Source organism: Rana temporaria, chromosome 1 (genome assembly GCF_905171775.1).
Source record: "Rana temporaria chromosome 1, aRanTem1.1, whole genome shotgun sequence".
NCBI lineage: Eukaryota > Metazoa > Chordata > Amphibia > Anura > Ranidae > Rana > Rana temporaria.
In genome coordinates, this window is record NC_053489.1 from 675,146,101 (window position 1) to 675,290,279 (window position 144,179).

The following is a 144,179-nucleotide window of genomic DNA, read 5'->3' on the forward strand; positions in this document are numbered from 1 at the left end:
GCATGCGGGGGATTGATTCGGACGGATTGATCCGGTGAGTCTGTACAGACCAGCGGATCAATCCGTTGGGATGGATTCAAGCGGATAGATTTGAAAGCATGTCTTCAAATTTTTATCCGCTGGAAATCCATCCCAGGGGATAAAAATCCGCGGAAACAGATCCGCCGGATTGTACACACCAGGGGATCTATCCGCTGGAGCCGGTCCGCGGATCAATTCCAGCGGATGGATCCTCTCGTGTGTATGGGGCCTTATTCTTTGCAGTTTTATTTTTTCTTGAGCAATTTTTGTATTTATAACAATTTTTTTTGGAACCACCTTCTCGTTACGTCTCGTTACGTGTCAGGATCCTTCTTGGACAGCCACACACCAAAAAACCTTAAAAAAGTAGCTTTTTAATGGTAAAGGAAAGAAGGCACTGCAAAAAACAGCAAGCAGTGGGGTATGTAGTTGACGCGTTTCGCACTGGGGTTCAGTGCTTAGTCATAGCTTTTGGGGTGCGGCTGTCCATATCTTCCTTTCAAAGTTTTTGCTTCGTGCATTGCCGGCATTCATCTGGTCCTGAGAGGACACTGATTGCTTAGTACACTCACATGGAGCAGCAGTTCTCCCCTTTCTGTCAGGATCCTTCTTCTTCTGGTCCAGAGTTGGCAGTGGGGGGGTTTCTGAATGAGGCACAGAACATCACAAAAGCACCTTTCCTTGAATCATTCTTCTTTAACATGAAAAAGAAGGAAGGAGGGGGGGGGGGTAACAAACCCCGGGATTTTAATGGTGTTCAAAAATGGATACAGTAGAGACGCAGTAACAGCATCGTAAAATTTAAAGATTTAAGTTTTTTATAGATTCTGCCACATGCATAAATAGCTGCAAAAGATACCGCTCAACATGTTTCGCTCTTAACATGCAATGTACCAGAAACTCCTGAAGATGCTCCAAGAGCGAAACACGTTGAGCGGTATCTTTTGCAGTTATTTATGCATGCGGCAGAATCTATAAAACTTGATACGGATGATTTTTCTCTTTTAATGTTGTTTTTTACCTTCATAATAAAATATTGAAATTTTATGATGCCGTTACTGTGAATCTACTGTATCCATTTTTGAACAACGTTAAAATCCCGGGGTTTATTACCCCCCAACTCTCCTTCCCCTTCTTTTTAATGACCTAGAATAATTGGGATGTGGTGTTCTGTTTGATGTCTTCTGCCCTAAATCTTTATTCATTCTTCTTTAAGTCCAGGATGTGTGATGACCCACCTAGGGGCGGACTGACAACTCACGGGGGCCCCTGGGCAATAGAAGATTATGGGGCCCCCGGGCTTACAGATGCAGAGACGGGGCAGCTAAAATCTCAGGATTTTCACATCAAAAGCATGTCGGTATCGGACATATCAGGGACAGATGTAAAAAAAACACAGATTTTTACATACTGTCCCTGGTTTTACTGAGCCTGGCAACCCTAATGGGGCCCCCTAGTAGCATGGGGCCCCCGGGCAGTTCCCGAGTGCACGAATGGTCAGTCCGCCCCTGGACCCACCCCTAGTAGGTGGGTCCATGACAATCTGGGAAAACAGGAAGTGGGCTGAAGGATGGTGGGCGACATTCATCTGGAAGACATGTGGCGTCCAGGACTGGAGGAGGCCTTCTTTGGCAACTTTTCTTCCTAAAGTTGGCAGGGTGGGGGGTTTCATAAAAAGAGATTAAACTATGTAATGTGCTTTAACACAAGGGGGCTTATCATCCCTGAATATGATCAGGAATAGACCGCTAGGCTAGGGCCACATGGGTGACATTGGCTCTTTTTTAAAGCAGGAGTCTCCAAACTTTCTAGACCGTTTTACTGTCCTTCGGAATTAGGGAAGCCAGACTGTGGCAAGTGGGAGTTTTGGTGGCCAGTGGAAGTATTAAAATGATATGGTGCCTGTGGTCAGCTGAAGGAGGAATCATGTTCTATAATTGGTATGAGTGGAAGTTATAAAGCCCCATTGGTGTTGGTGGGAGGAATAGTGCCCCGTTGTTGGTATCAATGGGAGGATCAGTGCCCTATCATTGGTGTCAGTGGGAGGAGCAGTGCCCCATCAGTCTTGGTGGGAGGAATAGTGCCCCATTGGTGTCTGTGGAAGGAGCAGTGCCCCATCAGTCTTGGTGGGAGGAATAGTGCCCCATTGGTGTCTGTGGAAGGAGCAGTGCCCCATCAGTCTTGGTGGGAGGAATAATGCTCCATTGGTGTCTGTGGAAGGAGCAGTGCCCCATCAGTCTTGGTGGGAGGAATAGTGCCCCATTGGTGTCTGTGGAAGGAGCAGTGCCCCATCAGTCTTGGTGGGAGGAATAGTGCCCCATTGGTGTCTGTGGAAGGAGCAGTGCCCCATCAGTCTTGGTGGGAGGAATAGTGCCCCATTGGTGTCTGTGGAAGGAGCAGTGCCCCATCAGTCTTGGTGGGAGGAATAGTGCCTCATTGGTGTCTTTGGAAGGAGCATTGCCCCATCTGTGGTGTCATTGGTAGGAAGAATGCCTCATATCAGTGGGTAGTACAGTGCCCCAAGGGGCAGATAAGATGACGCTCAAAGGGCCACATTTGGCTCAAGGACCACAGTTTGGAGACCACTGGTCTAAAGGAATATATGTACTGGTGTGTCCAATTCCTAGTTTCCACTGAGCAGATCGGTTCGGTATGGTACGCTATTTTGGGTGTTTCCATTATGAAAGTGTGCCATAAAACCGAACCGTACCGCACCATTCTGGGTCCTGCTTCAGATGTGGGGCCATAGAAAATGGAACGGTTCCATTAGGGCGGAGATGCAATACATTCCACTGACTGGTGGACGCGCTAGGCATTTTTTCTAAATCCTGTATGGTCCCTGACGGTCCGATTTGCAGTGGAAACGCTCACGAGAATTGACCGGTCCATTCTAAACCGTTCCAAATTTACTGACCCGAACCGATCCGCTCAGTGGAAACGAGGCATAGGTGTCTTTTACCATACTGAAGGGTGAGGTCTAACCCAGCCTTGTTTTCACCGTAACTGGGATGAAAATTGTCATGTGGAAAGGGCTTCTGAACAAGAAAGCAGCAATCCATGTGAGAGGCTATGGAACACCGGGGATGGTGATAACGGATGATAATCTGCTGTTTGAGAGAGCGGGTGGGAAAGCAGGTCAGAGATTGCTGGAGGGCTCGGAGTTGCTTGCAATTTTGGCTCCGAAAGTTTCTTCATCCTAAGTAGGGTTGTCCAGATACCGATACCAGTATCGGTATCGGGACCGATACCGAGTATTTGCGGGAGTACTCGTACTCGCGCAAATACCCCCGATACCTAAATAGAATACTTTCCCCCCCCTTCCCCCCCCCCGCCGCTGCCGCCGCATCGCGCCGCCGCATCAAGGGACATGGCTAGAGGGACATTGCTGCATATGTGAGGGACATGGCTAGAGGGACATTGCTGCATATGTGAGGGACATGGCTGCATATGTGAGGGACATGGCTAGAGGGACATGGCTGCATATGTGAGGGACATGGCTAGAGGGACATTGCTGCATATGTGAGGGACATGGCTAGAGGGACATTGCTGCATATGTGAGGGACATGGCTAGAGGGACATGGCTGCATATGTGAGGGACATGGCTAGAGGGACATGGCTGCATATGTGAGGGGCATGGCTAGAGGGACATGGCTGCATATGTGAGGGACATGGCTGCATATGTGAGGGACATGGCTAGAGGGACATGGCTGCATATGTGGGGGACATGGCTGCATATGGGGGGGACATGGCTGCATTTGGGGACACATTTAAAAAAAGTATCGGTATTCGGTATCGGCGACTACTTGAAAAAAAGTATCGGTACTTGAACTCGGTCCTAAAAAAGTGGTATCGGGACAACCCTAATCCTAAGTATCCCAACTCGTGTTGTGGAGAGCAATACGTAAGGCTGATGCAACAACATTGTGGGCGAACATGCAACGGAACGATGTTGTTTCCTAATCTGCTTGCTAAAAATCCCTCTTCACCAGTATTCTTGAGGGGGAAAAAAAGCAACTCTCCACAGATTTCTGTAAATTGTAAGGATTTTAGCAATCTTTGCTGATTCTTACCTGCCTCTGTTCCTTTGGAATCAATACAGTCCATTTAGCACTGAGGGGGAGGGTTCTGTGTTGACTTTAAGCTTGACGTTTAGCTGAATAAATACCCCATGCAGATTCGGTAATTAAGTATGTCTCACATTTTGCAGACTGCTGGATCCTTGAGAAATCCTCAATGCAGGGATGCCCCGTCCTCTTCCTGTCTCTGAACGTTTGGCACTGTATTGGTTAACATCTTTGGGTCTTCAGGCAGAACAGCAGTACAGATCGTCTGATGGGGACAAGCCGCCTTCTTCCTCCTCCCTTGAAAAAAAACTCTATCAGCGATTACCTTGCCTATAGCACAATCTATGCATGGCAGAGAGATTGGAAAGATAACCGCTCCGTTGTAATCAAAGAGCCTCCTCACTGAATCCAAACCATGGGTGCCGGCAATGCAATGGTAATGCAAAAATACGAAAGGGAACTTGGACAGCCGCACTCCAAAAACGTTCCTTTTTAATAAAATAGGTCACAAAATATACATGCCACAGCAAAAATTGGAACAAAAGCTAACGCGTTTCGCACTGTAGCTTCAGTGCTTAGTCATAGCTAGTACAGAGAGATTCCTGTAACTGACTGGACGCTCCCCATTATCAGATCGTGTTGCAAGCAGTGTAATCAATCAAAGAACTCAATTGAGGAAGAGAAGGGTGTCCCATCGGACAACCTGTATTGCTGTTTCTGTGTTGACTTTAAATTTGAAGTTAAGCTAAAAAAAAAAAACTGCAGATTCAGTCACATCGCTTACCCATAAAAAATTATGTACGACGTTGTGCAGACAGCTGGATCCTTGAGAAATCTTCACTGCAGGGATGCCCCGGTCTCTGAACTTCTGTCACTGTGATGGTTAACAGCTTTGGGTCTTCAGGGAGAACAGCAGTACAGATGGTCTGATGGGGACAAGTCCCCTTTTTCCTCTATTGAGAAAATAATTTTCAACAATTTACCCTGCCTATAACACAATCTCTGCATGGCGGAGAAATTCCTGTGACTGACTGGACTCTCCCCATTCACAGATCTTGTTGCAGGCAGTGTAATCAATCAAAGAACTCAATTGAGGAAGAGAAGGGTGTCCCATCGAACAACCTGTACTGCTGTTCTGTGTTGACTTTAAATTTGAAATTTTTTAGTTTGACTTTTAAAGTTAAGCTAAAAATAAAATGCAGATTCGCAGCTTTGGGTCTTCAGGGAGAACAGCAGTACAGATGGTCTGATGGGGACAAGCCCCCTTCTTCCTCTATTGAGAAAATCATTTTCAACAATTACCCTAACTATAACACAATCTCTGCATGGCGGAGAAATTCCTGTGACTGCCTGGACTCTCCCCATTCACAGATCTTGTTGCAGGCAGTGTAATCCGTGAAAGGGCTCAGTGGAGAAGGAGGACGAGGGTGTCCCATCGAACCATCTGTACTGCTGTTCTAGGTTGACTTTGAATCTGCAGGTTTTTTTTTCCAACAAAACTTTAAGTTTAAAGCCAACATAGAACAGCAGTACAGATGGTCCGATGGGGACATCCTCGTCGTCCTTCTCCACTGAGAAGTCCTTTCATGGATTACACTGAAGGAACTTTTCTCAATGGAGGAGGAAGGTAGGGATTTGACCCCATCATACCACCTGTAGTGCTGTTCTGCCCTAAGACCCAAAGCTGTAAACCATTACAGCGCCGGAAGTTCAGAGACAGGGGGATCCTTGCAGTGAAGATTTCTCAATGATCCAGCTGTCTGCACAACGTGGGAAATACTTCATTACGAGTAAATTATGTGACTTGGGTCTTAAGGCAGAACAGCACTACAGATGGTCTGATGGGGTCAAACCCCTACGTCCTCCTCCATTGAGAAAAGTTCCTTCGAGGATTGCCCTGCCTATAATACAATCTCTGCATGGCATTGAGATTCCTGTGACTGACTGGACTCTTCCTTATTCACAGATAGTGTTGCAGGCAGTGAAAGGACTTCTCAGTGGAGGAGGAGGACTACAAGGGTGTCCCTATTGGACCATCTGTACTGTGCTGTTCTATGTTGACTTTATGGTATGTCCCACATTGTGTAGACAACTGGATCCTTGAGAAATGTTCACTGCAAGGATACCCCGGCCTCTTACTATCTCTGAACTTCCGGCGCTGTAATAGTTTACAGCTTTGGGTCTTAAGGCAGAACAGCACTACAGATGGTCTGATAGGGTCAAACCCCTACTTCCTCCCCCATTGAGAAAAGTCCCTTCAAGTATTGCCCTGCTTATAACACAATCTATGCATGGGAGAGAGATTCTGCAGTTTTTTTTTCAACAAAACATCAAGGTTAAAGTCAACATAGAACAGCAGTAGAGATGGTCTGATGGGGACACCCTCCTGCTCCTTCACTGAGAAGTCCTTTTATAGATTACAGCAACATAATCTGTGAATGGGGAGAGTCTAGTCAGTCACAGGAATCTCTGTGCCATGCAGAGATTGTATTATAAGCAGGGCAATCCTTCAAGGAACTTTCTCAATGGTGGAGGAAGTAGGGGTTTGACCCCATCAGACCATCTGTAGTGCTGTTCTGCCTTAAGACATAACTCACGTGTAATAAAGTATATTTCCCACATTGTGCAGACAGCTGAGGTAAACACATCAGAGTCCTAATATAGAATTATTGCCTAAAACTGAAAAAGGGACTCGCATGTCCCAATGAGCCAGTCACATCAGTCTCGGCACCAGAGGAGCTTACACTGTAATGTCCCCCCCACAGTCACACACTATTATTATACATTTATAAAGCTCTTTCTTATACCACAGCGCTGTACACAGAGCACCGAACCATTTCCTGGTTTAATGATATTTCAGGAAGGCCAAACAAAGTGTCAGTTGCGGTCCCCTACGAATGACCCCCCCAAACTCGGCCCGCCTGTGTCTGGAATATTAACACGGGTGTAAAATTAGGGTGTGCGGCTAGCCTGAACACATACGCATTTCGTATCATTTTCCAGCTTCTGCCTCCGCTCGCTCCGTTTTTTGCTTCCCCCCCCCCCAAAGATGATAAATGCGTTTCCTATTGCTGTTTTCCATCCACTTGGTGTAGAATATTGCCTTAACCCCTGTAGAGTCAGAGTGGCCTCAGAGCATGCTGGGAAAATACTGGACAGCGCTCGCTGGGCCTGGAGGAGCAAAACCCAAGCGACTCCACGCCCTCCCGTTCCTGAGGTGCTACAAGTGTCCTCAGAAGGACGTCCGGTGACTATTAACCTCTCGTCGTGCAGGGAGGGCGGCAGGAAGCCTCGACCGCGGGTTTACCCCTTCATGCCTGGCCGAGCGGCACATTGTTCGACCTCACGCGGCCCTGTGGCACAAGAGAGGTTACATGTAACTTTAATTTCTAATTATTTTTTAATGTATTATTTATTTGAAGACAGAATGTGTGTTTTATTTTCTTTTGAACTCTGTAAAACATGTATAATATTTTTTTAACATTTCCATTGCAGTATTTATCAATGTTACTGGTGTGTGTAGTGTAATATGACAATATTAAAAGCATATCTATGAAAACCTGTCCGTGTCTTTTGTTCTCGGCAAAAATCGAACGACTGTAACGGTATAGATGTTTGAGAGATTAATACTACAATCCAGTGATGTATTATGGCCTAGGCCAGGGATATGCAATTAGCGGACCTCCAGCTGTTGCAGAACTACAAGTCCCATGAGGCATAGCAAGACTCTGACAGCCACAAGCATGACACCCAGAGGCAGAGGCATGATGGGAATTGTAGTTTTGCAACATCTGGAGGTCAGCTAATTGCATATCCCTGGCCTAGGCCGACAAGGCCCAGGCCTAGGGCGGCAAAATCCCATCCTGTTCCCCTGTGCTCATCCCATCCTGTGCCCCTGTGTTCATCCCATCCTGTCCCCCTGTGTTCATCCCATCCTGTCCCCCTGTGTTCATCCCATCCTGTCCCCCTGTGTTCATCCCATCCTGTCCCCCTGTCCTCATCCCATCCTGTCCTCATCCCATCCTGTCCTCCTGTCCCCATCCTATCCTGTCCCTCTGTCCTCATCCCATCCTGTCCCTCTGTGCTCATCCCACCCTGTCCCTCTGTCCTCATCCCACTCTGTCCTTATCCCATCCTGTCCCCCTGTGCTTATCCCATCCTGTCCCCCCTGTGCTCATCCCATCCTGTCCTCATCCCATCCTGTCCCCCCTGTCCTCATCCCATCCTGTCCCCCCTGTCCTCATCCCATCCTGTCCCCCCTGTCCTCATCCCATCCTCATCCCATCCTGTCCCCCCTGTCCTCATCCCAGCCTGTCCCCCTTGTCCTCATCCCATCCTGTCCCCCTGTTCTCATCCCATCCTGTCCCTCTGTCCTCCCATGAAAATGACAGAGCGGATCTTAAAAAGGAAGGGGTGCATCATATATAAAGTAGGGGGTGCGCGAGTTTTACCAGGCCTAGGGCGGCACAAAACCTAAATGCACCCCTGCTACAATCATAGGCTGATATACACTCACCGGCCACTTTATTAGGCCCCCCTTGCTAGTACCGGGTTGGACCCCCTTTTGCCTTCATTCTTGGTGACGTAGATTCAACAAGGTGTTGGAAACGTTTCTCAAATATTTTGCTCCATAGTGACATGATAACATCACGCAGTTGCTGCAGATTTGTCGGCTGCACATCCATGATCTGAATCTTCCGTTCCACCATGTAAAGAAATGTCCCACACTCCGCTTGAGTGCTTTTGTCATATACCGCTTCCTCCCACTCTGAACATAGATATCAGATATTCCAACCACTAACAAACACAAAACAAGACGATACTCGTTTGGTTGCTGAACATGGACTGTTTATTAGAACAAGCATACAAGTCTTAAACACATAACTAAAAAGAGGGGGAATTTAGGGAAGTTTGGGATTTTATATGAAGCCATGACTGGGTAAAGTCGCGTCCCTCCATCCCTGTCATTTGGACCACGAGGGCAACGTTGCAGCCATTGGCAGCAAGAATGCAAAACAAAAAAGAGAGGTGGGACTTTAAATGAAGCTCATGGTGACAAAATGAATTAAATGGTGGCAGTTAAATTATTTAATGATACATAACATTGTTAAATACCGTATATACTCGAGTATAAGCCAAGTTTTTCAGCACATTTTTTTTGTGCTGAAAATGCCCCCCTCGGCTTATACTCAAGTCACCTTTTTGCACCTGATCTCCCGGATTTTGAGGACCCGGTACCGGCCGGCCTTAGGTCCCCTGGACCCCAAACTTGCCACACATGTAGCTCCACTCTTCCTCTACAAGTGTGCAAAGATTGTTGTCCAAGGGACCTACGGCCGGGGAGCATCGATTTTTCAAAGCCGGACACCCCTTCCATAGAATCCCATGTTAAACGGTCATTTCTCTAGTGAATTTGGGGACACGGTACCGGCTGGTCGTAGGTCCTCTGGACTCGGATCTTGGCACACATGTAGCGCCATTTCTCCTCTACAAGTGTGCAAAGTTTGTTATCTGGGAGACCTACGGCTGGGGAGCACTGATTTTTCAAAGCCGGGCACCCCTTCCATAGACTCCCATGTTAAACGTCAGTCTAGGCATGGGCACAGTGAGGCATGCAGATGGGCACCCTAGGCTTATAATCGAGTCAATAACCTTTCCCATTTTTTGTGGTACAATTAGGTGCCTCGACTTATATTTGGGTCGGCTTATACTCGAGTATATACAGTACATTGAATCGCGGATACAAAAGAAATGCACTCGTAGGTGGTGCCAATTTCTGAACTGATAATCACTTTTAATAACATGTTTGCAAACATTGATTGCATGATAAGATCAAGGGGTCCACCACATTTCATAGTTGATTATAAACATTACAAGGGTAGCATATGCACAGTCAATAGTCTGTACACAATGTCTGGTAGCTCTACGCATTTCGCGGCTTAAAACCGCTCGTCGGGAGCAGACATGTGGGGTATCTGCAATGGAAGGATAAATTGGTTTGTGTAAGTTTACTATGTCAGAGTAGGGGAGAATGGGTAAATATCTCCCAAAATTAAACCAAGACTAGATCATTTACGGATATGTGGGCACTGGGAGGCATGATGTAAGGACAGAGAGCCACTCGAGAAAGCTGGCGATGGGAGCTGAGGGGGCAGGTCCAAGGGCAGCGTCCGACACGGGTAGGGGCCCAGGCGGGTCCGGGCTCCCCCCGAGAACATCTGAATGTAAAAGGAAAAATGTATAAAATTGTATCTGTGATTCAATGTATTTAACCATGTTTTTTATGTATCATTAAATAATTTAACTGCCACCATTTAATTCATTTTGTCACCATAAGTCCCACCTCTCTTTTTTGTTTTGCATTCTTGCTGCCAATGGCTGCAACGTTGCCCTTGTGGTCCAAGTCTTAAATACAGTTAAAGTGGAGGTTCCTACCTCCTGCTCACATTACTCTAACAATACACCTGTAACCAGATTTTTTTTACATGAGCTAATTAACTAATCCCTTAAAGCAGCCGATGTGACTCCCTAACTACAATACACATTATCATACATATCAACACAGAACTACTTCATACAATTGCAGGGTTAATTAGCACAACCAACAATGGGTGAAAGACTCTTATAGGTAGATTCAGGTACGTTCGCGTAACTTTGCGGCGGCGTAGCTTAAGGAATTTAAGCTACGCCGCCGTAAGTTAGCGAGGCAAGTCCATGATTCACAATGTACTTGCCTGCTAATTTACGTCGGCGTAGCCTGAATCGGCGGGCGTAAGGGCGCCTAATTCAAATGTGTTTGACGGGGGCGTGTTTTATGTTAATGGCGCTTGACCTCACGTTTTTTACGTTTTTTTTTAACTGCGCATGCGCCAGGCGCCTACATTTCCCAGTGTGCATTGCGGCTAAGTACGCCGTACGGGCCTTTTGATTTCGACGTGGACGTAAACAACGTAACTCCCAATTCACGGACGACTTGCGCAAACGACGTAAAAAATTCGAATTTTGACGCGGGAACGGCGGCCATACTTGACATTACTATTCCAACTAGAGCTAAGCTCTAACTTTATGCGGCCTATCTCTTATGTAAAGGGCGTAAAAGTACTGCGTCGGCCGGGCGTACATTCGTGAATCGGCGTATCTCCTCATTTACATATTCTACGCCGACTGCAATGGAAGCGCCACCTAGCGGCCATCCGAAATATTGCAATCTAAGATAGGACGGCGCAAGCTGTCGTATCTTAGATATGTTTAAGTGTATCTCTGTTTGAGCATACACTTAAACATAAGTCGGCGTAGATTCTGAGTTAGGTCGGCTTATCTACTGATAAGCCGGCCTAACTCTTTCTGAATCTACCTATTAGGCCGGATTCACACTAGTGCAGTGCGAATTTCAGCTCTCTTATCTCTGCAGAGAGATAAGAGAAGTGTTCAGCAGATCCACTGCGTTTTAGCTGCAGATTAGCTGTGAATTTGGAGACCTGGGAGGGGGGAAGTGTATTGAGCTTAATGAGAGAAATCCTGAAGAGAAATGAACACATCTGCGAATCAGCTGCGTGCCCATAGTGGGCCTGAATTCGCACCTGAGCCGCACCGCAAGGCCTAAAATACGCACACGTTTTTTCGGCAATGCGCAGTGCGAATGCATCGCACATATGTGAACCAGCCTCATTGAAAACAATGTATTTAGAAATGTTCTGCATATTGGATGCGGTTTAGGCCGCACTCAATTCGCATCGGCGTGAACCCTGCCTTAGAAGTTATACTAGACTCATTTACATTATAACAGACAGGTGGCTGGAGTTGACATCAGCATCTTCTAACAGTATGTGTCCCAACATTATGAATCGGTCACTATTTCTAATATGGCATATACAGGGTTCGCAGAGTCTGTGTGTCTTGGGGGGACATGGACCTGAATCCAAAGTAACACCACCTCAAGGGTCCCCAGGCATACAGCTCACAAAGAGCACCGTTCCCCCAAATGCCAGGGCCCATAATCGGTAGGCAAGAGGCTAGCATTCAGTCCCCTCCAAAAGCCTCTGTCCCGGCTAGCTCCGTCACACACCACATCCCAAAGGTTCTCTATTGGATGGAGATGCGAGTGTGGAGGCCATTGGAGTACAGTGACCTCATTGTCCAGTGGTGACATGATTGGCGGGGCAGGCAGCACAAGAGGCTAGAGTCATCCTGAGAGGGAAGAGGGTAAGGCGGCACCCAGGACCCATTACACTTTGTGACATGGTGCATTATCCTGCTGGGAGGAGCCATCAGAAGATGGGTAGACTGTAGTCATAAAGGGATGGACATGGTCAGCAACAATACTCAGGTAGGCCGTGGTGTTTGAGCCCCTTAGTACCAATTAAGCATCATTTAAAGTGTGCCAAGAAGATACGCCCCACACCATTACACCCCCACCACCAGCCTGACCCGGTGATACAAGGCAGGATGGATCCATGCTTCCATGTTGTGTATGCTAAATTCTAAACCCGACCATCTGACTGTTGCAGCTGAAATCGAGACTCCTCAGACCAGGCAACGTTTTTCCAATCTATTGTCCAATGTTGGTGAGTCTGTGCGAATTGTAGACCCTAGGCCAGATTCTCGTAGATCCAGCGTATCTCTGCGGCGGCGTAACGTATGTAATTTACGTTACGCCGGCCCAAGTTTTACAGGCAAGTGCTTTATTCACAAAGCACTTGCCTGTAAAGTTGCGGCGGCGTAGCGTAAATCACCCGGGGCGTATCGCATTTAAATTAAGCGCGTTCCCGCTCCGAACGTACTGCACATGGGCCGTCCGAAAAATATCCCAGGGTGCATTGCTCCAAATGACGTCGCAAGGACGTCATTGGTTTCAACGTGAACGTAAATGGCGTCTAGCCCCATTCACGGACGACTTACGCAAACTACGTACATTTTTAAAATTCGACGCGGGAACAACGGCCATACTTAACATTGATTGCGCCTTATATACCCAGGGGCAACTTTACGCCGGGACAAGCCTAAAGTAAACGTCGTAACTTTACTGCGTCAGCCGCGCGTACGTTCGGGAATTCGCGTATCTAGCTAATTTGCATACTCGACGGGGAAAACGACGGTGGCGACACGTAGTGAACAAAAAAAAATTGCATTTTAGATCCGACGGCGTAAGAGCCTTACGCCTGTCGGATCTAATGGTTATCTATGCGTAACTGATTCTAAGAATCAGTCGCATAGATACGACGGCCCAGATTAGGACTTACGACGGCGTACATGGCGCTGCGCCGTCATAAGTCCTCTGAGAATCCGGTCCTCAGTTTCCTGTTTTTAGGTGACAGGAGTGGTGCCCGGTGTGATCTTCTACTGCTATAGTCCATCTGGTTGGATGTGCTGTGCGTTCAGAGATGGTATTCTGCATACCTTGGATGTAATGAGTGGTTATTTGAGTTACTGTTGTCTTTCTATCACCTCAAACCAGTCTGCCCATTCTCCTCTGACCTCAACAAGGCATTTTCTTCCATGCAACCACCGCTCACTGGATATTTTCTCTTTTTCAGACCATTCCTAGAGATGGTTGTGTGTGAAAATCCCAGAAGATCAGCAGTTTTTGAAATACACAGACCAGCACATCTGAACGTGGCATGGTTGTTGTTGGTGCCAGAGTCACTTAACCACTTAAGGACCGCCTCCTGCAGATATACGTCGGCAGAATGGCACGGCTGGGCACAAGCACGTACCTGTACGTCCTCTTTAAGTGCCCAGCCGTGGGTCGCGGGCCCGGTCCGAAGCTCTGTGACCGCGGGACCAGTGGACCCGATCGCCGCCGGAGTCCCGCAATCAGTCCCCGGAACTGAAGAACGGGGAGAGCTGTGTGTAAACACACCTTCCCCGTTCTTCACTGTGGCGCTGTCATTGATCGGGTGTTCCCTAATATAGGGAAACACGATCAATGACGTCACACGTCCAGCCACACCCCCCTCCAGTTAGAAACACAGATGAGGTCACACTTAACCCCTTCAGCGCCCCCTTGTGGTTAACTCCCAAACTGCAATTGTCATTTTCACAGTAAACAGTGCATTTTTAATGCATTTTTTGCTGTGAAAATGACAATGGTCGCAAAAATGTGTCAAAATTGTCCGAAGTGTCCGCCATAATGTCGCAGTCACGAAAAAAATCGGTGATCGCCGCCATTAGTAGTAAAAAAATAAATAATAAAAATGCAATAAAACTATCCCCTATTTTGTAAACGCTATAAATTTTGCGCAAACCAATCGATAAACGCTTATTGCGTTTTTTTTTAACAAAAATAAGTCGAAAAATACGTATCGGCCTAAACTGAGGGAAAAAATTGTTTTTTATATCTTTTTGGGGGATATTTATTATAGCAAAAAAGTAAAAAATATTCATCTTTTTTCAAAATTGTCGCTCTATTTTTGTTTATAGCGCAAAAAAATAAAAACCGCAGAGGTGATCAAATACCACCAAAAGAAAGCTCTGTTTGTGGGGGAAAAAAGGACGCCAATTTTGTTTGGGAGCCACGTCGCACGACCGCGCAATTGTCAGTTAAAGCGACGCAGTGCCGAATCGCAAAAACTGGCCGGGTCCTTTAGCTGCCTAAAGGTCCGGGTCTTAAGTGGTTAATCTGGCATTCTGCAATGTAGCACAAGGTCGCTTTATATATTTATTTTTTTTAAAAGGCGCAATCTGGGCAGATTACGGTGTCGGGATTCTACCGCTCTCGCCAGCACTGCCGGGGTTATAACATCATGCCCATAGGGCAAATATTAGCCCATGTAAAAGAGGGACGTTATGTTAAATATTTATACATATATATATATATATATATAGGAGATTAAATGTGCAAACAATACATACAGTATGTGGAATACTTATGAAGGATCACATTAGGATTTACTTAGAAATCACTGAAATTGGTAAACCAGGGCTGCCGAATGTACCCCCAGTTGTATGATGAACACAGCAATCAAATGCGACTCAAATGCCAAAAAATGAATGCAGTGCTAATGATACAGATTGTCCCAACAGTGCAAAAAACGAAATAAAAACAAATAGATCATTACCAAATTTATAGGTATTGTCCTATGGAGGTGTGCTCCCCCTGGTGGTCTGAGATGTTATAACATGTCCTTGTGTGGGTAAGAGTTCCCTCTGGTGGACAGTCATGTAATCGCAGCTATGACAACGTATTGCAGATTCACAATGGTGAGATGGACCCCAAGTTAAAGAATAAATTAACCAGACTAGAGCAAGAGCTCCAGCATAAAACGTCTGGATTCAAGGGACACATGTGACATTTAAACGGACAGGTCCTAGGCTCAGGCCTTATAAAGAACATTGACTTTTCTTCTAAAGGTCCTAGGCTCGGGCCTTATAAAGAACATTGACTTTTCTTCTGAGGTCCTAGGCTCAGGCCTTATACAGAACATTGACTTTTCCTCTGAGGTCCTAGGCTCAGGCCTTATACAGAACATTGACTTTTCTTCTAAAGGTCCTAGGCTCGGGCCTTATACAGAACATTGACTTTTCTTCTGAGGTCCTAGGCTCAGGCCTTATACAGAACATTGACTTTTCCTCTGAGGTCCTAGGCTCAGGCCTTATACAGAACATTGATGTTTCTTCTGAGGTCCTAGGCTCAGGCCTTATACAGAACATTGACTTTTCTTCTGAGGTCCTAGGCTCAGGCCTTATACAGAACATTGACTTTTCTTCTGAGGTCCTAGGCTCAGGCCTTATACAGAACATTGATGTTTCTTCTAAAGGTCCTAGGCTCAGACCTTATAAAGAACATTGACTTTTCTTCTAAAGGGCCTAGGCTCAGACCTTATACAGAACATTGACTTTTCTTCTAAAGGGCCTAGGCTCGGGCCTTATACAGAACATTGACTTTTCTTCTGAGGTCCTAGGCTCAGGCCTTATACAGAACATTGACTTTTCTTCTAAAGGGTCTAGGCTCAAGCCTTATACAGAACATTGACTTTTCTTCTAAAGGTCCTAGGCTCAGGCCTTATACAGAACATTGACGTTTCTTCTAAAGGTTCTAGGCTCAAGCCTTATACAGAACATTGACTTTTCTTCTGAGGTCCTAGGCTCAGGCCTTATACAGAACATTGACTTTTCTTCTAAGGTCCTAGGCTCAGGCCTTATACAGAACATTGACTTTTCTTCTGAGGTCCTAGGCTCAGGCCTTATACAGAACATTGACTTTTCTTCTAAGGTCCTAGGCTCAGGCCTTAAACAGAACATTGACTTTTCTTCTGAGGTCCTAGGCTCAGGCCTTATACAGAACATTGACTTTTCTTCTGAGGTCCTAGGCTCGGGCCTTATACAGAACATTGACATTTCTTCTAAAGGTCCTAGGCTCAGACCTTATACAGAACATTGACTTTTCTTCTGAGGTCCTAGGCTCAGACCTTATAAAGAATATTGATGTTTCTTCTGAGGTCCTAGGCTCAGACCTTATACAGAACATTGATGTTTCTTCTGAGGTCCTAGGCTCAGGCCTTATACAGAACATTGATTTTTCTTCTGAGGTCCTAGACTCAGGCCTTATACAGAACATTGATGTTTCTTCTAAGGTTCTAGGCTCAGGCCTTATACAGAACATTGATGTTTCTTCTGAGGTCCTAGGCTCAGGCCTTATACAGAACATTGACTTTTCCTCTGAGGTCCTAGGCTCAGGCCTTATACAGAACATTGACTTTTCTTCTGAGGTCCTAGGCTCAGGCCTTATACAGAACATTGACTTTTCTTCTGAGATCCTAGGCTCAGGCCTTATACAGAACATTGACTTTTCTTCTAAAGGGCCTAGGCTCAGACCTTATACAGAACATTGACTTTTCTTCTAAAGGGCCTAGGCTCGGGCCTTATACAGAACATTGACTTTTCTTCTGAGGTCCTAGGCTCAGGCCTTATACAGAACATTGACTTTTCTTCTAAAGGGTCTAGGCTCAAGCCTTATACAGAACATTGACTTTTCTTCTAAAGGTCCTAGGCTCAGGCCTTATACAGAACATTGACGTTTCTTCTAAAGGTTCTAGGCTCAAGCCTTATACAGAACATTGACTTTTCTTCTGAGGTCCTAGGCTCAGGCCTTATACAGAACATTGACTTTTCTTCTAAGGTCCTAGGCTCAGGCCTTATACAGAACATTGACTTTTCTTCTGAGGTCCTAGGCTCAGGCCTTATACAGAACATTGACTTTTCTTCTAAGGTCCTAGGCTCAGGCCTTATACAGAACATTGACTTTTCTTCTGAGGTCCTAGGCTCAGGCCTTATACAGAACATTGACTTTTCTTCTAAGGTCCTAGGCTCAGGCCTTAAACAGAACATTGACTTTTCTTCTGAGGTCCTAGGCTCAGGCCTTATACAGAACATTGACTTTTCTTCTAAGGTCCTAGGCTCAGGCCTTAAACAGAACATTGACTTTTCTTCTGAGGTCCTAGGCTCAGGCCTTATACAGAACATTGACTTTTCTTCTGAGGTCCTAGGCTCGGGCCTTATACAGAACATTGACATTTCTTCTAAAGGTCCTAGGCTCAGACCTTATACAGAACATTGACTTTTCTTCTGAGGTCCTAGGCTCAGACCTTATAAAGAATATTGATGTTTCTTCTGAGGTCCTAGGCTCAGACCTTATACAGAACATTGATGTTTCTTCTGAGGTCCTAGGCTCAGGCCTTATACAGAACATTGATTTTTCTTCTGAGGTCCTAGACTCAGGCCTTATACAGAACATTGATGTTTCTTCTAAGGTTCTAGGCTCAGGCCTTATACAGAACATTGATGTTTCTTCTGAGGTCCTAGGCTCAGGCCTTATACAGAACATTGACTTTTCCTCTGAGGTCCTAGGCTCAGGCCTTATACAGAACATTGACTTTTCTTCTGAGGTCCTAGGCTCAGGCCTTATACAGAACATTGACTTTTCTTCTGAGATCCTAGGCTCAGGCCTTATACAGAACATTGACTTTTCTTCTGAGGTCCTAGGCTCAGGCCTTATACAGAACATTGACTTTTCTTCTAAAGGGCCTAGGCTCGTGCCTTATACAGAACATTTACTTTTGTTCTGAGGTCCTAGGCTCGGGCCTTATACAGAACATTGACTTTTCTTCTGAGGGCCTAGGCTCAGACCTTATACAGAACATTGACTTTTCTTCTAAAGGGCCTAGGCTCAGGCCTTATACAGAACATTGTTTTTTCTTCTAAGGTCCTAGGCTCAGGCCTTATACAGAACATTGACTTTTCTTCTAAAGGGCCTGGGCTCCAGCCTTATACAGAACATTGACTTTTCTTCTGAGGTCCTAGGCTCAGGCCTTATACAGAACATTGACTTTTCTTCTGAGGTCCTAGGCTCGGGCCTTATACAGAACATTGACTTTTCTTCTAAAGGGCCTAGGCTCGTGCCTTATACAGAACATTGATGTTTCTTCTAAAGGTCCTAAGCTCAGGCCTTATACAGAACATTGACCTTTCTTCTGAGGTCCTAGGCTCAGGCCTTATACAGAACATTGACTTTTCTTCTAAAGGTCCTAGGCTCAGGCCTTATACAGAACATTGACTTTTCTTCTGAGGTCCTAGGCTCAGGCCTTATACAGAACATTGACTTTTCTTCTGAGGTCCTAGGCTCAGGCCTTATACAGAACATTGACTTTTCTTCTAAAGGGCCTAGGCTCGTGCCTTATACAGAACATTTACTTTTGTTCTGAGGTCCTAGGCTCGGGCCTTATACAGAACATTGACTTTTCTTCTGAGGGCCTAGGCTCAGACCTTATACAGAACATTGACTTTTCTTCTAAAGGGCCTAGGCTCAGGCCTTATACAGAACATTGTTTTTTCTTCTAAGGTCCTAGGCTCAGGCCTTATACAGAACATTGACTTTTCTTCTGAGGTCCTAGGCTCCGGCCTTATACAGAACATTGACTTTTCTTCTGAGGTCCTAGGCTCAGGCCTTATACAGAACATTGACTTTTCTTCTGAGGTCCTAGGCTCAGGCCTTATACAGAACATTGACTTTTCTTCTGAGATCCTAGGCTCCGGCCTTATACAGAACATTGACTTTTCTGCTGAGGTCCTAGGCTCCGGCCTTATACAGAACATTGACTTTTCTTCTAAAGGGCCTAGGCTCAGGCCTTATACAGAACATTGACTTTTCTTCTGAGGTCCTAGGCTCGGGCCTTATACAGAACATTGACCTTTCTTCTGAGGTCCTAGGCTCGGGCCTTATACAGAACATTGACCTTTCTTCTGAGGTCCTAGGCTCGGGCCTTATACAGAACATTGATGTTTCTTCTGAGGTCCTAGGCTCAGACCTTATACAGAACATTGGCCCAGATTCAGAGAGCAATTGCGCCTGCGTAACCATAGTTACGCAGCGCAATTGCTGACTTGCGCCGGCGTTACGAATGCTCGTGATTCAGGAACATCGTAACGCCGACTGCAGGCTAAAATCTGCGTGGCATAAGGCTCTTATGCCACGCAGATTTTAGGCTGCATTCTTGCGATGGCTGCTAGGGGGCGATCCCATTGTGATCAGCGTATAGTATGCAAATTGCATACTAACACCGATTCACAATGTTGCGCGAGCCCTGCGTACGCAAGTTACGGAGTTTCCGTACGGCGTCTTTAGCGTAAGGCTGCCCCTTCTAATAGCAGGGGCAGCCAATGCTAAAGTATACCCGTCGTTCCCGCGTTGTGACGTTCACATTTTACGTCGTTTGCGTAAGTGCTTCGTGAATGGCGCTGGACGCCATTCATGTTCACTTGGAAGCAAATGACGTCATTGCGACGTCATTTGCCGCAATGCACGTCGGGAAAGTTTCCCGACGGAGCATGCGCTCTACGCTCGGCGCGGGAGCGCGCCTAATTTAAATGATTCCCGCCCCCTACGGGATCATTTACATTAGGCGCCCTTACGCAGGGCAATTTTAAAGAGCGCACACGCAATTTACGGAGCTACTGCTCCGTGAATCGCGCGCAGCGCAGATAATTTGCGGGGGCGCAGGGCAAAAACGCTGCCCTGTGCCTCCGTAAAAAAGGGGCAATTCTACCTGAATCTGGGCCATTGACTTTTCTTCTAAAGGGCCTAGGCTCAGGCCTGATACAGAACAATAGGGTGTCAATAGGAGGTTTAGAACCCCATTGTTGGTGTCAGTGAGAGGAATAGTTCCTCATCATTGGTGTCAGTGGGAAGCAAGGAGCCCCATCATTGGTGTCAGTAAAAGGAATTGTGCCCCATCATCGGTATCAGTGGGAGGAATAGTGCCCCATTGTTGGTGTCAGTGGAAGGAATAGTACCCCAAGGGCCGGACAAAAGGCAAGCAATGGGCCGCAGTTTGGAGACCACTGCTTTAGTACATTGGGGTGCCATAAAAAATAAGCAGCACCATAATGCGCCAATTCACACACAGTATCTCACAAAAGTAAGTACACCCCTCACATTTTGTAAATATTTTCTTGTATCTTTTCATGTGACAACACTGAAGAAATGACACTTTGTATCTACAATGTTGTGTAGTGAGTGTACAGCTTGTATAATAGTGTAAATTTGCCGTCCCCTCAAAATAACTCAACACACAGCCATTAATGTCTAAACTGCTGGCAACAAAAGTGAGTACACCCCTAAGTGAAAATGTCCAAATTGGGCTTAATTAGCCATTTTCCCTCCCTCGGTGTCATGTGACTCGTTAGTGTTACAAGGTCTCAGGTGTGAATGGGGAGCAGGTGTGTTAAATTCGGTGTTATCGCTCTCACTCTCTCACACCGGTCACTGGAAGTTCAACATGGCACCTCATGGCAAAGAACTCTCTGAGGAGCTGAAAAAAAGAATTGTTGCTCCACATAAAGATGGCCGAGGATATAAGAAGATCGCCAAGACCCTGAAACTGATCTGCAGCACGGTGGCCAAGACCATACAGCGGTATAACAGGACGGGTTCCCCTCCCCCGCCTCGCCATGGTCCACCAAAGAAGTTGAGGTCACGTGCTCAGCGTCATATCCAGAGGTCGTCTTTCGGAAATTGCGGAAATCCTGGCAGCACTCATACGTCTGAGGTTGAAGGGGTGGGGGAGGGGTCAGCCTGTCAGTGCTCAGACCATACACTGCACACTGCATCAAATTGGTCTGCATGGCTGTCATCCCAGAAGGAAGCCTCTTCTAAAGATGATGCACAAGAAAGACCACAAACAGTTTTCTGAAGACAAGCAGACTAAGGACATGGAATACTGGAACCGTGTCCTGTGGTCTGATGAGACCAAGATAAAGGTATTTGGTGTCAGATGGTGTCAGGCGTGTGTGGGGGAGGGGCCAGGTGAGGAGAACAAAGACAAGTGTGTCTTCTCTACAGTCAGGCATGGTGGTGGGAGTGTCATGGTCTGGGGCTGCCGGCACTGGGGAGCTACAGATCATTGAGGGAACCATGAATGCCAACATGTACTGTGACATACTGAAGAAGAGCATGATCCCCTCCCTTCAGAGACTGGGCCGCAGGGTAGTATTCCAACATGATAATGACCCCAAACACACCTCCAAGACCACCACTGCCTTGCTAAAGAAGCTGAGGGTAAAGGTGATGGACTGGCCAAGCATGTCTCCAGACCTAAACCCTATTGATCATCTGTGGGGGATCCTCAAATGGAAGGTGGAGGAGCGCAAGGTCTCTAACATCCACCAGCTCTGTGATGTCATCATGGGGGAGGGGAAGAGGACTCCACTGGCAACCTGTGAACTTCTGGTGACCTCCATGCCCAAGACAAGAGGGTTAAGGCAGTGCTGGGAAATAATGGTGGCCACACAAAATATTGACACTTTGGGCCCAATTTGGACATTTTCACTTAGGGGTTAGAAATGATATCTGTGTTGAGTTATTTTTAGAGATACTGGACCGGATTCAAAGAGCAATTGCGCCTGCGTAACCATAGTTACGCAGCACAATTGCTTACTTGCGCCGGCGTAGCGAATGCTCCTGATTCAGGAACCTCGTTACGCCGACTGCAGCCTAAGATCTGCGCGGCATAAGGCTCTTATGCCCTCATATCTTAGGCTGCATTCTTGCGATGGCCGCTAGGTGGCGTTCCCGTTGTGCTCAGCGTATAGTATGCAAATTGCATACTAACGCCGATTCACAACGTTACGCGAGCCTTGCGTACGCAGTTTACGTCGTTTGCGTACGGCGGTTTTCGCGTAAGGCTGCCCCTGCTATTAGCAGGGGCAGCCAATGTTACGTATACCCGTCGTTCCCGCGTCGCGAAATTTAAAATTTACGTAGTTTGCGTAAGTGAATCGTGAATGGCGCTGGACGCCATTCACGTTCCCTTTAAAGCAAATGACGTCCTTGTGACGTCATTTGCCGCAATGCACGTCGGGAAAGTTTCCCGACGGAGCATGCGCACTACGCTCGGCGCGGGAACGCGCCTAATTTAAATGATTCCCGCCCCCTACGGGATCATTTAAATTGCGAGCGCTTACGCCGGGCATTTTGCCGGAGCGCCCACGCAATTTACGGAGCTACTGCTCCGTGAATCGCGGGTAGCGCAGAAAATTTGCGGGGGCGCAGGGCAAAAACGTTGCCCTGCGCCTTCCGTAAAAAAAGCGCAAATGTACCTGAATCTAGCCCACTGTGCATTGCCTTTCTGTAACACGCGTGCTCACATGTGCCTTACCGCAACGCACAGCAGCAGAGAAATGCGTTTCGGGCCCCTCAGGGATTACATTACCCTAAAACATCCCCCTTCACCCCTGCTAACCTTGTTGGTGCTGAATAAGCCAGATTTACCCTCCCCCCCCTCCCCCGCCGCCGTGACCTATCAGTGCCCAGGTATTGGCGCCGAAAACGATTAATTCAGGAAAACGAGCGCAGAAATTTCCAGAGAAGCTTTATTACCAAGTAAAACGTCTGTTATCAGCACTTCAAATAAAAAAAAAGGGCAAAGTATCTTATTTCAGCCTTTTATAAAACGCCGTCATTGATGCGCAGGATCGGCTGAGATCTCCCTGGAGAGGCGCTCCGGCCCCTGAGGGAAATGAGCTGGCGGCAGCCCTGCCTGGTAATTGCTCCGAGTCTGCCGGCAAAGACTGAACAGAAATCTCTCAGCATCCGCCGCAGATTAATATCCGCCACAGCGCTCATTCCTCATTTTTATGTCGGCGCTTCTCTCTCCGTGCCCACAGACGCTCCCCAACTCCCCACTTATTGTTGACTAACTCAACTGCTGGAAGTCTGTTCCAAGCAGTGGCGGCCCGTCCGTAGGGGGCGCCCAGGCGCCGCCCCCCCCTTTCTGTAGTCATAAAAAAACCAAAAAAAAAACGTCCCTTTAAGGCTTTTAAAATTTCGTTCTGCAGCGCCGCGCAAATAACATACACTCATGCATTGCATTGTGGCCAGCCTATTCAGATAACCGGACATTGGGCGCCGGCTATCTGAATAAGGGCAGCTGGTTGGCTGTGCGGAAGTGCGCTCTGATAGGCTTTCCCAGTACAGCCCTTCAGCTCCCGGATGTCTTATCCTCGAAACGTAGTGGGCTACGTCCATTGGATAAGACTGACAGGTCGTCTCAGCCAATCAGGTTCACTGATTCTGGTTATCAGTAACCTGATTGGCTGAAGCGTCATCGAGGGCGGCAGAAGACATCGAGGGACCGTGGAAGGAGGATGGCGAACCCCAGAAAGGTAAGTGCCGGGCTGGGGGGGGGGGGGGGGGGCAATCTGACTGGCAGCATTTTACAGGGCACAGTGGGGACAATTGATGTGGGCACAGTGGCTACAATTGATGTGGGCACAGTGGGGGACAATTGATGTGGGCACAGTGGGGACAATTGATGTGGGCACAGTGGGGAAAATTGATGTGGGCACAGTGGGGACAATTGATGTGGGCACAGTGGGGACAATTGATGTGGGCACAGTGGGGACAATTGATGTGGGCACAGTGGCTACAATTGATGTGGGCACAGTGGGGAAAATTGATGTGGGCACAGTGGCTACAATTGATGTGGGCACAGTGGGGACAATTGATGTGGGCACAGTGGGGACAATTGATGTGGCTATAATTAATGTGGGCACAGTGGGGAAAAGTGATGTGGGCACAGTGGCTACAATTGATGTGGACACAGTGGGGACAATTGATGTGGGCACAGTGGGGACAATTGATGTGGGCACAGTGGGGACAATTGATGTGGGCACAGTGGGGACAATTGATGTGGGCACAGTGGCGACAATTGATGTGGGCACAGTGGTGACAACTGATGTGGGCACAGTGGTAACAATTGATAGCATGGCACAGTGGCTGCGTTTGATGGCACAGTGGCTGCGTTTGGCATGGCACAGTGGTGACAATTGATGGGCACAGTGGTGACAATTGATGGCACAGTGGCGACAATTGATGGCACAGTGGCTGCGTTTGGCATGGCACAGTGGTGACAATTGATGGGCACAGTGGTGACAATTGATGGCACAGTGGCGACAATTGATGGCACAGTGGCTGCGTTTGATGGCACAGTGGCTGCGTTTGGCATGGCACAGTGGTGACAATTGATGGGCACAGTGGCGACAATTGATGGCACAGTGGCGACAATTGATGGCATGGCACAGTGGCGACAATTGATGGCACAGTGGCTGCCTTTGATGGGCACAGTGAGGCTGCAATTGTCTTTTTTATTTTTTCATTTGTTTGCGTCCCCCCAAAAATTTTGAGAACCAGCCGCCACTGGTTCCAAGCATCAACTACTCTTTCGGTAACATAATACTTTCCAAGGTTAGTTTTGAACTTTCCTTCTGCTATTTAGGGGTCATGTCCCCGTGTTATTGGCTTCATACTGAAGATACTCCCCTCCTCTATTCACACCCTTCATGTACGATATTTAAATGAAGTCGTGTCCCTCCTTTATTCTTCCAGACCATACATATTACGTTCCCACAGTTTATTCCTTACTATTAAGATAGAACAAGTCCAGAATCAGGCAATCTAATCAGTAAGTGAGGTCTCCAGAACTGGACTGTATTATAAATGAGATCTATATAGAGCAGGGCTCGACAAAATCCGGGCGCCAGGTCGCAATTGCGACTAAAATTAGTGACCTGGCGCCTGGGGAGCATAGGCCTGCAGAAGGCCGCAAAGCCGCAGCCTCAATTACCACCCGGCGTGGCCCGACAATATCACGCTCCGGGGTAGGTGCGCCAAAACCTCCCCCGCCGCGCCGGTCGGTAATTGAGACCGCGCCTTTGCGGCCTTTTGCAGGCCTATGCTTCCTTCTGTGATCTGGCGCCATCTTGTCGTGGCCGTTGGCATTACAAGACTAATGGAGCTTCCCCTGTGTTTTCATTGCCATCTCCTTCCTTCTAATTAGAACCCCCAAACATTATATATATTTTTTATTCTAACACCCTAGAGAATAAAATGGCGGTCGTTGCAATACTTTCTGTCACACAGTATTTGCGCAGCGATCTTACAAGCTCAAGTATGCGTTCGCTTCTGCGCTCGAGCTCAGCGGGACGGGGCGCGTTTCTGGCTCCTAACTTTTTTAGCTGGCTCCTAGATTCCAAGCAAATTTGTCAAACCCTGATATAGAGAAATCAGGACCTCCTTCCTCCTGCTGGTGACCCCTCTAGTGATATAAAGATCTATATAGAGGAATCAGGACCTCCTTCCTCCTGCTGGTGACCCCTCTAGTGATATAAAGATCTATATAGAGGAATCAGGACCTCCTTCCTCCTGCTGGTGACCCCTCTAGTGATATAAAGATCTATATAGAGGAATCAGGACCTCCTTCCTCCTGCTGGTGACCCCTCTAGTGATATAAAGATCTATATAGAGGAATCAGGACCTCCTTCCTCCTGCTGGTGACCCCTCTAGTGATATAAAGATCTATATAGAGGAATCAGGACCTCCTTCCTCCTGCTGGTGACCCCTCTAGTGATATAAAGATCTATATAGAGGAATCAGGACCTCCTTCCTCCTGCTGGTGACCCCTCTAGTGATATAAAGATCTATATAGAGGAATCAGGATCTCCTTCCTCCTGCTGGTAATCCCTCTAGTGATATAAAGATCTATATAGAGGAATCAGGACCTCCTTCCTCCTGCTGGTGACCCCTCTAGTGATATAAAGATCTATATAGAGGGATCAGGACTCCTTCCTCCTGCTGGTGACCCCTCTAGTGATATGAAGATCTATATAGAGGAATCAGGACCTCCTTCCTCCTGCTGGTGATCCCTCTAGTGATATAAAGATCTATATAGAGGAATCAGGACCTCCTTCCTCCTGCTGGTGACCCCTCTAGTGATATGAAGATCTATATAGAGGAATCAGGACCTCCTTCCTCCTGCTGGTGACCCCTCTAGTGATATAAATATATATATAGAGGAATCAGGACCTCCTTCCTCCTGCTGGTGATCTCTCTAGTAATATAAAGATCTATAGAAGAATCAGGACCTCCTTCCTCCTGCTGGTGATCCCTCTAGTGATATAAAGATCTATATAGAGGAATCAGGACCTCCTTCCTCCTGCTGGTGACCCCTCTAGTGATATAAAGATCTATATAGAGGAATCAGGACCTCCTTCCTCCTGCTGGTGACCCCTCTAGTGATATAAAGATCTATATAGAGGAATCAGGACCTCCTTCCTCCTGCTGGTGACCCCTCTAGTGATATAAAGATCTATATAGAGGAATCAGGACCTCCTTCTTCCTGCTGGTAATCCCTCTAGTGATATAAAGATCTATATAGAGGAATCAGGATCTTCTTCCTCCTGCTGCTGACCCCTCTAGTGATATAAGATCTATATAGAGGAATCAGGATCTTCTTCCTCCTGCTGCTGACCCCTCTAGTGATATAAAGATCTATATAGAGGAATCAGGACCTCCCTCCTCCTGCTGGTGACCCCTCTAGTGATATAAGATCTATATAGAGGAATCAGGACCTTCTTCCTCCTGCTGCTGACCCCTCTAGTGATATAAGATCTATATAGAGGAATTGCTTAGTCCTCGGAATAACAGACCACTTGACTTGCCCAGTCTTTTTATTGATATGTTGACTAGAGAGTCCCTAAATTCCAGTTCAGAACTGGGAAATGAACTGTCCGGTAACTGGGAGAGCCCAGACACAGATGAGCAGATAATTAGGCCTGTGACGGGATTACAGAGGGATTAGACAGATGGTGTCACTGGGACAATGAGCAAGTAGCGAGGTGACACGCTGTCTATGTGCTCTCTAGACCCGTCATGGGGGACTCCAGCACCCAGCCCGGCCCCGGGGCCCCCAGGATAATGGAGGCGATACTCCTGTTGGCTCTCTTCCTTTGCGGGATCCCGGCAATGGAATTTCCAGTGTATCGGATGCAGCAATACAGCCTGGAGGGACACACACATGGTAAGTGAGGAGGAGGAAGAAGATGTGACCCACTGACCGGAATATATGCCCCCTCCCCCACCTGCACTGACCCTGTGTGACAGGTCCTCGCCGTGTAATCATAACAACCTCTGACCCCAACGAAATGCTTTGTTTAGAAAAGTTACAACGTCAAAGTAAAGGTTACGCTAAAGTTTAGCATGGCCGTGGAAGTCCAGCGGAGTTGATTTTGCCAAAACCATCATCTTCATGGAAACACAAACATCTTCAGGGCAGTTTCCATGTAAGACTTTAATAATTTTTCAAGAAGCACAAGAGATGTTAGCCACTTCAGCCCCGGACCATTTGGCTGGCCAAAGACCGGGCCACTTTTTGCGATTCGGCACTGCGTCGCTTAAACTGACAATTGCGCGGTCGTGCGACGTGGCTCAACGTCCTTTTTTCCCCCACAAATAGAGCTTTCTTTTGGTGGTATTTGATCACCTCTGCGGTTTTTAACAAAAATAGAGCGACAATTTTGAAAAAAAAAAGCAATATTTTTTACCTTTTTGCTATAATAAATATCTCCATAAAAAAAAACTACCGTATTTATCGGGGTATTGCGCGCTCCGGCGTATAGCGCGCACCCCTAATGTGGACCCGCATTCCTGTAAAAAAAAACATTTTAGTACTTACAGTTCTGGTGTCTTGTGCGGCGTCCATCGGTGGCCTCATCAGATCCGGCATCCGGCTGCGGCTTCGGTAGTGTCCTCCTCGTCGGGTCCGGCGTCCGTCTGCGGCTTTGGTGGTGTCCTCCTTGTCGGGTCCGGCGTCCGTCTGTGGCTTCGGTGGTGTCCTCCCGGCTTCTCCCGCGCTGTTACCCGTCGAATCGCCGCTTCCCGCGCTCAGTTTGAATGCCTGCACCGACATATACCGTCGTGCAGTACACTCGGCTACATTCGGCCAGGCTCGGCTTCGCACGTGCTCACGCTCTGTGACGTTTATGCGTGAGCACGAGCGAAGCCGAGCCTGGCCGAATGTAGCCGAGTGTACTGCACTCGGTATATGTCGGCGCAGGCATTCAAACTGAGCGCGGGAAGCGGGTATCGCCGTATATCGCGCTCCCACAATTTTCCCCTTATTTTAAGGGGAAAAAAGTGCGCGGTATACGCCGATAAATACAGTATTTTTTCCTCAGTTTAGGATACGTATTCTTCTACATATTTTTGGTAAAAAAAATCACAATAAGCGTATATTGATTGGTTTGCGTCTACAAAATAGGGGATAGTTTTATGACATGTTTATTATTTTTATTTTTTTTACTAGTAATGGCGGCGATCTGCGTTTTTTTTTTCGTGACTGCAACATTATGGCGGACACATCGGACACTTTTGACGCTATTTTGGGACCATTCACATTTATACAGCGATCAGTGCTATAAAAATGCACTGATTACTGTGTCAATGACACTGGCAGGGAAGGGGTTAACCACTAGGGGGCGGGGATAATCCGTTGCCCCTGTCCCTGGTTGGGTCTGTCACCATCAAAAGTGAACTAACAAGGTCCAAAACCTCCACCTGGTCTGGAACTGCATTAGTTGGGCAAAGGGAACCCACATGATCTCCATTCTGGGCCGCAGGGAATAGTTCTCATCAATTAGTGTAGGACAGAGGTCGTGGAATCCCTCTCCGGCTGCCAGTGTTTCAGCTGGATGATCTTTACCATTCTAGGGCTCAGACTGCTGCTGTGGAGAGGGGCTTCGACTGCCCCAACCTCCCTGAAGCCATGGAGACACTGTAGGTGCTAGACAGAGGCCAGCAGAACTCTGCCTTCTTTTCAGCGCTTCAGCTGGGGACCCAGCATCATCCACTTCAGATAACTGTTGGGAGGGAGGCCGGATTCCTCCACCCTCCATATCAGACTGTGGATCTGATGCTGGGGAAGGAGAACGGCTTCCTCCTCTCCAGAGTCCTTGCCCTGCCGCTCCTGGCTCCTGGCTTCCTCCCCTCCCTGCATCTCTGACTTCCACTGGGGAAGAAGAACCACTACCATCTAGGGTGACCACGTGTCCCGGATTGCCCGGGACAGTCCCGCATTTTGCAGGTCTGTCCCGGGCACCTTCATTCCAGGACAATACAGTGTCCCGGAATGAAACTGACACAGCCACCCCCCCCCCCCCTGGGCCAATCTAATGCCCCCAAAAAAGCCTGCCACACATAGGTGTGCGCAGCCTATTGCATTAGGGTGTGCACCCCAAAGGACAAACATTTGCATGAGTGTGCAAGTGTATATACAGTATACTGATGGTGTCAGCAGAGTGGTGGAGTGTGTCAGTAGGGCAGAGATTGGTGTCAGTAGGGCAGTGGACAGTGTCAGTAGTTTTTATTTTTTTAATATTTTTTTTTTTTTAGGAGCCCCATTAGGGAGCTTTGGTGAAATATCAGGGGTCTACTTCATGTGCGTTACTGCACGTTTAACGCAGTATATTTCTGTGCATTACTGCATGTTTAATGCAGTATATTTCTGTGCATTAGTACACATTTAACGTTGTATATTTCAGTGTGTTATGTGCCGTTTAATGCTGTATTTTTCTGTGCGTTAGTGCACATTTAACGCAGTATGTTTTGGTGCAATCTGCACCACACAGGGTGATTAGGGTGTGCCCAGGCACACCTGGCACACCCTGTGCGCACGCCTATGCTGCCACATCACTGCTTTACTCAATGACAGTACTTGTCCTGGCCAAGAATGCCTGGAGGAGCACAGTCCCCGCCCCCTGTTTGTGATTGGAGAAATCATAAATCCCGCCTCTTGTGTCCAATCACTGCGCTGTGATTCATTACAGCACAAGCTGATTTTTGGGAAGGGGGGTGTCCCTAATTTGTAGTTTGGAAATGTGGTCACCATAACACCATCTCACCCTGGGCCCCTGGAACTGCTGCCGGTGTGGGGCAGAGGTCTGTAGCACTCTAATGCCGTGTACACACGATCGGAAATTCCGACAAGAAAAGTTTGATGTGAGCCTTTGGTCGGAAATTACGACCGTGTGTAGGCTCAATCTGACTTTTTCTGTCAGGATTTCCGACAGCAAAAATTTGAGAGCTGGTTCTTGTCGGAAATTCCGATCGTCTGTATGCAATTCCGGCGCACACAAAAAAAACAAGCATGCTCGGAATCAAGCAGAAGAGCCGCACTGCCTATTGAACTTTCTTTTTTCTCGGCTCGTCATACGTGTTGTACGTCACCGCGTTCTTGACGTTCGGAATTTCAGACAACATTTGTGCAACCATAGATGTCAATAGAAATTAAGATAATTTGTTCCCCATTGACTTCTATTGCATGCAATACCGCATGTGGCCAGAGGTGGGGAGGGCGCCGGAGTGCCTCGGAAATACTTGGGGACAGCTCGGCGGATCTTGGAAACCCTCGGAAAGGCTTGGAAACACTTGGGAACTGAGTATTTCCGAGTGATTCCGAGTGATTTCTGAGCGGCTCGGAACGGCTCAGAACCGTTCAGAGTGTCACCGGCGCCCCCGCACCTCTGGCTAAATGCGGTACTGCACACCCCATTAGCTTGAATTCTGCTTGTTTTGCAAGATAACACTCACAAACCCAGTCATAATAAAAAAAAAAAGTTGCTCGTTATTCAAAACGCTCGTTAACCGCGTTACTCGTAAACCAAGGTTCCACTGTATTGGGATGTTCCAAAATACCAGAAAATTAACATCTCTTGTGATTCTTGAAAAATGTTATGTGAGTGGCTGGTGCGAATTATTAAAGTTTTACATGGAAACTGCCCTAAAAAGTTTGTGTTTCCATGAAGATGATAGTTTTGGCAAAATCAACTCTGCTGGACTTCCACGCCCATGCTAAATTTTACCCGCTTGTCGACTGCCTCACGTGATATACTTTGGCAGAATGGCACGGGTAGGCAAAGCAACATATACATACGTATGGCCATCTTTGGAAAAAAATCCACGGTTTTCTTGTCGGAATTTCCGATCTTGTGTACGTGGCATTATTAACAAACATATAACATCCCACAAAAGTTTGCTAACAAGATGGAGTGGACAAAATACCAGCAGACAGACAGAAACAATAGGTGACCCAATTAACAATGAGAGAAACACAAACTTTGTCTTCTGATTGTCTTGTGTATTATGTCCACTAGACAAGTAAACAGCGTCCCAGCAGTCTGATACAGTGGAAATAATTTATCTTCATAGATTTCTTGAGGATTATTGGTTGATAAATATTTCTGTCCCAAGTGAAGGAGCCCCTCCAACCCAGTCTGCAGGAGGACCACCATATTCCCTCCGACCATTAATCTGTACATGATTAATATTACATCTTTCCATCCACTCCAGAAGGAAAGCTTTATGGTCCTTATTCAGAGAAGTAATCCAAGCCTCGCTCCCAATTCTCTAATGGTGGACAACCACGTAATAGAACCTTCCTGCTCTCTCCATGGGCCATATTCAGTGGGTAGGAGGTTTGCCCCTTGTCCTCTCCAAAAGCCCCTGTCCTGGTTGGGTCTGTCACAAGCACACATTACTGCAACATATGAAAAGATGTACTGTATTTGCCAGCGTATAAGACGACCCCCTAATTTCCCAGCTAAAATATTGGTTATGGGATGTACTCGCCGTATAAGATGACCCCCTTCCTACTAGTCATTAGGGTTGAGCGAACCCGAACTGTAAAGTTCGGGTTCGGTACGGACTTTGGGTTTTTCCCGAACCCGGACCCGAACCCGAATAATTGAAAAAAGTTTGGGTCCGGGATCGGAGTTCGGGAAAAAAAATGCGCGGAGGTCCCCGCAAATTCAATAACCAGACCCTTTAGGGCCACCCGTCACGTGACCCCGCCCCCTCTGACGTACCCTCTGCTACATCACTGGGTAAGCCCAGGGTCTTTCCTCTTCCAGGAAAGACCCGTCGCAGGATCAGGACAACGCAGGCAGCCGGGAACGAGTGGATTTCTCACCGCTGGAGTTTTTTTTTTTTTTTAATAAAGGACTTTATTCTACGGTGTGTGTGGTTTTTTTTGCAATACTTTACACTTCCTTCGTGAAATGGTAGAGGTACAGTGTACCCCATTACCATTTCACACAGGGGGGGTCAGGATCTGGGGGTCCCCTTTGTTAAAGGGGTCTTCCAGATTCTGATAAACCTCCCGCCCGCATACCCCCACAACCACCGGGCAAGGGTTGTGGGGATGAGACCCTTGTCCCCATCAACATGGGGACATCCTCCCCATGTTGAGGGCATGTGGCCTGGTGCGGTTCAGGAGAGGGGGGGGGCCGCACTCTGTCCCCTCCTCTTTTCTGCGGCCGGCCAGGTCAACGTGCTCGGATAACGGGTCTGGTTATGGATATTTAGGGGGAACCGCACGTCATTTTTGTTTTAAATTGACGGCGGGGTTCCCCTGAATATCCATACCAGACCTGAAGGTTTTTTTCTAAAAGTCTGTGTCCCATTGACTACAATGGGGTTCGGAGTTCGGGTTTGGGTTCCTGAACCCGGACTTTTTTTTTAAAGTTCGGGTTCGGACCCGAACCCGAACATCCAGGTGTCCGCTCAACTCTACTAGTCATGCCTCGCCTCACTGTTCCATTACATGCCAGACTGTGCCACCATTGCATGCCAGACTGTGCCACTACATGCCTCACTGTGCCATTACATGCCAGACTCACTGTGCCCCATTACATGCCTCACTGTGCCACTACATGCCTCACTGTGCCATTACATGCCAGACTCACTGTGCTCCATTACATGCCTCACTGTGCCACTACATGCCTCACTGTGCCATTACATGCCAGACTCACTGTGCCCCATTACATGCCTCACTGTGCCACTACATGCCTCACTGTGCCATTACATTCCAGACTCACTGTGCCCCATTACATGCCTCACTGTGCCACTACATGCCTCACTGTGCCATTACATGCCTCACTGTGCCACTACATGCCTCACTGTGCCATTGCATGCCAGACTCACTGTGCCCCATTACATGCCTCACTGTGCCACTACATGCCAGACTCACCGTGCCCCATTACATGCCTCACTGTGCCATTACATGCCAGACTCACTGTGCCCCATTACATGCCTCACTGTGCCACTACATGCCTCACTGTGCCATTACATTCCAGACTCACTGTGCCCCATTACATGCCTCACTGTGCCACTACATGCCTCACTGTGCCATTACATTCCAGACTCACTGTGCCCCATTACATGCCTCACTGTGCCACTACATGCCTCACTGTGCCCCATTACATGCCTCACTGTGCCACTACATGCCAGACTCACTGTGCCCCATTACATGCCTCACTGTGCCACTACATGCCAGACTCACTGTACCCCATTACATGCCTCACTGCATGTCTTAACGATCCCTTACCTTATCCTAAGACATGCAGTATCTGTCAGACCGCGCCCGTCCATTTTTTTCAAAACATATATATATATATTCGCCAGCACACCAGGAATCATAACGTCCAAAGATTTAATGCATATCTATTATGTCAAAAAGAGCAACGTTTCGAGGCCACGCAGGACCTCTTCGTTTTTGCCTGACGAAGAGGTCCTGCGTGGCCTCGAAACGTTGCTCTTTTTGACATAATAGATATGCATTAAATCTTTGGACGTTATGATTCCTGGTGTGCTGGCGAATATATATATATATATGATTTGCTTTCCGGTTCCCAGCCGGTGATCGTTTCAGCACCCTTTTACTACTTGGCCATTTTGCCGGAAGGTGTGCAATCGGAATATTTTTGAGATTTTTGACATTTTTTTCAAAAGCCGCGCCTCCTCCTTCTGCTGTTCCGTGATAGGCGGAACACTCAGCTTCCCAGGAGATACTGGGCTAGATTCAGATAGATTAGCGGATCTTTAGACCCGCGTAATCTATCTGAATTACGATCCGCCGGTGCAAATTTGAGAGGCTAGTGCAGTATTCAGAAAGCACTTACCTCGAAACTTGCGCCGGCGGTTTGTAAATCCCCCGGCGGAATTCAAATTCCGCGGCTAGGGGGAGTGTAGTATTTAAATCAGGTGCGTCCCCCCGCCGATTTAAATGCGCATGCGCCGTCCGCGAATTTTCCCGGCGTGCATTGCTCCCAATGACGTCGCTAGGACGTCATTGGTTTCGGCGTGAGCGTAACTTGCGTCCAGCGCTTTTGTGAATCGACGTACGCAAACGACGTAAAAAAAAAAAATTTGACGCGGGAACGACGGCCATACTTAACATTGGCTGCGCCTCATAGAAGCAGGGGTAACTATACGCCGGAAAAAGCCGAACGCAAACGACGCAACAAAAAAGCGCCGGGCGGTCCTTCGTTTCGGAATCGACGTATCTCCTCATTTGCATAATCGTCGCGTAAATCAAGCGAAACGCCACCTAGCGGCCGGCCTGGAATTGCAGCCTAAGATCCGACGGTGTAACACAGTGTCGGATCTTAGGCATATCTATGCGTAACTGATTCTATGAATTAGTCGCATAGATATGACCGGCACAACTCAGAGATACGACGGTGTATCAGGAGATACACCGTCATATCTCTATGTGAATCTGGCCCACTGTGTTCAGTGTTCACCTATCACGGAGGCCCTCTCATCCTCGGAGAGGGCCTCCGTGATAGGCGGAACACTGAACACAGTGTCTCCTGGGAAGCTGAGTGTTCCGCCTATCACGGAACAGCAGAAGAAGGAGGCGCGGCTTTTGAAAAAATGGACGGCCGCAGTCTGCATGTTCATAGTTGCCAACATTTGAAAAAAATTTCCAGGGACACTTTGCAGCACAGCTATTAAGCTCCCGAACCAAGTCGCGAACATGCCGCCGCGCTCGCGACCAATGGCTCCGCATCTTAAAGGGGACATACCTGGACGCCCATGACTGGTGCAGGAGAGAGGGGGCGGCGCTTCTGCACCCACTATCGATGCACTACCACTGATGCCTGGCTTCAAGGTCAGAACCCAGTGACTGATTGTAGCACAAGCAATATCTTGGCATGGTCCAATCAGTGTGTACAAACCTGCATACTGTGTTCTATCCAGATTGCTGCCTGCCAAGTGGAACAGATTTCCTTGTTTTAGGGACTCCTTGGATGTACCTTTCTAAAGTGTTGGGTGACACCTTCCCAGTTATGACTATTCCATTTATCTTTCATCTGGTGCTAGACCATCTTCAAAAAAACTTTTGACACTGTTTTAGTCAGATGCCAATGAACCTGTGCCTGCTGCACAGCCAGTCTCAGCTCAGCCTGTGCCCAATGCCTCAGTTCAGCCTACCTATATCAGCAGCTCCAGTCCAATCTGACCCTGTATTAGCAGTTCGAACCCAGCCTTGCTCAGTGCGGCAATCATGCCATTTTCTGTGCCAGCTGCTCCAGCTCCTGCCTGTCTCTGCACCTCAGTTTGGTCAATCACAGTTTCAGTTTTGGTCTGTCTGCTCCTGACTCGAGTCGCAGCTTGAGATGATGGGATTCAAAGCCGGCGGGGTGGGTGGAGGACGATCATATCGTATGTTCAGTGGAGAGTGGGGAGGGGCTGCCAAAAGAGAGAAGCAATTGGCTGCCCCTCTCCTCTGCACTGACCACAAGAGTAAAAGAGGACACAACACTTGTGGCGGCGGTGGCCACTTTGGTGTAGCCGCTGCCGTTTTTGCCTAAAGCATTCCAGAATTTCCCGGGACAAACACAATCCGGGACGAGGGTCCCAAATACGGGATTGTCCCAGGAAATTAGTGACTGTTGGCAACTATGCATTCCTGTGAACCCTACAGGTTGAAAGGAAATCCTTCCAAAATGACTAAATCCCCTTCTTAGCTGTCATCAGAGCAAGTGCTACCATTCAAAAAAATACTTCTATTTCTGTTCTAGTGATAACTTATGCTTTTGGATTTCCCTCATTTTCAGTTACAATGACAATGGTCACCAGGACAAGTAGTAAAAGGTAATTTTTCCAGGAGGTTCAAATCGTCGCCAACTCTATCTAAAACAAAAAAAGTTATCTTTAGAAGCACTTTAACAGCAAATGATTTACTTACAATTCTGAGCATCACTGAGCTTCTACTTTTAAAAAAAATCACTTGCTATTTGCTTATTTGGGCAGAACACGAGCAATCAGACTGACTTCCTCACCCACAGTGCCACTGCACTAGACTACAATTCAGTTTAGGCGCTGGCTCACCTCCTGGCAGTGCACACCAGTGCCTGTGCTGCTGAGGCCGCCGTACTTGGGCTGACTGGACCGCAGGGGAGATGTCGGCAGGCGGCTGACAGCGTCTAGTCGTCTCTCGGCTGAGCTCGTCACAACGTCACGTGACCCGGCTGAGGAGGGGGGAGACTCCAGGCGCGTGCATGCGTCAGCGCCACCCGCGGCCGCCATCCGAATTAGCCAATCGGACGACAGACAGGCCAGCTCTGCCACTGACTGTTTTACAACTCTGGAAGCCGCACCTGCTTTCCCCACTAGCCGGGACAAGTCCCGGCAGGCTAAATTAGCTGGGACTAGGTCCCAAATGACGGGACTGTCCCTTTAAAAACGGGACAGTTGGCAACTATGCATGTTAGGTTACCGGCGTATAAGACGACCCCCGACTTTTAAGAAAAATTTCAGGGGTTAAGAAGTCGTCTTATACACCGGAAAATACGGTATATCTATATTTCTTCTAACAATTATTCACATTCAGATATCTGACTTTTCTGATCCGTGTGTTTGTTCTGGGGCCACAATGTACTGATCGGGGGCCCAGAGCCCATTACCTTTTACCCCTGGTGAGGCCTTCCTATGAACGGAATTGGGCAGCTCTGATGGAATTTTGGAAACTCTTTGCAGGTTGTAAGTCGGTCCAGGTGAACGCGGAGAGCCGGACGCTGGAGGCGGAGATACTGAGCAGGCGCTGTGTGCTCATGAGAATCACAGAGTTCTCGGTGGAGAGGTGGAGCCGGGTCCTGGCCCAGTCCGTGGCTGCAGTGCTGATACTGGTCCCTCCTGAGAGCCCAGCAGAGCTGCAAGGACCGGTACAGGTATGTCACCAAGAGGGACGTTAGAGTGTAAGCTCCTCTGGTACAGAGACTGGCTCAGTGTTCTCTGTACAGCACTGCGGTATATGTCAGAGCTATATAAATGTATAATAATAATAGTGTGTGACTGTAGGGGAGGGGGGCATTAGAGTGTAAGCTCTTCTGTTGTAGAGACTGACATGAATGCCTCGGTGTTCTCTGTACAGCGCTGCGGTATATGTCAGAGCTATATACATTTTTAATAAAAATAGTGTATGACTGTGGAGGGGGCATAGTGTGTGACTGAACCAGAGGAGCTTACACTATAATGTCCCCTCCACAGTCATACACTGTTTTTATTAAAAATGTATATAGCTCTGACATATACCGCAGCGCTGTACAGAGAACACTGAGGCATTCATGTCAGTCTCTACAACAGAAGAGCTTACACTCTAATGCCCCCCTCCCCCACAGTCACACACTATTATTATTATACATTTATATAGCTCTGACCTATACGGCAGTGCTGTACAGAGAACACTGAGCCAGTTACTTCACGCTGCGGTATAGGTCAGAGCTATATAAATGTATTATAATAATAATAATAATAGTGTGTGACTGGGGGGGGGGGCATTAGAGTGTAAGCTCCTCTGTTGTAGAGACTGACATGAATGCCTCAGTGTTCTCTGTACAGCGCTGTGGTATATGTCAGAGATATATAAACCTATAATAATAATAGTGTGTGACTGTGGGGGGACATTAGAGTGTAAGCTCCTCTAGTTCTGTCAAAAACTATTTATATAGCTCTGACATATACTGCAGCGCTGTACAGAGATCACTGAGCCAGTTACTTCAGTCTCCGAACCACAGGAGCTTACACTCTAATTTCCCACCACAGAGACTGATGTGACTGGCTCAGGGATCTCTGTACAGCACTGCGGTATATGTCAGAGCTACGGTATATAAATGTATAATAACAGTATGTGACTGTGGGGGGGACATTAGAGTGTAAGCTCCTCTGGTCAGAGACTTATGTGATTGGCTCAGTGTTCTCTGTACAGCGCTGTGGTATATGTCAGAGCTATATACATGTATAATAATAATAGTGTGTGACTGTGGGGGGGGGGGGGGACATTAGAGTGTAAGCTCTTCCGGCTAGAGCTATATAAATGTATAATAACAGTATGTGACTGTGGGCGGGACATTAGAGTGTAAGCTCCTCTGGTCAGAGACTGATGTGATTGGCTCAGTGTTCTCTGTACAGCGCTGCGGTATATGTCAGAGCTATATAGATGTATAATAATAATAGTGTGTGACTGTGGGGTGGGGGGGGGGGGGGGCGGACATTAGAGTGTAAGCTCCTCTGGTACAGAGACTGACGTGACTGTCTCAGTGATCTCTGTACAGCGCTGCAGTATGTGTCAGAGCTATATAAAGAAATACATTCTCCCAGACCACAGCTCTAAGATGCAGTGACGATCTATGTGTGTTCTGCACAGGAATTTGTGGAGCGGGAGATGGAAATCCTCCGGAACGAGACGCTGTTTCCCGTCTATTTTGCGATAGAGAACGCGGCTCTGCTGGACATGTATGGGGAGACAAGGTCCGTGTCTCATTCTCTGACCTCTGCCTCGGCCTGGGAAGGTGAGTGGTAAAGCGCTTGTAAACCGCGGCTGTGTGGCTTGTGGAAAAAAAAAAAAAAAAACACCTGAAAGGCAACGGCATAATGTGCTAGTATGCATCGCAAACTAGCACATTATTAAATAATTACCTTGGAACGAAGCCCCTCAGTGCTTCACAAACGTACGCGCGCACGGCGTTCGAGTTTTACGTCGTTTGCCTTCGTCGCTTTCTGCTTAAGGCTGCTCCTGCTATTAGGAGGCGCAGCCAATGGTAAGTATACACGTCGTTCCCGCGTCGCGATTTTCAAAATTTACGTTGTTTGCGTAAGTGAATCGTGAATGGCGCTGGTCGCCATTTACGTTCACGTCGAAGCAAATGACGTCCTTGCGACGTCATTTACCGCAATGCACGTCGGGAAATTTTCCCGAAGGAGCATGCGCAGTACGTTCGGCGCGGGAACGCGCCTAATTTAAATGATCCACGCCCCCTACGGGATCATTTAAATTACGCGCGCTTACGCCGGCCACTTTTACGAAACGCCCCCACAAATTACGGAGCAAATGCTTCGTGAATGAAGCGTAGCTCAAGTAATTTACGGAGGCGTAGCGTAAAAACGGTACGCTACGCCTCCGTAACAGTGCGCGCCCCTACCTGAATCTACCCCACTGAGTTTAATAAAGCTTAACCAATTCAATACGGGGCTTTAAAAGCCTCCTCCATACCTCCATTTTGGCACTTCTCTCCTACATGTACAAATCATCATTCTTTTGCTAGAAAATTACTCAGAACCCCCAAACATTATATATGTTTTTTTAGCAGACACCCTGGGAAATAAAATGGCGGTCATTTTTATCTTCCACGGTATTTGCGGAATAATTTTTCAAACGCCTATTTTTTGTAAAAAAAATGGTTTCATGAATTAAAGAATAACAAAGCAGTAAAGTTAGCCCAATTTTTTGGTAAAGTATGAAAGATGATGTTACGCCGAGTTAATAGATACCTAACATGTCACGCTTTTGAATTGCGCACACTCATGGAATGGCGCCAAACTTCGTTACTTAAAAATCTCCATAGGCAACGCTTTACATTTTTTACAGGTTACCAGTTTAGAGTTACAGAGGAGGTCTAGTGCTAGAATTGTTGCACACGCTCTAACGCGCGTGGCGATACCTCACATGTGTGGTTTGAACTACGTTTACATACGTGGGCGGGACTTACGTGTGCGTTCGTTTCTGAGCGCAAGCTACCGGGGCGTTTTAATTTTTTTTATTTTACTTATTTATTTATTTATTTTTTCCACTTTTTTTTCCGATCGCTTTTATTCCTATAACAAGGAATGTAAACATCCCTTGTAATAGGAATGTGTGCGACAGGTCCTCTTTATGGAGAGAGTCGGGGGGTCAATAAGACCCCACATCTCTCCTCCAGGCTGGAAAGAATGAGATCGTGAAAAAAAATTCACAGATCTCATTCTTACTAGCCACAATTGCGGTTTGTTTACTTACGGGTACCCGGGCGTGACGTCATCACATCGCACCCGGGCCTCCGACGGTCATAGAGATGACTGGTGACCATCTGGTCACCAGTCATCTCTATGCTGCACATCCGGCGGATGGCGATCATCTCTTCGGGCCCCCGATGGGACGGGAGAGCCCGGAGAAGCACCAGGTGGCGGCGGGAGGGGGGATGTCCCCTCCCGCCGCCTATAAGAACGATCAAGCGGCGGAACCGCCGCTATGATCATTCTTACGGTGCGCAGGATTGCTGCCGGAAGAAAATGATATCTGAATGATGCCTCTGGGTGCAGGCATCATTCAGATATCCCCGCACAAAGTACAGGACGTCATATGACGTCCACCCGGGATAACAGATCCCCTTTTTGGACGTCATATGACGGGGTGCGGTTTTAAAGTGGCTAAAGTGAAACAATAAAAATATTCCTTTAAATATCATGCCTGGGGGGGTCCCTTTAGTCTGCCTGTAAAGTGGCGTATCTTTGTGATGTATAGAACATGCCGCAGCAATAATGACATTTCTAAAGGAAAAAATGTCATTTAAACTTGCTTGCGGCTGTAATGTATTGCTGGCTCTCGGAAATATAGAAGAAGATTTTTTTTTTTAAAACAGCGTTGGGGGTCTCCTCTATACCAGGCCCTTATCCGAGCATGCAGCCTGGCAGGTCAGGAAAAGGAGAGGGGGGTGGAGTGAGCACCCCCCCTCCTGAACCATACCAGGCCACATGCCCTCAACAAGGGGAGGAGAATTGGGTCAGGGGGGAGCACAGTGCCCCCCACCCCAAAGCACCTCATCTCCATGTTGATGGGGACAAGGGTCTCTTCCTGACAACCCTGGCCGGTGGCTGTTGGGGTCTGTGGGCAGGGGGGCTTATCGGAATCAGGAAGCCCCCTTTAACAAGGGGGCCCCCAGATCCCGCCCCCCTCCTATGGGAATGGGTATCGGGTACATTGTACCCTGACCCATTCACCAAAAAAAGTGTAAAAAAGTAAAAACCACAAGAGACAGTTTTTGACAAGTCCTTTATTAAAAAAAAAAAAGTGTCCCGCAATGTAAATCCACCGTCAATAATGCCGCCCGACGGACCCCAAAAAATGTAGTTTATATCACAAACAATAAAAAAACACCACCAAAAAAAGCTTTATTTGGGTGAATTTATTTTTAGAAACTTTGTTTAGGTACAGTGTACATACAGAGCCCTCTTACCCAAGAAGCCCCACACTGGCAGGGACAGGGCTGGCACATCGTCATATTTCTATGGTACCCTACTCACTACTTTGGGGACCTCTAATGGCTACCTATGTTCTTATTAGACATGTGCAATTAGTTTTGTTCCGAATTCTTTTTTTTTTTTAACTAATTTTGACAAAATTCATTAATTCGGAAATATCGAATTAACGAAAACCCATTTAACAAATTTTTCAGAATATTCGTAAAATTCTAAATCCAAAAAATCTGAAATAATAACTAACTGATAATAACCATTAAATTATAGGTATTGGAATTTCCTTTAAAATTTGGCTGTTAGTGGACGTAACGGATACATATTTTCCGAAGTTACGAATTATACAAAATAACGAATGCCGTCATCTAAACAAATGGAACGTAACAAATTAATAATAATAATAACAATAATAATAATAATAATAAAAACGTTTATTATTATTATTATTTATGATTAATTTGTTACGTTCCATTTGATATTTCGGATAATTCTTAACTTCTGATAAATTCGTATTCGTTACGTTTACTAACAGCCAAATTAGAAAGGAAATTCCAATACCAATAATTTATTAGTTAGTTATTATTAGTTAGTTACAAATTAATAATAAATAATAATAAAAGTTATTATTTATTATTGTTATTTACTATTATCAATTTGTTATGTTCCATTCGTTTAGATACGGCATTCGTAAATTAGAAAATTCGTAAATTCGAAAATCTGAAATAACGTATATACTCGAGTATAAGCCGAGTTTTTAAGCACATTTTATACTCGAGTCACCTTTTTGCGCCTAATCTCCCAGACTTTGGGGACCCGGTACCGGCCGGCATTAGATCCCCTTGGCACACATGTAGCCCCACTCTTCCTCTACAAGTGTGCAAAGTTTTCTGTCCGGGGGACCTATGGCCGGGGAGCACCGATTTTTCAAAGCCAGGCATCCCTTCCATAGACTCCCATGTTAAACAGTAATTTCTCCTGTGAGTTTGGGGACCTGGTATCGGCCAGTCGTAGGTCATCTAGTTTCGGAATTTGGCATACATGTAGCTCAATTTCTCCTCTACAAGTGTGCAAAGTTTGTTGTCTGGGGGACCTACGGCCGGGGAGCACCGATTTTTCAAAGCCGGGCACCCCTTCCATAGACTCCCATGTTAAACAGTAATTTCTCCTGTGAGTTTGGGGACCTGGTATTGGCCAGTCGTAGGTCATCTAAACCCGGAATTTGGCACACATGTAGCCCTATTTCTTCTCTACAAGTGTGAAAAGTTTGTTGTCTGGAGGACCTATGGCCAGGGAGCACCGATTTTTCAAAGCCAGGCACCCCTTCCATAGACTCCCATGTTAAACAGTAATTTCTCCTGTGAGTTTGGGGACCTGGTATCTGCTGGTCGTAGGTTATCTAGACCCGGAATTTGGCACACATGTAGCCCCATTTCTCCTCTACAAGTGTGCAAAGTTTGTTGTCTGGGGGACCTATGGCCAGGGAGCAACGATTTTTCAAAGCTGGGCACCCCTTTCATAGACTCCTATGTTAAACGTCAGTCTAGTCATGGGCACAGGGAGGCATGCACATGGACACAGTGAGGCAAAGTGAGGCACAGTGAGGCATGCAGATGGACACCCTAGGCTTATACTCGAATCAATACATTTTCCCATTTTTTTTGTGGTAAAATTAGGTGCCTCGGCTTATATTCGGGTCGGCTTATACTCGAGTATCTATAGTAACTAGAACTAACAATAACTTAACTATTACTAACTATGAAATTTTAGATATTGGAATTTCCTTTCAAATTTGGCTGTTAGTGAACATAACGAATACGAATTTATCCGAAGTTACTGATTATCCAAAGTAACGAATGCCGTATCTAAACGAATGGAACGTAACAAATTAATAATAATAATAATAAATAATAATAATAATAATAAAAACTTATTATTTATTATGAATTTATAATTAACTATTAATAACCAAGTATTAAATTATAGGTACTGAAAAATTCCTTTTTAAATTTGGCTGTTGGTAACTTCGGATAAATTCGTATTCGTTACATTCACTAACAGCCAAATTTAGGAAATTCCAATACCTATAAGTTAATAGTTAATTATTGTTAGTTAGTTAGTTAGTTATTCTTTCAAATTTTAAGATTTTCTTTCTTATTTTCGAATTTACGAATTGCGATCATAATGAATGACCTGAAAAACTAAAAAAAAAATGTCGCATATGTCTGGTTCTTACATCCTGCCTAGTTTTGTTCTTCACAAACCTATCTATGCTAGTTGCCAATTTCTGGAACTAAACCAGACTCTCTGGTGACCCTACCCTAAACCACTACTCTTAAATGTTGCACTGAAATCTCCATCAGCTTTGATTTCTTGGGTGGATAAACAGTTGCCAAAATTTTATCGAGAAAAACAAAACTGCAGATTTGTTAATCCACATCAAACCGATGGCCCCGCCAATACTGGCTCTACTCTGTCTCGCCAAGCTGTCCAAAAGATAAGTCATCTCTGTGAATCTTTTATGCTTCAGGATTTATAATTCTTTCTTTTGTAGTCTTGTTTGGGATGGTGATGGGAAGCGGCTTTCAGATGACGACCAGCGAGGTACAAAGTAAACCCATCGTTCACCCCGTCATCATCACCCTGGAGGTACGTGCCCCCCCCCCCCCCCCCCCGCTGTCAACTCCCATGTGTAATGATAAATGTTATTCTGGCTCTGCAGGAGCCGCCATCTTGTCCATGTACACTCAGAGCCACATTAATATCAGTTATTATGAATTTTCACAGGGACAACTGATGGGACGCGGCGGTGACGCTGCTGAGCTGCCTTCCGTTGTGATTGTCGCCCATTATGATTCATTTGGAGCCGCTCCGGTAAGTGACCGACGAGGAAATCATATACTGTACATCACCCCAATGGAAACTGTGGATAAAATGAAAAATGACATATATGACGCAGTCAAGTACCACTGTATAGTAGGGTTGCACCGATACCACTTTAAGACCGAGTACAAGTACCGTTTCTTTTTTCAAGTGCTCGCCAATACCAATTATTGATACTTTTTTCTTTTTTTAATGCCATGTGACAGTGGCACTAATATGCAGCAGTGATAGGTGGCACTGATGGGCACTGACGAGGCGTGGACTGTGTCAGTAGTTTATTTTTACAATTCTATTTTTTCCATTATTCATTTCTTTTACAATATATATATTTTTACAATGCTTTATTTTTTGGGGGGGACTGTGTCAGTGTTTTATTTAATTTTATTATTATAATTTTTTTTACAATAAATATATATTTTTTACAATGCTTTATTTTTTGGGGGGACTGCGTCAGTGTTTTATTTTATTTTATTATTATTATTATTATTATTATTATTATTATTATTATTATTTTTCAATGTAATTTTTCTATATTTATTACAATTCTTTCTTTTTTTTATTAATATACATTTTTTTATCAGCCGTGTTGGGGGAGGGGGCTTTGGTGAGATATCAGGGGTCACACTTTACGATGCTCAGTTATGAATGTACAGTCAGTGATCATTCAGAAAAGGAAGGAGGTGATAAATGACAGATTTACCGGCTCCTTCCTCCGCTGACAGATGTAGGACAGGGGGGGGTACCGGAGGAGAACACGGAAGATCTGGGAAACACAGAGGGAGACCCAGAGGAGGATATGGCTGGGGACCGGAGGAGGACACAGAGGACCCCGGGGAGCTGGAGGAGGACACAGGGGACACTCGGCGGTGAACTGTGCAGGAAGTTACAATCACCGATCACCTTTTCCACAAAGCAGCTGAAAGCCGCAGGAGAAGCGGCTATCAGCTGCTATATTGAAAGACACGCACAGAGATCGGTGATTGTAACTCCCCCCACCGCCGCACCGATCACCTGTGAGGCTGACAAGGTATCAGATTAAGCATCGGGGCATACAAGTACTCGTGCAAATGCTCGGTATCGGTGCAACCCTACTATATAGTATTCCCCTTTACTCCTTCCCCAGCAGCTACATGCATAGGTATTTAAAGGGGTGAGGATCTGGATCAGCACAGACATTGGACAATCCCAAAAGAAGACAGGGCTATGACATGCAAGGAGGAGAAGGGGGAATTAAATGTTCCTGGAACACTCAGACTTTCTAGCAAGAATAGAGGCACATTGCATTTGAATATAAGAAAAAATATTGAAAGTAATCATTAAATTTTTGTCTGCTTTTACCTGTAATTTTCTATGCTAGTGACAGGGTCTCTTTAAAGCTCTTTCCTAAATCGTAAATGGTTCCACTGGACTTTACCTGGTAAAAGTTTATTCCCGGCAGTAAAGTAATAATAAAAACGATCCTCCCCTAAAGCTGAAGAAGGATCTAAAATAAAAAAATAAAAATAAAAAAACGACGTGGGGTCCCCCCCAAAATCTATACCAGACCCTTATCCGAGCACACAGCCTGGCAGGATGAGCGAGTGCCCCCCTCCAGAACTATACCAGGCCACATGCCCTCAACATAGGGGGGTGCTTACCTCACCCCAAAGCACCTTGTCCCCACCCATGTTGATGGGGACAAGGGCCTCTTCCCGACAACTTTGGGCTGTGGTTTTGGGGGTCTGCGGGCCCGGGGGTTATCGTAATCTGGAAGGGGGCTCCCAGATCCTGTCCCCCCTGTGTGAGTGAGCAAGTACCCCTACCCATTCACCAAAAAAAAGGGTCAAAAATAATTAAAAACAGTAGACGGTATCTTGGCAATTCCTTTATTACACAAAAATAACAACGTCCCCCAATGTAGATCCGCTGCCCACCACCACCACAGGACCCTAAAAAAAAACTGCTCTGCTGTCATTGAAGGCTGACCACCTACTGCAGGTTCTGCCCTTTGACATTTTTTATATACCTGTAGGTAATGGTAGGATCCACCTGGCGACATCACCTGGTGGCACTGCCCCCTCGTAACATCAGTGACCCAGCATGCATCGTTTGCTGATGTCTCAAGGGGATAGGGCCACCAGGTGATGTCACCAAGTGGCTCCACCCCTTACCTATTTAGGAACTGTCAGACAGCGGAGCCTGCAGTAAATGGTCAGTCTTCATTGACACCAGAGCATTTTTTTCTTTTTTCGGGTCAGGCTAGCATCGTGATTGATGATGGATCTACATCGGTGGACATTGTTTTTTAAAATAAAAGAATTGTCAAAAACCCTTGTAGTGCTTTTATTTATTTTTTGCAGTTTCTTTGGTGAAAGAGTAGGGTTACATGTACCCCTACTCATTCACATGGGGGAGGGGGGGTTGGGATCTGGGCGCCCACTTGTTAAAGGGGGCTTCCAGATTCCAATAAGCCCCCTACCCACAGACCCCCACACCCACCACCCAGGGTTGTTGGGAAGAGGCCCCCTCTGCCCCAAAGCACCCACCCCCCATGTTGAGGGCATGTGCCCTGGTATGGTTTAGGAGGGGGGGCACACGCTTCCCCCCCTTTCCAGGCCTGTCAGGCTGCATGCTTGGATAAGGGTTTAGCATGGGTTTTGGGGGGGCCCAAAGGGCCTGGTATGGACTGGGGGGGACCCCACACTGTTTTTTCTTTATTTTCTTTTTAAATAGCCGGGTGCCGATAATTGCAACCACAAGTCAATTTAAATGTGATTTGACTTTTTTGCTGCAGCAGGTTCTATACATGCTACAGATACTCCACTTTAATATATTTTATGCGTCACCGGCGCAAAAAAACTATATAAAAACCCTCTTTCTAAATACTGTGGATCTGTATATACTAAAAGTGTTCAAAAAAATATAATTAAAAATATGGTACTGCGCCAATCCTTACAATCTTGTTGCTATAAAAATAATAATGAACCAAATATATGTAAAATGATATATACACAAAGGAACCCCAACCTGTGAAAATCATTTAAACTGTGCTTATAACAAAATCTAATACCATAGATATTGACTTTAATAAAAATGTGCTCACAACAAATTTCCTGTAAACCTCTACCAGGGTGTCTATTACAGTCCACTTATATATTGCTTTGTGTTGAAAACAAATGTGTAGCTGCTATTCCACCAATTGGTGCCACCACCAACTTCTGAAGTGGGCACTCACCAGAACTAGATGTATTTCTTTTAATTTATCTTAGGGTTGACCACTCCTCTCCCCGGGACCAATTTGCCGTCTGTTCCAACAATGTGTCAATCAGAGGCGTAACTAGAAACTTCAGGGCCCCCGGTGCAAGAAATCACGAAGGCCCCTCCCCCCCAAAAAAATCATGATTTTGATATATATTTTTTAGGGAGGCAGGAACGGCGGTAGTTGAGGAGGGCGGGTGGCAGTGGTGATGTTGAGGGGGTGGCAGTGGTGATAATTGAGGGGGGGGGTGGTAGCGGTGGTACTTGAGGGGGTGGCAACAGTGATGTTGAGGGGGTGGCAGCGGTGGTACTTGGGGGTGACATTTGTGGTACTTGGGGGGTGGCAGCGGTGGTACTTGGGGGGTGGCAGCACTGGTACGTGGGGGGGTGACAGCGGTGGTACATGGGGGGTGACATCGGTGGTACATGAGGGGGTGACAGCGGTGGTACGTGGGGGGGTGACAGTGGTGGTATGTGGGGGGTGGAAGCGGTGGTACTTAGGGGGGGCAGCGGTGGTACTTGGGGGGGTGGCAGTGGTGGTACTTGGGGGGTGGCAGCGGTGGTACTTGGGGGTGTGGCAGCAGTGGTACTTGGGGGGTGGCAGCGGTGGTACGTGGGGGGGTGACAACGGTGGTGCCATCCTCTCCCACCACAACTGTTACCTCTTACTGATTCCACCCCCCCCCCCACTGATCTCATCCCTACCCCCCCCCACTGATCTCATCCCTATCCCCCCCATCACCTCTGTTGTAGAAGTGATGGGGGTAGAGATGAGATCAGTAAGAAGCAGAGGTGGTGGAGGTTTGGTTGGATTGACTGCAATCCATTACTTACTTCCGCCACCGTGCCTTTCCTCATGGGGAAAGCACCTCCCCTCCACTCGATTGGTGTCAGCTGACTTCATTTTTCAGTGTCCACCCCGCCTCTCTACAGTCTTTCTCTCTGGATAGGTGGGCTTGACGGTGCAGAGTCTTTTTCAGCCAGTGTTCTCTCTGCTCAGCGGGCGAAAGCCCCCCTCCCCGCGGCAGAACGAACGGGCAGGCGACGTGGCTGCGGCGGGCCTTCCAGTAGTCAGCAAAGCCATATTGACGGTCCCTCGCACTGGCACACGGGTGGGCCCCCCTGAAGTGGCAGATTTGCAGGGCCCAGTCGCAAGTGCGACTGTGGCGACCCCGATACAAGTAATTCCGCCACTGGTGCCAATAATCCTCTCATGGAGTTCCTGATTAGTATTATGTCATGCTCTCAAAAAAGGAAGGGACCGATCATTGCGTAGTATGTTCAACTTTTATTGTAAAAATATAAATGTAAAAATCACACTCACACTCCAGATTGGCACCGAGTCTTTCCAGCAGTGCTAAGCCAAAGCCGATCTACAGCATGTGGATCACCGCGGCTGGCGTGCGCTCCACGCCTCAGTTCCGTGCGGGTCAGTGGCAGGAAGTGACGTATGACGTCCGACGTTTACCCACAAGCCTCTACGCATTTCGCAATCTACCGTGCGTCATCAGGAAGCTTTGGCCCTTTGTTTAAAAAGTTTGGAGACCCCTGTTACAGAGTCTTATAGAGGTTATGCTGTACAGCCACATATTACCCTGCCTAGATCATCAGGCCTGCACTGTAACCAGAGAAGATGACCAGACAGCTGAAATACTGTGTAATGTTGCATCTGCTGGGAAATATCCAGCATTAGATTCTTCCTTAACAGGTGTAGGAAGAGACCTTTTTTTATTAATACTTTACTGTCTTGCATTAGGCACTCTTATTCTAAGCCATGGGTCTTCAAACTACGGCCCTCCAGTTGTTGAGGAACTACAATTCCCATCATGCCTAGTCATGTCTGTGAATGTCAGAGTTTTACAATGCCTCATGGGATGTGTAGTTCCGCAACAGCTGGAGGGCCGTAGTTTGAGGATCTCTGTAAGCCATGGAATAGGCAGAAATTCCTAACAAAAAATCAATCAACCTTGGGTAGACCATCATAGTTGCCAACATTTGTCCAGGGACACTTTGCAGCACAGCTATTAATTAATTACCACACTCACTTCCCCGAAGCTACACCCACTACGCATAATCTTCGCCAGGCGAAGATTATGCGGAGTGGGTGGAGCTTTGGCGAAGTGAGTGTGGTAATTAATTAATAGCTGTGCTGCAAAGTGTCCCTGGAAATTTTTTAAAAATGTTGGCAACTATGGACCATGTGACCCATGCCTATCACATGACTTGTTGCAGGATAAGGCATTCCCATGGACAAATCTTGATGATAACTACAAGGGATGTCCCGATACCGATACTAGTATCAGTATCGGTACCGATATCAAGCATTTCCCAGAGTACTTGTACTCGGGGGAAATGCTCCAATGCCTCAGCCGATACCTGGGCAGTCAGGGTGATCGGTGCGGCAGGGGAGTTGGAAGTCTTCTCCGTGCTGTCTCCCCCCCCCCCTGTGCTCCGTGTGCTGCCTACTCCTTCTCCCTCCCCCCGTGCTCCGTGTGCTGCCTTCTCCTTCTCCCCCCCCTGTGCTGCCTTCTCCTTCACCCCCCCTCGTGCTCCGTGTGCTGCCTTCTCCTTCTATCTCCCCCCCCCCCCCTGCTCCGTGTGCTGCCCCCTCTGTGCCGTCTTCTCCCCCCTCCGTGCCGGAGGTAGGAGCCGCTAAATCCAGCTCCTACCTTTTCCGAATGGACAGAGTCAGTGATAACCTGTGTTTACGATGCTTCAGTTTATGAATGGAGGCAGCTTCTCTCCATTCATTTTAGCTGAGGCTGCAGAGAAAGGGACTGGGGAAACGGTGTCCTTAGTCCCTTTCTCTGTCTCAAAGAGGAGATATCAGAGGTTTGTTAAGACCCCTGATATCTCTCCAAAGACCCTCAACAGGGCTGATTAAAAAAAAAAACAATTGCAATAAATAATAATAAAAAAAATATATATAAAATAAAATGTAAATAATAATAATAATAATAATAAAAAAAAAAAACACACTGAATCCACCACCACCCCCCCCCTAAAAAAAAGTAAAAAAAAAAATTGTACAAAAAAAAGTAAAAAAGAAAATTGTATAAAAAAATAAATAAAAATACCGCCACTGTCACATGACATTAAAAAAAGTATCGGTATTCGGTATCGGCGAGTACTTGAAAAAAAGTATCGGTACTTGTACTCGGTCTCAAAAAAGTGGTATCGGGACAACCCTAATAACTACATCTCTTTGGTATCCCTGGCAGTACTTGGCTTATGGCGCGGACTCCAACGGCAGCGGGGTGTCAATGTTTCTAGAGATGATTCGCCTATTTCATCAACTGTACAGCGACTGGCGGACTCAGCCCAGGTCTGCATTGTCTTGTTTTTAAAGCAATAGTTCTCTATAGAATGATAGATAATTACAGACAAAATAACAAATATTCATGTACATTAGAGGTGCTGAAATTAATCGCGGCATCGCCATTCGGGTGTCATCGATACACGCGACCGGGAAAATCGATTTCCGGGTGAGTTGCCCCGCCCTTCCCCGGAGAGCGCTCCAAGCATATAGCCGTTAACCCCCTTGGCGCTGAGCGTATGAGGCCTCAGCTTTAGGGGGTTATACCGGGATGATGCCCACAGCTGCAGGCATCATCCCAGTATATTTTTGGAGCGGGCGGTCGTCTTTCCAGGGATAACTACCGATGCAGCTAAAAACCACTCGGTTGTTATCCTGGAGGAGCGGGAGGGAACACCCGTCCCACCGGGAGACGCGATCCGCGAGCCGCCACTTCCGGCAGCTAGAGACAGATTGGCACGAAGCCGGAGACGGCTTCGTTCCAGTCTGTATGTAAACACGGAAGCGACTTCACAATGTCACTTCCGGTTTACTCGGCAGCCAGCGGCGCCGGGTGTAAAAAAAAAAAAAATACAGGGCCAGATTCTCGTAGATCGGTGTATCCGATTTACGTTACGCCTCCGCAACTAAGACAGGCAAGTGCTGTATTCTCAAAGCACTTGCTCCGTAAGTTGCGGCAGCATAGCGTAAATAGGCCGGCGTAAGCCCGCCTAATTCAAATTTGGAACAGGGGGGCGTGTTTTATGTAAATAACTTGTGACCCGACGTGATTGACGTTTTTCACGAACGGCGAATATGCCAGTGTGCATTGCTCCAAAGTACGTCGCAAGGACGTATTGGTTTCGACGTGAACGTAAATGACGTCCAGCCCCATTCACGGACGACTTACGCAAACAACGTAAAATATTCAAAATTTGACGCGGGAACGACGTCCATACTTAACATTGGTACGCCGCATGTACGCCACCATATAGCAGGGGTAACTTTACGTCGGGAAAAGCCTAACGTAAACGGCGTATCTGTACTGCGTCGGCCGGGCGTACATTCGTGAATTTGCGTATCTAGCTAATTTACATATTTCTTGGCGTAAATTAGCGTACACGCCCCTAGCGGCCAGCGTAAATATGCAGTTAAGATCCGACGGCGTAACAGACTTACGCCGGTCGGATCTAATAGAAATCTATGCGTAACTGATTCTAAGAATCAGGCGCATAGATACGACGGCTCAGACTCAGACGCCGTCGTATCTCTTTTGAGAATCTGGCCCACAGTATTCAGGATCGCCGTTTTCAGCGATCTGAATACTTTAAAGTGTAAAGGAGGGACTGGAGGTCTTTTAGACCCCCGATCCCTCCATAAAGAGTACCTGTCACCACCTATTACTGTCACAAGGAATGTTTACTTTCCTTGTGACAGCAATAAAAGTGATCAAAATTTTCCTTTTTAAAAAAACAACAACAATGTAAAAAAAAGTAATCTATAAATAAATAAGAAAAAAAATTCAAAAATGTAAAGCGCCCCCACCCCCGCGAGCTCACGCAGCAAAGAAAACGCATACGCATGTAACGCCCCGCATATGTAAACGTATTTAAATCACACACGTGAGGTATCTGCGCGATCGTCATAGCGAGAGAAATAATTCTAGCACCAGACCTCCTCTGTAACTCTAATGCAAAGTACACACGATTGGTTCATCCGATGAAAACGGACCGATGGATTTTTTCATCAGATATCCGATGAAGCCGACTTTCATCAGTCTTGCCTACACACCATCAGTTAAAAAAACGATCGTGTCAGAACGTGGTGATGTAAAACACGACGACGTGCTGAGAAAAATTAAGTTCAATGCTTCCGAGCATGCGTCGACTTGATTCTGGGCATGCGTGGATTTTTTAACTGATGGACGTGCCCACAGACGATCGTTTTTTTCTATCGTTTTTTTAACCATCAGATAATTTTAAAACAAGTTCCTAGTTTTTTAACCCGATGGATAAAAAACCGATGGGGCCCACACACGATCGGTTCGTCTGATGAAAACGGTCCATCAGACCATTTTCATCAGACAAACCGATCGTGTGTACGCGGCATTACCTGGTAATTTTTTTTAAAGCGTCACCTATGGAGATTTTTAGGTACCGTAGTTTGTCGCCATTCCACGAGTGTGCACAAAAATACACTCACCTGTCCCACAATCCAGCGACATGGCCACCCGAACCCTCCATTCTCTCCCCCGCCTGTCCACTGGGCTGGCAATACTACTGTGGGTGCGCATGTCTCACTGCGCTGTCCTGCATAGCCGGGCAATCTTCTGAAACTAGCTATGACTAAGCACTAGTTTCAGTGCGAAACGCGTCGGGTTTTATTTGTAGTGCTGTCCTTCTTTTAATAAAGGCTACAATTTGTTCAGAGTGTGGCTGTCCAGAGACAATTTTTGTTTCTGCCTTGCCTGTGATGTGTCCCAGAAGATTGCAGGGAGGAAGTCCCGCCTAGGCGGCCCAAGCGGGCTCATCAGTAATCGTGATGCACAGTGATGCATCGCGGAATCAAATTGAATCGTTGACCAGGTAATCAAATCGAATCGTAAGACCAGTGACGACGCGCACCTCTAATGTACATAGGTGGGCAGATGTGGATAGACAGCCCATTGAGATACACATGTAGATTTGTTGTGTTTTCTTTAAGGTATAACATGGTCTTCGCTCTAACCGGAGGTGGGAAGTTCAATTATCATGGAAGCAAACGATGGCTAGAGGAACATCTGGACCATTCTGGTATGTGCATTCCATTGACATTGCTTTTGTATCCACAGAACAAATCCAATTATTAAAAGCAAAGTAACAATCTTGATCTGTTTAAAATAAAAATCCCTACTGAATGAATCAATAAGCTCACCTATACATTTATTGCGTGTCTCCATACACCTCGCTCACACCGCAGACAGGACTGAAATAGAAGAGATAAAATCTGCTGGCTCGGGCTTCAACCAATCAGGGGTCCTGAACCGTAGTCAGACAGGGGCCTGGGATATTTTTCAAAAACTTTCCATGTCCCAACAATCACCCACATCTGTTACATAGGGCAGGTCTCGTTAAGCCTAGTGAGACTGGGGCACATACAATTCTTCCAAAACCTTCCATGCCTTAACAGTCAACCATATCTGTTACCTAGGACAGGTGTCTCAACCCTAGTGACACTGGGGCACATGAAATGATTCCAAAACCTTCCATGCTTTAACGGTCAACTATATCTATTACCTCGAGCAGGGGTCTTCAACCCTAGTGGGACTGGGGCCCATGAAGCTCTTCTAAAACCTTACATGCCCCAACAGTCACCATATCTGTTGTATAGAGCAGGTGTCCTCAACCGTAGTGACACTGGGGCACATGAAATTATTCCAAAACCTTCCATGCCTTAACAGTCAACCATATCTGTTGCCTAGAATGGGTGTCCTCAACCCTAGTGGGACTGGAGCCCACAAAGTTCTTCCAAAACATTCCATGCCCCAACCGTCAACCATATCTGTTGCATAGAACAGGTGTCCTCAACCCTAATGGGACTGGGGCCCATGAAACTCTTCCAAAACCCTTCATGCCCCAACAGTCACCATATCTGTTGTCTAGGTGTCCTCAATCCCAGTGGGACTGGGGCCCATGAAATTCCTCCAAAACCTACCATGCCCCAACTATCAACCATATCTGTTGCCTAGAACAGGTGTCCTCAACCCTAGTAGGACTGGGGCCCATGAAACTCTTCCAAAACCTCCCATGCCCCAACAGTCCACAAATGTGTTGTCTAGAGCAGGTGTCCTCAACCCTAGTGAGACTGGGGCCCATGAAATTCCTCCAAAACCTATAATGCCCCAACAGTCAACCATATCTGTTGCCTAGAACAGGTGTCCTCAACCCTAGTGGGACTGGGGCCCACAAAGTTCTTCCCAAACCTTCCATGCCCCAACAGTCAACCATATCTGTTATCTAGAACAGGGGTCCTCAACCTTGGTGGGACCAAGGCCCAGTAAATCCTTCCAAAAACCTCAATGTCCCAATAGTAAGTTTATACTCATACATTAAAAGCATGGGAATGTAAAATAGTTACCCATTTGTTACAGACAGCTCCCAATCTCTGTTTATCGGGAGCCAGCAGTACGGGCTCCCATCGAGTCATTTACAGTGATCAGAAAATCTGTCCCACCTACTGGTGTTAGGACCCATTTAAAGGGGCCACCAGGGGGCGGGAAGAGGTCAAAAGGGGAGCCTTCGCTCGAAAATATAAGTTACTGTAATTTTAATAGAAACAATGAAAGAATAACCCCGTTAAATCATTGGTTTTCATTGGGATAGAAGCTCCTAGAGGAGAACAGCTCCCAAATCATTGGCGTTAATGAGATTGTGGCCCCCAGAGAATAGCCCCCAAATCATTGGCATCAGTGAAATAGTGCCTTCTCCATGTGAGAATAGCCTATCATTTAATTGTTGCTGGCTAGATAGTGGCCCTCAGGAGAGAATACCTCTTTAAATCATTAGTGTCAGTGGTGGCGCCAAGTGGAATAGCCTTAAAATCTTTGGTGTGAGTAGCATAGTGGCCCCTATGGAAGAATGACTCTTTAAATCATTAATATCGGTGGAATAATGGTCCCAAAGGGAATATCCCAAATCATTGGTGTCAAGTAAAATAGTGGTCCCAAAGGTAGAATGGGCCCCAAATCATTAGTCTCAGTGGGGCAGCAGCCCTCCCGGGGAGAATATCTCTAAGGCCTCGTACACACGATAGGATAGCCAGAGGAAAACGCTCTGAAGGACCGTTTTCATCGGTCCAAACCGATCGTGTGTGGGCCCCATAGGTTATTTAAACTTCGGTTAAAAAAATAGGAACTTGCTTTAAAATTGAACCGATGGACGCCAACCGATAGGTCAAAACCGATCGGGAGGAGGTATTTATCGGGAGGAGGTAATTCCGAAAATGTTGTGGCAATGGGAACCTATGGATGATGTCACAGTTCTGGAAATTCATAGTCATTGTCAAGCACACCCCTTTTCCTCCCTCCCATTTAGAATGGCAGCTGCAGCTAGGAGGATTGAGGAAATAAGTTGAAAAAAATTACACTGTTTAGTTTACTAAGGTATATCTTCTGCAGTTTGATTGGTCCATTGCCGTGACTATTGGATTTCTCTGATACTTTCTCTCCTAGAAACCAGTGTCCTCCATGAGAACGTGGCATTCGTCCTGTGTTTGGACACCCTGGCCAATGGTGACGCTCTCCACCTTCACGTCTCACGGCCACCACCAGAGGGCAGCGCACAGTGGGAGTTCCTGAGGCAGCTGCAGCTGGTACACCAACCATTTCTAATATGTGATTAGTCTCTTCAGCTTGCCCCCCCCCCCTTTTTTTTGGAACACCCAAAAGCTGAGCCTGTAATTCTGCATGCCAGGGATTCCCAACTCCACCCATCGGAGTCCCTTTACTAAATATACACACCCTGATAAGCCAGTAGGGCAATACTGACACCTCAACTGCATTACAGGCTGCTGGAAATGTTGCTGAGAGTTGCACGAGGTTGCACTCCCATCCAAAAGCCCTAGCATCTTGGGACATTTATAGCTAGATTCAGAAAGATTTACGCCAGCATATCAGTAGATACGCCAGCGTAAATCTGAATTTGCGCTGTTGTAAGTTTAAGTGTATCCTCAAACTGAGATACACTTAAAGTGGGGGTTCACCCGAAAATTTTTTTTTACCATTAGATTGAGGCTAATTGTGGGAAGCAGAATCGGGTGTTTTTTTTTTAAATCAATGCAGTACATACCGTTTTAGAGAGCGATCTTCTCCGCCGCTTCCAGGTATGATCTGCGGGACTGGGCGTTCCTATTTGATTGACAGGCTTCCGACCTTCGCATACAGCGCGTCACGAGTTGCCGAAAGAAGCCGAACGTCGGTGCGGCTCTATACGGCGCCTGCGCACCAACGTTCGGCTACTTTCGGCAACTCGTGACGCGCTGTATGCAACGGTCGGAAGCCTGTCAATCAAATAGGAACGCCCAGTCCCACAGATCATACCCGGAAGCCGCGGAAAACATCTAGCTCTAAAACGGTATGTACTGCATTGATTTAAAAAAAAACACCCGATTGTGCTTCCCACAATTAGCCTCAATCTAATGTTAAAAATTAGTTTTTCGGTGAACCCCCACTTTAAACCTAGCTAAGATACGACAGCCTGCACCGTCGTATCTTAGGGTGCAATATTTAGGCTGGCCCGCCAGGTGGCGCTTCTGTTGAGTTTGGCGTAGAATATGTAAATGACTAGATACGCCGATTCACAAACGTACGCTTGCCCGTCGCAGTAAAGATACGCCGTTTACGTAAGGTGATTCCCGGCGTAAAGTTATTCCATCAAATAGCTGGACTAGTCAATGTTAAGTATGGCCGTCGTTCCCGCGTCGAAATTTGAAAATTTTACGTCGTTTGCGTAAGTCGTCCGTGAATAGGGCAGGACGTCATTTACGTTCACGTCAAAACCAATACGTCCTTGCGGCGTACTTTGGAGCAATGCGCACTGGGATATGTACACGGACGGCAATCACGTCGGGTCACAAGTAATTTACATAAAACACGTCCCCCACATCCTCATTTGAATTAGGAGCACTTACGCTGGCCGATTTACGCTTACGGCGGCGTACCATAAATACGATACGCTACGCTGCCTTAAAGATGCGCGCCCCTACCTGAATCCAGCTATTATATGGCAATTCCATAAAATAGCCCTATATGTGAACAAAGCACACTTAGGGCTCTAGTTTTATATATTTATTTTTTTCAGCGAATATTCACACAGCTTTCACCCAAAAATTCACATATTTTTAAAATTAAAAACATTTAAAAAAAAAGTGTGATTTAAGGGGGAAATTTGTGTGGATCCTGCGTGAAAACATTTATAATTAGGGCTGTTCGAAATCATGGGGCCCCATACAGCCTACCTGACAGACCCCTACCACCCACCCTCCCTGCCCCGGCCAAAAGTGACTGAGAACATAGATTTATCAGTCCCTTTCTCTGCAGCCTCAGCTGCACAGATGAATAGGAAGGCTTCCTGCTCATATACAAACTGAATCACAGTAAACATAGTTTACTACGCATCAGTGATGAATGAACACAAGAGTAGCTCCAAGGGGAGTGGGCTCTGACCAAGCACACCGCTTGATGACTCTCAGAGGGCTGGCACAACCATAACACACCTCTCAATGACTCTCACGTGACGTGACCAAAGCCCACTTCTTGATGGCTCTCAGGGGGCGGGCACCGACAAAGCACACCTATCAATAACTATCAAGGGGTGGGTTCAGACAAAGCACACCTCTCAATAACTATCAGGGGGCAGGCACAGCCAAAACACACCTCTCAATGACTCTCAGGGGGTGGGAACAGCCACAGCACACTTCTTGATGGTTCTCAGGGGGTGGGCACAGACAAAGCCCACCTCTCAATAACTATCAGGGGGTAGGCTTAGACATAGGCGTGCGCACAGGGTGTGCCGGGTGTGCCTGGGCACACCCTAATCACCCCATGTGCATTAGCATTATCCAGGGGTGGCACCAGGTGGGGGGTTGGGGTCCCAGTGGCCAGTGTAAATGCCCCCAATTATATTAAAGGCTAGGTTCAACTGTAGGAACACATTACACCTATACATAGGATGTAACAATATATGCTCCCAATCAACTGTCTCCCACCAACAGAGCCTCCTCCCTGTGACAGCAGGTGGCGCTCACGTGTGTTTGAGCTTCGGGGTGCACACCCTAATACAATAGGCTGCGCACACCTATGGGCTTAGACAAAGCACACCCCTCAATGACTAATGGGTGGGCACAGCCAAAATACACCCCTAATGGCTCTTAGGGGGCTGGCACTGACGATCCTCACCTCTCAATAACTCTTAGGGAGATAGGCTCAGACAAAGCACACCTCTAAATTATTCTCAGTGGGCGGGCACAACCAAGGCACACTTCTTACAAGCACTCAGGGGGTGGGCACAAACAAAGCCCACCTCTCAATAACTCTAAGGGGAGTGGGCTCTGACAAAGCACACCTCTCGACGACTCTCAGGGGACTGGCACAACCATAACACACCTCTCAATGACTTTCAGGGGAGGAGCACAGCCAAAGCACACTTCTTGATGGCTCTTAGGGGGCGGGCACAGACAAAGCACACCTCTCAATGACTCTCAGGGGTGGAGCACAGCCAAAAAAAACTTCTTCATGGCTCTCAGGGGGTGGACACAGACAAAGTCCACCTCTCAATAACTATCAGGGGGTGGGTTCAGACAAAGCACACCTTTCAATAATTATTAAGGGGCAGGCATAGCAAAAACACACCTCTCAATGACTCTCAAGGGGCGGGGACAGCCAAAGCATACTTTTTGATGGCTCTCAGGGGGTGGACACAGAAAAAACACACCTCTCAATAACTATCGGGGGGTTGGCCAAGACAAAGCTCACCTCTCAATTACTCTTAGGGGCTGAGCATAGCCAAAGCACACTTATTGATGGCTCTCAGGGGGTGGGCACAGAAAAAGCACACCTCTCAATAACTATCAGGGGGTGGGTTCAGACAAAGCACACCTTTCAATAATTATCAAGGAGCAGGCATAGCTAAAACACACCTCTCAATGACTCTCAGGGGACGAGCACAGCCAAAGTACACTTCTTCATGGCTCTCAGGGGGTGGACACAGAAAAAGCCCACCTCTCAATAACTATCAGGGGGCAGGCACAGCCAAAACACCCCTCTCAATGACTCTCAAGGGGCGGGAACAGCCAAAGCATACTTTTTGATGGCTCACAGGGGGTGGACACAGAAAAAGCACACCTCTCAATAACTATCGGGGGGGTTGGCCCAGACAAAGCTCACCTCTCAATTACTCTTAGGGGCTGAGCACAGCCAAAGCACACTTATTGATGGCTCTCAGGGGGTGGGCACAGACAAAGCCTATTTCTTGATTGCTCTCATGGGATGATCAAAAACAAAGCTCACCTCTCAATGACTTTCAGGGGGCAGGAACAGCCAAAACACACCTCTCAATTACTCTGAGGGGGCAGGAACAGCCAAAACACACCTCTCAATTACTCTGAGGGGGCAGGAACAGCCAAAGCAAACTTCTTAATGGCTCTCAGGGGGCAGGCACTGACAAAGTCCATCCCTCAATAACTCTCATGGGGGGTGGGCTCAGACAAAGCACACCTCTCAATTACTCTCAGGGGGTGAGCACAGCAAATAGCATGCCGCCCAATGACTCTCAGGGGACGGGTACAGCCAAAGCACATTTCTTGATGGCTTTCAGGTAGTTGGCAGAGACAAAGCCCACTTTTAAATGACTCTCAGGGGGCATGCTCAGATGAAGCACACCTCTAATTTATTCCCATGGGGGCGGGCACTGATAAAGCATGTCTCTCAATGACTTTTATGGGGGCAGGCAGTGAAAAAACTCTCCTCTCAATGGTTCTTATGGGCCGAGCACTGACAAGAATTTACTCTGGTTCTCTTTACAACGACCCCAGCTTTAGTAATGGAAACAAACCTGTTCATAGGTTACATTTTAATATCTACACTCAACCATTAGAAGCCATAGAAAGTTTATTTTTTATTTACTTTTTGACAAGAGCTAAGCTTTAAGAGCAAACTGTGTAAAACTTCCAGACTTTAACGTAGCTGCAGTTTTGTCTTTCACTGGTTGTCTTTTCTTGAAGCTCTTATTCTCATACTGACTGGTCCCCTTTGCCATTCTCCAGGCCACACAGTCTCCCCCATCTCGGGGTCTGAATTTTTCACTCATCCACAAGAAGATAAATTTAGGGGAGAATTTCCTGGCATGGGAACACGAGCAGTTCAGCTTGCGCCGTCTCCCAGCTTTTACGGTGTCTCATCTGCGCAACCACAAGAGCGGGATGAGGAAGTCTATACTGGACACCAGGTAATCCAGGGTAATGGTTATGGATACCACAGCAAGAAGCCAGAAAACAATATGGCCGGGATTCACATAGCTGAGCGCATTTTTATGCCGGGGTAGCGCATCTCATGTGCACTACGCCGACGTAACACAGAGAGGCAAGCACAGTATTCACAAAGCACTTGCTCCCAACGTTGCGCCGGCGTAGCGTAAATTCCTAGGCGTAAGTCGGCCTAATTCAAAGTAGGTGGAAGTGGGCGTGATACATTTAAATGAACGGTGACCCCATGCAAATGATGGCCTGAACGAATGGCGCATGCACCGTCCCGTGGACGCTTCCCAGTGCGCATGCCCAGAATCACGTCGGAACGAACGCCTAAGATACGTCGAATCACTGAACGTAACCTACGCCCAGCTCTATTCACGTAGTACTACGTAAACAACGTAAAATACGACGGCTGTTCCGTGGTCCATACCTTTGCATGGGATGCGCCTCCTATATGTGGAATAACTTTACGCCGGACGTTCGCCTTACGTAAACGCGTATACTACTGCGACAGGCGCAAGTACGTTCGTGAATCGGCGTATCTCAGTCATTTGCATATTCGACGCGTAAATCAATGGAAGCGCCCCTTGCGGCCAGCGTAAATATGCACCCAAGATACGCCGGCGTAGGAAAGTTACGTCGGTCGGAGGAAGCCTATTTTCAGGCGTATCTAGTTCTATGGGCACGGCGCAGAGATACGACGGCGCACATTTACACTTACGCTGCGTATCTCGAGATACGTCGGCGTGTTACGTGAATCCGGCCCTATATATATATATATATATATATATATATATATATACACACACAGACACACACACAGTATCTTACATAAGTGAGTACACCCCTCTCATTTTTGTACATGTTTTCTCCTATCTTTTCATGTGACAACACTGGAGAAATGACACTTTGTATCTACAATGTTGTGTAGTGAGTGTACAGATTGTATAACGGTGTAAATTTGCTGTCCCCTCAAAATAACTCAACACACAGCCATTAATGTCTAAACCGCTGCCAACAAAAGTGAGTACACCCCTAAGTGAAAATGTCCAAATTGGGCCCAATTAGCCATTTTCCCTCCCCGGTGTCATTTGACTTATTAGTGTTACAAGGTCTCAGGTGTGAATGGGGAGCAGGTGTGTTAAATTTGGTGTTATCGCTCTCACTCTCTCATACTGGTCACTGGAAGTACAACATGGCACCTCATGCCTATAACTCTCTGAGGATCTGAAAAAAAGAATTGTTGCTGTACATAAAGACGGCCTAGGCTAGAAGAAAATTGCCAAGACCCTGAAACTGAGCTTCAGCACGGTGGCCAAGACCATAAAGCGGTTTAACAGGGCAGGGGGAGGTGTTGACTAGTATATTGGATGGGGTGGTGTTGGTTGGTCTATTTGGTGGGGTGCTGTTGGTTAGTCTATGGCAGTGGTTCTCAACACCTGTCCCCAGGACCCACTTAACAGGCCAGATTTTAAGTATTACCTTGGGGAGATGCAGACTAGATTAATGCAATCACCTGTAATGTATTTCAGTTATCTTGCAAACCTGGCCTGTTAGTGTGTCCTGAGGTCAGGAGTTGAGAACCACTGGTCTATGGGGTGGTGTGGTGCTGGTTAGTATATTGGGTGGGGTGTTGTTAGTCTATTGGGCAGGGTGGTGTTGGTTAGTTTATTGAGCAGGGTGATGTTGGTTAGCCTATTGGGTGGGATGGTGTTGGTTGGTCTATTGGATGGGGTAGTGTTTGTTTGTCTTTGGGTGGGGTGTTGTTGATTAGTCTGTTGGGTGGGGTGGTGTTGGCTAGTCTGTTGGGTGGGGTGGTGTTGGTTAGTCTATTGGGTAAGGTGGTGTTAATTCGTTTATTGGGTGGGGTGGTTTTGGTTAGTCTATTGGGTGGGATGGTGTTGGTTAGTCTGTTGGGTGGGGTGGTGTTGGCTAGTCTGTTGGGTGGGGTGATGTTGGTTAGTCTATTGGGTAAGGTGGTGTTGATTTGTTTATTGGGTGGGGTGGTTTTGGTTAGTCTGTTGGGTGGGGTGGTGTTGGCTAGTCTGTTGGGTAAGGTGGTGTTGATTCGTTTATTGGGTGGGGTGGTTTTGGTTAGTCTGTTGGGTGGGATGGTGTTGGTTAGTCTGTTGGGTGGGATGGTGTTGGTTAGTCTGTTGGGTGGGATGGTGTTGGTTAGTCTGTTGGGTAAGGTGGTGTTGATTCGTTTATTGGGTGGGGTGGTTTTGGTTAGTCTGTTGGGTGGGATGGTTTTGGTTAGTCTGTTGGGTGGGATGGTGTTGGTTAGTCTGTTGGGTGGGATGGTGTTGGTTAGTCTGTTGGGTGGGATGGTTTTGGTTAGTCTGTTGGGTGGGATGGTTTTGGTTAGTCTGTTGGGTGGGATGGTGTTGGTTAGTCTGTTGGGTGGGATGGTGTTGGTTAGTCTGTTGGGTGGGATGGTTTTGGTTAGTCTGTTGGGTGGGATGGTTTTGGTTAGTCTGTTGGGTGGGGTGGTGTTGGTTAGTCTGTTGGGTGGGATGGTGTTGGTTAGTCTGTTGGGTGGGATGGTGTTGGTTAGTCTGTTGGGTAAGGTCATGTTGATTAGTCAATTGGATGTGGTGGTGCTCTTTGGTCTATTGGGTGGTTAGTGGTGTTGGGCAAATAATGTTTTTTTTTGGTGGAGGGTTGTATGTATGTAAATGTTTTTAACCACTTCAGCGCTGTCGCATTTTGAATTGCAATTGCGCAGTTATGCAACACTGTACCCAAACAAAATTTTTATTATTTTGTTCACACAAATAAAGCTTTCTTTTGGTGGTATTTAAAGCGGTTGTAAACCCGCATAAATTTTTATTTTATTTTTTACACCTGCACGGAAAAAGCCATAATGAGCTAGTATGCACCGCATATTAGCTCATTATGGAAATACTTACCTCGGAACGAGGTAGGGAACTTACCTGGTCCACGCCGAGCCGAGCGTGTCTTCCGGGTATTGCCGCTCCAGCGCTGTGAGATGACGTGCGGGAGATTTCCTTTCCGGCATGGGTCGGCGGGACCGGCCCTTCATCCGAGGATTCCCCCTGCGCATGCGCCGCTGCAATCAGCGGCGCATTGCGAGGGGAATATCTCCTAAACCGTACAGGTTTAGGAGATATTCTTTATACCTACAGGTAAGCCTTATTATAGGCTTACCTGTAGGCAAAAGTGAAAAAAGTGGGTTTACAACCACTTTAATCACCATTGGCTTTTATATTTTTTTGCTAAATAAACAAAAAAAGGACAGAAAGAAAATAATTTTTTTTTTTTTTCAAAATTTTCAGTTATAAAATTTTGCAAATACCGGTAAATAATCTTTCTTCATACATTTAGGCCAAGATGTATTCTGTTATATTTCTTTTGTGAAAATAACCCAAATCAGTGTATATTATTTAGTTTGTAGGAAAGTTATAGGGCCAGATTCAGATACCTTTAGGCGGGCGTAGCGTATCTCCTATACGCTATGCCGCCGTAACTTTGACAGGCAAGTCCCGTATTCAGAAACAATTTACGCCAGAAGTTACGGCGGCGTAGCGTATACGGGCCGGCGTAAGCCCGCCTTATTCAAAACTGGCTGGAACGACGCATGCGCCGTCCGTGAAAGTATCCCAGTGCGCATGCTCCAAATTACGCCGCAAATAGTCAATGCTTTCGACGTGAACATAACTTACGCAAAACCCTATTCGCGAACGACTTACGCAAACGACGTAAAAAAATTGACGCTGGCCCGACGTCCATACTTAACATTGCGTACGCCTCATAGAGCAGGGGTAACTATACGCCGGAAAAAGCCTTACGCAAACGACGTAAAAAAATGCGCCGGGCGCACGTACGTTTCTGAATCGGCGTATCTAGCTCATTTGCATATTCAACGCGTAAATCTCCGGAAGCGCCACCTAGCGGCCAGCGTAAATATGCAATTAAGATACGACGGTGTAAGAGACTTACGCCGGCCGTATCTTACTAAAATTCGGGCGTATCTTGCTTTCTGAATACAGAAAGAAGATACGCCGGCGCTTCCTCGAACTTATGCGGCGTATCAATAGATACGCCGACGTAAATTCTACCTGAATCTGGCCCATAGAGTCCACAATCTATGGGATATATATCTGAAAATTGACCAGTCCTGATGTACTGACTGCCGATCTCATTTCTTGAGGCCCAAAAATATCCCCCAAATGACCCCTTTTTGGAAGGTAGACAGTCCAAGGTCATTAGTAAGAGGTGGCATGGCAGTTTTTTTGAAGTTGTCATTTTTTGTCATAATGTTTTGGTAAATGAAGATTTTTTTTTTTAACATACTGTCACCAGAGCAGTACAGTGTCATCATATAACAGTTGTGGCAATGATCATGGTTATATTGCTCTGGCCAAAGTGTGGTTGAAAAAACAAAAAAAAATGTGTATATATCATTGCTATATGCAAGCATTTACGAAATTAAATCAATTCATTCAGTTTGTTTTGATGTGATTAGCTGTGATTGGCCACAGATGATCACATGGCACAGATGGGCCATGATTGGCCCAGTCTGTACCATGTTATCACTGTGACCAATCACAGCTAGCAACACAATTGCATACAATTGATGACTTGAAAGGAAACCATCCATTGTTTACAAGTGTCATATGACCTGCTGTGATTGGTTACAGCGGTCACATGGTACCGGCAGCGGGGGCCGTTACAGTGATCAGTCTCTGGCTGTGTCTGGTGGATGCAGCCAGTGACAGATTGCCTGCAGTGTGACCCTGCGATCAGGAAGGACGTCATATGATGTCCACTCAGATCGACAAGAGGCCTACCCCGGCATCATCCACCAATAGGCCGGGAGGGTACCAGTTAATCTTTTCTTAACCACTTTCCGCCCGGTCAATAGTAAATTGACGTCCGGGAAGTGGTTCTGTTATCCTGACTGGACGTCTATTGACATCCAGCAGGATAACATGCCGGCGTGCGCCTCACTCGCGTCTGACAGACGCGAGGAGAGCCGATCGGCAGCTCTCCTGACAGGGGGGGTTTGCGCTGATTGTTTATCAGCGCAGCCCCCCCCACGGAAGCCCAGACTGGACCACCAGGGACAGGGCCGCTGAGAGGCCAGTACAACTGGCCCTGTTGTACCGGGCCCGGCAACCTGATCAGAAAAGTAAGTTAATGCAAAAAAAAATCCTCCAACCATGTCCCTAAAACGTCGATCTGCTGCAATATGGCATTAGCGGCATGGGTGGCACTGTCTGCAGGTAGCACATGCGTTATGGCCTATAACACATGTGCTGCCTGCAGAGACAGTGCCACCCATGCCGCCAATTTCAATAATGTGCTGCAGACAGTGCCACCCATGCCATAATGTGCTGCAGACAGTGCTACCCATGCTGCCAATGGCATTATGCCATTAATGGCATGGGTGGCACTGTCTGCAGCACAATATGGCATTGGCGGGCGGCATGGCATGGGTGGCACTGTCTGAAGCACAATATGGCATCTGGGGAGGGGCCAGGGGTGGAGCTGAAGGAGGGACCAGGGGTGGAGCTGAAGGGGGCTCTGTCAGGTAGGCTGTACGTGGCCCCGTGATTTCTATCAGCGGCCCTGACCAGGGAAGCCGCCAGGACCACCAGGGAAGTCCCAAGCATGTGGATGGCCAGGTACATCCCACATGGCCATCTACATATGCAAATTGATGCCAAATATGTGCCAATCAGTGCCCACAAATGGGCACTGATTGGCACCATTATGAAAGACCGCAAATCAATGATGCCCAGCAATGCCACCCATAAGTGCCATCCAGTGTCCATCAGTGCCCATAAGTACCAATCAGTGGCACCATAAGTACCCATCAGTGCTGCCTATTGGTGCCCATCAGTGCCGCCTATTGGTGCCCATCAGTGCCACATACCAGTGCCACCTATCAGTGCCGCCTTTCAGTGCCCATTAATGCCGCCTATCAGTGTCCGTCAGTGCCACCTCATCAGTGCCACCTCATTGGTGCCACCTCATCAGTGCCACCTCATTGGTGCCGCCTTATCAATGCCCGTGATCGAAGTAGAAAATCTACTTATTTACAAAAAAAAATAACAGAAACAAAGAAAACCTTTTTTTTTTCCAAATTTTTTGTAATTTTTTATTTTTTGCGCAAAAAAAAAACAACCCCAGAGGTGATCAAATACCACCAAAAGAAAGCTCTATTTGTGGGGAAAAAATGATAAAAATTGTTTGGGTACAGTGTAGCATGACCGAGCAATTGTCACTCAAATTGCGACAGCGCTGAAAGCTGAAAATTGGCTTGGGCAGGAAGGTGCGTAGGTGCCTGGTTAAAGAAAACCTATTACTTTCATTGTTTTATCACAGTGATGACTTGTTAGCCCTCTTGTAGTGGGGAAAAAAAAAACGAAAAAAAAAAAATTATATTTTATTTTTATTTTTAATGATTTTTATTTATTTAATTTTACTACATTTTTTAACACCCTCTGCTCCCACATGCACGCTCCTATGAAGGTACAAGCGAGCCTAGGTATGGAAATGACTATTGGGTCACACATATTCGGTATCACTGCACATGGGTTTAATAAAAATGCAACTACAATCATTTTATTCTCCCGGGTCTCTGCTTTCAGAACATCTATAAAGTTTTGGGGGTTTTAGTCTTCAAGCCGAATTTTTTTTTTTCTAACACATGTGCAAAAATGAGAAAGCAGCTCTGGTATAGAAGGAGTTAAAACTGTCTGCCATGGCACCCGGCTGGTTTATAAATGAATTCACATTGGTGCCATGAGATATTATTTCATTTCCTCCCAGCTCTGGAAATTCCGGGAAGACGGGCCGTCACCGTGTAATGACGAATCCCCCCCGGCCGGGAGTCTCCGGGAACATACACCGATAAGATAACCCCATGTGATATACGGAGAATGGCGGCCACAAATCACACACGGGATGTAGAAGAGACACTCGGAGCGCTAATAAAAGAAACGTGTTTATACGATACGTGCCAACCAATGAGATCAGGAGATATTTATTGGAAGCGTTGTAGCCAAGGGCCGGCGTATAGGTAAACATTGTATACTGATAGAGAGACTGGCCCAGATTCAAGTAGAATTGCGCGATATTTGCGGGGGAGCAACGATTTCGCCCTGCGCCCCCGCAAATATTTTGCGCTGCCCTCGATTCACGGAGCAGTAGCTCCGTGAATTGCGAGGGCGCGCCGGCAAATTTGCCCGGCGTAAGCGCGCGCAAGTTAAATGATCCCGCCGGGGGCGGGAATCATTTAAATTAGGCGCGCTCCCGCGCCGAGCGTACAGCGCATGCTCCGTCGGGAAACTTTCCCGACGTGCATTGCGGCAAATGACGTCGCAAGGACGTCATTTGCTTCTAAGTGAACGTGAATGGCGTCCAGCGCCATTCACGTTTCACTTACGCAAACGCCGTGAAATTCAAATTTCACGGCGCGGGAAGGCCGGCTATACTTTAGCATTGGCTGCCCCTGCTATTAGAAGGGGCAGCCTTGCGCTAAAAGTAGCCGTACGGAAACTCCGTACCTGGCTTGCACGGGGCCCGCGCAAGCTTGTGAATCAGTGGTAGTATGCAATTTGCATACTACACGCTGATACACAATGGGAGCGCCCCCTAGCGGCCCCCGCAAGAATGCAGCCTAAAATCTGCGAGGCATAAGAGCCTTATGCCGCGCAGATTTTAGCCTGCAGTCGGTGTAACGAGGTTCCTGAATCGGGAGCACTCGTTACACCAGAGCAAGTAAGCAATTGCGCCGTGTAACTTATGGTTGCGCGGGCGCAAGTGCTTCTTGAATCTGGGCCAGTCTCTACAGGGAAACATCTAGTATGATACCAGCAGAGACAGAGATAGATAGATAGAGAGAGATATAGATAGGACAGATAGATAGATACAGTGGGGATCGAAAGTTTGGGCACCCCAGGTAAAAATTTGTAATAATGTGCATAACGAAGCCGAGGAAAGATGGAAAAATCTCCAAAAGGCATCAAATTACAGATTACACATTCTTATAATATGTCAAAAAAAGTTAGATTTTATTTCCATCATTTACACTTTCAAAATTACAGAAACAAATAAAAATGGCGTCTGCAAAAGTTTAAGCACCCTGCAGAGTTAATATCTTGTACTGCCCCCTTTGGCAAGTATCACAGCTTGTAAACGCTTTTTGTAGCCAGCCAAGAGTCTTTCAATTCTTGTTTGAGGGATCTTTGCCCATTCTTCCCTACACAAGGCTTCCAGTTCTTTGAGATTTCTGGGCTGTCTCTCACGCACTGCTCTTTTAAGGTCTCTCCATAGATTTTCAATGATGTTGAGGTCAGGAGATTGTGAAGGCCATGGCAAAACCTTCAGTTTACGCCTCTTGATGTAATCCCCCGTGGATTTTGAGGTGTGTTTAGGATCATTATCCATTTGTAGAAGCCATCCTCTCTTTAACTTCAGCTTTTTTACAGATGGCATCAAGTTACCATCCAAAATTTGCTGAAATTTTATTGAATCCATTTTTCCTTCTACTCGTGAAATGTTCCCTGTGCCACTGGCTGCAATACAACCCCAAAGCATGATTGATCCACCCCCATGCTTCACAGTTGGACAGAGGTTCTTTTCATTAAAGCGGAGTTCCGGCCACAATTTCACTTTTTAAATATAAATACCCCTGTAATACACAAGCTTAATGTATTCTAGTAAAGTTAGTCTGTAAACTAAGGTCCGTTTTGTTAGGTTGTTACAGCATTTAGACACTTTATTAAATAGAAATTGACTGGGGCCAAAATAGCCGCGCCTTTCGTTTCAGCCAATCAGGGTAACAGACCCGCGCACCTGATTGGTGGAGAGGCGGTTCAGTGTTAGAAAAGCAAATTAATATTCACTTTCCTAACACACCTGGGTGGACTGTGAGTGCCAAGCATGGCGCTGGGAGTTGACCTATTTTGAAGCCTATTGAAGCCTACGGCTCTAATCAGGTGCTTCAAAAAACACCCCTGCCATTGTAATTCAGGCGCCTGAAAAGGGGCCGGACACCTGAATAGAGGGTGGCAGCGGTGGCCATGGATAGATTCATGCAATGAATGAATCTATTTATTGGTCATAGAGGGGGTGGCTGGAGAGAGGGGGCGGTGCCTGTACGGCCTTATGCACATATACACACATACATACACACACACACACATACATACATACATACATACATACATACACACATACATGCATGCATACATACACACCCACCCACACACATGCATGCATACACACACACACATGCATACATACACACACATGCATGCATACACACACATGCATGCATACACACACACACATGCATACATACACACACACACACATGCATACATACACACACATGCATACATACACACACATGCATACATACACACCCACACACATGCATGCATACATACACATGCATGCATACATACACACATGCATACATACACACACACACACACGCGCATACATACACACACATGCATACATACACACCCACACACATGCATGCATACATACACACATGCATGCATACACACATGCATACATACACACACACACGCATACATACACACACACACACACATGCATACACACACATGCATACACACACACACACACACACACGCATACACACACACACACACACACACACACACGCATACATACACACACACATGCATACATACACACCCACACACATGCATGCATACATACACATGCATGCATACATACACACATGCATGCATACACACACACACGCATACATACACACCCACACCCATGCATGCATACACACACACACACACGCATACATACATACACACACACACACATATGCATGCATACATATACACACACACATACATACATACATACACACCCACATGCATACATACATACATACACACCCACACACATGCATACATACACACACACATGCATGCATACATACACACACACACACACACAAACACGCATACATACACACACACAAACAGATCAAAAACACACATACAGTAGATAGATAGTCTTATAAAAAAAAGGCAGACCTTTACCTTAGCTCTTCATGTCGGGTACTGCACTGTAGGGGGAGACAAAGAGCACACACTGTGCTTTCACTTTAGGTTATTGTGACGAGCTCCCTGCACAGTGCCGATTACAGTTCGGCTGAAGATCTGGGGGGCTTGTCTCAGCTGCCCTTGCTGCTCCTCCCATCGAAGAGTACAGGGGGTCCCTACATCAAGGGGCCCGATCACCATGGCGACCTCAGCTACCCCTATAATTCCGCCACTCACTACTTTACATTGTAACAAAGTGTAATTTCCTCAGTGTTGTCACATAAAAAGATAGAAGAAAATAGTTACAAAAATGTGAGGGGTGTACTTACTTTTGTGAGATCCTGTATGTTGGTGGCTTTTGGACATATTAGGTAGGTGTGATGGTCAGGTGTCTACCACTGTCTGGCTATGTGATGTGGATCTTTCTTCTCTCCTGGTGTGTGGTAGGCCTCGGGTGGACATGAGGAGGCTCAGGAGGAACACGGAGGTCCTGTGCGAGGCTCTGGCCCGGGTTCTGTACCCGGACACCACAAAGGTAAGATGAGACTTGCTGATATCACATCTCTCTTCATGCTCACAGGAGGAGAGCAGAGGGAAGATCGTATTAGTCTGCTGCTGCTCCTTCACAGTCCAATCACAGGCTAGGGGGTGGGTAGGTGACCGGCCGTGTTGCCTATAACTGCAGTGCATAAAATCAGGTCACCAGGCTGGCGGTGCAAATCTCAGAACTGGATGGACAGAAAAATAAATCCTGTGACAGAGAAAACTCCGGTACGTGTATTCCATCTGACTGCTTAGCTCAGTGGTCTCTAAACTGTGGCCCGGGGGCCGGGGTGGCCCTTTGCTTGCTTTTCTCTGGCCCTTGGGGCACAATTTCATTCACTGGCACCAATGAAGGGCACAGTTCCTCCTAATGACACCAAAAATGGGGCACAGTTCCTACCAATGACACCAACAATGGTGCCCAAAGACTCCAATGATGGGGTACAGTTTCTCCAAATGACACCAGTGATGGGGCACCACTCCTCCCACTGACACCAACAATGGGGCACTATTCCTCCCACCGACACCAACAATGGGGCACTATTCCTTCCACTGAAATCAACAATGGGGCACTATTCCTCCCACTGACACCAACAATGACACCAATGATGGGGCACCACTCCTCCCACTGACACTAACACTGACACTGACACTGACACTAACAATGGGGTACTATTCATCCTACTAACACCAATGATGGGGCACTATTCCTTCCACTAAAGCCAACAATGGGGCACTATACCTCCTACTGACACCCACAATGGGGCACAATTCCTCCCAATGGCACCAGTGATGGGGACACTTTTTCTTCCACTGACACCAACAATGGGGTACTATTCCTCCTACTGACACCAATGACGGGGTACTATACCTTCCACTAACACCAAACATGGGGCACTATTTCTCCCACTGACACCCATAATGGGGCACTATACCACCTACTGACACCCACAATAGGGCACAATTCCTCCCAACGACACCATTGGTGGGGCACTATTCTTACCATTGACACCAATGATGAAGCACTTTTCCTCCCACTGACACCAACAATATGGTACTATTCCTCCTACTGACACTAATGATGGGGCACTATAACTTCCACTAAAGCCAACAATGGGGAACTATTCCTCCCACTGACACCAACAATGGCGTACTATTACTCCTACTGACACCAATGATGGGGCACAATTCCTCCCAATGACACCAATGATGGGGGGGGGGGTTTACTCCCAATGGCCACCGCTCGGCCACCCTGAAGTCTGAAGGCCAGACCCCTGGCTTAGCTGATAGCCAACCCTTTTAACCCTCGGCTCCTGCTGGCCCTTCAAGAGTTTGTAAGGCTTCTCAGTCATGTGATCACCGATATTGGGCGTCGCAATGATCACATGATCAGGAGCCTATCCTATTGACTCCCAATCACCACCACGTGACAGGAAGCTGTTGGCGACAGCGCAGTCACAGTGCCGAGGGAGGGCTCATGATGGAGCACGCTCCCAGCGCAGCATAAAGGGGCAGCTCCATGGGGTCACATTTACCCATAAGGGCGGGGGGGGGCTAAGCCTTTTAACTCCCCCGGAAGAATCAGTTTTGGGTGGAGTGATGCTTTAAGTGCTTCCAGTTTCTATAAATACAGTCAGTGCTCCGCCATGACCTCCTCGTTCTCTTTTCAGCTTCATAAATCCCATTTCAGATCCATTACCAGATATTCCGCAATGAAAGACGATCGCGTGATGACGCAGAACGGCGGAGAGATCAAACCGCCGCTCTGCATCGCCCCGCATCTCACAGCTCATTACCCTCCCCGGGAAACGCCAATCAATGAAAGGTTTGAAGTCTTCTAATGACGGGAGTGGAGGGAGTCCGATGTTCTGATGAATCTTCAGCAGTACATGACGCCATCTTCTGACCGCCGCGCTCGTCGGTGCTGGGGAAAGACAATGGAGGTCCCACAGCACCCTCTGGTGGCGGAAATCAGCGAGATGAAGCCAAGTTACACTTTTGGGGTCCCTATTAACCCGCTTTAGCCCCCGGACCATTTCGCTGGCCAAAGACCAGAGCAATTTTTTTGCGAATCGGCACTGCGTTCCTTTAACTGACAATTGCGCGGTCGCCCGACGTGGCTCCCAAACAAAATTGCCGTCTTTTTTTCCCCACAAATAAAGCTTTCCTTTGGTGGTATTTGATCACCTCTGCGGTTTTTCTTTTTTTTTGCGCTATAAACAAAAATAGAGCGACAATTTTGAAAACAAAATTCAATATTTTTTACTTTTTGCTATAATAAATATCCCCCAAAAACATATATATATAAAAAAAATGTTTTTTCCCCCTCAGTTTAGACCGATACGTATTCTTCTTCTACATATTTTTGGTAAAAAAAATGACAATAAGCGTTTATTGATTGGTTTACGCAAAAGTTATAGGCCCGGATTCATTTTTTTACGTTGTTTACGTTACGCTTTTTCCGGCATAAAGTTGCCCCTGCTATATGAGGCGTATCCTATGTTATGGACGTTGGACGTTATGGACGTTGTTCCCGCGTTGAATTTTGAAAATTTTACGTCGTTTGCGTAAGTTGTTCGCGAATAGGGCTGTACGTAAGTTACGTTCACGTTCACGCCGTTCGTAAAAAACGTCAAATACGTGGTGTGACGGTATCGGTATGATATCCCCGTCAAACATTCCCTCCTCTCCATACAAGAACATCACAGGATCATCCACACGACTCGGTCTGTTAGGCGGTTGGTATCTAGCGGCTGGTGGGTGTGAGGGCGCCGTTTGTGGTGGAGGTTGTACCCGTGGTGTGACCTGGTTTGTCTTGCGAGTATCCGCATATTCATCCGCCAACTTCGCGGCCTCTGGTAGAGTCATGGGCCTGCGATCTCTCACCCAATCTTTGACGTCCGTCTGGATGTGATTGTAAAATTGCTCCAGGAGCATTAGTTGCAAAATGTCCTCTGCGGTGGTGGCCTGGCTGCTGTTAGCCCAGTTAGAGGCCGACAGGGACAACTGGCATGCCCATTCCGCGTAAGAGTCTTCCGTGGTTTTGCGTGAGTCCCTGAACTTCTGTCGGTGGGACTCTGGGGTTACTGCATAACGAGCCAGGAGCACTTCTTTAACCCGGGCGTAGCTATGGATATCCTGATCTGGCACGGTCCGGAAAGCATCAGAAGCTTTGCCTGACAGTTTGCCTGACAATATTGCAACCCACTCTCTTCTAGCTATTCGGTGCAGGTTACATTGTCGCTCAAAATCTGCCAGGTAGATATCAATTTCACAGTCCTTTTCATCAAAAGCTTTAAAAGCGCTAAACGGAATCTTCCTTGTGTCTGCTGTGCTGTACTCACTGTTTGGAGAATGTGCGGCTGCTTGTTGGACTGCTGCCAGTTTTAACTGTAGCTCTTCGTCTCTTATTTGTTTATCCTCCTTCGCTAACAGGTCCATCACTTTCAGCACCACATCCGGCGTTGGGTTCGGGCCGAACCACGCTAGCTTCTCTCTCATTAGCTTGTTGGTTGGTGACTCCTCCTGAATCACTGGTGTCTCCATCTCTTGTACTGCTGGCGTTGCTGCAATCCTGTCCTCCTGGTCTAGCTCCATTAATTCTGCTATGATGACCCGCTTGGTTTTGTTGCTAGCAATCCTTCCACGAACTTCCAGTAGTTCTTTTAAGCAGGGTGTAGCAGCCTTCCATTCACTGTTCCCAGTGTCTGCTTGGAGTCCTGGTGTAAGGGAGAGTAGAAGGGAAGATCCCGCTGCTGCCAACCAATTGTGACGGTATCGGTATGATATCCCCGTCAAACATTCCCTCCTCTCCATACAAGAACATCACAGGATCATCCACACGACTGAATCATCCTCAAGACTGAATGCTGGAACCAAGACTGATTTATTGGCAGCTTGCTGCTGGTTATAAATACAGTTTTACAAGCTAAATCCTTAATCAAGGAACAATGGGAGCTCCACCCCCTTTTCACCCACTCTGGAGTTTCTCATACAGAATATAGCCAGACAATTCAGAGACGACCTGAGACACATTTTCTTTAAATAATGACATCAGGGAAGTTAATTACAAGGTGTACACATTAGCTGGGCAGCCTGGCACCGCATAATGAAGCAATCAGAATACATAACATGAGTCACCTCTAATCACAGTAAACAGGTTTAACATCCCTTTGAAATAAGGAGCTAGCTGCAGACGGGTCATTAACATGTCAATAGCTTGTAACACATGAATCCATTTTACCTCTAACCCACAATTTAACCAAGCAGGGAGATTTACACTGACATATCCTTCACACGTGGGGTCACAATTAATTTAAATAAAACACGCCCACATCATCCACATTTGAATTAGGCGGGCTTATGCCGGACCACATACGTTACGCCGCCGTAACTAATTTACGGCGGCGTAACGTATCTGAGATACGTTACGCCCGCCGAGAGATACACTATTGTATCTGAATCCGGGCCACAGCGTCTACATATGGCATTTTCATTAATATTTTTTTTTTACTAGTAATCGCGACGATCAGCGATTTTCTTTTTTTATCGTGACTGCGACATTATGGCGGACACATCGGACACTTTTGACACCATTTTGGGACCATTGTCATTTATACAGCGGTCAGTGCTATAAAAATGCACTGATTACTGTGAAAATGACACTGGCAGGGAAGGGGTTAACCACTAGGTGGCGCTGAAGGGGTTAAGTGTGCCCTAGGGAGTGGTTCTTACTGTTAGGGGGCATGGCTACATGCGACACGTGACTGATCGCTGTTCTCGATCACAGGGAACAGACGATCAGTGACAGTGTCAGGGGAGATGCATGTCTACACTAGCCTCTCCCCGTTCTGCAGCTCTGATCGCGGGACGCCGGCGGACATTGAGTCCGCTGGTCCCGCGGGCACGGTCACAGTGTTCGCGGCAGGTGCGCACACCCGCATGGCGGGAATTTTTAAAGTGACGCATAAATGCACGTCACTTTGCCCAGTCGTGCCATTCTGCCAACGTAAATCTACAGGAGCCGGTCGGGAACCGGTTAAGGCAGCCAATGTCAGCCAGAGTTCTGTGGAACCTCAAGGGGTTACTGGGGGTTCCTCAACATGTGGCTACTTGAAGGCACCACCAAATGGGGTGCCAACGTAACATGGCAGATTCTGTGGCATTACACCAATATTGGGCTAGATTCAGGTACGAGATACGACAGCGTATCTCCAGATACGCCGTCGTATCTCTGAGTTGCGGCGTCGTATCTATGCTCCTGATTCTTAGAATCAGTTATGCATAGATTTGACTAAGATCCGACCGGCATAAGTCTCTTACGTCGTCGTATCTTAGTTGTAATTTTACGCTGGCCGCTAGGTGGCGCCTCCGTCGATTTACGCGAGAAATATGCTAATTAGGTAGATACGCCGATTCACAAACCTACGTACGCCCGGCGCATTTTTTTTACGTTGTTTACGTTAGGCTTTTTCCGGCGTAAGGTTGCTCCTGGGTCTATGAGGCGTACGCAATGTTAAGTATGGACGTCGTTCCCGCGTCGAATTTTGAAATTTTTACGTCGTTTGCGTAAGTCGTTCGCGAATAGGGCTGTACGTAAGTTACATTCACGTCTAAAGCATTGACGATTTGCGGCGGAATTTCGAGCATGCGCACCGGGATTCATTTACGAACGGCGCATGCGCCGTACGTAAAAAACGTCAAATACGTGGGGGTCACATTAAATTTAAATAAAACACTCCCACATCATCCACATTTGAATTAGGCGGGCTTACGCCGAAGCACATACCTTACGCCGCCGTAAATTAGGGCTCAAGTTCTTTCTGAATACGGAACTTGCGCCCTAATTTACGGCGACGTAACGTATGGGAGATACGTTACGCCCGCACAACTTTACGCAGGGCTATCTGAATCTAGCCCATTATTTTTAGCTGTCTGTAGGGATGGGCTATCTGTTCGACTCAAACATCGGCTGTTCGATCGTTTGATGAAGATCGAAAATTATGGGCCCTTCGGCGCGAATACACACACACTGTATCCTAAAACCCCCACATTTTCAAAAATCATTTGTGATTGGGACAGAAAGTGAATTGCAATCTTCTCAACAGATGCACACAGACAGCAAAACAAATGTTACATGGGGTGATAACCCTTCTCTATGTTTTCCGAAAAGCTTAAAAATAGATTTTATGGCTGGAGCTACACTTTAAAGAAGTACCAGTTCACAATTACAAACAGATTCTTACAAACTTACAGTCCCTGGGCTGGATTCAGATAGAATGCTCTATCTTTCTTCTGGCGAAACGTATATCAGATACGTTACGCCACCGTAACTTTGGGCGCAAGTTCCGTATGCAGAATGAACTTGCGCCCTTAGTTACGGCGGCGTAACGTATGTGTTGCGGCGTAAGCCCGCTTAATTCAAATGAGGATGTTGGGGGCGTGTTTTATTTAAATTTCACTTGACCCCGCGTCTTTGACTTTTTTTTTTGAACGGCGCATGCGCCGTCCGTAAAATATCCCAGTGTGCATTGTGCCAAAGTACGCCGCAAGGACGTATTGGATTCGACGTGAGCGTAAATTACGTCCAGCCCTATTCGCGAACGACTTACGCAAACGACGTCAAATTTTCAAAACTCGGAGCGGGAACCACGGCCATACTTAAAATTAGCTAAGCCTCATATAGCAGGGGTAACTATACGCCGAAAAAAGCCTAACGTAAACAACGTAAAAAAATGCGCCGGCAGGACGTACGTTTCTGAATCGGCGTAAATACCTCATTAGCATATTCCTTACGGAACTATACGGAAGCGCCACCTAGCGGCCAGCGTAATTATGCAGCCTAAGATACGACGGTGTAAGACACTTACACCTGTCGGATCTTAGGGAAATCTATGCGTAACTGATTCTATGAATCAGGCGCATTGATACGACGGCCCGCACTCAGAGATACGCCGTCGTATCTGAATCCAGCCCCCTGTCTTGTTTGCACCGCCTGTATAATGCTGTTCAGAGTATATAGGGCCTGGGGGCCCCACTCCTTTCCTTTTTTTTTATTTGGGTGCTGGGTTCCCCTTAATATCCATACAAGACCCAAAGGGGCTGGTAATGGGGGGGGGGGGGGGGGACCCATGCCGTTTTTCTCAATAATTTTCATCTGTATTGCAGGGACCAGACATTACATTAAAGTCGCAAGCAGTCTTAAATTACTTTTTTCCTGTAGAAATTTAATTTTGTGCAGGGACAGTTCTAAACACGGGAAACATGTGCCACTTCACAGGCATACTATAGACACCCCCCAGGTACGATATTTAAAGGAATATTTCACTTTTATTTTTTCACTTTAAGCATCATTAAAATCACTGCTCCCGAAAAAACTTCAGTTTTTTATAACTTTTTTTGCATTGATACATGTCCCCTGGGGCAAGACCCGGGTTCTGAAACACTGTTAGGTAGATTCACGTACATTGGCCTAAACTTGCGGCGGCGTAGCTTAGCGTGTTTAGGCTACGCCGCCGTAAGTTAGCTAGGCAAGTACATGATTCACAATGTACTTGCCTGCTATGTTACGGCGGCGTAGCCTAAATCGGGCGGGCGTAAGGGCGCCGAATTCAAAATGTGTGTAAGGGGGCGTGTTTTATGTTAATAAGGCTTGACCTTACGTTTTTGACATTTTTCTTCACTGCGCATGCGCCGGGCGCCTACATTTCCCAGTGTGCATTGCGGCTATGTACGCCGCACGGGCCTATTGATTTTGACGTGGACGTAAACGACGTAAATCGCTATTCGCGGACGACTTACGCAAACGACGTGAACATTTCGAATCTCGAAGCGGGAACGGCGGCCATACTTTAACATTGCTATTCCATCTAATAGATGGAATAACTTTAGGCCTGATAATGGCTTACAGAAACAACGTTCGTGAATGGGCGTATCTACTAATTTACATATTCTACGCCGACCGCAATGGAAGCGCCACCTAGCGGCCATTCGAAATATTGCAACCTAAGATAGGACGGCGCAAGCCGTCCTATCTTAGATATGTTTAAGCGTATCTCTGTTTAAGCATACACTTAAACATAAGTCGGCTTAGATTCTGAGTTAGGTCAGCTTATCTACTGATAAGCCGGCCTAACTCTTACTGAATTTACCTATTTTTATGGCAATAACTTGCATATTAACCTTTACAATTCGCACTTTTGATTTCTCACTTTTGAGTTCCATAGACTTTAACGGTGTTCAAATGTTCGCGCAAACTTTCTGTCCGTTCGCATGTTCTGGATGCAAACCATCCCTAGTGTCTGACCACTAATGTAAGGGACATTCTTCTCACTGATCACCAATGTAAGGGACATTCTTCTCACTGATCACCAATGTAAGGGACATTCTTCCCACTGATCACCAATGTAAGGAACATTCTTCCCACTGATCACCAATGTAAGGAACATTCTTCTCACTGATCACCAATGTAAGGGACATTCTTCTCACTGATCACCAATGTAAGGAACATTCTTCTCACTGATCACCAATGTAAGGGACATTCTTCCCACTGATCACCAATGTAAGGAGCATTCTTCTCACTGATCACCAATGTAAGGAACATTCTTCCCACTGATCACCAATGTAAGGGACATTCTTCCCACTGATCACCAATGTAAGGAACATTCTTCCCACTGATCACCAATGTAAGGAACATTCTTCCCACTGATCACCAATGTAAGGGACATTCTTCCCACTGATCACCAATGTAAGGAACATTCTTCTCACTGATCACCAATGTAAGGAGCATTCTTCTCACTGATCACCAATGTAAGGAACATTCTTCCCACTGATCACCAATGTAAGGAGCATTCTTCTCACTGATCACCAATGTAAGGAGCATTCTTCCCACTGATCACCAATGTAAGGGACATTCTTCTCACTGATCACCAATGTAAGGGACATTCTTCTCACTGATCACCAATGTAAGGGACATTCTTCCCACTGATCGCCAATGTAAGGAACATTCTTCCCACTGATCACCAATGTAAGGGACATTCTTCCCACTGATCACCAATGTAAGGGACATTCTTCCCACTGATCACCAATGTAAGGAACATTCTTCCCACTGATCACCAATGTAAGGAACATTCTTCCCACTGATCACCAATGTAAGGGACATTCTTCCCACTGATCACCAATGTAAGGAACATTCTTCCCACTGATCACCAATGTAAGGAACATTCTTCTCACTGATCACCAATGTAAGGAACATTCTTCTCACTGATCACCAATGTAAGGAACATTCTTCCCACTGATCACCAATGTAAGGAACATTCTTCTCACTGATCACCAATGTAAGGAACATTCTTCCCACTGATCACCAATGTAAGGAACATTCTTCTCACTGATCACCAATGTAAGGAACATTCTTCTCACTGATCACCAATGTAAGGGACATTCTTCTCACTGATCACCAATGTAAGGAACATTCTTCTCACTGATCACCAATGTAAGGGACATTCTTCCCACTGATCACCAATGTAAGGAACATTCTTCTCACTGATCACCAATGTAAGGGACATTCTTCTCACTGATCACCAATGTAAGGAACATTCTTCCCACTGATCACCAATGTAAGGGACATTCTTCTCACTGATCACCAATGTAAGGGACATTCTTCTCACTGATCACCAATGTAAGGAACATTCTTCCCACTGATCACCAATGTAAGGGACATTCTTATCACTGATCACCAATGTAAGGGACATTCTTCCCACTGATCACCAATGTAAGGAACATTCTTCTCACTGATCACCAATGTAAGGGACATTCTTCTCACTGATCACCAATGTAAGGGACATTCTTCCCACTGATCACCAATGTAAGGGACATTCTTCTCACTGATCACCAATGTAAGGGACATTCTTCCCACTGATCACCAATGTAAGGGACATTCTTCTCACTGATCACCAATGTAAGGGACATTCTTCCCACTGATCACCAATGTAAGGGACATTCTTCTCACTGATCACCAATGTAAGGGACATTCTTCCCACTGATCACCAATGTAAGGGACATTCTTCCCACTGATCACCAATGTAAGGGACATTCTTCCCACTGATCACCAATGTAAGGAACATTCTTCCCACTGATCACCAATGTAAGGAACATTCTTCCCACTGATGATCACCAATGTAAGGAGCATTTTTCCCACTGATCACCAATGTAAGGGACATTCTTCCCACTGATCACCAATGTAAGGAACATTCTTCTCACTGATCACCAATGTAAGGGACATTCTTCTCACTGATCACCAATGTAAGGGACATTCTTCTCACTGATCACCAATGTAAGGGACATTCTTCCCACTGATCACCAATGTAAGGGACATTCTTCTCACTGATCACCAATGTAAGGAACATTCTTCCCACTGATCACCAATGTAAGGAACATTCTTCCCACTGATCACCAATGTAAGGGACATTCTTCCCACTGATCACCAATGTAAGGAACATTCTTCTCACTGATCACCAATGTAAGGAACATTCTTCTCACTGATCACCAATGTAAGGGACATTCTTCTCACTGATCACCAATGTAAGGGACATTCTTCTCACTGATCACCAATGTAAGGGACATTCTTCCCACTGATCACCAATGTAAGGGACATTCTTCCCACTGATCACCAATGTAAGGAACATTCTTCTCACTGATCACCAATGTAAGGAACATTCTTCCCACTGATCACCAATGTAAGGGACATTCTTCCCACTGATCACCAATGTAAGGAGCATTCTTCCCACTGATCACCAATGTAAGGGACATTCTTCCCACTGATCACCAATGTAAGGGACATTCTTCTCACTGATCACCAATGTAAGGGACATTCTTCTCACTGATCACCAATGTAAGGGACATTCTTCTCACTGATCACCAATGTAAGGAACATTCTTCTCACTGATCACCAATGTAAGGGACATTCTTCCCACTGATCACCAATGTAAGGAACATTCTTCTCACTGATCACCAATGTAAGGGACATTCTTCTCACTGATCACCAATGTAAGGGACATTCTTCTCACTGATCACCAATGTAAGGAACATTCTTCCCACTGATCACCAATGTAAGGGACATTCTTCTCACTGATCACCAATGTAAGGGACATTCTTCTCACTGATCACCAATGTAAGGAACATTCTTCCCACTGATCACCAATGTAAGGAGCATTCTTCTCACTGATCACCAATGTAAGGAACATTCTTCCCACTGATCACCAATGTAAGGAACATTCTTCCCACTGATCACCAATGTAAGGGACATTCTTCCCACTGATCACCAATGTAAGGGACATTCTTCTCACTGATCACCAATGTAAGGAGCATTCTTCCCACTGATCACCAATGTAAGGGACATTCTTCCCACTGATCACCAATGTAAGGGACATTTTTCTCACTGATCACCAATGTAAGGGACATTCTTCCCACTGATCACCAATGTAAGGGACATTCTTCTCACTGATCACCAATGTAAGGGACATTCTTCCCACTGATCACCAATGTAAGGGACATTCTTCTCACTGATCACCAATGTAAGGGACATTCTTCCCACTGATCACCAATGTAAGGAACATTCTTCTCACTGATCACCAATGTAAGGGACATTCTTCCCACTGATCACCAATGTAAGGAACATTCTTCTCACTGATCACCAATGTAAGGAACATTCTTCTCACTGATCACCAATGTAAGGGACATTCTTCCCACTGATCACCAATGTAAGGGACATTCTTCCCACTGATCACCAATGTAAGGGACATTCTTCCCACTGATCACCAATGTAAGGGACATTCTTCCCACTGATCACCAATGTAAGGAACATTCTTCCCACTGATCACCAATGTAAGGAACATTCTTCCCACTGATGATCACCAATGTAAGGAGCATTTTTCCCACTGATCACCAATGTAAGGAACATTCTTCCCACTGATCACCAATGTAAGGAACATTCTTCTCACTGATCACCAATGTAAGGGACATTATTCCCACTGATCACCAATGTAAGGAACATTCTTCTCACTGATCACCAATGTAAGGGACATTCTTCTCACTGATCACCAATGTAAGGAACAGTCTTCCCACTGATCACCAACGTAAGGAACATTCTTCTCACTGATCACCAATGTAAGGAACATTCTTCCCACTGATCACCAATGTAAGGAACATTCTTCTCACTGATCACCAATGTAAGGGACATTCTTCTCACTGATCACCAATGTAAGGAACAGTCTTCCCACTGATCACCAACGTAAGGAACATTCTTCTCACTGATCACCAATGTAAGGGACATTCTTCCCACTGATCACCAATGTAAGGAACATTCTTCTCACTGATCACCAATGTAAGGAACATTCTTCTCACTGATCACCAATGTAAGGGACATTCTTCCCACTGATCACCAATGTAAGGGACATTCTTCCCACTGATCACCAATGTAAGGAACATTCTTCTCACTGATCACCAATGTAAGGGACATTCTTCTCACTGATCACCAATGTAAGGGACATTCTTCCCACTGATCACCAATGTAAGGGACATTCTTCTCACTGATCACCAATGTAAGGAACATTCTTCCCACTGATCACCAATGTAAGGAACATTCTTCTCACTGATCACCAATGTAAGGAACATTCTTCTCACTGATCACCAATGTAAGGGACATTCTTCTCACTGATCACCAATGTAAGGGACATTCTTCCCACTGATCACCAATGTAAGGGACATTCTTCTCACTGATCACCAATGTAAGGAACATTCTTCCCACTGATCACCAATGTAAGGAACATTCTTCCCACTGATCACCAATGTAAGGGACATTCTTCCCACTGATCACCAATGTAAGGAGCATTCTTCCCACTGATCACCAATGTAAGGGACATTCTTCCCACTGATCACCAATGTAAGGGACATTCTTCTCACTGATCACCAATGTAAGGGACATTCTTCTCACTGATCACCAATGTAAGGGACATTCTTCCCACTGATCACCAATGTAAGGGACATTCTTCTCACTGATCACCAATGTAAGGAACATTCTTCCCACTGATCACCAATGTAAGGAACATTCTTCTCACTGATCACCAATGTAAGGAACATTCTTCTCACTGATCACCAATGTAAGGGACATTCTTCTCACTGATCACCAATGTAAGGAACATTCTTCCCACTGATCACCAATGTAAGGAACATTCTTCCCACTGATCACCAATGTAAGGGACATTCTTCCCACTGATCACCAATGTAAGGAACATTCTTCTCACTGATCACCAATGTAAGGGACATTCTTCCCACTGATCACCAATGTAAGGAACATTCTTCCCACTGATCACCAATGTAAGGGACATTCTTCCCACAGGAAGTCTTCATGAAGCATGGGTATTTATTTGGAGAACTATCAGTAAAAGTTAGTGTGGCTATAAAGAGCCTGAGGTCTCACACTGCCCCCTAGTGCTCATATTGCAGTATGCATCACTAGTTAATAGAATAGTATACTATATAGACAATAGAATAGTTTTCTATTGATTTTTTTTTTTTATTCTCTTTTTTTTTTCAGGGAAATCTGCAGAACCTGCAAATCTTTAAAGGAGCTCTGGTATGTTATATATTACCATTTTCTCATAAGAAGAGGTGCACACTTATTACAGCTCTTGTATTGCCTAAAGCTAATGTGTGATCCCTACCAACGAGCTTCTCTTGTTCCCCCCATTTGTTGTGTTAAATATATCTTTAAAAAGTGTTTTGTTATATCTTTATAATAAGTAAAAAAAAAACACTTGTTGATCCTGCCAGAAATCTTCTGAGCCGATAACTTCCTGTATTCTCTGTCTCAGCTATCTCTTAGGTACGGTTATCAGGTTTTTTTTTTTTAATGAAATTCAGGGTCACCCAAGTAAGAACCCCCCTATTTATAGACACAGCCACAAAACCACACCCCCATTTTAACCCACCCTAAAACAATTGCTCAAAAAGTCTTTCAGAAGAAAGGGGTAGGCATTTAAGCATGCCACAATGAATTGTGGGTGTGGCCAAAATTGTTGTAACAGTGGGAGGGGTTTAAAGGGGAATGGTTGAAGCCTACTCTGCTCCAGGTCTGGGGTGTGTAAAACCCAGAGTGCCGGGGTCAGGAGGGTGTAACGCACAGAGTGCAAGGGTCGTTCATGTAATGTACAAGGGTCAGGAGTGCGTCATTCACAGAGTGCAGGGGTCAGCATTGTGTAACGTACAGAATGCACACATGTCAAGAACAAGTAAAGCACAGAGTACAGGGATCAGGAGTATGTAACACACAGGTGGTCAAAGGTCAGGAGTAACACACAGAGAGCAGAGGTCAGGAACACAGAGAGTTCAGGGATAAGTAATTCACGAAGAGCAAATGTCTGGAGTAAGTAACACACAGACAGAAGGAGTCAGGGGAAGTAATGCAGGGTGAGCAGAGGTCATGAGTAAGTAATGCACAGAGGGCAGGGGTCAAGAGTAACACACAGAGAGCAGAGGTCAGGAGTAAGTAACACAGAGAGCAGAGGTCAGGAGTAACACACAGAGAGCAGAGGTCAGGAGTAAGTAACACAGAGAGCAGAGGTCAGGAGTAACACACAGAGAGCAGAGGTCAGGAGTAAGTAACACAGAGAGCAGAGGTCAGGAGTAATACACAGAGAGCAGAGGTCAGGAGTAAGTAACACAGAGAGTTCAGGGATAAGTAATTCACGAAGAGCAGAGGTCAGGAGTAAGTAACACACAGACAGAAGGAGTCAGGGAAAGTAATGCAGGGTGAGCAGAGGTCAGGAGTAAGTAATGCACAGAGGGCAGGGGTCAAAAGTAAGTAATGCACAGAGAAAAGATGTGAGGAGTAAGAAGGAGTAAGTAAGACAAAGTGTGCAGGGGTCAGGAGTAAGTAAGACAAAGTGTGCAGGGGTCAGGAGTAAGTAAGACAACGTGTGCAGGGGTCAGGAGTAAGATAAAGTGTGCAGGGGTAAGTAGTAAGTAAGACAAAGTGTGCAGGGGTCAGGAGTAAGTAATGCACAGAGAGCAGAGGTCCAAAGTAAGTAATGTACAGAGATCAGGGGTCAGGAGTAGGTAATGCACAGAGAGAACATGTGAGAAGTAAGAAAAGAGGAGTAAGTAAGGCAAAGTGTGCAGGGGTCAGGAGTAAGTAATGCACAGAGAACAGAGGTCCAAAGTAGGTAATGTACAGAGATCAGGGGTCATGAGTAGGTAATGCACAGAGAGAACATGTGAGAAGTAAGAAAGGAGGAGTAAGTAAGGCAAAGTGTGCATGGATCAGGAGTAAGTAAAGCACAGAAGGCAGGGGTCAGGAGTAAGTAACATATGAAGAGCCGAGATCAGAAGTAATAACATATGGAGAACAGAGGCCAGGAGTAAGTAACACACAGACAGGAGTCAGGGTAAGTAATGCAGGGAGAACAGACGTTGGGAGTAAGTAATGCACAGAGGGTAGGGTTCAGCAGTAAGTAATGCACAGATGGCAGGGGTCAGGAGTAAGTAAGGCACAGCGAAAAGATGCGAGTAGTAAGTAAGAAGGAGTAAGTAAGATAAATCGTGCAGGGGTCAGGAGTAGGTAATGCACAGAGAGAACATGTGAGAAGTAAGAAAGGAGGAGCAAGTAAGGCAAAGTGTGCAGGGGTCAGGAGTAAGTAATGCACAGAGAGCAGGGGTCAGGAGTGGGTAATACACAGAGGCCTAGATTCAGGTACCTGTTACGGCGGCGTATCTCCAGATACGCCGCCGTAATTTCAAATCTGCGTCGGCGTATCGTTACGCCGATTCTCCAAGGCAGATACGTCTAAAAAATAGGCTTCCTCCGCCGACATAACTTGAATGCGGCGGCGTATAATTGTGTGCAATATTACGTTGGCCGCTAGGGGCGCTTCCGTTGTTTTCGGCGTAGAATATGCAAATTACCTAGTTACGTTGATTCACGAACGTACGTGCGCCCGGCGGTAGTTTTTTTTACATTGTTTGCGTATGGTTTTTTCGGCGTAACGTTGCTCCTGCTATTAGGTGGCGCAGCCAATGTTAAGTATGGACGTCGTTCCCGCCTCGAAATTTTTATTTTTTACGTTGTTTGCGTAAGTCGTTCGCGAATAGGGCTGGACGTAATTTACGTTCACGTCGAAAGCAATGCCGATTTGCGTTGGAATTTCGAGCATGCGCACTGGGATTCTTTCACGAACGGCGCATGCGCCGTTCGTAAAAAAACATAAAAAACATGGGGTCACCATAATTTAAATAAAACACGCCCCTCATCTTTTGAATTGCGCGCGCTTACGCCGGCCCCATTTACGCTACGCCGCCGTAAGTTACGAGGCAAGTGCTTTGTGAATACAGCACTTGCCTCTCAAACTTACGGCGGCGCAGCGTAAATACGATACGCTGCGCCGCCATAAGAAGGGGCGCAGCTACGTGAATCCAGCTCAGAGATCAGAGCCCAGGAGTAGGTAATGCACAGAGAGAACATGGGAGGAGTAAGAAAGGAGGAGCAAGTAAGATCATGAGCTGGAAGCCATAATCATCACACTGGCCCAGATTCAGAAAGCAATTGCGCCCGTGTAACCATAGGTTACACGGCGCAATTGCTGACTTGCTCCGGTGTAACGAGTGCTCCTGATTCAGGAACCTCGTTACACCGGCTGCAGCCTAAAATCTGCGCGGCATAAGGCTCTTGCGTGGGCCGCTAGGGGGCGCTCCCATTGTGTATCAGCGTGTAGTATGCAAATTGCATACTACCACTGATTCACAAGCTTGCGCGGGCCCTGCGCAAGCCAGGTACGGAGTTTCCGTACTGCTACTTTAGCGCAAGGCTGCCCCTTCTAATAGTAGGGGCAGCCAATGCTAAAGTATAGCCGCCGCTCCCGCGCCGTGAAATTTGAATTTCACGGCGTTTGCGTAAGTGATTCGTGAATGGCGCTGGACGCCATTCACGTTCACTTTGAAGCAAATGACGTCCTTGCGACGTCATTTGCCGCAATGCACGTCGGGAAAGTTTCCCGACGGAGCATGCGCTGTACGCTCGGCGCGGGAGCGCGCCTAATTTAAATGATTCCCGCCCCCGGCGGGATGATTTAACTTGCGCGCGCTTACGAAATTGCCGGCGCGCCCTCGCAGTTCACGGAGCTACTGCTCCGTGAATCGAGGGCAGCGCAAAATATTTGCGTGGGCGCAGGGCAAAATTGTTGCCCTGTGCCCGCGCAAATAAAGCGCAAGCTATGCTGAATCTGGGCCATTGATGACAAATCACGGCTTGTACGATCTTGCTTTGCATGTAATGAGTCTCTCTCGTATATTAGTTTCACCTTTCAAGTTGCATTAGTGAAATAAATAAACTTTTGCACGATATTCACATTTTTCAAGTATTACCTGTATATGTGGTATCATGCTGCCATCTAGTGGTCTATTATGAATATTGCATCCATCTAGTCGTGAAGCAATGCCATTTTAATGTTAATCGTGCTATGAGTAAGGCTTCAATAGCCAAAACATGTCAGCATTTTTTCGATTATCACCTGTATGGGACATTTCTCTTACCACCTTCCAGGACGGCACCCGAGAGATGATGGCTCCTCCTGCAGGAAACACAATCACATGACAGTTTAAAAGGCCCCGCCCTTCCCCTTGCTCCTCAGTATTGATTGTGTTTCTCCAACACAGCGACATGTTTGTTTTGTTAATGGAAACCTAGAGACCGGGGAGGGTCGAAGGTACCCCTGTGAGACAGGTCTAAGGGAGGCCGGGGAGGGCTGAACTTACCTGTAGACTTCGGTCCAAACTCACAGGTCGCCCTATGTAAGCACCAGTGCTCTGAGCTGCGGGGAGGTGAGCCATCACTGCGTGCTATCGAATCCACCACCATTCGAATCGCCGTTTCCCGGGTCTCCAGACGCAGGAGTACCGACAGCCAGGACCGAGTCACCCTCCTCATGGAAGAGGACGGAAAGACCGACACGACCGCTGGCAGATCCAGGTCGGGGGGCGGTAAGTACCAATCCCCCTGGAAAGGGAGGGGGGAAGCGGTGAGAGTTCCCAAACTTTTAGGGAACGACCGGAGCAGGATCTGGTCCCTTCTCGTCCACTTCCTCCCCTCCCCAGTACAGCCAGCAGTCTTGGGGGAAAAAAGACAATTTAAATGTACATTTCATGTCTTTTCAGAAACCCCCAGCGGACCCCAGGAGGCCTCAGCTAGTGGGCGGTTCCAGACGGCGTAACCCGGAAAACCTTTCGGCTATAAATGTATTAATACACTGGCAGGAAAGGAGGCTGCTGCCATGATGAAGAGTTTTCTCTCATCCATGCAAACAGAAATGTTAGCAACAGTTAAGGCCTTCCGGGAGGCAGCCGGGCAGTCGGCACAGACTGAAACGGAGGAACTTACCCCTAAGGAAGGCACTTCCTCTCAGGAGACCCCCTTTTCGAGGGGCCCAAGCGTTTTCTTTACACCTTCACAAATTCCCCCTCTGGGGGAAGCAGACGGTGAAGAAAGTGAGGTAGTCAGTCTACCTAGGTCTAGGCACAGCTCAGGAGAGGTAGATGGAGACTCCATTAGTCAGTCTCAGGAGGACACACGTCCAAGAAAACACCTCTTTGCTGTAGAAGATCTAGAGAGTCTCCTCCAGGCAATCTACGCCACAGAGGAAATTCCTGAGACCCCTAAACCTACCTCAGCACAGGATAAAGTTTATAGGGGCCTGAGTGACGCTCAATCTAAAGTATTCCCCCTGCACAAATCCCTCAAGGAGTTAGTCCTTCAGGAGTGGAGAGACCCTGAAAGGAGAATAATCAAACAAAAAACCTGGAAAAGAAGGTTCCCCTTCTCCCAGGAAGATGAGGAAGTCTTTTTTTAAGCTTCCTAGACTTGATGCGGCTTTGTCGCAAGTCACTAAATTATCTGATCTCTCCTTTGAGGATGCGGGTAACATCAAGGATGTGATGGACCGTAGAGCAGAGTCTCTCCTTAGAAAAGCCTGGGAGGCCAATGCGGCAGCACTAAGCCCAGCCTTAGCAGCAGCATGTGTAGCTAGGAATACAGATGTTTGGGTAGAGACACTCACCGACCTCCTCGCCCAGAATGCGGAGGCGGAGGAGGTAGTTGAGTCACTTACAGTGGTAAGGAAGGCGATTGCTTACCTAGCAGATGCAGCTACGGAATCTGCAAGGGCAGCAGCCAAGACAGCAGCCCTCATTAACTCTGCTAGGAGGGCAGTTTGGATCAAGGCCTGGGAGGGAGATGCTACATCCAAGGGAAAACTCTGTGGCATCCCCTTCCAAGGTTCCCTGTTGTTTGGGAAAGACCTGGATGATGTCCTTGCTAGGTCATCAGAAAAAGGTAAAAAATTCCCAGTTAAACCCAAAAAAGAAGGTTTTAAGAAAACTTTTCGAGGCCCCCAGGGGCAGGGTAGACAGAAAGCCAAAAAGGAACCTTTTAGGCGTTGGAACTTTGGCAAAGGGAACAGGAAGAACAACCTCCTTTTCCCTCCTCCAAAACCCAGCGACAAACCGTCCAAGTGACGACGTAGTCAGAGTGGGGGGTCGACTATCTCAATTCCTCCCCCTATGGGAGAGAATTTCGAACAGTCATTACATCTGCCAAATAATTCAAAAAGGCTATCGCCTAGAATTTCTGGCTACACCCCCCACCATGATCACCATTACTCACCTTCCCAGGGATACCCTGAAAAGGTCTGCCCTCTTGGAGGGCATACAGGACTTAGCCAAACAACTAGTGGTAGTACCAAAAGCTCAGCAGTACCAGGGATTTTATTCCCATATTTTCGTAGTACCAAAACCCTCCGGGAAATACCGTCTAATAGTAAACTTGAGAAACCCGAACAAGTTTCTGGAATACAAAAAGTTTACTATGGAAAGTATTTATTCGGTAAGAAAGAACCTCATGAAGGAGGCCTTCTTGGTGACCCTAGATCTCAAAGATGCCTATCTCCACGTGCCAATCCACGTGGATCACCAGGTATATCTGAGGTTTGCGGTCGTGGTGGAAGGAGAAACCTTCCACTGGCAGTTCAGAGCACTACCATTCGGGCTAACCTCCAGCCCAAGGATTTTTACAAAAATCCTAGCAGAAGCGGTGGCATACCTGCACCTTCAGGGCATATCCCTTATACCTTATTTAGACGACTTGCTGATTTCAGGAAAATCAGCCGCCCAAGTCACGCTGGATGCCAACAAAGCAATGGCACTCCTAGAGAGCCTAGGGTGGATAATCAACATAGAAAAATCCTCCCTCAAACCAGAACAGGTCAAGACCTTCCTGGGATACGTAGTGGACACCAGGCAGCAGAGACTCTTCTTACCAGAAGAAAAAGTTTTAAAACTAGCCTCAGCAGTTGGGAACCTTATCAAAAACCCCAAACTCTCCAGACGGAATGTTCTGAGAGTTCTAGGCCTGATGTCAGCAAGCATCCCAGCAGCGGTTTGGGCTCAGCTTCATGCCAGGACATTACACTTCTTCTTCCTGTCCTCATGGGACAAAAGGAAAGAGTCCTTAGATCAGGATATACTACTCACCCCCCAGGTTCTGTCCTCCCTGGAGTGGTGGACATCTCCCCAAAACCTGAGGGGAGGGCGACCGTGGGCTCAGTGGAACCCAGTGAAGGTTACCACGGATGCCAGTTCCGGGGGGTGGGGTGCCCACCTGGAAGGGAAAAAAGCGCAGGGGCAATGGGACAGCTCACTAGCTCGCAGGTCATCCAACTACAGAGAACTCAGAGCAGTGGGGGAAGCCTTAATAGCCTTCCAGGAAGACATCAGAGGCAGAGAAGTCCAAGTAAGCTCAGACAACTCTACAGTAGTAGCGTACCTAGGTCACCAGGGAGGGACCAGGTCCAGTCCCCTACTAGAACTTTCCAGGGAAATCCTAATCTGGGCAGAAGAAAGAGTACTCTCTATCTCAGCCATATACATAAAGGGGACGAGCAATATAGAAGCAGACTTCCTCAGCCGTCACAAGTTGAGGGAGGAGGAATGGGAACTGAACCCAGAGGTGTTTCAACACCTGGTCCAGTATTTCGGGGAACCGGAAATAGACTTGTTTGCCAACAGACAAAACAGGAAGGTAGAAAGGTATTTCTCGATTTCCTGGGAACTACAGTCGGAAGGTCTGGATGCGCTATCCCAGACCTGGCGCTTCGGGCTGGCCTATGCCTTCCCGCCGGTAGCGCTCATTCCGCGAGTTCTTCAGAAACTCAGCAGGTCTCCAGGCCTGATTCTTCTGATAGCACCATGGTGGCCAAAAAGAACTTGGTTCGCAAACCTAAGAGCCATGGCGATGGTGGAGCCTCTGAAGCTCCCGTACAGGGCAGATCTCCTCAGGCAGGGCCCAGTACTCCATCCAAAGCCGGAATTCTTCCAGCTAACGGCCTGGTTAGTGAGCGCCAGATTCTAGAACGCAAAGGCTGCTCAGAGAGGGTCATAGAGACCCTTCTCATGAGCAGAAAACCAGTAACTCAAAAGATTTACCAAAAAGTATGGAAGACCTTCTGTTCCTGGCGTAAGGAAAGACAGGTAGCTTCAACTTCTATCCCGGTTATCCTGGACTTCCTCCAGGATGGGGTAGATTTAGGATTAAAAGTTAGTACCCTTCGGGTCCAAATAACAGCTCTCTCAGTCTATCTTGATAAAAGATTGGCGAAAGAGGACCTTATAAAACGTTTTCTGGTAGCTAGAGAAAGAGTTTCTCCAGTCCAAAAATATAGTTGTCCACCTTGGGACTTAACTAGGGTGTTAGAGGCGTTATCTATACACCCATTCGAACCTCTGGAAGAGGTTCCCCTTAAGTTTCTAACCTTAAAGTTGACTTTTTTGTTAGCCATTACTTCGGCCAGGAGGGTAGGGGATTTGCAGGCGCTATCCATGAAAGAACCCTTCCTGAGGGTACAGCCAGATAGGATCACCCTCAGAGCAGACCCCCTGTACCTGCCGAAGGTGGCATCCCTATTTCATAGGACGCAAGACATAATATTGCCGTCCTTCTGTTCTGAACCAAAGAACGAAAAAGAAAAGAAATTTCATTTGTTAGACGTGAGAAGGTGTCTTCTCATTTATCTAGAGAGAACTAAGAGTTTTAGAAGATCTAACCACCTACTAGTTCTACACGCTGGGCCCAGGAAGGGACTGCAGGCATCAAAAGCCTCAGTCTCAAGATGGATTAGAGAAGCAATATCCAAAGCCTATGTATGTACTGGAACAACAGCTCCCAAAAAGATCAAGGCTCACTCTACCAGAGCCATAGCAACTTCCTGGGCTGAGAAAGCAGGGGCCTCCTGGGAACAAATCCGCAGTGCGGCCACCTGGTCCAGCCATCATACATTCCTGAAGCACTATCGTGTGGAAATGTTGTCACAGCAAGACTTAGCCTTTGGTCGAAAGGTGCTACAAGCTGTGGTCCCACCCTGAAGGTAGGCCTGTGTTTATTACTCAATTATCCTCTCGGGTGCCGTCCTGGAAGGTGGTAAGAGAAAACCAACGTTAGACCTACCGGTAACGGTATTTCTATGAACCTTCCAGGACGGCAGGCCTACTTCCCACCCTATGGGGAAAGGGAAAAAAGGTAAGTACCGATAAGGACTACGTCCCTTGTGAACCAGTTCAGGATTACTCTATTGCATACTGAGGAGCAAGGGGAAGGGCGGGGCCTTTTAAACTGTCATGTGATTGTGTTTCCTGCAGGAGGAGCCATCATCTCTCGGGTGCCGTCCTGGAAGGTTCATAGAAATACCGTTACCGGTAGGTCTAACGTTGGTTTTCTAGTAATATGATATTGTGCAAAGTGGGATGAACTCAATAATCATTATTGACCATTGGATGGCAAACAATATACCAGATATGGAACATCTGAACATAATCAAACCTCTAGAAACCAATATGGGTGCAATAATCACAATTGACCACTAGATGGCAGCATGGTACCGCATATGCTGACATGTTTCAGCTATTGAAGCCTTACTCATAGCATGATTAACATTAAATATATATATATACGCTATTTTTTTTTCTTTTTATACATTACTGATTCCCATGTATCATTGATGTCTATCCAGATTCCTTCATCTGGAAGCTGTGCAAATACAAACTACTCAATACAATACAGGGAGACAAGCTTGTTGCCAACTATTATATGTAAACAGCAGAATGTGACTCTGGGCAGAATAAAGAAAATGACATCTATAATAATGGAGGTCTGTCAGTGACATTCAGGGCTCATTGGTTGTCCTCTGTCCCTCTTTCTGGTCGCAGCGCGTTGATGAAGAGCGGTTATCGGCCACCTTGAACTGGTTGGCGTCCCAGCCTCGCTCCGCTCAGCTCATCGACCGGACGCACCCGGTACTGTCCACCGCCGAGCATCTGTTCAAGAGGCACCTAAAAGATGTAAGGCGCCACGTCTTCAAAGCGGATGAAAGGTACAGAATATAGCGCCAATCTGTGCTGCGGTAGCTTGAGTTTTTTTCGCATATGTTTAACCACTTCAATAAATCGGGCATTTTACCCCCTTCCTGCCAAGGACAATTTTCAGGTTTCAGCAATGTCGCACTTTGAATGACAACACTGTACCCAAACCAAATCTTTGAAAAGAAAAAAGTTTTTCTTTATTTCTGTTATAAAGTTTTGTTTTCTCCTTCACTGAGGGGCACCGATGTGGCTGCGCTGATGGACACTGATGAGGTGGCACTGATATGTAGAATTGATGGACACTGATAGGTGGCACTGATAGGAAGCACTGGATAGAAGCTACTGACAGGCATTACTGATTGGCATCACTGATGGGACACTGATGAGGCGGCGCTGATGGACACTGATGAGGCGGCACTGATGAGGCGGCACTGATATGTAGAATTGATGGGCACTGATAGGCGGCACTGGATAGAAGCTACTGACAGGCATTACTGATTGGCATCACTGATGGGACACTGATTGGCACTGTTATGGGCACTAACTGGTGTATTTGATGGGGCACAGACTGGCAGCTATTGGGCACTGATTGGCACATCTGATGGGGGCTGTGCTGAGAATCAATGCGCCAATCGGCTCTCCCTGTCAGCGCGAACCGAGGAAATCCGTTTACCGGCACTTCCTGGTTCACGCGATGATCAGCTGTGACTGGTCACAGAGCTCTGATGTGTAACCATCAGAGCTCTATGACAGCCGGGCGCTGTTCTGTGTCAATATATGATAATTCACACCATAATGTATAGTATTATCTGTGAACATGCATGGACTCCTCAATTTACAGTGGAACCTCGGTTTAAGAGTAACTTGGTTTGAGAGCGTTTTGATTTGCGAGCAACTTTTTTTTTTTTTAATTCTGACCCGGTTTGCAAATGTTGACACGCTAGACAAGCAAAATTCAAGCTAAATATCCCTGCAGTACCTCATGTGGCCTGAGGTACGGGGGCGCAGATGCCGAGCAGAGCTGAAAATAGGCCTGCAGTACCTCATTTGGCCTGAGGTACGGGGGCGCAGGAAACGAGTCATTGGCCCAGATTCACAAAGCACTTACGCGGACGTATAACAAGTCACGCCGACATAAGTGCAAATGTGCGCCGTCGTATCTGTGCGCCAGACCCACAAACTAAGATGCGCCTAAAAACAGGCTACACCCCCGCCAACGTATCTTGCTTACGCCGGCGTAGAGTGGGCGCACATTTAGGCTGGGAGCATGGTGCTGCTCCCATTGATTAGCCATTCAAACATGCAAATGAGGGCAATACGGCGATTCACGAACGTACGCGTGCCCGAAGCAGGCTACGCGAGGTGCGCGTAAGTTGTACGTCCGGCATAAAGTTATTCCCTATAAAGGAGGCGCAACCCGGCAACAGACATGCAAAGGTCTGAACCAGGGAACACAAGCCGGCGTATTTTACATTGGACGCGTGTCTGGCTTGGCGTGGGTTACGTTCACGCCGTACGCAGTGATCCGGCGTAGTTTAGGCAGTTGTTTCCGACGTGGTTGTGAACATGCGCAGGGGGAATGCGTCCACGTCACGGCGCATGCGCAGTTCGCGATAGGTATCTGTCTGGCGCTCGGCCCATCATTTGCATGGGGTCAGGCCTCATTTGCATGGGTCACGCCCACTTCCACCTACGCCGGTATACGCCTTTGAATCCCACGCCACGCTGGCGCAGCGTTGGGAGCAATAGCTTGCTGAATGCATTGCTTGCCTCTCTGCGCTGCGTTGGCGTAGCGTACAGTGGCGGCGCAATGTGCGCCTGCTCTCTGTGAATCTGGGCCAAAGTGTTTGGGCCTTTTCGGCGCTCTCTGGTGCCCCCCACCTCTGGCCGAATTCGGTATTGCATCCCATTGAAGTCAATGCGGAACAAATTATTTTCGTTTCCATTGACGTCAATGGATGAAACTCGCATTGATACGCGAGTACTTTGGATTACGAGCATTCTCCTGGAGCGGAATATGCTCGTAATCTGAGGTTCAACTGTATTAGTGTATATTATATATATATATATATATATATATATATATATATATATATATATATATATAAAATATACACTTATATACACACACACACACACACTGTATATATACATTTACAAACATGACAATGTAGTCATACATGTGATAATAAGGATTGCGGTATATTAAGTAGACACATTTGTGTGTTTTTAGGCATCCAGAATTTGTGTTCTATGATCAGATGAAACAGACTATGACATCACACAGGTAAGATGGGGCTCTGGGTACATCGTGTGTTAAGGCTCATGTGATAGACTGGTCTCCAAACTACAGCCTGCGTGCCGGATATGGCCCATTGTTTGCCTTTATCTGGCCCCTGGGGCACTATTCCTCCCACTGACACCAATGTTGGGGCACTGTTCCTCCCACTGACACCAATGTTGGGACACTGTTCCTCCCACTGACACCAATGACGGGTCACTATTCCTCCCACTGACACCAATGATGGGACACTATTCCTCCCACTGACACCAAATGATGGGACACTATTCCTCCCACTGACACCAATGATGGGGCACTATTCCTCCCCATTTATGGGCTCTCCCATCACCCACTGGGCATACCTCCTCAGGGATAGGCTGTGGTCCCTCAAACACTCAGGCTGCTTACTCTGTTCTCCCTCCCACTATAATTCCAGAATCCTCTAGATTAAGGCCTCGTACACACGACCGAGGAACTCGTCGTAAATGAAACATCGTTTTCCTCGACGAGTTCCTTGTCAGGCTTGTCGAGAATCTTGACAAGCTTTCTTTGCGTACACACTGGGGTAGGTTCAGGAAAGAATTACGCCGGCGTATCCATAGATACGCCGCGTAATTCCAAAGCTGCGCCGGCGTATCTTCTTTCTGTATTCAGAAAGCTAGATACGCCGACATTAGCCTAAGATATGACTGGCATAAGTCTCTTACGCCGTCGTATCTTAGGGTGCATTCTCACGCTGGCCGCTAGGTGGCGCTTCCGTAGTTGTCAGCGTAGAGCATGCAAATTACATACTTACGCCGATTCACAAACGTACGTGCGCCCGGCGGTAGTTATTTACGTTGTTTGCGCAAGTCATTTTCGTCGTAACGTTGCTCCTGCTATTAGGAGGCGCAGCCAATGTTAAGTATGGACATCGTTCCCGCGTCGCGATTTGAAAATTTTACGTCGATTGCGCAAGTCGTCCTTGAATGGCGCTGGACGCCATTTACGTTCACGTCGAAACCAATGACGTCCTTGCGACGTCATTTACCGCAATGCACGTCGGGAAATTTTAGGGACGGCGCATGCGCAGTACGTTCGGCGCGGGAACGCGCCTAATTTAAATGATCCACGCCCCCCTACCGGATCATTTGAATTACGCGCGCTTACGCCGGCCCCTTTTACGCTACGCCGCCGCAACTTACGGAGCAAGTGCTTTGTGAATACAGCACTTTATTCTGTATGTTACGGCGGCGTCGCGTAAATACGATACGCTGCGCCGCCGTTTAAATTGCGCGCCCCTACCTGAATCCACCCCACTGTCAAGACCAAATCTCGTCGTTCTCAAACGCGGTGACGTACAACACGTACGACGGCACTATAAAAGGGGAAGTTCCATTCCACTGGCGCCACCCTTGGGGCTGCTTTTACTAATCTCATGTTACTGCGTGTTAAGTAAAAGTTTGGTGGGAGACGATTCGCGCTTTTCAGTCTGTTACAGCGTGACGAATGTGCCATCTCCATTACGAACGCTACTTTTACCCAAGGTGCGCTCCCAACTCATACTTTATTCTGAGCATGCGCGGGTTTCTAAGCATACACAGGAAAGTGTTTCTCGTCGTAAACCAGCCCGACGAGAAGAAACACGACGAGGAAATTGAGACTCCCTTCGAGGAAAAAGAGAACTTGTTCTCTTTTTTGCTCGTCGAGATCTACGACAGTTTTCCCGACGAAAAAGCTCTGCCACCAAGGGCCAGATTCACATAGAACTGCGGCGGCGTAACGTATCGTAGATACGTTACACTGCCGCAAGTTTTCATCGCAAGTGCCTGATTCACAGAGCACTTGCGATGAAAACTACACCAGCGGCCTCCGGCGCAAGGCGGGCCAATTCAAATGGGCGTGTGCCATTTAAATTAGGCGCGCTCCCGCGCCGGACCTACTGCGCATGCTCCGTTTCGCAAATCCTGTCGTGCTTTGCGCGCCGTGACGTCATTTTTTCGAACGGCGACGCGCGTAACGTACTTCCGTATTCCCGGACGTGTTACGCAAACGACGTTCATTTTTAAATTTCGACGCGGGAACGACGGTCATACTTTAGACAGCAATATGTTTGCTGACTAAAGTTAGGGCACCTAAAACGACGACTAACTTTGCGACGGGAAACTAGACTAGCGGCGACGTAGCGAACGCGAAGATCCGTCGGGGATCCGCCGTAACTGCTAATTTGCATACCCGACGCTGGTTTACGACGCAAACTCCACCCAGCGGCGGCCGCGGTACTGCATCCTAAGATCTGACAGTGTAAAACAATTACACCTGTCGGATCTTCTGCCTATCTATGCGTAACTGATTCTATGAATCCGTCGCATAGATAGAAACAGAGATACGACGGAGTATCAGGAGAAACGCCGTCGTATCTCTTTGGTGAATCTGGCCCCAAGTTTCTTGATGGATTCTGTCGAGGAAAACGGTCGTGTGTCTCAGGGGAAAGCAATCAGAGCGGCAGCCTGTGATACATTGAACAGGCCTAACCAATCAACCCCTGCTCCACTGTTTATGTAAGTGCGAATCAAACTTACCTATCAACCTGCACTACTCTAGAAGAGCCGCCACCCATATACCAAATTATTTCCTACAATTAGGACAATAATAAACATGCGCTTTCATGGTAATACACGCCTATTGGACGTGTTGGTAAGGTTAAAAATAGAAACACTTCCATTGAGTTTAACCAGAAAAAAAAAATAATAATAAATAAACATTGTCAGATGCAATGGGCAGGATTCTCTCTGCATTCTCGTTGGACCACCCCCAATACTAAAGGGTCTATTTTACACAAAATTAAGGCAACTTTTAACCTAAAATTCATAATTTTTTCTGGTTAACCACTTAAGACCCGGACCTTTAGGCAGCTAAAGGACCCGGACAGTTTTTGCGATTCGGCACTGCGTCGCTTTAACTGACAATTGCGCGGTCGTGCGACGTGGCTCCCAAACAAAATTGGCATCCTTTTTTTCCCCCCACAAATAGAGCTTTCTTTTGGTGGTATTTGATCACCTCTGCAGGTTTTTATTTTTTGCGCTATAAACTAAAATAGAACGACAATTTTGAAAAAAAATCAATATTTTTTACTTTTTGCTATAATAAATATCCCCCAAAAATATATAAAAAAAACGTTTTTTTCCTCAGTTTAGGCCGATACGTATTCTTCTACCTATTTTTGGTCAAAAAAATCGCAATAAGCGTTTATCGGTTGGTTTGCGCAAAATTTATAGCGTTTACAAAATAGGGGATAGTTTTATTGCATTTTTATTAATTTTTTTTTTTACTACTAATGGCGGCGATCAGCGGTTTTTTTTCGTGACTGCGACATTATGGCGGACACTTCGGACACATTTGACACATTTTTGGGATCATTATCATTTTCAGAGCAAAAAATGCATTTAAAATGCATTGTTTACTGTGAAAATGACAATTGCAGTTTGGGAGTTAACCACAAGGGGGCGCTGATGGGGTTATGTGTGACCTCATCTGTGTTTCTAACTGTAGGGGGGTGTGGCTGTAGGTGTGATGTCATTGATTGTGGTTCCCTATATAATGGAACACACGATCGATCACGGCGCCACAGTGAAGAATGGGGAAGCTGTGTTTAAACACAGCTCTCCCCGTTCTTCAGCTCCGGGGACCGATCGCGGGACTCCAGCGGCGATCGGGTCCGCGGGTCCCGCGGTCCCGGTCACGGAGCTTTGGACCCGCGGCTGGGTACTAGTACAGGACGTACCTGTACGTACATGTGCCCAGCCGTGCCATTCTACCGACATAAATGTGCAGGAGGCGGTCCTTAAGTGGTTTACCAGAAAAAAATAAAAATAAAAATAAACATTGTCAGATGCAATGGGCAGGATTCTCTCTGCATTCTCGTTGGACCACCCCCAATACTAAAGGGTCTATTTTACACAAAATGACGGCAACTTTTACCAAAATTCATACATTTTTCCGGTTAAATAAAATGTTTCCCAAAAATATGTGAATTTTGGGTGGAAGTTGTGTGAATCAATATTTTTAAACCCCTAAATGTGTTTATTGATTTATCTGTATTTTCTCATATTGTAGGGTGAAGCCGGCTGTGTTTGATCTGTTTATGGCCGTCATTATTGCGGCCTACTTGGGCGTGATTCACAAAGCTGTCCAAGTAAGTGATAACCCAACACACCAATAGGTAATGTGATTTAAATTTAAGCCTCTTAGTATAAAATGTAAAAAAATAGTAGTAACATCATCCTATAAGTCAATTGGAATAGAGTTTGGGACTAAGGGGACCCCAAAGACCGAAAGAGCCAAAAAATAGCTACCTTCTGAGAATACTTCTCTTCATAGTACCGGTATAGTCCTCTTGCCCCCCATTTTTTTGGCTCTTTGGGTCCTTGGGGTCCCCTTAGTCCCAAACTCTACACCAATAGGTAACCCAAAGAGATAATAATATCTACCACTGGAATCCGCTCCCTTGTGCTGTTACCTGGCCTATATCACAGAGAAATATAATGGATTAGGGTCAATTTTATTCAAACTTTTTATTTTATTTTTAATTGCTAATTTTATCTTATTTTACTATCTCAATAAAAACTTTGACTAAAAAAAAAATATAATTTCAAAACGTTCATTTTTTTTTATTCCAGAGAACGCATCTTTGTTCTGTGACCTGGCCTATATTACAGAGATTCATAATGGATTAGGATACATTTTATTCAAACTTTAGTTTTTTGCTAATTTCATCTTTTTGCTATTTCTACAAAATCTTTGACTAAAAAAGTCGGGGAAAGCGCGCGCAAGACGCTTTCCTCGACTTGTTCATTCCCCAACTTGTTCATTCCACGACTTAGTTGGGGTAGGCGGTACACTTTGGTGGGGGTGGGTCAGCCACGCCCTGTGACCTTTGACCTCTGGGAACCCGCCTTCTGACCTTTGAGGGAGGTCCCTGTTCCAAATCCTGAGTCCTAGCCATATTCTTCAATGGGAAACCCTAACCCTCTAACCCTAACTCTCTGGGCCAGATCCACAGACGAAGTACGCCGGCGTATCTACTGATACGCCGGCGTACTTTCAAATTTCCCGCGTCGTATCGTTGTTTTGAATCCTCAAAACAAGATACGTCTGCTTCTGGGTTAGATCCGACAGGTGTACGTCTTCGTACGCCTTCGGATCTAAGATGCAATACTTCGGCGTCCGCTGGGTTGCGCTTTCCGCGTTGGGTATGCAAATTAGCGATTTACGACGATCCACGAACGTCTGTAGTCGGCTTTTTCCGGCGTATAGTTAAAACTGGTATTTTGCGGCGTATAGATAGACTTGCCATGTTAAGTATGGCCGTCGTTCCCGCGTCGAAATTTGAAATTTTTTTTTGCGTAAGTCGTCCGTGAATAGGGATGGACTCACGTCTAAGTTAAAAAAAATACGTCCTAGCGACGTCATTTAGCGCAATGCACGGCGGAAAATTTCAGGACGACGCATGCGCAGTTCATTCGGCACGGGGACGCGATTCATTTAAATGAAACCCGCCCCCAACCCGCCCAATTTCAAATCCGCCGCCAGAAATACACTACGCCGCCGTAACTTACGGCGCAAACTCGCTGAGGATTTGAATATACGCCAGGTAAGGTACAGCGGCGTAGTGTATCTCTGATACGCTGCGCCGATCTAAATGTATGTGGATCTGGCCCTCTAACCCTAACCCCTAACCCTAAAAAATATAATTTCAAAATGTTCATTTTTTTGTATTACAGAAAACTGGAGCAAACGTATTTGTGCTGTGGCCTTGGCCTATATTACAGAGAAACATAAGGGATTAGGTCAAATTTTATTAAAACATTTGTTTTTTAAACAATAAATAGTAAAACAAAAAAAAACAAAAAAATGATTGTTCAAAAAACAAAAATGTTTTAATAAAATTGACCTAATCCATTATGTTTCTCTGGAATATAGGCCAAGGCCACAGCACAAGGATGTTTTGCTCCAGTATTCTGGAATACAAATAATAAATAAAAAAAAACACAATACTAAATAATATAATTTCAAATGTTCAAAGATTTTATAGAAATAGTAAAAAAAATAAGAAAATTGAACTTTTAGTCAAAGATTCGATATACATTTTTTTTTACCATTTCTATAAAATCTTTGAACATTTGAAATTATATAAACTGTATATATATATTTTTTGTATTCCAAAATACTGGAGCAAACATCCTTGTGCTGTGGCCTTGGCCTATATCAGGGGTCTCCAAACTGCGGCCCTTTGCTAGCCTTTAACCCGGCCTTTGGGGCACTATTCTTCTATATGATATGAGGTACTATTTCTCCCACTGACACCAACAATGGGGCACTATTTCTTTCACTGATACCAGTGATGGAGCACTACTCCTCCTCCTATTGATCACTAACATTAAGACCGTGTTTACCATTACTGATGTTGGGCCGAGGACATTTTCTGCCCCCAGTGGCCACAATCCAGCCCCCTTAACCACTTAAGACCCGCACCAAAATGCAGGTAAAGGACCAGGCCCCTTTTTGCGATTTGGCGCTGCATCGCCTTAACGGACAATTGCGCGGTCGTGCGACGTGGCTCCCAAACAAAATTGGCGTCTTTTTTTCCCCACAAATAGAGCTTTCTTTTGGTGGTATTTGATTACCTTTGCGATTTTAATTTGTTGCGCTATAAACAAAAGTAGAGCGCCAATTTGAAAAAGATGCAATATTTTTTACTTTTTGCTATAATAAATATCCCCCAAAAATATATATATAAAAACAAAATGTCCTCAGTTTAGGCCAATACGTATTATTCTACCTATTTTTGGTAAAAAAAAAAATCAGAATAAGCGTTTATCGATTGGTTTGCGCAAAATTTATAGCATTTACAAAATAGGGGATAGTTTTACTGTATTTTTATTTTATTTTTTTTACTACTAATGGCGACGATCAGCGATTTTTTTCGTGACTGCAACATTATGGCGGACACTTTGGACACTTTTGACCCATCAGGAAACAGACGATCAATCACCATTGCGAAGAGCGGGGAAGGTGTGTTTACACACACAGGTACAGGTACGTGATTGTGCCCAGCCGTGCCATTCTGCCGACGTATATCGGCGTTAGGCGGTCCTTAAGTGGTTAAAGTCTGAAGGACAAAAAATTGGCCCTTTGTTTGAAAAGTTTGGAGACCCCTGGCCTATATTAAAGAGAAACATAAGGGACTAGGTACATTTTATTAAAACTTTTTTGTTCTTTGAACAATAAATAGTAAAAAAAAAAAATCATCATCATTCAAAAAACAAAAATGTTTTAATAAAATTGACCTAATCCATTATGTTTCTCTCAAGTTTGCTCCAGTATTCTGGAATGCAAAAAATAATAATAATAATAAAAAATATATCTATCTATCTATCTATCTATCTATCTATCTATCTATCTATCTATCTATCTATCTTTCAAATGTTTAAAGATTTTATAGAAAGTGTATATAAAATCTTTGACTAAAAATATAGGGGTAGATTCACATACAAATAGATCGGCGCAGCGTATGTGAGATACGCTACGCCGCTGTAACTTACATTAGGCTGGTTCGAATCCCCAAAGAATGCGCGCCGTTAATTACGGCGGCATAGTGTATCTCAAGCGGCGTAAGGGCGCGGAATTCAAATCGGTGATTAGGGGGCGTGTTTCATTTAAATAAAGAGCGTCCCCGCGCCGAATGAACTGTGCATGCGCCGTTCCGAAATTTCCCGCCGTGCATTACGCTAAATGACGTAATTTTTTTTAACATAGACGTGACTTACGTACATTCCGATTCACGGACAACTTACGCAAAAAAAAAAAAAAATTCAAATTAAACGCGGGAACAACGGTAATACTTAACATGGCAAGTCTAACTATACGCGACGAAATAGCAGCTTTAACTATACGCCGAAAAAAGCCGACTACAGACGCCGTAAAAAAATGCGCCGGCCACTCATATGTTCGTGGATCGTTGGAAATAGCTAATTTGCATACCCGACGTGGAAAACGACGTGAACGTCACCCAGCGGACGCCAAAGTATTGCATCTTAGATCCGAAGGAGTACACCTGTCGGATCTAACCCAGAAGCCGTTGTATCTTGTTTTGAGGATTCAAAACAACGATACAACACGGGAAATTTTAAAGAACGCCGGCGTATCAGTAGTAGTACTCGCTCTGTGGATCTGGCCCATAATGTCAAATGTGTATTTTTTTTTTGTATTTCTGAACATAATGAAGAAAAATTAGGATTAGGAGCACAAACAAAACTAAGCACTCCCTTTAACATAAAAGTGGCTTTACCGTATTTTGTATATGGGTTTAAAAAATGAAAGTCAACTTTGTCTGTGTTTGAATGTTTACAATTAATTTTTACAAGGAGTAAAATCCAAAAATTCAAAAAAATAATAACTAACAATAACTATTAAATTATAGGTATTGGAATTTCCTTTTAAATTTGTCTGTTAGTGAACGTTACGAATTTATCAGAACTTACAAATTATCCAAAATAATGAATGCCATATCTAAACAAATGGAACGGAACAAATTAATAATAATAAAACAGTTTTTATTATTATTAATTTTTATTTATTATTATTAATAATTCTGCTCCATTTGTTTAGATGCGGCATTTGTTATTTTTGATAATTCGTAACTTTGGATAAATTTGTGTTTGTTACGTTCACCAACAGCCAAATTTGAAAGGAAATTCCAATCCCTATAATTTAATAGTTAAATAATAACTAATAATAACTTACTTACTACTAACTATTAAATTATAGGTATTGGAATTCCCTTTCAAATTTGGCCGTTAGTGAACTTAACAAATACGAATATATCCGAAGTTACGAGTTATCCGAAATAACGAATGCTGCATCTAAAATAAATGGAACAGAACAAATTTATAATAAAAAGTTTTAATTATTATTATTATTATTATTACTACTAATAATAATTATTAATTTGTTGCCGTACCTAAAAGAATGGAACGGAACAAATTAATAATAAAACGTTTTAAATTATTATTATTTATTATTAATTTGTTACGTTCCATTCGTTTAGGTACGGCATTTATTTCAGATAATTCGTAACTTCAACGAAATTCGTATTTGTTCACCAACAGCCAAATTTGAAAGGAAATTCCAAAAACCAATAATTCATTAGTTAGTAATAGTTAAGTTATTATTAGTTAGTTACTTCAGAGTTTCGAATTTTCGAATTTTAAATTTTTGGATATTTGGAAAAGTTATGTTAAACGGGTTTTCTTTCACTTTGATATTTCCAAATAAACAAATTTGTCGAAATTCGTCAGCGAAATAAGGCTGTATGCAGAGCACACAGCCAAATCTTGTGTCTCTAATAACAACACATTTATAGGTAGATTCACAAAGGGCGTCCTAACTTTGCGGCGGCGTAGCGTATCGTGTTTACACTACGCCGCCGTAAGTTAGCGAGGCAAGTACATGATTCTCAAAGTACTTGCCTGCTAAGTTACGGTGGCGTAGCGTAAATCGGGCGGGCGTAAGGGCGGCTAATTCAAATTTGGCTGAGGGGGCGTGTTTTATGTCAATGGGGCTTGACCTGACGTGATTGACGTATTTTACGAACGGCGCATGCGCCGTCCGCCTACACATCCCAGTGTGCATTGCGGCTAAGTACGCCGCACGGTCCTATTGATTTCAGCATGATGTAAATCCCTATTCACGGACGACTTACGCAAACAACGTAAAATTTTCGAATTTCGACGTGGGAACGGCGGCCATACTTTAACATTACTATTCCAACTATTTGATGGAATATCTTTATGCCTGATAAAGCGTTACGTAAACGGCGTATCTGTACTGCCTCGGCCGGGTTGTACGTTCGTGAATAGGCGTATCTAGTGATTTACATATTCCACGCCGTCCGCAATGGAAGCGCCACCTAGCGGTCAGCCTAAATATTGCACCCTAAGATAGGACAGCGCAAGCCGTCGTATCTTAGATAGGTTTAAGTGTATCTCTGTTTGAGAATACACTTAAACTTAGGTCAGCGCAGATTCCGAGTTAGGTCGGCGTATCTACTGATACGCCGACCTAACTCTATGTGAATCTAGCTATTAGTCTTAATGATATAATGCAGGGATATGCAATTAGCGGCCCTCCAGCTGTTGCAAAACTACAAGTCCTATCATGCCTCTGCCTCTGGGTGTCATCCTTTTGGCAGTCAGTCTTGCTATGCCTCATGGGAATTGTAGTTCTGCAACAGCTGGAGGTCCGCTAATTGCATATCCCTGATATAATGCATCTTAGCAAAAATTCCACTCACCAATCATTCGATTTCCCATTCATTCAAGTAAAAAAAAACATCACCATCCTACGTTCTCAGCCCATCCAGCATGACTCATGCAGACTAGCCAGCTTGGGCTTTTATCATCACAAAAGCTTTCACAAACAGGAAGTGATGTCACTAGCAGCCAATCGCCTCCTCCATGGGAAATGACATCACAAGATGTGACCTCCACACTGGAAATTACCATATAAGGATTTGACAACACAGGATGACAATACAGAAACCCTTCCAACAGGGGTAGTTAAGAATAAAACAACATGAATAATACAACCAATGAATAATACAAGAACCAATGAACGCAGTTCCTGATGAGGGGAGCTTATGGGGAGCTTATCTGTAGGTGTATGCCCATGTCACCACATTCATGTTGATCAGGCATATAGAGGCGACAAGAGCATACATCCGCTAGACCGATAATGCGTTTGCAGAGCGGACACATCCGCCCCCAGGCGAACGTCTGTGCATCACACAGGGGCCCTTTTTCACCGGCAGACATATCCCTGCTCGCTCGTCTCCCCCCCTTTCCTGGCCTGTTGGGCTGCATGCTTGGATAAGGGTCAGATATGAATTTTGGGGGGGACCCCCACACCATGTTTTCTTTTACATTTTGGCATGGGGTTCCCCTTAAAATGCATAATAGGCTCTGATAAAGGACAGCTTATATTGTCTGATAAATGAAAGTCGCTCTTGCTTACTATTGGCCAAAGTAATCATTTTATCAATAAACTTTATTTATTAGAAAGAAAAAACCTTTTCGTAAATTGCACGCCACCTCCAAACCTAGGGGTTATTATATTCAGCACATAATTTATGGCGCTTTATACCAGGATACAACTTTATATTATAGACATGTAACTGTCATTTTTTTTTATTTCATTGGACCCTAAACTATCACTTTTTAAAAATAAGGATCCTTATCTTGGTGTGTTCTCTTTGTAAATTGAACCTGCAATGCGATTATACCGTATATACTCGAGTATAAGCCGAGTTTTTCCGCACATTTTTTTTGTGCTGAAAATGCCCCCCTCGGCTTATACTCGAGTCACCTTTTTGCGCCTGATCTCCCGGACTTTGGGGACCCGGTACCGGCACACATGTATCCCCACTCTTCCTCTACAAGTGTGCAAAGTTTGTTGTCTGGGGGACCTACGGCCGGGGAGCACCGATTTTTCAAAGCCGAGCACCCCTTCCATAGACTTGCATGTTAAACTGTCATTTCTCCAGTGACTTTGGGGACCCGGTACCGGTTGTAGGTCCCCTTGACCCGGAACTTGGCACACATGTAGCCCCTCCTCTACAAGTGTGCAAAGTTTGTTGTCGGGGGACCTATGGCTGGGGAGTACCGATTTTTCAAACCCGGGCACCCCTTCCATAGACTCCCATGTTAAACGTCAGTCTAGTCATGGGCACAGTGAGGCATGGGCACAGTGAAGCATGGGCACAATGAGGCATGGACACAGTGAGGCATGGGCACAGTGAGGCAAAGTGAGGCACAGTGAGGCATGGGCACAGTGAGGCATGCAGATGGCCTAGGCTTATACTCAAGTCAATACAATTTCCCATTTTTTTCTGGTAAAAATTAGGTGCCTCGGTTTATATTCGGGTCGGCTTATCGAGTATATACGGTAATTAATCTCCTTTCCCTCTTTTTCTCCCCAGAATTCCGGCCCGGCATATAATAGGTTTGTCCTCCTTATTACAAAGCAGAAGAGGAGATGAAGAGACGCCTGAGGTCCACCTTCCGTCCTCTTCATCACCGACTGGAACTCAACTTCTTACATCGCAACTGTCTGTTTTAAAAAAATAAATTGATAGTAAAATCTATTTTTTTGTATTGGTCTGTGAACTCTGCGTCCCTTGTGGGTGTGAGCCCTGGAAGCATTACCCTGGAGTGTGAGGTCTTCATCATAGCAGCAATACTTGTGCGTCATCAGCAGCTAACAGCTCAGGGCGCATCCAAAGCCAACACTTCTCATTTTGGATAGAGTAAGGAATGACACAACTAGGTTTTGCCACCTGTCCGGGATTCACCCAGACAGTCAGGGTTTGGAACTATATGTCCGAGTTTCAGTCTGCCTGCAACCCAGACACATTATTCAGACTGGGCTGTGGCTCCCCAACAGGGCCGCCATCAAGAATTATGGGGCCCCTTACACAGCTTCAGGCATGGGCCCCCTGGAGCAGAGAACCCGGGGGGGGGTGCTGCCGCTTCAAAGTGAGAAGCGCGGGGGGGGGGGGGGGGGGCTGCTGCAAATTAAGAAGTGAGGGAGTGCCGTCGCTAATTGGCTCCTTACAGAATAATAAATATATATAAAAAAAAAATTATAAAAAAGGGGGGTATGCCCTGGGGACCTCTGGGCCCTTTAATAATAAAAAAAAAAAAAATTATAAAAAAAGGTGGGTATGCCATCCGGGGGCCCTGGGGACCTCTGAGCCCTTTAATAAAAACAAAAACAAAAAAATATATATAAAAAAACAAAAAAAAAGGGGAGTTGCCATCCGGGGCCCTTCCAAAATAAATAAATACCGTATTTATCGGCGTATACTGCGCACTTTTTTCCCCTTAAAATCAGGGGGAAATTGTGGGTGCATGATATACGGCGATCCCCATTTCCCGCGATGTGTTTGAACGCCGCCACCGACATTTACCGAGCACAGTACACTCGGGTACACTCGGCCAGGCTCGGCTCCTAGCCTTTATGCGAGAGGAGCCGAGCGTGGCCAAGCGTGCCCGAGTGTACACGCCCTGTGCCGCCTCCTAGCCTTTATGCGAGACGAGCCGAGCGTGGCCAAGCGTGCCTGAGTGTAATGCGCTCGGTATATGTCGGCGGCGGCATTCAAACACAGCGCAGGAAGCGGGGATCGACTCAAAAACAGTACAGGAGAAGCGGGGAGGACAACACCGAGGCCGCAGACGGACGCCGGACCGGACAATGCCGCCGATTGACGCCGGGCAAGACACTGACGAGGGGCATTCAAACTGTAAGTATTTTCTTTTTTTCCTGAAATTTCCCTTCCAGGTTGGGGGTGCGCGCTATATGCCGGGGCGCGCTATATGAAGATAAATACGGTAAATCAAAAGAAAAAATTCAAGGGGGTTGCCATCCGGGTCCCTTACAGGTGTACTGCCTGTACCCTCCCTGATGGTGGCCCTGCTCCCCAAGTAACTGCGATAGTTACACAAAAATCTGTGGCCATCCGGGAGCTGTGGACCGCTGTCTAGAAGCAGGTTTTGCATCAATGGGGCACTGGGGTGGGGGGGGGGGGGCAATAATGTCAGCAAAAGCAGTTTGGCCACATCCACTGTTTGCCGCAGCGCGTTGCATTAATACTCTCTTTGGGGCACCCATAGATGCCCCAGGTCTTTTATAATACTAGTGTATAATATGAAGAATAAAAAATGTGCCCTGTGCCGCTAAAGTGTTTGGGTTTGGCTTGAGGAAAAGGCGGCAACCCTAGGTATAACCCCTGTGAGTTTTAAATGTTGCCAACTGTGTCCCATTGTGGAGATTTCCCTTCACTTCCTGTTCCATAGACAAAACAGCAAGTGGGAGGAAATCCCTTTAAAGTGAGGAAATCCAGAACTAGCGTCCCCCATTGGAAGATTTCCCCTCTATTCCTGTTGACAACCCAACATTTGGGATGTTCTTTTACTTTCACTTTTGGTAATAACGGTCACCAGGAAACTAAATAGAGAGGATGAATCTCCCCAACGGGGGCACAGATGGCAATGAAAACTGGCAGGGGTTCTAATCCCTCTCCATTCCATCCCAAAAATTAAAATTAAAACAAGATTGGCCTTAAAGAGGAGCTCCTTCAGAAAATTAAAAGTCAGCAGCTACAAATACTGTAGCTGCCGACTTTGAATATTAGGCCACTTACCTGTCCAAGGACCCTGCGGTGTCTTCACCCCAGACGATTGGTTGTCCCGCTGAGCATGCTGGGGAGGAGTACTTAAGGGACAGACGTCACTAGTCCGGGGTCGTCGCGGATCCTGGGTCTGTCGTCCTACCACCCCCCTTGTGTGGTCCTCATGGCCGGGGTGCGTGATCAGGTGATCCAGACACCATGTTGGTCCAGGGTTGTGATTTACTAAGTAGGCTCAGTAGTCAGACTGGGTCTACACTTATAGAGTAGGGTGAACAGACATCCCCGGTTTCAGGGGACAGTCCCCGGATTAAGGACACTGTCCCCGGATTGGATTTGAACAGGGGCTGGGGAAATTTCAGACAGTTGGTGCACAATTAAAAAAAAAAAAATCTGAATTACACCCCCCCCGCTCCGCCGCTCCTACTAGCTATTTTTCCATTATCTATGCCCCTTTCTGATGACCATGTGCTGGTTGGAGAGGAGGGAATATTTATTAAGTTTCGGCCGCTTGTCCATTCATCTCCACTCGCATGTCCTTCTACCTTGGCTCAAGTCCCGGCCAGCCACCTGCTTATCTCCTTGCCTTCCCTGGCGGAGTAATTTTCCTCCGCTCCCCACCCAGTAGTAGCTGGGCACGGAGAGTAAGACTTGGCAAGATGTGAGGCGGGCGGTGGCGGCGACGGGCAGAGAGTTGACGATTCCTGCCATTACTAGTAAAAAAAAATTATAATATGTCCCCGGATTTCATTTAAAAAATCTGGTCACCTTATTATAGAGTGGTCCTGCGCTGACCTTCCTGAGGGAGGAAGTCACTCGAAGAAGAACCTGTCTTGGAGAGCACCGAGCAAGAGGCTGGTATCTCAGGAGAGGCCTAGAACTCCATTAACCACTTCCATACCAGGTACTTACGCAGCTTCCCGCCCAAGCCAATTTTCAGCTTTCAGCACTGTCGCACTTTGAATGGCAATTGCGCGGTCATGCTACACTGTACCCAAACAAAATTGGCGTCCTTTTTTCCCCACAAATAGAGCTTTCTTTTGGTGGTATTCGATCACCTCTGCGATTTTTTTTTTTTGCGCAACAACTAAAAAAAGGCTGAAAATTTGGAAAAAAAATTACGTTTTTATTTTTTTCTGTTAATTTTTTTGTAAATAAGTTTTCTCTTTCAATTACGGGCACTGATATGGCGGCACTAATGGGCACCGATGAGATGGCACTGATGGACATCGATGAGGTAGTACTGACGGGCACAGATGAGGTGGCACTGATTGGCGGCGCTGGTATGCGACACTGATGGGCACACATAGGCGGCACTGATGGGCACACATAGGCGGCACTGATGGGCACACATAGGCGGCACTGATGGGCACACATAGGCGGCACTGGGCACTCATGGGCGGCACAGATGGGCACTCATAAGCGGCACAGATGGGCGGCACTGATGGATACTTATGGGTGGCACAGATGGGCACTGATAGGTGGGCACTGGGCATGGATGGGCACTGTGGGGTGGCACTGATGGACACTGGGGTGGCGCTGATGGACACTGGGGTGGCGCTGATGGACACTGGGGTGGCAGCACTTATTTTTGCCTGGTTGCCAGTCAGTGCCCATTTGTGGGCACTGACTGGCATCTTTTTTCTTTATGCTTTTTTTTTTTAGACTTTTTTTTTAGACTTTTTTTTTTTTTGCCATTTTTTTTTTTTTTGCCCACCCTGGTGCTCCAGGGTGGGCATCCCTGGTGCTCCAGGGTGGCGATCCGAGGGGGGGCTGCGCTGATAAACAATCAGCGCTAACCCCCCCTGTCAGGAGAGCCGCCGATCGGCTATCCTCTACTCGCGTCTGTCAGACGCGAGTGAGGAAGAGCCATCGATGGCTCTTCCTGTTTACATCGTGATCAGCCGTGGTTGGACACGGCTGATCACATGGTAAAGAGTCTCCGCCGGAGGCTCTTTACCGAGATCGGAGATGCAGGGTGTCAGACTGACACCCCGCATCACCGATCGCCGCGATGCGCGCCCCCACGGGCGCGCGCGGCATGAAATCCTGCAGGACGTTCTAGAACGTCCTGTCAGGATTTCATAACCACTTCCCGGACGTAAATCGGCCATAGGCCGGGCGGGAAGTGGTTAAAGGACGCAACATTACTGGAAGGCTGGATGATGGTCGCCTGTCAGTTCTAATTTTATCAGAAGTTCTTTAGGAGAGATCCGGGTGCTTAAACCTGTGCTGAGAGGATTTTGGACTGAATATACCTCCGTCTTTGGGAAGGTCTGTGGCAGAGACTTTACCAAGTTTCCATGCGACACCCTGGCTGCTAGGCCAGTGAGAGAGGCCTATCCGGGTGCGCAATACCCGCTCTGGCTAGAGTGGCGACGAAAGCTGCGCTGCTGGAAGCAGGAGTGTTTCCGAAAAAAAATTATACACCTGAACCTATTACCTTTCCACCTCTTCAACTACTACTTTTATTCTTCTACCACATTTGGTAAATAAAGCAAAGAAGTCTAACGTGTGGACATCGAACTTCTTTTTATCAACTCTCATCTGATACCCTAGACAGCGAGGAAATAGAGGTAACATGCCGCCCAAAACAATCCAGCAGCTCCTTCGGGGGGGGGGGGGGGTGTAGTGCTACACAGACAGTGCTGGCCCAAGACATTGTGCTGCCTGGGACCAAGAATGAAATGCTGCCCCCCCCCCCCCCCCTAGAAAAAAAAATCACGCCAACCAAAAGGCCCCCACATTCATTATTTTATATCATGATAACTAAAGGGGACCCGTCATGGCTCTATACATGTATATAGGAGTATAAAGAGGACCTGTCATTACTCTCTACATGTATATAGAGGACCTGTGATCAGGGCTGGTGCAAGGATTTTTGACACCCTAGGCAAAACCTAATTTTGCCGCCCCCATTAGCTCAACCCCTTTTGCCCTGCCCATGTATGCGGTGGGGGTGGAGTTTTTTTGTGTCACCTCTCCACCTATTTCCTCAGCCACCTGCCACCTGCGCCTCAGCCACCTGCGACTCTGAAACCGGCCTGAAGACAAAGAGTGGCAATACAGCACCCCTTTGCAATACAGTGCCTGCTTTACATCACAGACCTCTTTGCATCCAAGTTCCCCAATGTCATCAATTACCTATTTCCCCCATTACATCAGTGTCCTCAGCCTCATTCCTTGAACCTCAGTCTCCTCCACAGCCCCTCACCCTGTATACCAGTCTCCTCCACAGCCCCTCTCCCTGTATAATAGTCTCCTCCACAGCCCCTCTCTCTGTATACCAGTCTCCTCCACAGCCCCTCTCCCTGTATACCAGTCTCCTCCACAGCCCCTCTCTCTGTATACCAGTCTCCTCCACAGCCCCTCTCCCTGTATACCAGTCTCCTCCACAGCCCCTCTCTCTGTATACCAGTCTCCTCCACAGCCCCTCTCCCTGTATACCAGTCTCCTCCACAGCCCCTCTCTCTGTATACCAGTCTCCTCCACAGCCCCTCTCCCTGTATACCAGTCTCCTCCACAGCCCCTCTCTCTGTATACCAGTCTCCTCCACAGCCCCTCTCCCTGTATACCAGTCTCCTCCACAGCCCCTCTCTCTGTATACCAGTCTCCTCCACAGCCCCTCTCCCTGTATACCAGTCTCCTCCACAGCCCCTCTCTCTGTATACCAGTCTCCTCCACAGCCCCTCTCCCTGTATACCAGTCTCCTCCACAGCCCCTCTCTCTGTATACCAGTCTCCTCCACAGCCCCTCTCCCTGTATACCAGTCTCCTCCACAGCCCCTCTCTCTGTATACCAGTCTCCTCCACAGCCCCTCTCCCTGTATACCAGTCTCCTCCACAGCCCCTCTCTCTGTATACCAGTCTCCTCCACAGCCCCTCTCCCTGTATACCAGTCTCCTCCACAGCCCCTCTCTCTGTATACCAGTCTCCTCCACAGCCCCTCTCCCTGTATACCAGTCTCCTCCACAGCCCCTCTCTCTGTATACCAGTCTCCTCCACAGCCCCTCTCCCTGTATACCAGTCTCCTCCACAGCCCCTCTCTCTGTATACCAGTCTCCTCCACAGCCCCTCTCCCTGTATACCAGTCTCCTCCACAGCCCCTCTCCCTGTATACCAGTCTCCTCCACAGCCCCTCTCCCTGTATACCAGTCTCCTCCACAGCCCCCCTCCCTGTATAATAGTCTCTTCCACAGCTGCCCCCTCCCTGTATAATAGTCTCCTCCACACAGCTGCCCCCTCCCTGTATAATAATCTCCTCCACAGCTGCCCCCTCCCTGTATAATAGTCTCTTCCACAGCTGCCCCCTCCCTGTATAATAGTCTCCTCCACACAGCTGCCCCCTCCCTGTATAATAGTCTCTTCCACAGCTGCCCCCTCCCTGTATAATAATCTCCTCCACACACCTGCCCCCTCCCTGTATAATAGTCTCCTCCACACAACTGCCCCCTCCCTGTATAACAGTCTCCTCCACAGCTGCCCCCTCCCTGTATAACAGTCTCCTCCACAGCTGCCCCCTCCCTGTATAACAGTCTCCTCCACAGCTGCCCCCTCCCTGTATAACAGTCTCCTCCACAGCTGCCCCCTCCCTGTATAATAGTCTCCTCCACACACCTGCCCCCTCCCTGTATAATAGTCTCCTCCACACAGCTGCCCCCTCCCTGTATAACAGTCTCCTCCACAGCTGCCCCCTCCCTGTATAACAGTCTCCTCCATAGCTGCCCCCTCCCTGTATAATAGTCTCCTCCACAGCTGCCCCCTCCCTGTATAATAGTCTCCTCCACACAGCTGCCCCCTCCCTGTATAATAGTCTCCTCCACAGCTGCCCCCCTCCCTGTATAACAGTCTCCTCCACAGCTGCCCCCTCCCTGTATAATAGTCTCCTCCACACAGCTGCCCCCTCCCTGTATAATAGTCTCCTCCACAGCTGCCCCCTCCCTGTATAATAGTCTCCTCCACAGCTGCCCCCTCCCTGTATAACAGTCTCCTCCACAGCTGCCCCCTCCCTGTATAACAGTCTCCTCCACACAGCTGCCCCCTCCCTGTATAATAGTCTCCTCCACACACCTGCCCCCTCCCTGTATAATAGTCTCCTCCACACAGCTGCCCCCTCCCTGTATAATAGTCTCCTCCACACACCTGCCCCCTCCCTGTATAACAGTCTCCTCCACACACCTGCCCCCTCCCTGTATAACAGTCTCCTCCACACACCTGCCCCCTCCCTGTATAACAGTCTCCTCCACAGATGCCCCCTCCCTGTATAATAGTCTCCTCCACACACCTGCCCCCTCCCTGTATAACAGTCTCCTCCACAGATGCCCCCTCCCTGTATAATAGTCTCCTCCACACACCTGCCCCCTCCCTGTATAACAGTCTCCTCCACACAGCTGTCCCCTCCCTGTATAATAATCTCCTCCACACAGCTGCCCCCTCCCTGTATAATAGTCTCCTCCACACAGCTGCCCCCTCCCTGTATAACAGTCTCCTCCACACAGCTGCCCCCTCCCTGTATAATAGTCTCCTCCACAGCTGCCCCCTCCCTGTATAACAGTCTCCTCCACAGCTGCCCCCTCCCTGTATAATAATCTCCTCCACACAGCTGCCCCCTCCCTGTATAATAATCTCCTCCACACCTGCCCCCTCCCTGTATAATAATCTCCTCCACAGCTGCCCCCTCCCTGTATAATAGTCTCCTCCACACACCTGCCCCCTCCCTGTATAATAGTCTCCTCCACACAGCTGCCCCCTCCCTGTATAATAGTCTCCTCCACACACCTGCCCCCTCCCTGTATAATAGTCTCCTCCACACACCTGCCCCCTCCCTGTATAATAGTCTCCTCCACACAGCTGCCCCCTCCCTGTATAACAGTCTCCTCCACACAGCTGCCCCCTCCCTGTATAATAGTCTCCTCCACACAGCTGCCCCCTCCCTGTATAATAGTCTCCTCCACACAGCTGCCCCCTCCCTGTATAATAGTCTCCTCCACACAGCTGCCCCCTCCCTGTATAATAATCTCCTCAACACAGCTGCCCCCTCCCTGTATAATAATCTCCTCCACACAGCTGCCCCCTCCCTGTATAATAATCTCCTCCACACACCTGCCCCCTCCCTGTATAATAGTCTCCTCCACACACCTGCCCCCTCCCTGTATAATAGTCTCCTCCACACAACTGCCCCCTCCCTGTATAACAGTCTCCTCCACAGCTTCCCCCTCCCTGTATAACAGTCTCCTCCACACAGCTGCCCCCTCCCTGTATAATAGTCTCCTCCACACACCTGCCCCCTCCCTGTATAATAGTCTCCTCCACACAACTGCCCCCTCCCTGTATAACAGTCTCCTCCACACAGCTGCCCCCTCCCTGTATAATAGTCTCCTCCACACACCTGCCCCCTCCCTGTATAATAGTCTCCTCCACACAACTGCCCCCTCCCTGTATAACAGTCTCCTCCACACAGCTGCCCCCTCCCTGTATAATAGTCTCCTCCACAGCTGCCCCCTCCCTGTATAACAGTCTCCTCCACACAGCTGCCCCCTCCCTGTATAACAGTCTCCTCCACACAGCTGCCCCCCTCCCTGTATAACAGTCTCCTCCACACAGCTGCCCCCCTCCCTGTATAATAGTCTCCTCCACAGATGCCCCCTCCCTGTATAATAATCTCCTCCACACACCTGCCCCCTCCCTGTATAATAGTCTCCTCCACAGATGCCCCCTCCCTGTATAACAGTCTCCTCCACAGATGCCCCCTCCCTGTATAATAGTCTCCTCCACACAGCTGCCCCCTCCCTGTATAATAGTCTCCTCCACAGCTGCCCCCTCCCTGTATAATAGTCTCCTCCACACACCTGCCCCCTCCCTGTATAACAGTCTCCTCCACAGCTGCCCCCTCCCTGTATAATAGTCTCCTCCACACAGCTGCCCCCTCCCTGTATAATAATCTCCTCCACACAGCTGCCCCCTCCCTGTATAATAATCTCCTCCACACAGCTGCCCCCTCCCTGTATAATAATCTCCTCCACACACCTGCCCCCTCCCTGTATAATAGTCTCCTCCACACACCTGCCCCCTCCCTGTATAATAGTCTCCTCCACACAACTGCCCTCTCCCTGTATAACAGTCTCCTCCACACAGCTGCCCCCTCCCTGTATAACAGTCTCCTCCACACAGCTTCCCCCTCCCTGTATAACAGTCTCCTCCACACAGCTGCCCCCTCCCTGTATAACAGTCTCCTCCACACAGCTGCCCCTCCCTGTATAATAGTCTCCTCCACACACCTGCCCCCTCCCTGTATAATAGTCTCCTCCACACAGCTGCCCCCTCCCTGTATAATAATCTCCTCCACACAACTGCCCTCTCCCTGTATAACAGTCTCCTCCACACAGCTGCCCCCTCCCTGTATAATAGTCTCCTCCACAGCTGCCCCCTCCCTGTATAATAGTCTCCTCCACACAGCTGCCCCCTCCCTGTATAATAGTCTCCTCCACACAGCTGCCCCCTCCCTGTATAACAGTCTCCTCCACACAGCTGCCCCCTCCCTGTATAACAGTCTCCTCCACACACCTGCCCCCTCCCTGTATAATAGTCTCCTCCACACACCTGCCCCCTCCCTGTATAATAGTCTCCTCCACACAGCTGCCCCCTCCCTGTATAATAATCTCCTCCACACACCTGCCCCCTCCCTGTATAATAGTCTCCTCCACACAGCTGCCCCCTCCCTGTATAATAATCTCCTCCACACAGCTGCCCCCTCCCTGTATAATAGTCTCCTCCACACACCTGCCCCCTCCCTGTATAATAGTCTCCTCCACACACCTGCCCCCTCCCTGTATAATAGTCTCCTCCACACACCTGCCCCCTCCCTGTATAATAGTCTCCTCCACACAACTGCCCTCTCCCTGTATAATAATCTCCTCCACACAGCTGCCCCCTCCCTGTATAACAGTCTCCTCCACAGCTGCCCCCTCCCTGTATAATAGTCTCCTCCACACAACTGCCCTCTCCCTGTATAATAGTCTCCTCCACAGCTTCCCCCTCCCTGTATAACAGTCTCCTCCACACAGCTGCCCCCTCCCTGTATAATAATCTCCTCCACACAGCTGCCCCCTCCCTGTATAATAATCTCCTCCACACACCTGCCCCCTCCCTGTATAATAGTCTCCTCCACACACCTGCCCCCTCCCTGTATAATAGTCTCCTCCACACAACTGCCCCCTCCCTGTATAACAGTCTCCTCCACAGCTGCCCCCTCCCTGTATAATAGTCTCCTCCACACAGCTGCCCCCTCCCTGTATAATAGTCTCCTCCACAGCTGCCCCCTCCCTGTATAACAGTCTCCTCCACACAACTGCCCCCTCCCTGTATAATAGTCTCCTCCACACAGCTGCCCCCTCCCTGTATAATAGTCTCCTCCACACACCTGCCCCCTCCCTGTATAATAATCTCCTCCACACAGCTGCCCCCTCCCTGTATAATAGTCTCCTCCACACACCTGCCCCCTCCCTGTATAACAGTCTCCTCCACAGCTGCCCCCTCCCTGTATAATAGTCTCCTCCACACAACTGCCCTCTCCCTGTATAATAGTCTCCTCCACAGCTTCCCCCTCCCTGTATAACAGTCTCCTCCACACAGCTGCCCCCTCCCTGTATAATAATCTCCTCCACACAGCTGCCCCCTCCCTGTATAATAATCTCCTCCACACACCTGCCCCCTCCCTGTATAATAGTCTCCTCCACACACCTGCCCCCTCCCTGTATAATAGTCTCCTCCACACAACTGCCCCCTCCCTGTATAACAGTCTCCTCCACAGCTGCCCCCTCCCTGTATAATAGTCTCCTCCACACAGCTGCCCCCTCCCTGTATAATAGTCTCCTCCACAGCTGCCCCCTCCCTGTATAACAGTCTCCTCCACACAACTGCCCCCTCCCTGTATAATAGTCTCCTCCACACAGCTGCCCCCTCCCTGTATAATAGTCTCCTCCACACACCTGCCCCCTCCCTGTATAATAATCTCCTCCACACAGCTGCCCCCTCCCTGTATAATAGTCTCCTCCACACACCTGCCCCCTCCCTGTATAATAGTCTCCTCCACAGCTGCCCCCTCCCTGTATAATAGTCTCCTCCACACACCTGCCCCCTCCCTGTATAACAGTCTCCTCCACACAGCTGCCCCCTCCCTGTATAACAGTCTCCTCCACACAGCTGCCCCCTCCCTGTATAATAGTCTCCTCCACACAGCTGCCCCCTCCCTGTATAATAGTCTCCTCCACACAGCTGCCCCCTCCCTGTATAATAGTCTCCTCCACACAGCTGCCCCCTCCCTGTATAATAATCTCCTCCACACAGCTGCCCCCTCCCTGTATAATAATCTCCTCCACACAGCTGCCCCCTCCCTGTATAATAATCTCCTCCACACACCTGCCCCCTCCCTGTATAATAGTCTCCTCCACACACCTGCCCCCTCCCTGTATAATAGTCTCCTCCACACAACTGCCCTCTCCCTGTATAACAGTCTCCTCCACAGCTGCCCCCTCCCTGTATAATAATCTCCTCCACACAGCTGCCCCCTCCCTGTATAATAATCTCCTCCACACACCTGCCCCCTCCCTGTATAATAGTCTCCTCCACACACCTGCCCTCTCCCTGTATAATAGTCTCCTCCACAGCTGCCCCCTCCCTGTATAATAGTCTCCTCCACAGCTGCCCCCTCCCTGTATAATAGTCTCCTCCACACAACTGCCCCCTCCCTGTATAATAATCTCCTCCACACACCTGCCCCCTCCCTGTATAACAGTCTCCTCCACACAGCTGCCCCCTCCCTGTATAACAGTCTCCTCCACACAGCTGCCCCCTCCCTGTATAACAGTCTCCTCCACAGATGCCCCCTCCCTGTATAATAATCTCCTCCACACACCTGCCCCCTCCCTGTATAACAGTCTCCTCCACACAGCTGCCCCCTCCCTGTATAACAGTCTCCTCCACACAGCTGCCCCCTCCCTGTATAACAGTCTCCTCCACAGATGCCCCCTCCCTGTATAATAGTCTCCTCCACACACCTGCCCCCTCCCTGTATAACAGTCTCCTCCACACAGCTGCCCCCTCCCTGTATAATAGTCTCCTCCACACAGCTGCCCCCTCCCTGTATAATAATCTCCTCCACACAGCTGCCCCCTCCCTGTATAACAGTCTCCTCCACACAGCTGCCCCCTCCCTGTATAATAGTCTCCTCCACAGCTGCCCCCTCCCTGTATAATAGTCTCCTCCACACAGCTGCCCCCTCCCTGTATAATAGTCTCCTCCACACAGCTGCCCCCTCCCTGTATAACAGTCTCCTCCACACAGCTGCCCCCTCCCTGTATAACAGTCTCCTCCACAGATGCCCCCTCCCTGTATAATAGTCTCCTCCACACACCTGCCCCCTCCCTGTATAACAGTCTCCTCCACACAGCTGCGCCTGCCCCCCTCCCTGTATAATAATCTCCTCCACACAGCTGCCCCCTCCCTGTATAATAGTCTCCTCCACACAGCTGCCCCCTCCCTGTATAATAATCTCCTCCACACAGCTGCCCCCTCCCTGTATAACAGTCTCCTCCACACAGCTTCCCCCTCCCTGTATAATAGTCTCCTCCACAGCTGCCCCCTCCCTGTATAATAGTCTCCTCCACACAGCTGCCCCCTCCCTGTATAATAGTCTCCTCCACACAGCTGCCCCCTCCCTGTATAACAGTCTCCTCCACACAGCTGCCCCCTCCCTGTATAATAGTCTCCTCCACAGCTGCCCCCTCCCTGTATAATAGTCTCCTCCACACAGCTGCCCCCTCCCTGTATAATAGTCTCCTCCACACAGCTGCCCCCTCCCTGTATAATAGTCTCCTCCACACAGCTGCCCCCTCCCTGTATAATAGTCTCCTCCACACAGCTGCCCCCTCCCTGTATAATAGTCTCCTCCACACAGCTGCCCCCTCCCTGTATAATAGTCTCCTCCACAGCTGCCCCCTCCCTGTATAATAGTCTCCTCCACAGCTGCCCCCTCCCTGTATAATAGTCTCCTCCACAGCTGCCCCCTCCCTGTATAATAGTCTCCTCCACACAGCTGCCCCCTCCCTGTATAACAGTCTCCTCCACACAGCTGCCCCCTCCCTGTATAACAGTCTCCTCCACACAGCTGCCCCCTCCCTGTATAACAGTCTCCTCCACACAGCTGCCCCCTCCCTGTATAATAGTCTCCTCCACACAGCTGCCCCCTCCCTGTATAATAGTCTCCTCCACAGCTGCCCCCTCCCTGTATAATAGTCTCCTCCACAGCTGCCCCCTCCCTGTATAACAGTCTCCTCCACACAGCTGCCCCCTCCCTGTATAACAGTCTCCTCCACACAGCTGCCCCCCTCCCTGTATAATAGTCTCCTCCACACAGCTGCCCCCTCCCTGTATAACAGTCTCCTCCACACAGCTGCCCCCTCCCTGTATAACAGTCTCCTCCACACAGCTGCCCCCTCCCTGTATAACAGTCTCCTCCACACAGCTGCCCCCTCCCTGTATAATAGTCTCCTCCACACAGCTGCCCCCTCCCTGTATAATAGTCTCCTCCACAGCTGCCCCCTCCCTGTATAATAGTCTCCTCCACAGCTGCCCCCTCCCTGTATAACAGTCTCCTCCACACAGCTGCCCCCTCCCTGTATAACAGTCTCCTCCACACAGCTGCCCCCTCCCTGTATAATAGTCTCCTCCACACAGCTGCCCCCTCCCTGTATAATAGTCTCCTCCACAGCTGCCCCCTCCCTGTATAACAGTCTCCTCCACACAGCTGCCCCCTCCCTGTATAACAGTCTCCTCCACACAGCTGCCCCCTCCCTGTATAACAGTCTCCTCCACACAGCTGCCCCCTCCCTGTATAACAGTCTCCTCCACACAGCTGCCCCCTCCCTGTATAATAGTCTCCTCCACACAGCTGCCCCCTCCCTGTATAACAGTCTCCTTCACACAGCTGCGCCTGCCCCCCTTACCTCACACAGCAGGTAGAAGTCAGAGCATGGCATGTCCGAGTAGAGGGCGGGAGATGTTCAACTCTCCATTTAACAGAGATGATTTGTTGCTAGGACCGCCCCTAGCAACCAATCACAGGCTTTTTAACTTAAAAAGTTTGACAAACTTCTGCTCGTACATTGTGTCTTCTCTACCTGCTGGATGAGAGCGGCGGCGGGGGAAGGAGGAACCACACAGGAGAGGAGAGAACACCCAGGCAGGCTGTTTTACAGGTTCACTGTCCCCTGCACATGAACCCCCCCTCACCCCCCTCGCTCTCTTCAGCAGTGATACACTGCAGCAAGCGCTGGACCTAGCAGTGCTGGGAGCGCAGTTTGCATAGAAAGCAGGAGCACAAATGAAACACCTCACTCCTCACCGACGCATGTAGCCAGCATTGCGCTCCCTACTGATGTGCGCTCTAGGCCATCGCCTAACTTGCCTATTGGTAGCGCCGGCCCTGCCTGTGATTACTCTTTACATGTATATAGGAGTATAAAGAGGACCTGTCATGGCTCTATAAATGTATATAGGACTATAAAGAGTACTTGACATGGCTCTATACATGTATAACGAGGACCTGTCATGGCTCTATACATTTATATAGAGGACCTGTCGAGACTCTTTACATGTAAAGGAATATAAAGAGGACCTGTCATGGCTCTATACATGTATAAAGGAGTATAACGAGGGCCTGTCATGGTTCTATAGATGTATAACGAGGGCCTGTCATGGCTCTATACATGCATATAGGCGTATAAAAGGACCTGCCATGGCTCTATACATGTATCCAGGAGTATAAATGGACCTGTGAATTGCTGGCGGCCACAATGTCTTTTGCGCAAACTAATCAATGTACGCTAATTGGTTTTTTTTTTTGGTACCAAAAATATGTAGAAGAATACATATTGGCCTAAACTGAAGAAAATTGTTAATTTTTCTAAATTTTGGGGATATTTATTATAGCAAAAAGTTAATATAAATATATATTTATAGCACAAGAAATATAAACCGCAGAGGTGATCAAACATCACCAAGGGAAAGCTCTATTTGTGGGGAAAAAAGGACATCAATTTTATTTGGGTAGCGGAGCTGGCGGAACGGGCTGGCGGGCATCAGTATGCTGCCCCCCTAAAAGTGCTGCCTGGTACCACCCGGTCCCATCATAGGGCCGGCCCTGTACACAGACATCGCAAGTGATCTGCACAGCAATGTGGTGGGAATCACATGCAATGTGTATTTGCAATAGTGTGAACCCAGGCACACACAAACCTAGTAGTATACATTTTGGCATTTATAAAGAATTTATTTTTTATTGGATGTGTTTCAGAACATATAAATAAAAAAAAAATACTACTTTCTAATAAAGTGGTGATGAAATACCACCAAAAGAAAGCTCTATTTGACAAAAAAAAAAAAAAAAAAAAAAGGGGTTTTTTTTTTTTTCAAAGCTTGTGGGTGTATGAACACACTCCAAAAACACCACCCGATGCAAAAAAAAAAGTGCACACTAAAAAGGTGAGACACAAAAAGTGCACAGGGTGTACATATGGTTCTCCTCCGAAGAGAAGGAACCTTTGCCCCGATCCCCCAGGGTGTTAGGCTCCAGACGAGCACGAGGGGACTTTCACATGGTCCATCTAGCCGAAACAGACCTCACCAGGGGTACCCTTCCGGCTTTCTCGGGCAAACCTATTGTCAGCCTCCAAGTTGGTTAGAACGCTCCAGGTTCAGTTTGCCCTGATAACAACCTTCTAGGTACCATTACACCAGAGGATTTGCATACCACCACCCCAACCTCCACCATAGTCGTGACAGTAACACAGCGCCGCCTCTTGGCAACTGACAAGAACAGATACTACACTTGATGTTAAATATTGAAAGAACGGGATATGGGATTTTAAAGGTGCTAGAGATAATAGTCAATACACCACAATTCATAAAAAATAAATATTTTATTGATAATGGCAATTAAAAAAACTGATAAATACTGATTGACTGTTACAGGCATACATCTAATACCCAACATGTAACAGTGATAGATTGTATACAGTTGAAATCTCACAGTATCTACCTGTTGTGTGGATCCTGGTCAGACGTGAGCTCCTCTGACTCTCCTCACATGGCAAATGCTGTGTGGGGTTTATATAGCGCCCCCTCAAGGCCTTTCAAAACATGGCATGTGACATCACACCATGCTATAGCCTCAAGATTGCATTCGATCTATATCTCCCCCCTTTTTTTTCCCCTCTCTCTCACATGCATGCCTTGCCAATATTTGTAATGTATCGTTTTGTTGCAAAATAATATGTATATTTATGGGTATTCTCTTTTTTCTTACATCTAAAGCTGGATTTCTTTTGAAAAATGATTTAAACTATTTCTTCGTGTCCAGTCCTGATGAAGCCTAATGCCGCGTACACACCATCACTTTATGTGATGAAAAAAAAACTACGTTTTTAAAAACATCAATTTAAATGTGGGGGAAAACGTCGTTTTAGGTCTTGTGAAAAACGACAAAAAAAAAAAAATTGAAGCATGCTTCAATTTTATGTGTCATTTTTCAAAACGTCATTTTTTTACTTCACAGAAATTTACCGTGTGTAGCAAAAAACGACGTTTAAAACAACGTTTTTAAACCCGCGCATGCCCAGAAGCTAGTTATGAAGCGAGCTTCAATGGAAAAAAAGTTGTGAACGTAACCTCGCTTTGCTAGAGCATTGTGAAAAAACGATGGTGTGTAGGCAACGTCGTTTTTGAAAATTGAAGTTTCAAAAACGTTGTTTTTTACTTCACAGAAAATGTCGTTTTTTTCCATCACAAAAAGTGATGGTGTGTACGCGGCATTACAGGCAAAACTGTCAAACAAAAATGGATGCTACGATTTTCTAGAAATCTATCCTTTACGTAGATCTGTATATTTGAACTGGTATGTGCATTGTATTATCTAATAATTTGGATTCCTCAATATATGAGGTAATATTTAAAAAAAAAAAAAAAATATTTTAAATATTTTTATTCTTTTTACTTATTTGTATTTCCCTTCTCATTTGAATGATACTATGCCTATAGAAGTACTGAATGACGAAAGGAGATAGTAAAGGAAATATTCGATATAAAATGTATTTTAATGTTTACATTTTTACATGTCTTTGATGTATCTCCTGCTATTTTTATTTTATTGCAATTTCTTCTTGTTTTAAAAATAAACTTGAATGAAAAAAAAAAAAAAAAAAAAATGGATGCCACTTTCAACTGTATACAATCACTGTTACATGTTGGGTATTAGATGTATGCCTGTAACAGTCAATGATTAGTATATCAGTTTTTTAATTGCCGTTATCAATAAAATATTTTCTTTTTTATATAAATTTTGTATTGACTATTATCTCATCTCTAGCACCTTTAAAACCCCATATCCCGTTCTTTCAATATTTTCCAATAATAGGGATGTTGGTACTATAAGATATTTGTCTAATGGTATACTGATGACTGCCCACTATTCTTGACTACACTTGATGTTAGCCAAAAATAAAATATAATAATGAAAGAAATGTATTTAATTTGTGTACAGTGGTTAATATTTCTGAGGTTTGATTTATACATTTTCTGATTATATATATTTTTTCACATTTATTTAGGATGAAATGTGTCCCCCCCCCCCCCCCCAATGTAAAAACTGTTTCTTTATCAAATGACTGACCTTAGAGGAAATAGACAATTCTCTTCTCTAGAGGAAATAGACAATTCTCTTCTCTAGAGGAAATAGACAATTCTCTTCTCTAGAGGAAATAGACAATTCTCTTCTCTAGAGGAAATAGACAATTCTCTTCTCTATATAAAAAGGAGGTGGTGGGACTAAGGGGGTAATTGTGATTCTAATAATCCATCCCATCATGAGCCCAGGTTCACACTGGGCTGCGGGAGTAAAGCCGTGCGAGTTCAGCTGAACGCGCACGATTTCACTCCCGCTGGCAGTCCCGATTTCGGAGACATCTGTGCAGGTTTCTTGCACAAATCGCAAAAAGTAGTACAGGCAGAGGCGGCTCTTTAATTAGGCGGTCGCCTAAGGCCTCGCGGCCACCTAATTTACCCAATGCATTACCCCAGTTTTGAGAGACAGAAGACCTGAACGCTGCTGTGCTCAGGCAGCGTTAAGAGCCCTGACTGAGGAGCGGGGCCGCCAGCGTCCCTAACAACCAGTGAATGTCGGTGACACCACCCCTTGTGACGTCAATGACCCAGCATGCCCTCAGTCAATGACGTCACAAGGGGCGGGTTCACCAGGTGACCCCACCCCTTAAGTTATTAAAGAGAAGGATCTGGGGGGGCCGCCTTGTTAAAGGAGGCTTCCAGATTCCGATAAGCCCCCTGCCCACAGACACCCACAACCACACAGACCCCCACAACCACTGGCCAGGGTTGTGGGGAAGAGGCTCTTGTCCTTGAATTATTTCCCCCCCCCCCCCCCCCCCCCCCCCCATCATGGGTGTGATTGGGGCCCCATGTCAAGGTTTTGACTAAGGCCTCACAAAGCCTAGAGGCGCCTCAGAGTACAGGAACTACTTTTTGAAATCAGTGCAGCGTCACACCGATTAGGACGGTGCCATTGCTGACAAATGCCGGCGATTTGAGATGCAATTTGACATCTCAAATCGTACCAGTGTGAACCAGGCCTTATAGCTATATCCAATCATTAATCAATATTCCCCATATACAGAGCTGAGGATTCCCATTTTCTGAGATTGTATCCCCTCCCACCGTTTCACCAGTCAACACAACACGAAAATAAATAAATAGCCGATCGCCAACATCTGTTCATCATGTACACATTTATTATGGAAAGAAAATACCATTGATCGTGACAGATATCGATCTCCACATCATAACCAATAGGAACAAGACTAGCACTGCCTGTGTCAATAGTGGCAGTCATCTATGGGGACAGAAATTTAAGAATTATTGTGGATATTAAAAGGGGTTGTAAAGGTTTTTTTTATCTAGGTTTCTTTAGGCTAGTGCATTGTTGGGTTCACTTACCTTTTCCTTAGATTTTCCTTCAAAATGTTTTTTTTTTTGTCTGAATTTCTCACTTCCTGTTCCTCCTCAGAAAGCTTGCCCCTCCCCCCATCATCCGTGCCGTTCTGGCTGGGGGGTTAGTCAGCATGCTCGCCCCCTCCCTTGGGACTACATCTCTGCAGGGAGACGCTTTGTTTGTCTCCCGGCAGAGATGTAGTCCCAAGGGAAGGGGCGAGCATGCTGACTAACCCCCAGCCAGAACGACTCGGATGATGAGGGGGGGGGCAAGCTTACTGAGGAGGAATAGGAAGTGAAATTCAGACAAAAGGGGAAAAAAATAAACATTTAGAAGGGAAAATAGAAGGAAAAAGTAAGTGAACCAACAATGCACTAGCTTAAAATGAAAAACAAACCTTTACAACCCCATTTAAAAAAGGATGTGCCTAAATAAAATCTATGTTCTCGTTTTGGATGGAAGGGAGAATAGGATTATAACCCCTGTCAGGGTTTTATCTGGGGCTCCAGTAAAGAGAACTCATCTTACTTCCTGTTCTATATCAACATTTTACCGAACAGGGACTAAGAACTAAAAATCTGACTGTGGTTCTAATCCTTCCCCACTCCTTCCAAAACCTGAAACAAATGGACTTCAGATACACTGTAAAAAGGTGAAGGCTCCAGGGTTGTAATCTCAATCCTGACCACATTACCTCGTGTGTCACTCACCAAGAACAAGCATGCAGCCAATGAAGCCTACAAACTGACCTCCCGAGTGCTTGTTCCTGGTCAGTGGCGCACTTGGTAGAGAAGTGAGGTTTAGGATGAAAAATAACGGAGCCTGCAGCTTTATCAATATATTAGTTATGTTGGTTCTTGTACTCTGCTTCCAGTTATCAGCCAAGTACTACACCAATCAGATTCTCAGCCCTGTGATGTCAGCAGTCTCTTACATTTGATTTGCCTCAGATATCCTTATACAGGAACCTAGCCCTACCCGTAAACCAGCATGGAGGGGCTCGGTGAAGGTGGTGGTGAAGGTGTGGAGATGTCGGACCGGGTCACACAATTCATAAAAGGAGATCTGCCCGGCCTCATAATCCAGACATATCCGGACTCTGTTACTGGAGACAGAGCCGGATAATCGGATCTTCTTCCTTTCATGTATCACCGAGTACTGATTATTAAATCTCCTCAAACCCCAGGACTTCTTATTACATCCAATCAGACACTCATCTCCTTTCCTGTCTATACTGGGGTAACACATCCCGACTCTCCAATACAATGACCCCCCGACATCCACTTCCCAGTAATTTCTCCCCGAGGAGAAACTCTGAATGCTCATCACCTGAGGCCAATGAAATCTCTCTGGCGTTTCGGGGCGATTCTGATTTGATGACCAGGATACAGTTTTGCGGTCATCTGATATATGTAGAAGATTACAAGCGGTCCCCACATCCAGTAATAGGTCTGTAACCCTCCACACCCCCGATGTTGGCTGTGCTGCCCCAATATTTTGTCCTCCAGCCTGGCAGTGTGAGCGTTGTATGGTGGGGTAGGGTTGGGGCCGTTTCCTGAATGGTTTAGCATTGATGTGATCTTTGTCCTGTGCAGTAGAATGTGGATAGACATGCGTGTCAGTATATTTCTGTACATTTACCCAAGACATGATATCAGACAAGCCTGTGTGTAATGTCTGAGATATCCCCGCCATATCCAGATCCACACGATTATGGAGGAGTAGATCATGTCTCTCTCTGTCCAAATCATCTCCATCCTCAGTATCACACAAGTCACCTGTGCCTAAATCCTTCAAGACAGCCAGTGGATCAGTCAAGTGACACAGCTCCTCAATGTCCGCCATCTTGCTGGAAAGGTCATCGTCCATTATTTCCAGATGTTGGATCATATCAGACAGTGATAGAGAGACCCTCTCTGCCTGTCCGGAGATCTCACTTTGGACTCTCTTCTCCAGGTCATCCAGACGTCTCCTGAGGTTTCTGAACAGGACAGTGACTCTCTTTGTTTCATCATCTGCTTTCCCTTGTACTTTCCTCCCGTGTTCCTGCAGACTCTCGACCCTTTTCTCTATCTCCTCTTTCTCCGTCAACATTTTCTGCAGAACTTTTCTCAGTCGTCTCTTCTTCACCTTAGAGGCCTTATCCAGAGTCTCCACCTGGTGTCCTTGATGTTCTTCAGCCATACTGCAGGACGCACAGATAAAGGCGGAGTCCTCAATGCAGTAATACTCCAGTAGTTTCTTATGGACGGAGCATTTCTTGTTCTCCGGGGAAGTGGTGGGGTCACATGAGACGCGTTCTGGTGACTTTCTGCTGAGTCTCAGTTGGTTGTCAACCAGAGAAGCTTTATACTGCACATCCAATATCACAGCAGGTATAGGAGTGTCAACATAGTAAGTAAAGATCCCAGAGTACTCCTGAGCTGGCAGAGTAGACACAAAATTCTCCACTTTGTTACTCAGCGTTGTGTTCCTCTGCAGTTCAGGCCGCTCCAGGAACTCTTCTCTGCATTCAGGACAGGAATAACCTCCAGACTCCTCCTGTGTATCCAACACATGGCCAATACAGTCCTGGCAGAAGTCGTGCCCACATTTCAGGGTTACAGGATCTGTATAGAAGTTCAGACAGACGGAACATTCCAGCTCCTTCTTCGGATCAGTAGACGCCATTCCTAACAACAGAAGAGAGAAGTGACAGTAAAAGTCTGACACTCAATAACCAGTTCTGTAGACACATAAAGACTGAAGGTGGCGGTGGCCATAGATGGACCAACATTTGGCCATTTACCAGGGACTGGCTGAATTTTGATCCATCTATGGCTGCTCCCACGAGAGAGAAGTCCAATGATCAGCTTCTCTCCAATGGGAATATTCACCAATATATTCTGATAGAGGAGGATTCCTCACTGTGAATACAATGGCACAGTAGGGAGGATCCCTCCATCAATCTCTTGTGTAGATGAGGGAATTTTTTTCCCCCAGCCACCATGTTGATTTGAAAAAGAACCCCAACACACAGCCAGTCTAATATTCTCAGACACAAGTTAATCTGCCCAAGCTATTGAATGCCAACAAGTCGTAGGTTATTATTTCTTTTTAAATACTGACTTGGTTTGCGAGTGTTGTCTCGCAAAACAAACAGGATTCAAGTCTCTGCGGTGTGCAGTACCACATTTGGCCAGAGGTGCCAAATCGCTCGTCTACAAGTTCAAAATACGGTGGCACGACTTTTGGCAGGGAAAAACCCTGGGAAATCAATCTCGCCCTCCCTGAGATCCCTTCACTGGTTGCCAGTAAAAATACAGAATTACATTTAAGGCACTTTGACGCATAAGTGTGTTCTAGGAAATGCCCCCCCACTATTTATGCGAAAAATTTAAATGCCACATCGCGTTCTCCATTCCACCAACCAAAAACTACTCCAGATACCCAAGGCCAGATACAAGTCCAAAAGGAGAACGAAGATTTGCAGTCCAAGGACCTAGACTGTGGAACGCACTAGCAGCTAGCATTCGAATGGAAGTGAATCACCAGGCCTTCAGGAATAAACTCAAAGCCCATCTATTCTGAAGGCAAAATACAGTAGAGAATGATACCTAGCGCCCTGAGGCGATTCAGTTCGCATGTGCTGCGCTATACAAGTTTCTCACTCACTCTTAAAAATCTCCATAGGCGACGTTTAAAAATGTCTACAGTTACAGAGGAGGTCTGGGGCTAGAATTATTGCTCTCGCTCTAACTATTGCGGCGATACCTCACTTGTGTGGTTTGAACACCATTTTCATATGCGGGCGCTACTCATGTATGCATTCGCTTCTGTGCGCGAGCTCGTCGGGACGCTTTAAAAATGTTTTGGTTTTCTTATTTTTTTTTACCATGTAAAATAAAGTCACTTTTATTCCCATTACAAGGAATGTAAACATCGCTTGTAATAGAAATACGCACGACAGGTCCTCTTAAATATGAGATCTGGGGGTCAAAAAGGACCTCACATCTCAGATTTAGACTAAAATAAAATAATGTGCCTTTAAGATACATGGGCGGGGTGACGTTTTGACATTGCTTCCGCCCTGCTATGGAGAAGGGTGGGAGCCATCTTGCCCTCACTCATATCCATGGCAAGTAGCAAAAAGGACCCGATCGCCTTCGCCGCTACTGGCGGCTCCGGTTAGCGCCCGAAGGGTGTGGGAGGGGGACCACCATTATTGTTTACAGGACCGGCCACAAAAAGGATGGATATCTTGGTTGTGGCAGCATCTTTCAAGTGCCGACGTATATGTACGTGATCCGGTCCTTAAGTGGTTTAATTGAACAAGCTGAAGTTAGAAGCTGATTGGCTACCATGCACAGCTGCACCAAATTCTGAATGCACCCGTTTTAGTAAGTCAATCCAGCTGTATCTCTCCTTAGACAGTATAGTAAATACCAAACTCGTCCTATATAGAACACTGAAGGGCTCTGCTTATTATCCTGTGTACTGCACTGTCTGGCTCACAACCCTCTCTCCTGTCTTGTTCTGAGTCCAACACTGCTGGTTGTAATCCACCTTTCCTTCTTCCACCCAGAGCACGCCCCAGGCTATGGATGGCTCCCCGGGTGAGAGCACTCCCCAGGCTATGGATGGCTCCCCGGGTGAGAGCACTCCCCAGGCTATGGATGGCTCCCCGGGTGAGAGCACTCCCCAGGCTATGGATGGCTCCCCAGGTGAGAGCACTCCCCAGGCTATGGATGGCTCCCCGGGTGAGAGCACTCCCCAGGCTATGGATGGCTCCCCGGGTGAGAGCACTCCCCAGGCTATGGATGGCTCCCCGGGTGAGAGCACTCCCCAGGCTATGGATGGCTCCCCGGGTGAGAGCACTCCCCAGGCTATGAATGGCTCCCCGGGTGAGAGCACTCCCCAGGCTTTGCAACTCTGCATAAACATATGTTCATGTACTTTCATTGTATGTGTAGCGCCCCCTTACTTTCAGTATGGGAGCTATGCCAAAGTTAATAGCAAATGGGAGGGTTAGGTTACTCCCATTCACAATTTGTGGAAATTTGGGTTGTTTCCAATTTCAGAATTTGTCCTGTAGGTCAGTCTGCGCTCCAGGGGTGTGTCATCAACCCTGGGCGGCAGTTGGCGCTAGAGGGGTTCTGACAGACCCACTTTCCCCAGCAGCCAATCAGAGGAGTTCTGCCCTCATTGGGCATGCTGGGGGGGGGGGGGGGATATATCTGTGGCAACCGCCGTTGGTCTCTGTTCTGTGCGGGGCCCGAGTTCCAGGTGCGGTATCCACCTTCAGGGTACGCGCATCCGTGGGCCCCGCCACCTGCTTCAATGAGGTTTTGCACCATGCGGAGCCTCGCCCTAACATTGAGAGGGGCCCCAGCGACTGGCTGGGTTCCAACCTTCTGCTGAGAGGATCCTAAGCTGGGAGCTGTGCGATGGGGGGGGATCGGCTCGGGGGAACCTAGAACTAGAGGTTGCCCCGGAAGCCTAGACGAACCATCGGGGATCCAGTCACCACACCGCATGACAGGTATGCTCAAGCTGTCAGTTGGTGACACAAATCTGAATTTACTGGGAGGATTCACTCATCCTGTTCTCACATATCTCAAATTGACAAAGCCTGTATAGATCAGAGGCTCTGAGTCAGGCCGGTAGTAGAGGTCTGTTCCTCCCAGTGATCTTTAAGTGACACTCCGGCTGCCAGGCCTGTGATAGTCGCCTGTCCGGGGGCACTTTACCCACCCTGATCGGGGTGGCGACAAACTGAGTTACACTATTGCTAAGAGCAGGCTTGCTCTTTTTCATATCCAAGGCCTGATACCAAAGTTCCTATACGCTCATCAACCTTTCTCTATTGTGTGCCATGTTGATGTTGGCCATGTTGGGCCTTGGAATAAAGCATCAAAAACTCATTTCGTGTCTGGACACTTGGGGCCAGATTCACATAGAATTGGGCTACGCTGCGGCGTAACGTATCCCATTTACGTTACACCGCCGCAAGTTTTCAGCGCAAGTGCTTGATTCACAAAGCACTTGCCTGTACACTTGTGGCGGCGTGGCGTAAATCCGCCCGGCGCAAGCCCGCCTAATTCAAATGGGGCAGGGACCATTTAAATTAGGCGTGTTTCCGCGCCGAACGTACTGCGCATGCTCCGTCCCCAAAATTACCCGACGTGCATTGCGCTAAATGACATCGCAAGGACGTCATTGGTTTCGACGTTAATGTAAATGGCGTCCAGCGCCATTCACGGACGACTTACGCAAACGAAGTGAAATTTCAAATTTCGACGCGGGAACGACGGCCATACTTAACATTGGCTAGACCACCTAGAGGGCAGGTTTGGTTTTACGCCACGTATCTCTACGGAAACGACGTAAATTTACAGCAACGGCCAAAGCGTACGTTCGTGAATCGGCGTAACTAGTTATTTAAATATTCTACGCCGACCGCAATGGAATCGCCACCTAGCGGCCGGCCTAGAATTGCAGCCTAAGATCCGACGGTGTAAGTCAATTACACCTGTCGGACCTTTGGGAGATCTATGCGGAACCTGATCCTATGAATCAGGCGCATAGTTACGACGGACATATCTCAGAGATACAACGGCGTATCAGGAGATACGCCGTCGTATCTCTTGTGAATCTGGCCCCTGCACTTCATCTACACTCTCGGATGTCACCCCTAGACCAAGCCAAGAAGGTAACTCAATATGCCGATCCCAAACTAATCAGCGGCTCCTCCGGGGGTGAGCGCTACATATGTATGACCTGACAGCCAGTTCACACTGGGGCGACTCGTCAGGCGGCGGCGTCCCATTCTAATAGGAGCGACGCAAGTCGCTCCGACTTAGAAAAAGGTTCTTGTACGACTTCGAGGGCGGCTCGGGGCGACCTGCATTGACTTCTATACTGAGGTCATTTTGCAGGTCGCCCCTGAAGTGGTCTTCAGGATGCCTTGTGGAGTCGCCCCCGAAGTCGTGCCGCCAAAGTGTGAACCGGCTCTTATGTTTTGCTTTTTCTTAATAAAATTCTTTATGAAAAAAATAAATAAATAAATAAAATAGCGCTTTAACCCTGGTCACATTGATGCTACTTTGAAATCGCGCTACTTCACTTGAAGCAGCAAGGTCGGCGCAATTTCAGGTGCTACTTGATAGACATTTGTGTGGCTTCATGCACAGATGTCTATTGAAGTCGCACCTGAAAAAATTATATATATATATTTTTTGGCAAAAGTAGTGCAGGAACTACTTTTGCAAATCGGTGCGGCGCCACAAAAAAATTAAATCAGTGTCGCACCAATTGGAACAGTGCTATTGCCTCCAATAGGCTGTGACTTGTCATGCGATTTGATCTCTCAAATTGCATGACAAATCACTCCAATGTGAACCTAGGCTTAGCCCCCCCCCCCCCCATTCACATCGTCGTGGACAGTGCCCGTGGCCAGCAATCAGACTCTGCAGCACTGCACCGATTTCCAGAAGCAGTTCCTGCACTACTTTTGGATTTTTTTTCTTTGGGGGGGGTAGGAGTTGCCACCTCATCCCTTTAAACCCAAATACATGAATTACACAGGTTCTGAGGCTGATTTAATGCCAATCAGGCACCACGTGAGTTTAATTACCACCTTAAACAGCCACAGAACCCGTGTCACTCATACGTGTTTGGGTTTAACCACTGGGAGGACATCATGTGATGTCCTCAGCTTTGTGCGGTGATATCTGAATGATGGGTGCAGCTACAGGCATCATTCAGATATCACCGTCTTCAGCCGGCGATTCTGTGCACCAGAAGAACGATCAAAGCGGCGCTTCCGCCGCTTTGATTGTTCTTATAGGCAGCAGGAGGGGACGTCCCCCCCCCCCCCCTCCCGCCGCCATCCGGTGCTTCTCCGGGCTCTCCTGTGCCATCGGGGGCCCGGAGAGCGAATCGGTCGGCGCTGCCTGGAAAGCATAAAGATGACTGGTGACCAGATGGTCACCAGTCATCTCTATGACCGTTGGAGGCCCGGGCGCGACGTTATGACGTCACGCTCGGTACCCGGAAGTAAACAAAGCCGCAATCGCGGCTGTCGGCATGTGATCTGCGATTTTGTTTTCACCGATTTCATGCTTGTAAGCCTGGAGAAGAGATGTGAAGTCTTATTGACCCCGCCTCTCTTCATAAAGTGGACCTGTCACACTGATTCCTATTACAAGGGATGTTTACATTCCTTGTAATAGGAATAAAAGTGATCAAAAAATAAAAAAAAATTCCCCCCAAAACGCCCCTGTCCCGTTATCTTGCGCGCAGAAGCGAACACGCATGCAAGTCCCGCCCAAATATGTAAACGCCGTTCAAACCCCCACATGTGAGGTATCGTCGCATGCGTTAGAGCGTGTGCAACAATTCTAGCACTAGACCTCCTCTAACTCGAAAATAGTAAAAAAAAAAATAAGTTAAAAGCGTCACCTATGGAGATTTTTAAGTAACAAAGTTTGGCGCCATTCCATGAGTGTGCGCAATTTTAAAGCGTGACATGTTAGGTATATTTACTTGGCGTAACATCATCTTTCATATTATACAAAAAAAAAATTGGGCTAACTTTCCTGTTTTGTTATTTAATTCATGAAAGGTTTCCTCCCCCCCCCCAAAAAAAAAAAAGGTGTTTGAAAAATTATTGTGCAAATACCGTGCGAGAAAAAAAAGTTGCAATGACCGCCATTTTATTCCCTAGGGTGTCTGCTTTAAAATAAAAAAAAAAAAATGTATGTATGTATGTATGTATGTATGTATGTATGTATGTATGTATGTATGTATATTTGGGGGATATTTATTATAGCAAAAAAAAAATTTTAATTTTTCTTCAAAATTGTTGCTCTATTTTTGTTTATAGCACAAAAAACTAAAAACCGCAGCGGTAATCAAATACCATCAAAAGAAAGCTCTAGTTTTTTTTTTTTTTTTTTTTACAAAGACGATTTTGTTTGGGAGCCACGTCGCACAATTGTCAGTTAAAGCGACGCAGTGCCAAATCGCTAAAACTGGCCAGGTCCTTTACCTGCCTAAAGGTCCGGGTCTTAAGTGGTTAAAGTGGCTGTAAACCCTCGGAGATAACATTTTAAAAATTAGCCCACGACACAGCGCGGTGACGTCATCGAAATTAAAAATATGATAGCCCTCGGGCTTTCACATGGAGTATGCAGTGCAGGAGTTTTTTTTTTTTTTCCAAATTTCTTTATTTATTCACAACAGAGAGCGTGTCCACATGGATCACAGTAACATTGTAAACACAGTGACATCTACAGGTATACAGACCAAAAAACGTAATCAGATCCACACAGTCATTAAGTTCAACCAAAATGTCCGATAGGCTATCATGTAGCGACAGGCCACCTGCCCTCACGGGCGGTACGCAGCCGACTCCGTACTAACAACGCCAAGCCTACCGTGCCACATCCCTATCGGCGTCGTCGGTCCAATAGTATCTACCCACAGGACTTGGCAAGAAATCAAGGATCCGAGTACTAGGGTGACCACTTTTCCAAACTACCATTCAGGGACACCCTCCCTTCCCAAAAATCAGCTTGTGCTGTAACGAATCACAGCACAGTGATTGGACACAAGAGGCGGGATTTATGATTTCTCCAATCACAAGCAGGGGGCGGGGACTGTGCTCCTCCAGGCATTCCCGGCCAGGACAAGTACTGTCATTGAGTAAAGCGGTGATGTGGCGGCCTTTTTTAGGGGCAACAGATTGGCCCGGGGGGTTGGCTGTGTCAGTTTCTCCTGGAATGAATGTGCCCGGGACAGACCTGCAAAATGCGGGACTGTCCCAGGCAATCCAGGAGACGTGGTCACCCTACCGCGGACCCGCTCACTTTTTTCCCCAATATCTAAAAAGGTAGTAATAGAGGAGGAAAGAGAAGAGCGACTCTTGAGACGTATTCGGGAGAGCAAAGAAGAAGAATAGCCACTCAGAGAGAAAGACTCCCGGTGGGGGGCACGGAGAGAAGGAAGGGGGGGGGGACCCACATGTCTGTCAGCCCCATCCACATATCTCTCGGGTCAACAAATCTGCATTTTTCAGGCGGTATAGCAGCGCTATTTTTAGCGCTGTACCGCCTGAAAAACTCCTCAGTGTGAAAGGGGTCTTACTGAGGAGGAACAGGAACTGAGAAATTCTGACAGAAAAAACACAAAAAACAAACACACCACACAACGAAGGATCCGTGTGCGATGCAAATTCAGCTCTATGACTGGCATTCCCTGAAATCGTGGCTGCGAATCGCGGCAAGTTTACAAATGCGAAATCGCGCCATTTTGAAGAGGCAGCAGTGTGAACCGGGCCTACGAAGGGAAATCAAAGGAAAAGGTAAGTGAACCAACAATGCACTAGCTTAAAAGGAACCTAGATAGAAAAAAAAAAAAATAACGCTGAAGGGGGGGGGGGGGGGGGGTAGAAGAATTCTATTTGATTTATAACAGTCCACTCCTTTCAGAATTTCTCAATAAGATCTTTAATGAGAGTGTGTGCGATCCAATACCAGCCCAGTAATGTTATGGCAAACAGCGGCGACTTTACTGGTGACATTTCCAGGTGCTGTGCAAGGCTTCAAAGGAAAAAATTAAACTTCCAACAAAACACACACCCCGACATTTATCTACACACACACACACACACACCAACCTGTATCTCCAACACACACCAACACCAACCTGTATCTCCAACACACACCAACCAACATCTCCACACACACACACACCAACCAACATCTCCACACACACACACACCAACCTTTATCTCCAACACACACACACACACCCCAACCTTTATCTCCAACACACACACACACCAACCTTTATCTCCACACACACACACACACACACACACACACACACCAACCAACCTTTATCTCCACACACACACCAACCAACCTTTATCTCCACACACACACGCACCAACCAACCTTTATCTCCACACACACACACACACGCACCAACCAACCTTTATCTCCAACACACACACACACACCAACCAACCTTTATCTCCAACACACACACACACACCAACCAACATCTCCACACACACACACACACACACACACCAACCTGTATCTCCAACACACACCAACCAACATCTCCACACACACACACACACCAACCAACCTTTATCTCCACACACACACACACACACACACACACACACACACACACACACACCAACCAACCTTTATCTCCACACACACACACACACACCAACATCTCCACACACACACACACAACCAACCTTTATCTCCACACACACCAACCAACCTTTATCTACACACACACACACACACACACACACACACACCAACCTTTATCTCCAACACACACACCAACCAACATCTCCACACACACACACACACACACCAACCTTTATCTCCAACACACACACCAACCAACATCTCCACACACACACACACACACCAACCAACCTTTATCTCCACACACACACACACACACACACACACCAACCAACCTTTATCTACACACACACACACACACACACACACACCAACCAACCTTTATCTCCACACACACACACACCAACCAACCTTTATCTCCACACACACACACCAACCTTTATCTCCACACACACACACACACACACACACACACACACACCAACCTTTATCTCCACACACACACACACACACACACACACACACCAACCTTTATCTCCACACACACACACACACACACACCAACCAACATCTCCACACACACACACACACACCAACCTTTATCTACACACACACACACACCAACCTTTATCTCCACACACACCAACCTTTATCTCTCCACACACACACACCAACCTTTATCTTCAACACACACACCAACCAACCTTTATCTCCACACACACACCAACCAACCTTTATCTCCACACACACACCAACCAACCTTTATCTCCACACACACCAACCTTTATCTCAACACACACACCAACCAACCTTTATCTCCACACACACACACCAACCTTTATCTCCACACACACTCCAACCTTTATCTACACACACACCAACCAACCTTTATCTCCAACACAGAAGACCTCTTTCCTCTCCAGATTGCAGAGTACTGACTGGGAGTCCCAGGTGAGACTAAATTGATTGAAAAGGAGAGGTGGAAAACCTGGACAGAGGATCAGAGGCCTAAAAAAGGTGCCTGGGGGAGATGTGTAAATCCCGAACTAATGGAGATAGGACAGGAACAATGACTTATTGAGAGTGGCCCGGGTCACATGGTCACAAGGGGGATCTGCTGCCTTATGAGGGTTTTTTTTTGTGAGATCTCTATTAGTAAATGCAAATATATATTTGTAGAATTATATACTTAACCACTTTCCCACCGCGCCATAGCGAAAATACTGCTACAGCGCGGTGGAGTTATTCTGGGAGGACGTCCCTGGGGCGCGCTCCCAAAATCATCTGTGAGCGCCGGGTCTAGAAGACCCGGCGCATCACAGATCGTTGTAAATTGCCGCTGATAGCGGCCGTTTACCACGTGATCGCTCCGTCAAATGGTTCCTCCCTCTCCTCTCTGTACCGATGGGTACAGTGTGAGAGGAGGGGGGGGGGGAGTGGGTGTCAGCAGCAGCACTGTGGGCTGGATCTGTGACTATTGCAGTCACAGATCCAGCCATCCCTCCCTGCTCAATACTCTGCAATACCCCCCATACTGTCTGCAATACCCCCTACACTCTCCAATACCCCCCATACTGTCTGCAATACCCCCCATACTCTGCAAAACCCCCCCCCCACACTCTGCAATACCCCCATACTCTGCAATACCCCCCCATACTCTGCAATACCCCCCCCCCCACACTCTGCCACACCCCCCCCCCCCTCATACTCTGCAATACCCACCCAAACTCTGCAATACCCCCCATATTGTGCAATACCCCCCATACTCCGCAATACCCTCAATACTCCACAATACCCCAATACCTTGCAATACGTTGCCTATGGGGATTTTTAAGTAGCGAAGTTTGGCACAATTCCACGAGCGTGTGCAATTTTGAAGGGTGACATGTTAGGTATCTATTTACTCAGCGTAACTTCATCTTTCATACTATGCAAAAACATTGAGCTAACTTTACTGTTTTTTTTTAGCACAAAACTGTTTTTTTTAAAAAACACGCGTTCAAAAAATTGCTGCGAAAATACCGTGCAAGATAAAAAGTTGCAACAACCGCCATTGTATTCTCTAGGGTCTTTGAAAAAAAAAGCATATATAATGTTTTGGGGTTCTATGTAATTTTTTAGCAAATAAATGATGATTTTTACATGTAGGAGAGAAATGTCAGAACAGTGGCGGCCACCAACACCACCCCCCCCCTGCACCGCCCCTATTCGGTCAGTCAGTCGGTGGGACGGTTGGTCGCACTTACCCCATCACAGCCTGGTTTCCACGGCGGTGGTGGTGGCGGCGGCCTCCGTTTCCTTCCTCCTTCCCAGCAGCCAATCCGGAGTTTTCTCTTTTCGGCCAATCAGAAAACGGGTCTCCCACCCGCTTCTGATTGGCGGGATTGAGCATTAGTGTTACCACAGCGAATATTAATTCGCTGTGGTAACACTTGAGTGGGCTCATGGTGTAATGATCTGCGCCACGAGCCACCCTATTTTGAAGCCTACTAGAACCTATGGCTCTAATCAGGTGCTGCAAAAAAAACACTCCCGCCGCTGTAATTCAGGTGCTCGGCATCCTGAGGGATGTGCTTCTAATGGATGGGCCGCCAATGGTTTTGATGTAGATGCGGGTGCCACAGGGAATCTCTGTCTCTCTCTCTGCCTCTCTCTCATTCAGCCTCCCCTCTCTCTCTCATTTAGCCTCTCTCTCATTCAGCCTCTCTCTCTCACACTCTCATTCAGCATCTCCCTCTCTCATTAAGCCCCCTCTCTCTCTCAATTAGCCTCTCTCGCTCTCATTCAGTCTCCCTCCCCCTCTCTCTCTCATTCAGCCCCTGGTTTTGATGTGACGGGCCACCATTGGTTTTGATGTAAATGCGGGTGCCACAGGGATTTTCTCCCTCTCTCATTCAGCCCCTTTCTCTCATTCAGCCCCCTCTCTCTCTTTCAGCCTCTCTCTCATTCAGCCTCTCTCTCGCTTTCTCATTCAGCCTGTAAGCAGCTGTCAGTGATAGGGCAGTCTAGTGCTGCAAGAGCAAGTGGTAAAGTAATCATATGTGTTCATACTGCAGTCAAATTGTTATGTTTTTGTAAGTATTTATGTCTAACACTTCTGCCTCTATAGTGTCTCCAACACCATTTTGGAGGAGCCCTGTGTTCTGATAGGCCGCACGAGATCTCAAGAGATTTGGGCGACCATTTTTGGGTGGTTTCTTTTTATAGTAAAGCTCAGGTTTGTTTTAGGCAGAACACGTGTGGATGTAGATAGGGACAGAGACCCTGCTTGTGAGGGAGAGACAGGAGAAGCCAGGGAGAGTGTTCCGGCCTGTGAGGGATAGTTTAGGGGTCCTACGGAGTCCTGCAGTGGTAACCTTGGTCGGATGAAAGACTCCCAGCTGCTATGGGTAATGTGTTTTCAGCCTCTTCCAATAAGCATTGTGTGCTGGGGTATATAATATACCATTAAGTGGGAAGTGCCTGTGATACTCAGAAAGCCACATCACTTAGAACTACAGTATCTGTACTGCATATATGTGCCTCCATGCCTGGAGAGGAAAGACTGTTACTACTACCGCCTCTCGGTAATAAACGTTACCTTGTTCAAAGAACTTTACGTGTGTACCCCTCTGTGAATCGCCGCACCCCTCACCCCACTTACATTTTGCGTAGTCGGCAGGATGTCAGTTCCATTGTCCTCAAGCGGGGGAGCGGCTAGAGGGTCCTTCATGGCACCGTACGGAGCGGCCTTAGCACTGATTCCAAAATTCAATGGTGCAAATATTCCCCTGACAGATTGGGTGGAGAGACTGGACAGCTCGGTCCGATTGTTCGAAATACCCGCAGCACACTTTGCAGATTTGGCTGTTAATGCGCTAGAAGGAGAAGCCCGCCGGGCTGTGATGGTTCTGCCCGAGAAGGAGAGAGATAACAGAGCCGCCATTGTGGCCCGCTTAGAATGTTTGTATGGTGAGAGTACCTCCATAGCCGAACTCCGTAAGAATTTCTACAGTCGGGAGCAGTATGATCAAGAGACTATTCCTCAATTTGCAGTGGCATTGCAGGAGATCTGGTGCCGGTTGGAGGAGAAAATGGCCCCCACAGGAACTGGAGTTGCTAACCCCGATCAGCTAATATGGGACCAGTTCCTCGCTGGTGTGTGGTCCCCTTCATTAAAAAGAGCCTTGAAGGATCGAGTGAGGGCTGATGGTACAGTGAATTTTGCAGTGATAAT

At 47.0% G+C, this 144,179-nt stretch overlaps 2 protein-coding genes across 2 annotated transcripts; one reads left to right on the top strand and one right to left on the bottom strand.

Annotated features, from left to right (window-relative positions):
- The first annotated feature begins 27,108 nt into the window (after positions 1 to 27,108).
- On the top strand, positions 27,109 to 109,706 carry LOC120924643 (nicalin-1-like). The gene is made up of 15 exons (XM_040335647.1): positions 27,109 to 27,433; positions 37,234 to 37,424; positions 38,900 to 39,044; positions 44,315 to 44,409; positions 44,548 to 44,634; positions 51,102 to 51,205; positions 53,879 to 53,967; positions 56,385 to 56,524; positions 60,974 to 61,155; positions 71,698 to 71,785; positions 85,385 to 85,423; positions 95,092 to 95,255; positions 97,478 to 97,531; positions 101,621 to 101,699; positions 109,542 to 109,706. Exons 1-15 carry the CDS (start codon positions 27,286 to 27,288, stop codon positions 109,599 to 109,601), a joined length of 1,665 nt encoding a protein of 554 aa, XP_040191581.1. The 5' UTR covers positions 27,109 to 27,285; the 3' UTR covers positions 109,602 to 109,706.
- A 19,436-nt stretch (positions 109,707 to 129,142) lies between these two features.
- Positions 129,143 to 139,894, bottom strand: LOC120924644 (E3 ubiquitin-protein ligase TRIM39-like). Its single transcript, XM_040335648.1, has 2 exons — positions 139,887 to 139,894; positions 129,143 to 131,476 (listed from the first exon to the last, which is right to left on the bottom strand). Exon 2 carries the CDS (start codon positions 131,472 to 131,474, stop codon positions 129,735 to 129,737), a length of 1,740 nt encoding a protein of 579 aa, XP_040191582.1. The 5' UTR covers positions 131,475 to 131,476; positions 139,887 to 139,894; the 3' UTR covers positions 129,143 to 129,734.
- Positions 139,895 to 144,179: the final 4,285 nt, after the last annotated feature.

Bases quoted from the DNA above. Each gene is read 5' to 3' on its own strand.
- LOC120924644 (XM_040335648.1), bottom strand. From the start codon at position 131,474: ATGGCGTCTACTGATCCGAAGAAGGAGCTGGAATGTTCCGTCTGTCTG.
- LOC120924643 (XM_040335647.1), top strand. From the start codon at position 27,286: ATGGGGGACTCCAGCACCCAGCCCGGCCCCGGGGCCCCCAGGATAATG. The intron at 56,525-60,973 runs GTACACCAACCA...GCCATTCTCCAG, and splicing joins TCCTGAGGCAGCTGCAGCTG to GCCACACAGTCTCCCCCATC. The intron at 71,786-85,384 runs GTAAGATGAGAC...TTTTTTTTTCAG, and splicing joins TGTACCCGGACACCACAAAG to GGAAATCTGCAGAACCTGCA.